The sequence below is a fragment of the Artibeus jamaicensis genome, unplaced genomic scaffold (genome assembly GCF_021234435.1).
Source record: "Artibeus jamaicensis isolate MK-2021 breed Jamaican fruit bat unplaced genomic scaffold, CSHL_Jam_final scaffold_3151, whole genome shotgun sequence".
Classification (NCBI taxonomy): Eukaryota; Metazoa; Chordata; class Mammalia; order Chiroptera; family Phyllostomidae; genus Artibeus; species Artibeus jamaicensis.
In genome coordinates, this window is record NW_026522037.1 from 2,971,090 (window position 1) to 3,099,846 (window position 128,757).

At 51.6% G+C, this 128,757-nt stretch overlaps 2 protein-coding genes and 1 long non-coding RNA gene across 7 annotated transcripts; 2 read left to right on the forward strand and 1 right to left on the reverse strand.

Moving 5' to 3' along the window:
* The first annotated feature begins 31,910 nt into the window (after positions 1-31,910).
* Positions 31,911-81,411, forward strand: CYTH3 (cytohesin 3). Of its 3 annotated transcripts, none has more exons than XM_037134824.2 (13): positions 31,911-32,340; positions 65,531-65,613; positions 67,375-67,439; positions 67,804-67,870; positions 70,535-70,653; positions 71,218-71,298; positions 72,001-72,113; positions 72,277-72,425; positions 72,684-72,795; positions 77,264-77,340; positions 77,435-77,506; positions 77,613-77,767; positions 78,656-81,411. In XM_037134824.2, exons 1-13 carry the CDS (start codon positions 32,307-32,309, stop codon positions 78,726-78,728), a joined length of 1,200 nt encoding a protein of 399 aa, XP_036990719.1. In that variant the 5' UTR covers positions 31,911-32,306; the 3' UTR covers positions 78,729-81,411. The 3 variants fall into 3 exon arrangements, with proteins under 3 accessions (XP_036990719.1, XP_036990718.1, XP_036990720.1); XM_037134823.2 differs by lacking the exon at positions 31,911-32,340 and adding an exon at positions 32,416-32,707; XM_037134825.2 differs by lacking the exon at positions 31,911-32,340 and adding an exon at positions 45,491-45,809.
* Positions 81,412-82,550: 1,139 nt separating this feature from the next.
* USP42 (ubiquitin specific peptidase 42) lies at positions 82,551-115,099 on the reverse strand. Of its 3 annotated transcripts, none has more exons than XM_037134820.2 (18): positions 114,599-115,099; positions 109,175-109,424; positions 106,366-106,566; positions 101,671-101,781; positions 99,971-100,073; positions 98,846-98,913; positions 98,117-98,187; positions 97,189-97,271; positions 96,205-96,316; positions 94,709-94,849; positions 94,433-94,533; positions 93,202-93,355; positions 92,044-92,763; positions 91,822-91,916; positions 88,928-90,403; positions 85,435-85,733; positions 83,647-83,690; positions 82,551-82,622 (listed from the first exon to the last, which is right to left on the reverse strand). In XM_037134820.2, the coding sequence occupies exons 2-17, from the start codon at positions 109,413-109,415 to the stop codon at positions 83,683-83,685; spliced, it is 3,984 nt and encodes a 1,327-aa protein (XP_036990715.2). In that variant the 5' UTR covers positions 109,416-109,424; positions 114,599-115,099; the 3' UTR covers positions 82,551-82,622; positions 83,647-83,682. The 3 variants fall into 3 exon arrangements, with proteins under 3 accessions (XP_036990715.2, XP_036990714.2, XP_036990717.2); XM_037134819.2 differs by having other exon boundaries at positions 113,960-115,099; XM_037134822.2 differs by lacking the exon at positions 114,599-115,099 and adding an exon at positions 112,115-112,587.
* Positions 92,668-96,211, forward strand: LOC119041511 (uncharacterized). Its single transcript, XR_005081057.2, has 3 exons — positions 92,668-92,756; positions 93,113-93,322; positions 95,649-96,211. It is a non-coding gene; the product is annotated as an uncharacterized LOC119041511 (long non-coding RNA).
* Positions 115,100-128,757: the final 13,658 nt, after the last annotated feature.

Here is a 128,757-nt window from a genome sequence, read left to right on the forward strand (position 1 = left end):
GAGAAACCGAGAGTGCAGCGAGGGAATCCTGCACTGTCCACCCTGCACCCGGGTGAGTGGCGGACAGGACTCGCTGTCATACTGAGATCGAATTTCCTGCTCCACCGTGGAAGCGCATGCATGGTTCAACGGCACAGGCTTTAAAAATGTTTAAACGTAGGAGTCTCAGAATGAGCTGCTCCTTTTTTGTATTAGGAATTCTCTAACGAGAATATCAGCCAGATGCCTCCCTCCAGTTCCCTGTAAATATTGTGTACAGGTGGTCCCAGACTTAGGTGCTTCACGTACCACCTTTCAACTTTATGATGTTGCGAAAGGGATTTGCGTTCAGTAGAAACTGCATTTTGAGTTTTGGATTTTGATCTGTTCCTGGGTTAGCCGCCATATGCCATGCGGCCCTCTCTTGATGCTGGACAGTGGACAGGAGCGCAGCCCAGGCTTGGCCCCGTGATCTTTAGTAAACAGCCAACTCGCTAGAGCATAGTATTAAATGCATTTTCAACCTAATGATATTTGTAACCTATGATGGGCATATTGGGAGGTAACCCCATCGTAACCCCAGGAGCGTGGGTGCTTGGCTCGAATTATTGTCTGTTCCCTGCATTTGTCACACTGTCGACAGAGGGTCCTGGAATGTCAGGATCAGCCACTTTGTTTTTGATCATTAGCGCCGTTTGATATGAGTAGGATACCACAGCATGACTTTCTCTATCAGCTTCCTTTTGGGGGCCGTGAGTTTGTCTTTGGGCTTCAAAACTGCTAAAATCCTGGGACCGAGCTTTCACACCTGACCTCAACGATGTGTGGATTTTGCTCTTTGCTACTCCGACGAGTCGCAGATGGTGGCTTCGGTTCAGGTTGTTGGCAGGAGGAAGGGGGTCCGGAGACGGACACAGAACTGCCTCCTTGGTTCTGGACGAGAATCATCCCAGAGACCGGCCCTCACGTCCGGCAGAGGGCCCTTCTTCCTCACTGCAGATTACGCACTGCCACCGGCTCAGCTCCAAGACTTGGCCGTGGCTGTTGGCCTGACCGAAGAAACGCGGTTTTTCTTTCAAAACTGGCTCATCAGTACAAGGCTTTTAAGTAGGTGGTGTTTAGTCTTAAAGCGGTGGGGGACATGCGTGGTGTTTCATGTTGGCAGACCAGGAGAGGTGTAGCGTGAGAAGGTGCAGTTTCCTGCGTGGCCTTTATTAATCTGGGCAGATTTTTAAATGAATGTGGGCAGATTTCAGTGGCCGCCTCCTGAAGGCGGGGCCGCTGAGCTAAAGCCCCAGTGGATGGGACACTACTGCCCGCATGGCGTGTACTTAGTAACATTAGTAATTCAGGGTTATTTTATTTTATTATTTAAAAAAAAATTCTTGCCCAAGGAATCAACGTGTATTGATTTGAGAGAGAGGGGAAGGTGGAGAGAAGTATCCATCCATTGCCTCACGTATCTGCCCTGATGGGGGATCAAACACATAACCTAGGTGTGTGCCATGACTGGGAATCAAATCAGTGACCTTTCTGAGTACCTGACGACACTCCAACCAACTGGGCCGCCCCACCAGGGCCAGGGTCGTTTATAATGTATCGCTGAATTCGGGCGGAATGGGTGGGGCTTGAAGCCCGGCCTCAGCAGTCTGTGCCTGTGAGGTTAGCGTTCGCCACAAGGGGGAGCCACATGCTCACTTAAGGAGGGTCTTGCTTCAGGGAAAGCTTTTTTTTGTTTGTTTTTATTTATCCAAGTTCTTAAAATTTTTTAAAGTTTATTGTTCAGTTACAGTTGTCTGGCCTTTTTCCCCATTGCCCTCCTCTCCCCTGCCCCCCCCCCCCACTCCCACAGTCACTTCCCCCACACTGTGCCCTGAGTCCTCTGTGTCGCTTTGGTCTCCCCTCCCCCTCCCGTCTGGTCACTGTCAGTTTGTTCTTTATTTCCAGTCTCTGGTTCTGTTTTGCTCATTTGCTTGTTTTGTTGATTGGGTTCCATTTCTAGCAAATTCCTAATCTTAAACATTGACATAAAAATGGTAGAATCAGGTCAGCGTGGTTTGTTAAGCTCAGTGCGTGTGATGTCAAATCTTGTGAGTCTAACTCAGTGCCATAGAGGGAGCTTTAAAACAAGATGGATGTGTGATGTGTTAGGAAATTTAGTCTTTTATTTTGGAGAGTGACTTTCAGCCTGAAACCACATTTTCACCTGGATAAGAATGGCAGTTTTGGGACCTGGCTGCGTGGCTCAGTTGGTTGGAGGGTCATTCTCTGAACTGAAAGGTTGCCGGTTCGATTCCCGGTCAGGGCAGATGCCTGGATTGTAGGTTTGACCCCTGACGGAGGAGGCAACTGGTCTGTGTTTCTCTCTCACACTGACGTTTCTCCCTCCCTCCCTCTCTAAAATCAATAACAACAACAAAAACTCTTTGCCCTGACCTGTGTGGCTGAGTTCATTGGGAGTCACCTGTCAAAGTGCAAAGCAAAAGGTCGCTGGTTCAATCCCTGGTCAGGGCACATGCCTGGGTTGGCACATGCCTGGGTTGCAGGTTCGGTCCGCAGCTGGGGTGTGTAAGAGAGGGAACCGATCAATGTTTCTCATATCAATGTTTCTCTCCCTCTCTTTCTCCCTCCCTTCCCCTTGAAAATGAAAACAAAGCAAAACAACAACAACAAAACAGTGGCTCTGGTCTGCGTGGGAGCAGGCGCGGCCTCCTGAAGTGGCTGAGCCCCCGGTCCCCCTGCAGGAGGGTCCCGGGGTGCGCTGATTCAGCCGGGCCTTGGGGGCTCATTCTGAGCCTGCTCCATGCGTGAGCGCCTCCTGGACTCCCTCCAAGGAGATTTGCCACGCAAAGGACTCGGTTTCTCCATACAGAAATCACAACTTGAGAGTTCTTCAGTGGCTTGCAGTGAAATGTACTTAAAACACTGGAATCTGTAAATACTGGGCGCTACTATTGTTCTGTAATGTTAACAAATTATTGCTCTTTCCGGTACTTTTTTTTTTTTTTTTTTTGCAAAAGTGCTATCAGGAAATTTTTTTAAGTGATAAATTGTGATAATAGGATATATATAAATAGCTCACGGGCTATTTAATTTCTTGGAAATGTTCTGAGTACCACTTAGGACTTATTAAAATAAAACAGATTTTAGGATAAACTGTGGGCTTCCTCTTGGTTGGATATTTCCGTTTTAGTCTCTCGGGCACCAGCTGGTCAGCTGTCGTTCGTCTCCTGCCTGACACGTAATGTCCAGAGCTCCCCAGGCACATGGTGCAAGATCACAAAAGCTGGCATGAATTTCTTACAAAACCCCTGCGTGTTGTGGTACAGCTTATGTCTTTATGCAAACAGTTCCCCCAACATCAGGATGTTCCCCCCCGTGTTTTAGAATTGAGGACGTTCCAGTTAAACTAATAATAATGTCCTCACTCTGAAGGACATCTCAACCGTCATCAGATAGTAGACCATTTTGACAGCTAAGAGTGGCCATTCTTGGAGGTCCCCCCTTCCACTGTGACAGTGACTCTGCTGGGTGGAGCCCTCCTTATCTGCGGAACAACCCTGAAGGACAGTGGTGCCTGCTGTAGCACTGAGGACGTAGAAAGGAGCCGCCCAGCTAGTAACTGGCAGGTCTGCGATCTGAACAGTCTTTTTCCTGGTTGCTGTTTTTTCCATGTTATTTTTCTCCCTTGTTACTTCCTTTTAAGCTGGTCATTCACCATCCAGCAAACACGATTGGGTACCACTGTGTACCAGGCGTGCTAGCAGGTGCTGGAGACAGACCAGCAAACGAAAGCAAGCCCCTGCCCTTGCAGAGCCCAGCCGTCTGGATGGGCTCCTCATTCAGGAACCGGCAGAGGGGTCTCGGTATCTAGAGCACAAAAGGGGCACCAGAGACATCTTTGCTGCCATAAATGTGCTGATACTTGATCCTTGACTTTCTGACTGTGTACAGGAGAAACATTAATGTTGTACATGTGGAATTAACACATGCCAACTGTGATCGATCTGTCAAAACTTATTTGACAAAGAAAAATGCCCTGATTGGTGTAGCTCAGTGGGTTGGGCATCATCCCACAAAGCAAAAGATTGCTGGTTCGATTCCCAGTCAAAGCCCATGCCTGGGCCACAGGTTTGGTCCCTGGTCAGGGCACATAGGAAAGACAGCCGATTGATGTTTCTCTCCCTCTCTTTCTCCTTCCCTTCCCCTCTCTCTATAAATAAATAAACAAATGAACAAAGTAGTTGATAGCATGAAATGTAGTGTATTGAAATTTTAAAAAGAGCCCTAGCTCAGTGGATTGAGTGCCGGCCTGCGAACCAAAGGGTTGCCAGTTTGATCCCCAGTAGGGGGTGCGTGAGAGGCTACCACACATTGATGTTTCTCTCCATTTCTCCCTTCCCTTCTCTCTAAAATAAATAAAGTCTTTAAAATTAATTAAAAAAGAAAATGGGAAGTGTTACATCAGAGAAAGTCTTGTTGAGAGAGCACAACACTTAGCTTTTTGGTGCTGGCGAGGTCTTCAGGGACAAAAGACACACCTTCCCCGTCACACCCGAGTCTTCACTGACCTCAGGGTGCACCTGCCACTCTGGCCTTGGACTTTTCCACCCATGAGCCAGACTTAAAAAAACAAAAAGGATGGATGAATCTGAACTTGAGAAAATTTTGTGCTTGACCTCTGCCATGTAGTCGCTACTAACCTCATGTGACTACTGGCATTTGAGTTGACGAAAGCAAAACCTAGAGTTTAGTTTCTCAGTCACACTGACAACCTTTCAAGCTCTTAGTAACACTGAGCGGCTCCTGGCTGGAACCGGAACAGTGAGAGAAAGAAAGTTTCCATCTGGGAGAAAACCCTAGTGGACGGTCTGTTATACTTGTGACAATGCTGCCTCCTTGGGTCTTCATTGTAGCAAAGACTCTGTGATATTTTTACTTTAACCCCCCTCCCCCATGAATATAAGACAAAACACCATTCTCCTGAAGTGGGGAGAAGAGATCACGAGTTTGCACATGATTCTCTGTAAGCTTTCACTCAACAACAAGGGATTGTCTTAGTCCCACTCTGGACCTGACTCATGAGTGCATCTGTCAGGGTTCTCCCAAGAAACAGGCCCAGGAGGAGCCGCAGAGACACCCAAGGGGATTTGGGGTGGGGGCTGGCGGGTGCAGTTGTGAGGCTGAGAGCCAGGAGGGCTGCTGGGGTCACACTGCCCAGCCACAAGCAGGCGCTCTCACGTCCGAGGGCAGGAGGACGTGGAGGTCTCAGCTCCAGCGGAGAGTTTGCCCTCTGTCCACCTTTTTGTCCTGTTCAGGCCCTCGGTGGGTCGGATGGTGCTCATCCATGTTGGTTCGGGCAAACCTGTGCTCAGTCTGCTGATTGAAACGCTCATCTCTTCCAGAGACACCCTCACACACCCAGAAATGGTGTTTGCCAGCTCTCCGGGCGCCCCTTAGCCCTGCCACGATGGCACGTAAACTTGACCATCACGATGAGGGGTCCCGTGGTTCCTGATGTGAGGGGCTGGTTAGCGCAGCGCCAGGCATTTGGAAGGCCCGCAGGCAGAGGGAGGGACACCCTCTCATTGTCTGCATTTTATATGATTTTGTATATTTTAAAGTACATTTTACATTTTTAAAATGCACTGATTTTTAAAAACGCATTTAAAAATGTAGAGCCCTTGAACTCTCTGAGCTAATGCTAAGCATTTTGTTATCCAGTAGCACTTGGTGTTCAAGTCCGTTAACCTGGCACCTGGGAGGAAAATTGCATCTTCTGTTAAGCTGCTGCCCAGGCCCAGGATTTTAGGAGACAGGGAGTGTGCTACAGTTTAGCTCAGTCCAAAGGAAACACACAGTTTGAAAGCTTGACCTTGGCTCCTCGGACTTGAAATGATTCATGAGAACATCCTGTACTGCTCCCCTCTAGAGCCGCCTGGGGACCCGAATCACAGAGAGGACCGCCCGAGGGGTCGAGGCAGGTCCTGGAAGTGGCTGTGGCCCCAGATCTGCGGGCTTAGCAGGGAGCCCATGAGATGCTTCCAGCTGGAGGCTGGACTTGGCCCTCTCCCTCGTCGCCTCCAAAAATAGGATTTGGAACGTATTCCTCCCCTGACATCATGCCGCTTGCTGTTGCAGGCAGGAAGTGCGTGCTCCCCTGCCAGGCCCGCAGCGCCCCCCGGAGGAGGGCTGGGGGGCACATTCCTTCCCTGCCCTGTTTCACAATAGAATGTTGGTGCACCGATTTGCAGATTTCTTTAGTCTGGAAACGCAGCCTGCTCCACAAAACTACGCAGCAGCAGAGGCCCCACTGGCTCGGTCTGGCTGCTCGTGAACAAAGCGCCTGCTGATGTGAGAGCCGATGCCCTCCCCCCGCCCACTCTGCCCGGGCTCCGTGGGCTCAGGAAAGCTGTGGGGTGGCCTCGTTAGGGAAGCACACTCGTTCCTGTCAGAGGATCAGGGCACACAACAGGGTTTGGCTCCCAGGCCCAACCTGTGATTCCGAAACGTGCGGCAGCCCGAAGCAGGCAGGCCGCAGCTCCGAATGTCTGGTAGTAGTCGTTTGGGTTTCCCAGGGCCTGCAGTGAGAGTCTCACGTCTTCCTTTTGTCGCCGCTGCATGCCAGGTTGTAGGGATGAACAGGTAAGCGAGACAGGACTCGATCTTGAGTGTCCACAGGTTGGGGAGGACAGTGACACCCGACCAGTCATTATTAGCATGAGACTACCTGTGAGGGCTGCGCTGTCTCCCCGCGGGCGGGAGACACCCCTCGCTGCAGCTCACTGGCTTGTGCAGATTTGAGCACCCATGGTGTGCAGGCCAGGCCAGCACCAGCAGCTGGGGCTCACAGGCACACGTTCGAGGTTCAGTTCCTGGGCGGGAGGAGCATGATTCCGCATGCCTAACCTGGGCTTAACACGGAAGCCCCCAGCCTCTGATGGATTCACCCCCTCAGCCTCTGCCGCCCCCAAGCAGGCAGACTGAAGGCCTGGCCCCACCCTGTGCCCTCACCGCCTTGTCCAAAACCAAGCCCGCCCCTCTGCCACCAATGGCCAGCTCCTGCCTCAGCCCTCAGCCCTGGCGCTGGGCCTTTCCCTCTTTGCGCCAGAAAGACCCTTATCACCCCGATCCGATTATTCAAAACAAACAATGTGAAGACAAACAGGGAACAAGAAATTAGAGTCAGATTTTTGCTTTGCTGCTCAAAGTAATTTATTATAAGTTCTAATGTAAGCAAAACCCCAGCTACTTAAGATGACAAATGGGGAGAAGCCACATTTGCCGGATTTGCTGTCCAGTGGGCATGTTGCTACCAAATTGGACAGCAAGTGATCAGGGACGTTCAGAGTGAAAATGAACGTGTCTCGGGTGGCGGTGGTGGGGACCGGCCAGCCCTCCTGCGAGGTTGTCGGTGGTGAGTGGCTCTGAGCACGTTTTCACGTCCTTGTTTGGCCATGTGTGTGTCTACCCTGGAAAACTGTCCCTTCCGTCCCTCTTCCCACACTTCAGTCGCATTTTTGGTTTCCTTTCTCTTTGAGTTCTTCACCTATTTCTTTTGGATACTAACTCCTTCTCCAGATACAGCATTTGTAAGCATTTTCTCCTGTTGGGCAGGCTACTTTTTTTGTTTCATTGCTGGTTCCCTTCGCTGTGCGGAAACGTCTTAGGCTGAACAGTCCCACTGGTTGAGTTTCGCTCTTGCTGCCCTTTTTGCCTGTGGTGCCCTGTGTCGGCTTTTGCCCTTGGACCAGATCGGGTCAAGCCCTGAGCAGGTCATTGTCCTTCAGCGCAGGCGTTCACAACTTCCGAAGGGGCCTTTAGCACTGGTTTCTTGCACATGGGCCCTTGCCCAGGTTTGGTTATTTGTTTGGAGGTCATTTTGAGGCAGTTGGATCAGTTCTGAGGTAACTCTTCTGGGTTCTCCAGGAGCATTATTTTTTAAAACCCATCATGCCTATTTTCAACAGAAAGTTCCAAGGCACAAACATTTCCATTTTAAGGCGCTTGTTTCTCTGGCAGTTTTAAAGACTAATCCAAAAGATTAGCAAAAATAGCTGCTTGTTAAAGAGCTTGAATCTGGGAAAGGCAGGCACCGCGTCTGTTCTGTGAAGCTCTGGGGTGGGGGGTGGGGAGGAAAGGAGGGAGGAAGAACTGAGGTTGCGGGGACGCCTTGCTGCAGCCGGCACTTGTCTTTCCTTTTCCTCTTTAACAGGAAAGCTTACCTTCATCGATGATAAACAGCACATCCCTGACCAAAAAATGCACGCCCCCCAAAAGCAACGTTAACGAAACGGTCCCCTAAACTCTTTTGGGTCAGCCCTGTGTATCCGTTGGTTTAGCTCAGTCGGTTTGATCTGTCCTTGTGTCGAAGGTCATGGACACCGGGTAAAGGGCCTGAAAAAGGTCCTCTGTATTTGTTTGGACAGTAGCTCTGAGGCCTTCTGGGAGGCCCCAGAGTGACGTAAAACAGAGCCCGTGTGCTTGCTTCATGCGTGCCAGAGATGAGGTGGGCCCTTGGAGTTGTTGAGTTGGCCAGCAACCCTGGTGCCCAGAATGCCACTTTAATCAGTGGTCAGTTTGGTCAGTCTGTTACCGTATCCTTTTTACATTTCAGTAAAACCAGAAGTTGGGAGAAATTATTTTATACTGAGCTTTATGCCTGAATTATTAAGGGCAATAGGACTGTGTTTGTTTTAGTTTGAGAGGATTTAGTTTAGTGTAGTGTAGTTAGTTAGCTGATGTTTTCCTTAAACAAATTCCTTCTTGCCCACAAGACGTCTTTTCAATTGATTGTGATACACAGATTAATTTGCTTACCAAGTTATTTCCCCTGACATTATTGTTTAAATTTTTGAGGTGAAATTTACATACCATACTCGAACCCTTTTAAAGTAAGCAGCTCGGCAGCATTTAGGACAGTCACATGTTGTACAACCACCACCTCTGTCTAGTTCCGGAACATTTCCGTCCCCCAAAAGGGACACTCGTACCCATCAAGCAGGTGGTGCACACCTCACCCCACTGGCAGCCATCAATCAGTCTTCATCATTCTTCTGTGGATTTACTTCTTCTGGATATTTCATATAAATGGAATCATATAATATGTGAGCTTTTGCGATCAGCTTTTTTTCACTTAGCGTGGTGGTTTTGAGATTTATCTGTAGTGTACCATGGCTCAAGACTTCATATTCTTTTTCACGGCCGAGTAATATTCCTTTGCATGGACTTGCCACAGTGGGTTTATCCATTCATCTGCTGATGCACATTGGGGCTGTTTCCGGCCAGCCTGACTGGCCCTTGGGACCGTGCTGTAGTGGCAGACGGCCAGAATGCCCCCACCTTGCTGCATTTTCTTCTTTATGTGCCAGAACAGCTCTGGTACATGAAATTCAGTGACCGAAAATGACTTTCCCCAAAGGCCCTAGGTCTCGAGTTTGTAAATTATTACTCTTTGAGAACTTCTATTTGCCTAGGATTGTTTTTTATATTCGACATTTGGAAGACTTTGTGCTGTTTTTAATGTCGGAAAACTACATAAGTTCATCGTCACTGTGGTCAGTTCTCTAGTATTTTATTCTAAACCATGCAAAATATTTGTTGTCTTTGGAGCTCTCTAACTTCTGTTGCATGGATTCTGTCAGTGGCTCTCAAGCTGGGCTGGTGGTGAGAATAACTGGAAATGCTTCCTAGAAGGTCAGGCCCCGTCCCCAGGTAGCCCGATTCCAAAAGGCTGGCTGGGCCCAGGAATGAGCATCTGTTCATGCGCCCCCATGTGGTTCCTGGGCCACAGTTTGTGAAACAGCAGATGTCTGAGTTATCCAGTAACAGCCTGTCAGATCGGATGATGAAGCCTTGATAGACACAGTGAGTCCAAAATGTTTAAAATAATCCATTAAGGTCCCAAAGAATCCATCACCATAAAATATATGGAAGAAATAGTTTAACGCATTTGATGAAAGTAGCTTTTGTTAATCCAGGGGAACTTTATATCTGTCACCATATGATTTCTTTAATTAAAAAAAGATACAGATTCAGGTCCTGGCTGGTGTGGCTTAGTGGATTGAGTCCTGGCCTGTGAACCAAAGGGTTGAAGATTCCCAGTCAGGGCACATGCCTGGGTTGCAGGCCAGGTCCCCAGTAGGGGGCGTGTGAGAGGCAACCACACACTGATGTTTCTCTCCCTCTCTTTCTCCTTCCCTTCCCCTCTCTCTGTCTAAAAAAAAATACAGATTCATAGGAAGTTAACAAAAATGCACAGGGAGGTCCCTTGGACCTTCATCCACTCTCTCCATGTATTTAATATATGATATATGTAATATATAAATATCACATTCATTGCAATAACTAGGAAATTGACATAAGGAACAGAGCTGGCTGAGATCGCATCAGTTTTACTCGTGTGTGTGTGTGTGTGTGTGTGTGTGTGTGTGTGTGTGTAGCTCTATGCGGTGTCATTGCACATCTGCACTCCTGTGCACACCATCACGGTTAAGACAGAACTGCTCTATCACCGCATGGCTCCCCCATGGTAGCTGTTCTGCTCTTTCTAGCTGCACCTGCCCTTCTCCCTGCCTCCGTTCCTGACCCTGGCAAGCACTAGCCCTAGTCTGTTTCTCTCACCATGCAGTGTGTCACTTTTGGAGCGTGGCTTTTTCCACGTGGCGTAATTCCCCGGTGAGCCATCCGCATGGCCGCACTGTAGCATTACGACTTCACTCCTTTTCCTGGTGCACGGCGTTCCACGGTACAGATGCACCGCAGTTTGCCCTGCTACGCGCCTGTTCAAGGATATCTCTGTCGACTCCAGGTGGAGCGATCACAAGTGAAGCTGCTACGGACCTTCACATACAGGGCCTTGCATGGACATAGAGGTTCTTTCTCTGGGTAAATGCCCAGGAGTGCGATGGCTGGGCCACGCGGTAAACACACACCCATAGTTTTGTGAGGAGCCGCCAGACCCTCGTCCGGGGGGCTGTGCCGGCTCATCTTCCCACCGGCAGGGTACATGGGCTCTGCTTCTCCGCACCCTCACCAGTACCTGGGAATGTCGCCATTTCCAGTTGTAGCCATTCCTGTAGGTGTGTAGTGGTCCCTCACTGTGGCCCTAACTTGCATTATTTTCCTAGTGGCTAATGAATCTTTTTAGAAGATTTTATTTATTTATTTGTAGAGAGGGAGCAAGGGAGGGTGAAAGAGAGGGAGAGAAACGTCCATGTAGGAGAGAAACATTGATCGGTAGCTTCCCATACTGATCAACCCAGGGGGGCTGAGCCTGCAACCCAGGCATCTGTTCCGCCTGGAGATCAAACCCGTGACTTTTCGCTTTGCAGGATGACGCCCAACCCACGGAGCTGCACTGGTCAGGGCTGATGTTGCAGGTTTTTTCACACACTCATTTGCCCTCTGATATCCTTTTTGGTGAACTATCTGTGCATGTCTTTTGCCCATTTTAAAATTAGGTTATTTGCTTGTTTTTATTTTGTACACACTTTATTTACTCTTGGATTTTGAGAGATACTATTTATTCTAGATATTCCATTAAAACCTCTCTATCACCTTTTGTAATTACAGAGATAATACGCGTTCATCATTTTTAAATTCCAGCACTTCAGAAATACGTACTGTAGCAGGTGGGGTCCCTGCCCTGGTTGCACAGTCTTACCGCAGTCACCAAGAGGGTTTTCTGGGTAGGCCGCCCCCGCCCTTGCCTTGTGTCCAGCTCTCTCCTGGGGGCCATCCACCGGGTGTGATTTCAGCATCGGACAATCTGCTCCGGGTGTCACGCTACCGTCAGCTCTGGGAACGCAGCTTCGGCATCTTCTCTGGGCCCCTTTGTGGAAATTGATCTGCAGTTTGGCACCAAAGCTCCGCCCCCACCCCCCATGACTCAGATTAGAAGTCAGTCTCCTCTGTGCTTCCCGGGCCCTGTGTCATCTGTGCCCTGTTTTCCCTGACCCCCCCACCCCACCTCTGCCTCCTGTCCCAGCGACTCTGGCCTCTTGACCTCCCCGAAGGCCAGACCTGCTGCGGGCTGGGGGCTGCGGGCTGGGCGCCAGCCTCGCCCCTGTGCCCTTTGAGCTGCCCACCCCAACACACACACACACACACACACACACACACACACACGCCCTGTAGCTCCCTCTTTCACCTGGTTAAGTCTTTGTTCCAGGTCACCTTCTTAAAACAAAAACAAAAACACAAACAAACAAAGAAAACCCAGGCCTTCTTTTGTTGCCACCTTGGAGCCTGCGCAAGGCCGTGGGAAATGGGTCTTCCACAACGACCGCACGTCTGGAAGGCGGTGGTCCCAGGCCATTTCTGAGGGCTGTATGTGGGATCTCCGGAACCCGGGGGAGCACATGGCCCTTCAAATTGGTGTCAGTGCTCGAGATGAATCCGAATTCTCTCTAAGGCAAGAGATGTGCTTGTGTGCATGAAGCAAAGAACAGCACAGGGACCCCTGCGGGGGGGCAAACCGAACACCACCAGGGTCACCCGCGGAAAGGGAGCTGGTGGTGACAGTGGGCGGTCACGCTGCGTTCAAGGAGGCCACCTCCCTGCGAAGGCCCCTGGACACAGAACCATGTGATGCTGTGCGGGTTCTCGAGGGCAAGGATTTAAACTTACTGAGCAGTAAGTAAATAAAATGGACTTCCTCTCTTGTAAAAGAAAAAAAATTAGGTACTTAAGTGTAGTGTGTGCGTTAAGGCAGGTCGGTGGTCTGATTTCCCAGTTTATATCTATTTCCACTAGAAGAGTTTGGGGGCAATGTTTTCACAATGGAAGGCAGAACTCTCAAAAGTCTAGAACATCGTCCTCTCATTATTCTGCATAACGGAAGGATAGAAATTAAGCGATCTCCTTTGCACAGATGTGTCCCCTCCCCGATCACTAATAACATAACCCGTCTCCAGAGAGCAGCTACAAACCCTCTTTGTCAAGTGGGTTCACAGAGAAGCAGGAGCGGGGCTCTGGCCGCCCCCGTTAGATGGTAGTTGCCCGCAGCCTTGCCACTATTCTTGGAGGTGTGGTAGAATACACACAACACAACATTTACCACTGGAGCCATTTTAAATGGGCAGTTCGGTGGCATTGAGCACAGTCACACGGGCTGCTGCCACCACTGTCTCCTCCAGAGCTCTCTCATCTTCCCCAGACTGAGGCTTTGTCCCCCGTGAATGACAATGCCCCGGCCCCCAGTCTCCAGCGCTTACCCACCCGCTCTCTGTCCCTGTGACTGACTCCTCAAGGTGCCTCGGACAAGGGGAACCTTACAATACGTGTCTTTTTGTGACCAGCTTGCTCACCTAACGTGACGTCCTCAACATCCACCCACACTGTGGCCTGTGTCAGAATGCCCTTCCTTTTTTAAGACTGAATAATACTCCACCATGTGGATAGACTTGATTGTATTTCTCTATTCATTCGTGAGGGTCGTTCAGTTGCTTCCACTTTCGGGCTGTTGTGAATAACGCCTTATTGTCTTTCAACATGAACTTGTATCCCAGGAGGGCACAAGTCTGTTTTGATCGTGAACCCATGTCAGACGGTTACGACAGAGCCTGGTGCACAGTAGGAGGTCGACAAACATTTGCTGAACGAACACGTGTTCTGCTACCGTCAGAGGTCAGGCTGCTGGGGGCTGAGTTCGGGAGGCTTCCCAGCCCTCGTGCTTCCGAGGTTCAAGGTTACATTCGGCCAGCACTTGTGTAGCGCCTGCTCTGGGCCAGCCCTGGGCCAGGGCCAGGGCCGTTCTCACTCAGTCATTTCGCTCACTCATTCCTTCCTCCACTCCCTGGACCTGGTCCAGACATGAGACACGTGGTGAACAAAACCAGGCCTTGTCCCTGCTGCTCTGGGCTCTACCCAGGGCCACACACACGTCAGTCGGACCAGCAGGCAGGCGTCTTGGGGGCGAGGCTGCAGGAGGCGTTTTCTGCCTCGTCCCCTTCCCACCGGACAGAATTTCCACGGTCAAGTTTGGAAAGTTCTTGACGTATTGTGGATACAAGCCTTTTGTTGGCCGTGTGATTTGCAAATCACGTCTCCAGTCTGGGGGTTGCCTTTTCATGCTCTCATCAGAGTCTTTCATTTTAACGAGGTCCAATTTACGCATTTTTCCTTTTGGAGATGGACGGGATGATAGGTTGTGGGGTTTTTTTGTAGTGACGAAATGCGCCGCCATGGGCATTTGGCACACGCACGGCATTGCGCAGCCGTCACCACTGTCCAGCTCCAGAACATGTTCGTCAGCCCGAAAGGAAACCCCGTGCCTGTCTCTCCTCCCCGCAGCTCCTGCCTTCTGTCCCCAGCTTTGCTGACTCCGGACATTTCACAGATAAACGGAATCGTACAATACCGGGCCTTTTTTGTCTGGCTTCTTCCAGTCAGCATGAAGTTTTCAGAGGTTAGATATTTCGGTTAGACTCCCAGCTCTGCAGCCACAGCCTGCCTCTGGTTGGGTCCTCCATCAGCCCCCTCAGTGCTTTTGGGCCCAGGCCCACGCTGCAGTCACCTCCCTGCAATTGGTCCCCCAGCGCCGGCTGCTTCCCCTCCCTCCTCCTCCTCGTCCTCTCCTGGCCTTCAGCCCCCATCCTGGCTCTTTGGGCGCTGCCGGTCCAGACCTTTGTCCCTGTGCCCAGGGCTCTGACACCAGCCTCACCTCATCACCTCCCTGTGTGGACAAGCCATTTACACACCGCAGAGAATAAGGCCTGTCTCCTGGTCACTGTGAGGATTAAATGAGGGATGACTGGTGCAGAGGAAATGGTTGTGACTGACAGGTTATATTTCATTAAGGTGGCCCCAGCGATACCTGTTCTCCCACATGCTCTTTTGGAACCTTGCCACCTCGCCAAGAGATGGTGTGTCAACCCCAACCCCCACCCCAAATCTGGGCAGACTTAGGCCTCACTGGCGACTAATCGAATGTGACATGAAGGACACTAAGTGACCTCCAAGCCTGGGCCAGGAAAGGCTGTGCACTCTTGTCTTGCTCACTGGACCGCTTGGAGCCCTGAGTCATCATCATGTCACAGAGCTTCCATGAGGCCCCCAGCCTGTGTGCGAGCCCAGAGCCTGGGGGGAGGCCACACACAGGGGTGCATTCAGCTGGCCGAAGCCCCGAAGCCCCGGCTGAGGTCCCCGCTGAAAACCAGCCTCAGGTGCAGACACGTGAATGAAGGTGCCTCTCATGATTATGGCCCTGCCCCTCCCTGCAGCCTCGGAGTGTCCCCTCTGCAGCTTCGGACAGCCTGGGGCAGGCAAGCCCAGCCGCCCTTCCTCACCCCCGGGACGGACCGATGGCGCAGAACAGAGTGGTGGTTTGGTGCCCCCGGTTTGGGGCTGCTTTGTCCCAGCACCAGGGAGGAGAACACCGAGGATGCTGTCTGGCCCACTCCTCCCCTTGTATCCGCTTGGTCTGAGTTGGCTCCTCCTCCCCGTCCATTTCCACTTCCGCCTTCACCACCTTGGCCTGGGAGCTTAGCTTTTACCTGCATCAAATTTGATCTTGTTTTTCTGCCTCTTGCCTTGACCTTCCAAACCTTCCCGCCCCCACCCTGAACTTGCCTAAAACATAAACAAGGCCCCCTCACCTTCCCCAATCCTTAGGCAGCTGATGGCTCCGTGCCCCCTGTGACTGAAGTGTGGAGAGATGAAACCGTACAAGGTTTGGGATTTAGGGAAACGTAACTCATTGAATGGAGCCACAGTGGCCCTCAGTTCTCACAGTTCGTTCATTCCGGAAATCCGTCTGAGAAGCGATTTGTTTGAGGACGAATCTCCTTCATTTGTCACCTGGGAGACGATCACACGGATACCAGCCTGAGAAGGCTGTCAGGTGGAGAATCGGAAGCTGCGGTTTTGCCGGACAGGTGAGGCGTTTTTTTTCCGTGAGCGGCCTGATCAGGAATTGAATTGTTCCAGAAGCAAGATGTTCCAGAACCGAGCTTGGACTGTCCATGACCTTACCCACCCCAGCCCAGTCCGACCCTGCCCGGGAAAAGAAGAGGAAGAGTGTGAGGCTTTCAGGGCATTTCACACTGTGGAGACAGGAAGGTTCTTCGGAAATATGTAAATGCCTGGCTATGAAAAGTTCCATGAAGACCCTGGGAAGTCCAGATGGAAAGCTAAAAAAGCATAACTTTTTTGAGTTAGTAACTGAACTGCATATGGAGAAATTAAGTGTAATTTAATTTACGGCCATGATCGCAGAGCGGCTCACGGGCGGGTCAACAGCCTGGAGCGAGGCCTGGGCCGGGGGTGCTGCTGGGGCGGTGGAGGCCGCGAGTGGGCCCCGGCGTTCAGGGTCCTTCGTAACAGCCGTCTGCCCGCGGGACTCGCCGACCCCGTGTCTCCCCAAAATTCCCCTTGTAAGTGTCGGCCAACAGAACAGGTAACACCCGGGACTTGAGACAGGACACCTGCTTTTGGGCAGATATACCTGAAAGGCGATGGTCTTCAGAGGCTGGTTTTAACCAACCCTGTGGAACATGAGGCGTCACATAAGGTCGTGGCTGTTTCAGGACTCAAATGCAGTCTGTGGTCAAGATCACGCTGAAAAATGGAGTAAAATCTCACAATAAACTGAACACATAAAAAAAAAGGCCTTTTAAAAGAAAATGGAAATGAGGACTCTTAAAAATGCCTTTTTTCACCCTGACCAGGTGTCTCAGTTGGTTGGAGCGTTGTCCTGTGCACCAAAAGGCCGAGGGTTCAATTCCCAGTGACGGCACGCACCGGAGGCAACCAATCCACATTTCTCTCCCTCTACCTCCCCTTCCTCTTTCTCTAAAATCAATAACCATGTCCTCGGGCGAGGATTTAAAAAAATAGTGAATTGATAAAAATGCAAATTTAAAAACATGAAAATGCCTTTTGTCTTCTGACTGGGAAATTTTTCCTGGAGCCCAGCCCCTGGCCACGGTCATTTCTTAGAGCTCAGGTCTTCTTGTGGAAAAGCCCGAAATTCTTCAGTTGAAAGGCACTTCCTTCTGTTATTTTATCACCTTCCTGGTTTTGTCTAATCTCGCCCAGATTGCAGTCATATTTCTTGGTCTTTTTCATGTGCATATTGAAGTTTCAAACCCAGAGTCTTTGTTCCATTGCCCTGACTTTTCATGAGCCCGGAGAAGTACGTTGGGACGCTTACAAAGAAGAATGTTTTGCTTTAAATGAGCTGATGTCTTTAAACCTACTTTGTCATGTTCAACTTCTCAGATGTCCCTGCATTCTGATGAGGTAGTCTATTTAGAGAGTATTTTGTTTTAATTAAGCCCATCTTAAGAGACGTGGCTTTTGCCAAGAATGTGCTTTCTCCCTTACAAACCCAGTTATATTTATAGCATTCATAAACTAAGTTATTAGCCCAGGCAAAATTTTAGCTGCACTGTGGCCGTATCTTCTAAGTTCCTGGGGCGTGAAAGAGGGTTACGGGGCCCGGGCCGGGCCCTTGGTTGGAGCACTGACCTGATGAGCCGAGGCTGCGGGTTCAATGCCAGGCAGGGCACATATGAGAGGCAACCCATGAAGGCATAAATGAGTGGGATGGCGCGTTGATGTGGATCTCGGGGAAGAATTTAAATAAGTAAATAAAGACAAAAACATATCAACAAAAAGAGAATAAGGGGCTGACCGTGATCACAACTCAAGACACGGGGAATGTGTACGGACTTTATTTTCAATCATTGTTTTTTCTGAAATGCTGGGTCTTACGGTTGTCTTCTAGAACAATTGCTCCCCTCTGAAAAGAGCGCTGTGGGGACCTGGCCTGCAACCCAGGCATGTGCCCTGACTGGGAATGGAACCGGCGACCTGTTGGTCTGCAAGCTGACGCTCAATCCACCGAGCTACACCAGCCAGGGCCATTGGTCATATTTTACATATGACTTGTCTCCTTATGTGGTTAGGGTCATCTCATATATATAATTTTTTATCCTACATTTTTATTGTGGCGAAGTGTACCCGACGTGAAATCTACCACTTTAACCATCTTTAGGGGCCCAGTGTGGCGGCACTCAGCACCCTCATGCTGTGGTTCAGCCGTCCCCACCCTCGGCTCCAGAAGTCCCTCATCTCCCCAGAGGGAGACTCGGTCCCCGTGACACAGTCACTCCCCTCCCCCTCCCTCAGCCCCTGGGAACCTCCGTTCTACTTTCCAGCTCCATGAACTTGTTATCCTGCGTTTTAAACAACATTATTTCACAAGTACTTTTCCGTATGATCAGGGTCATTTAACGGCTGTGTAATATTCCATTGTGTGGATTTGTGTCGTGATTTACTGAACTGTCTCCATGACTGTTGGATGTCTAGACTTCTACTTTTCTGTTATAGATCGGGCCTTCATTCGCATTTGGGACATAAAATATCATCTGCGCTTCCGTGAGCTGTAGGAAAAATTCCTAGAGGGGAAGTTACCGGGTGAAAGGGCGTGAGGTCTCAAGGGCTTTTGAAAGACACCGTCCGTGGATTTACTGTCCTGGAGGGTTTTACCCACTCACAGCCCAGGTGTCTGTGCCCTGACCTCGGTCACCTTCCGCAGACCTTCCCGGCACAGGTGAACCTCTCTCGGCTCCGCCCTTTTCCTTTTTTTTGCCGGTTGCCTGCTGATGAGGGTGAGCTGCTTCCTTCACTTGTGTTTAATCACTTCTCCCTTGCGAAGGGCCCATGTGCGTTCAGCTCATGACCGTGGGGGCAGTGGTAGCTGAGTGTGTGAAGAGGTATCTACTCATACAGGCGACTCCACAGGGGCACTGACTCGCGGGGCATGTTGTCGAGTTTCAGTTGTGCGTCTTGCACGTTCTTTATGCCAGACTTCAAATTTCATGTGGGATTTTTCTGCCTTCTAATGAATATATATATATGTCCTCACCTGAGGACATGCTTATTGATTCCAAAGAGAGGGGAAGGGAGGGGGAGAGAGAGAGAGAGGGAGAGAAACATCAATTGGTTGCTTCTTGTACACACTCTGACCTGGACAAACCCGCAACCTAGTGTGCTCCCTGCCCCGAATTGACCCCCCGACCTTTCGGTCTACGGGAAGGTGCTCCCACCAACTGAGCCACACCATCCAGGGCGCTACCGGATTTCTGAGCTGCCTTCCTCATATGCTGGCGAGCGAGATAGAAAGGGATCTCCCGAAGGAGCCAGGGTGGGGTGGGGTGTTTGGGGCAGGGGTGCTTCCTAATCTCTATGACTGTGGGCAGCGAGTCCCCTCTCTGCACACCCCCCACCCCCGCCTGGGCTGGCCTAGCACTAAACCCGCAGGGGTAATAACACGCTCTTCGAGTCTCACGCGGCAGGAGCGCTGGTAATGAAAGGGTCTGGCTTTCAGTAGGCACACGAAGTCCCCGCCCGGCGATCCCGTGTGATAGCAGAACTTGATGAGAGACTGAGACTCCTTCCTCTCGCTTGTAAATCGATCCTCGAGTGGGAGGCAGTCCATCCACGCAAGGAGGCCGCCGATTTCATCGATCTGAGGGTGTCGGCGAGGACCCTGGCTCTGCCCGCTAGCACTGACCTGTTCACGGCAGCCAGGCCGTTTGAGAAATGGCCACACAGACACAGGTCGGTTTTTTCTGCACAGCAGCTAATGCGTGCCAGGCACACGGTGCCGCGGCCTGAGATCCTCACCACAGCTCTGAAAGGCAGGCGTTCCCATCACCCGCTCGTTGGCACCGAAAGCAGAGGCTTGGAGAGCTCGGTGCCCCGGCCCAGTCATGCGGCAGGCGGCTGCAGGGACCGCCGTACCGTGCTGTGCTGGGACTGGGGACCACACGCCTTTTCGACCGAGGTGAAGTTCGCGTAGCAAGACGTCAAGTCATTTTCTGGTGACACCTTAGTGGCATTTACTACATTCACAGTGTGTGTCACCTCCTCCGCTGTCTAGTTCCAAGACATTGTCATCACCCCAAAAAGACACCCCGTTGCCCGCATGCAGTTGCTCCTCATCCCCCTGTCCCACCCAAATCCGGCAGCCAGCAACCTGCGTCTGTTCCTACAGATTTGCCTGTTCTGAGTGTGTCACACGGATGGAATCATCTGCTGTGGGGTCTGAGTGTGTCACACGGATGGAATCATCCACTGTGGGGTCTGAGTGTGTCACACGGATGGAATCATCCGCTGTGGGCTCTGAGTGTGTCACACAGATGGAATCATCCGCTGTGGGGTCTGAGTGTGTCACACGGATGGAATCATCCGCTGTGGGGTCTGAGTGTGTCACACGGATGGAATCATCCGCTGTGGGGTCTGAGTGTGTCACACGGATGGAATCATCCGCTGTGGGCTCTGAGTGTGTCACACGGATGGAATCATCTGCTACGGGCTCTGAGTGTGTCACACAGATGGCATCATCCACTGTGGGGTCTGAGTGTGTCACACAGATGGACTCATCTGCTGTGGGGTCTGAGTGTGTCACACAGATGGACTCATAAGAAAAGGCACCTTTCATGTCTGGCTTTTTTCAGTCAGTGTAATGGTCTCAAGATTCATCCATGTGGACTGTATCAGTATTTTTTATGGCTGGAAAACAGTCCATTATATATATTAGTAGCTATGAACACATGTAACGTGTAATAATATTATATAACACACATACATATATGCATATAAGATATAAGAAATTAAAATATTATGTATATATACTGCAGTTTGTTTACTCATTCATCGATGGACATTTGGACTTTTCATCTTTTTGCTATTGTGAATAATGCCGCTAAGAACATTTGTATAGAAGTATTTGCCTCAACACCTGTTTGTTATTCTTTGGGGAGTCCTGTATATTTAGGAGCGGACTGACTTTTTGAGGAATTGTCCAACCGCTTCCACAGTGGCTGCACCATTCCGCCCTCCCCCGGCAGGGCCGGTTCCCACATCTTCCTGTGGGGACCATATCTTGAAACTGAGGGGCCCTCTCACAGTAGTTCATCCCTCATTGGTTCTGATAACATTTGCTGCTAATTCACATGACAGGATGTCGGCTGAAGAGCAGCCATTGTGACCTGGTAATGACCTTCAACTCTGTCTGAAAATTCGCGCAGCCGTGAGCACTGGCAGGGACGTCGGAGGAAGTGGAGTTCGGATGGAACTTTCTCCGCTCAAATGCGTCCTGTGACCGGGTGCTCACGGTTGTGTCATTGGGCAGCTGTGTCTGGAGTGGACGTCCATCGCTTTGGAAGTGCAGGTTCACAGGAGGCTCCATGGGGGACAGGAGGCCGGAGCAGCACCTTGAGAATGTGCTTGACCGGGGACAGAAGCAGCGGAGGTCAGTGCCCGGCACAGGAAAAAGTCACGGCAACGTTTTCCAACCCGGCCCTGTGCCCAGGGGCCTTGTCCGGGGTCTTAGCTGGAGTCCGAGACCCTGGAAGAGTCTCGGCCACCCCACGCAGCCTTTCTCTGCTGTGTCATCTGTCCGTTCCCAACATCCGGTGGCATTTCTCAGCCCGCGCGTCCCAGCCCCTTCCTCACTCCTTGTCTTGGGTTTCCTAGGAGACGCTTCTCCATCCTCCAGGACAGGCAAACGCAACATCTATAATTAAATGTGTCTGCCAGTAAATTCCACACTTTAGTGAATAACTCCTGTCGAGGCGCATGGGGTGCAATGGAGGATGCGGCGCGTGCCTCCCAGTTCCCAGAACGTCGGACCGGCCTTGGGGCGCCCGTGACAAAACCCTCCGGTGGCCCGGTGCCGGCCGCGCCCTCACCACAGAACTTCTCCTCGAGTCCCGATACCCCACTTCTCGCTCCCGAGGGAGAACACCTGGGATTTCAACTCAGAAGTAAGTCGAACTCCTCGGTGCCACTGCGGCACGGGGACAGGGCGGGACGTAAAGAAACAGGTGATTTCTTCCTCTATCAGACTTTCTTGAAGTAGCAGAACAGGGCTATTTGGAAGCTGGTTCCTTGTTTTCCAGTTATTTTTTCTCCCATCCTGTGACCCATCCAAGGGCTGGGCAGTTTATGGCCCAGGTGAGAAGCAGCTATGGAGATGGTACATGATGAGCTTAGATCAGTGGCCAGGGGTCACTAGAGTGTGTCCCACTTGCCGTCTTCCGGAGACTAACCTTCGATGATTTCGCGAGCAGGGCCCCCCTGCCTTAGACCCCTGGCTCTGGGATCGGCCCCTGGAAGGCACGGTTTATGTTGATTCATCTTCAGAACTAACAACCCGCCTGCTCCCTGGCCGGCCCCACTCCAGGGTCAGCTTTGCCTCGGTTTCCTGACGAGGGGATTCGGGGGAGGCCAGAGAGCAGCAAGCTTTCTGCGGATCCACCTTTCCCGTCTCGCCTCTCGTTCCATATTCCGGTTATTAACTATTAATTTTTCCTTTTAATTCCCAGTCCTCTGGCTGGTTTGTTTGTTTTTTTTTTTCTCCTTTGGCCCAGGCCAAAGCACACTTTGCTTTTTTATATTCCCTTTCATCTTAATCACAGAATCCCTCCAGGCTGAAGCTCCTTCTCAGGAACCCAGCAATTAGAAGAGGAAGCCAACTCTTACTAACACTTCATTCGGAGCTTCGTCATCAATAATTAACCTGGCGTGGGGCTCAGAAAACAAATGGACCCGGTGCCACTGGCGATGTTGCACGGGAGCTTTCTCTCCAGGGTTTTTAGCCCATTCACAAAATCCGGGAAGCGGAGAGAGGTCTTTCCATTAGCAGCAACAAGCCGCCTGTTCTTGAACACTTAGAGAGGAAACCACAGCGGAGCTGCTTTTCTCATGCACTTAAACTGCAGTTTGGCTGGTGGAGCCCAGTCTGAGGCCCAGGACGGGGTTTTTCTCCCACCAGCATCTCGCAGGCCCCCTAAGGCTGCAGCTGGCCTCCCCGGGGGGTCGTTTTGAGCTCCTGCCAGGTGAGCCTGGTCCCTGGGGAACACAGTAGAGGGTGAAGAGTGGGGGCTGTGGTCGCCTGGACTCAGGGTCAGTCCTGGCCAAACAGTGAGGATGAAGAGGTGGCTGGGGCGGCTTCTCTCCCTTTGTCTTTGATCTTTTTCCTTCTCCCCTTTCCTTTCCTTTCCTTTCCTTTCCATTCATTTCCTTCCCTTCCCTTCTTTCCTTCCCTCTCTCCCTTTCTCACCGGGGTGAAATTCACGTAACATAAAATCAAGCAGTTTAGTCACAGAAGGACAGATGATTGTAGGGTTCTGCTTATAATAGGTACTTAGAGGGGTCAAGTTCACAGAGAAAGAAAGTAGGAGGGCGGCTGCTAGGGTCTGGGGGAGGGGAAGGGGTAGTGTTTAACAGGGACAGCATTTCCATTTGGGGACATACACTGAACTATAGACACCAAAAAGTGTGTAAGATGGTACGTTTAAAATTTTATGTCTATGTGACCACGAAATACTCACACAATTTTAAAAACTGACCCTTTGACCCCTGGCTGGTGGAGCTCAGTGGATTGAGCTCAGGCCTGTGAACCAAAAGATGGAGGTTCAATTCCCAGTCAGGGCACAGGCCTGGGTTGCAGGCCAGTTCCCAGCAGGGGGCGCACGAGAGACAACCATGCATTGATATTTCTCTCCCTCTCCTTCCCTTCCCCTCTAAAGATAAATAAAATCTTAAAACAACAACAACAGCTAACCATTTGAAAGTGCGTAGTTCATCGGCATTTGGCACGTTCACAATGATGTACAGCCACCACCTCGAACCGGTTCCCACACCTCCATCTCCTCCAAGGGAACGTCACACCTAGTAAGGAGTCACCCCCCTCCCCCACCCTGGTAACCACCAACCTGCCTCTGTCTCTATCTAGGACGTTACTTATTCCAGATACTTGGTATAGATGGAGTCCCGCCATACGTGGGCACTGAGTCTGGCTTCTTTCAGGGTCTCATGGTTGGCAGGGGGGTTCACCATGGCACTTCTCAGGGCTTTGTTCCTTTTCACGGCTCAGTAATATTCCACGGGTGGAATCTGCCCCCATTTCCTTACCCACTCACCTGCTGACACTTGGGATGTTTCCGGCTCTGGCTGTTGTGGCTTGTGCTGCTGTGAACGTGTGTCTACACGGATTTGCTCGGGCGCGTCTGCTGGGATTTGGGGGTTGCTTTTTTCTGCTGTTTTTTTTCTCTTTCCTTGTCCAAAAGGCTCAAAGCTGCCCCTCCTCACCTGTGGCCAAGCTGGTCCTGCTGTGACCTCCTGCAGTCTGTGGGACAAGCCAGCACCTCTTGGAGAACCTGCTGGGTGACATATCTCAGAAGGTCACAGCATTCAGAGGCCACCCAGCAATTAGGAAGCTGCCCCGTCATGCCCCCTGGGGAGGGTGCCCAGGGGTGTGGGCAGGGAGTTCCGTCTGTCACTGGTTTTCTAGAAGAGCCACAGAAAGGAAATCACAGCCTGAGAGGGACGAGTGTGCCCGGGAATCCATCTCCCTGAGTCACCTTCCAGCCAGCCTCACTTTGAGTCTCTGGAATGCTGCCCCGCCTCAGCTGGAGCGCGGGCAGATGTGTGGGATGTGGGGACCCCGAAATGGAGGGGGGGGACACTGTTGACGAAATTCTGCCCCAGCGTGGCTCTGCTAACGACCTGCCACACCAAGGGATCCCGGGGGTGGCCAGACACATGTGATGAGGGTGTGGTTCCCGCAAAGGGACAGGTGTGGTGGGCTTCGAGGCCGAGACAGCATTATACACGATCGGCCACGGGGTCCCCCTGCCGTCAGACTCCCAGTTATTGTCACCTATGCAGGCGAAGTCCACAGCCTGTGAAAGGAATTGTGTTAAGGTGTAGGGCTCGGTGGCGTTTGGCACGTCCTCTAGGGTGTGCCACCACCACCTCTGTCTAGTTCCCCAGCATTTGCGTCCCCCCGAAAGGGGACCCCACACCCACTTCACAGTCACTCCCCAGCCCAACCCTTGGACCAGAGTCTTTTGAAGAGTCTGTCATTTGTGTGAAGCTGGACCCTGATTAGCATGTCGGCCATGTCGTGGGAGGGGCTCCACAGACGGGTCAGAGGACAGGAAGCGAAGGGAGGGGCGGACGGGGACATTCGGGTGAGCCCAAGTGCAGGCTGCGGCTCCCGGGCCTGTGCTGTCCCAGGGGTAACTGGAATGGTTTCCATGTTTTATATCGGAGGCTGCATGGTGTCAAAACCCAGGGACAGTGGCAGCAGGATGGGGGCTGGCCCCTCCACCTTCTACGTGTGTGGTTCCAGACAAGTTCATTTCTGTCTGAGCCTCAGCCCCGAGTCCCTAAGCGGGCTCCGGGGCAGGTATGAGGCTGGCACGCAGTAGGTGCTCAAAGGTAGTTACTCCACATTGTTCCTATTCTAGGATGCAGAGGGCATGGCGACCTGGTGAGGGAGGTGCTGGGAAGACCCGGGCCCCCAGCTGCCCGCTCTTGTCCCGAGTCCAGGACAGATGAGTAGATGGAAAAAGGTAAAGAAGGAAGGAGAGACATTTGGAGGGATCTGCCTCCAAACTCGGGAGAGGTCAGGGAACTTCAAAGCCTTTTAAGAAATTCGGAGGCTGTCTCCCCCTGACCTAAGTTACCCGTTCTGTAGGCCGTCTCCCTGCCGTGGCCCAGAGGATCTCCCTTCCTCTCTCCTCTGAACTTGGAGGCCGCAGAGGAGGGCCGACTAGGCGGTGACTCAGCTCCCAGCCACTGCCTCTGCTGAGCCAACGGGTGCCCTCAGGGAGAACCTGTCTCGGCAGTGAATTATGTGACCCTACAAGAATGCGATTCGGGTTTGCCGGCCTCCCAGCTCTTCTCCACACAGAAAAATGCGGCCAGGGGCGTGTCTCTATTTTCCTGGTGTAGGAGACCGGTCTCCTGCAACCAAGCAGAGCCTGGTGTCCTGGGGGTGGGGGACCTGAGCAAGACTCCCTGTGACAGACTCAAGACCAGCATGCCGGTTTCCTAGAGCCACGGGAACAAGTCACCCTGAACTGGGCGGCTTGAAAAATGTGACATTTCTTTTCTCACGGCTCTGGAGGCCGGAGGTCTGAAGTCACGGTGGCGGCAGGGCTGCCTGCTCGCTCCCCCGGCGTGGGGGGGCTCCCGGCAGCCCTCGGCTCCCTTGGCCAGTACACACCCCCCAGCCTCTGCCTTCTCCTTCCCATGGCCTCCGCCCTGTGGGTGTCCTCCCCTCTGCTCATCAGGACGCCAGTACTTGGACTTGGGGCCCACCTCGATTCAGTGCGACCCCGTGTCAACTAACTATGTCTGCAAAGACGCTTCTTCCAAATACAGTCCCATTCTGAGGGTCTTGGGTGGACATGAACTTGGGACTGGGGTATGCTATTCAACTCAGTGCACAAACAAAAACTTCAAATCATGGCAATGACCCCAAAGTCCTAAACGCACACGCCTGATCGCACAAACATGGGTTCACAGCCAGACCACCTGTGTTCCCCTCCTTCTCTTTCAAGAGCTACTATATTTTGTAGGATTTTTTTTTTTTGAGATGAAAACTTCTGTAGCTTCCTGTGCCCCTTCCCAGGCCACACCAGCCTGCCTCTGGCAGCCACTGTGCCGTTAGAGGTGCAGGGGTTCTCGGGGGGTGGTGCAGCCAGGGGACTTCAGAGTCACGTCAGACTCCTGGGAAAGGACAGGAGAAGGCCAGCGCCATGGGGAGCCCCAGAAAAGGACTGCCTGGGAGAGCGACCCCAGGATGCCCTTGTCCCAGGTGCAGTGGGAGTCCAAGTTCTGCCCTTGGCCTCTGTGGACCTCCTAGGTTGGGGGAAGGGCCCCCCATTACTACTGCTGAGTGGTGACGGAGGTAAAGGGTCCCCTAGGCCTCTGCCGCGACCACCTTGGTTGGGAGGGGCTGGGCTGCTTCATTTCCTGTCTGCACATGGCCTGCACCGAGACCACAGGGCAGGGGCAGCTGGCCACTGCTGGGGTCGTCAACGTCCTCTCACTTGACCTCCCCTGCACCCCACCCCGGTGGGGTGCAGAGAGGGGCCCCATCACTGCCCACCGGGAATGTAAGTGCAGTTTCCCTACTCGGTCTTTTCCAACACCATTCAGGGAAAGGGGGCGTTGGTTTGGGACACCCCCCTTCAGCCTCAGGAAGGTGGAGGTCCAGGTTCCCCTCTTACCCTTTCGCTGATGTTGGGGGGCCACTGGGCTGGCTGGGGTAGAGCCTGACGGTCTCAAGTTTTCCATCCTGCCAGGCTGCGCGTTCCGATCCTGCGGCTACAGAGAGCGGGCTTCTGTTGGGGGTTTTCTGTTTGGTGTCTCCGGGTTCTCCAGCAGCAAACCTGGGGACTCAGCGCCGTGTCGTCCCGTGTGTCGTTCCACTGCATCCGCCTTCTACTCCTGTCGGAGTCTGATTGTATTTGGCTCATGTGTACTGTGCGTGGAATTTCACTGAACTTAGCGGGAGGAATAGGGAACAGTATACCCGTTCTCTCTTTCTGGAACCAGAAGTCTGCGTAAAGGACATGATTTTTAACAACTAGAGTGATCCGGAAGTAGGGAATTGGCCCTGTATGTTGCCAAGGGAGAGGGAGAGAGATTGAACTGTTGTTAAAAATGTTAACAATGTTACCGTGTCAACAAAGAGAGATCAGGCGCTGTGATTGGAACGCTACATTCATTGCGTGTTTCTATCCCAATGAATTAGGGTCCTCAACAGTGTGTTTACAGATTTGAAACCTCAGTGATAAACTTTGATAATGTTTATTCAAGGCTAAACACATACTGACCAAACAGTGGATCTCTACAATTTAAATGTATGGGACTACTCCCTACCGGCGGACAAGTATTGGAACAGGGAGTGCACACCTGACCCTTCCCTTCCCTTTCTCCCCAAGAAAGGGCGCTGTGCCAGCTGCAAGGGGTGTGGCGAAGGGCTGCTGGGCTGCTGGAGTCCCTCTGGGTCCTGAGGTCCGGCATGTCCGTTGTGAAACCATTGGCTGCTGGCTGCGGTTGAATCCCTGGGGGCCTGCCTGGAGGGGGTGCTAAGAAACAGGTTGTGGGATGAATAAAGTAACATCAAAGAAGGGGCACAGAGTCCCCTGGTTCCTTTTTGGAAATGCACATGTGTATGACCGTGACCCTGAGAGCCCAGGGCTTTAGAGGGCTGACAAGGGATGAGGTGTGGACAAATTCCAAGCCGAGGGCAGGGAGTGTGGTACGTTCCCGAAGACCCGGAGGAAAAGACAACTGCTGGCGGGCGGCGGTGAATAGGGGCAGCCCCTCCAGGGTTCAGTTTTGCCTCCCAGTCTGTCACAGGGAGTCTGTCTGGCTTGTGAATGAGGGAGGGGAGGAACTTCCCTCTTCTGAGCATAACAATGGCGAGCATTGATTGAGCACTTACTGTGTGCCGCGCACTGTTTGTGGACAGCAGCCCCCAGTTCGAGTTCTCAGGGTCACTGTGCGGGGGAGAACTGTTGGTTGCATCCCAGAGGCAGACACTGGGGCACAGAGAGGTGCAGTCACTGGCCCACGGTCACACCGTTGTCAGGACATGGAAGAGCCTGTGTTATCCACCCAGGTACCAGAGCTGGCGGGCTGCGATGCTCCCAGGCTGGGACCTAACGGCCTTCCGGGGCAACGTGTGGCCCTGTGACACAGGCAAGGCATGAGCTGAACTGGTGGCCGACCTTCACCGTCCCGCAAGGCGGGCTGCAGAGTCACATTCGCCTGGACACAGCTAGACCCTCTGGGCCGCACAGCCCCTCATGAGGATGCTGTGCTGTCACTCGGGAGCACACTTTCTGTTCCGTGACCCCAGACGGATGTCCTGCGTCCTCATGGTGGTCATTCTCACCGTCTTTCTTTTTCATCACCCGGCCGGTGGCACACTCTGCACCCCTAGCTGTGTCCTCCTGGTGACTTGAAGGTGCGCACTGCAGACCCAGGTCAACTTCTGACGGAGATGTTTTTAAGTGGAACAAAAAAATTACTTTTGTTTTGTTTTTGGTAGGCCAGGGTCATGCTACAAAGATGAATAACTAGATAAAAATAACAGGTTTTGTGTTACTATAGAAGACTCCATGTGTGCAATAACTCTTAATATTGATGCTGCTTTGAGTGGGTATAATGCTTTTCTCCTGGAGGCAAACAGCTCAAAAGGGTGACCAGTTTATTTTTTCCAAATTTACCACTAGTGAGAAATTTGACCTCCTTTGTTCTTGCAAACCTGAAAGTTACTAATCCATCTAGAAGGAGTTAAGCTGCCCTTGGTAACGGGAGTCCAGAGCACTGCTGTCCATTGTGTGGCTTGGGGCGGGGGTGGGGGGAACGGGAGCAAGGTGGACCGACCGCACAGAAGGGTGGGGCGGGGGCGGGGACGCTGGGAAAGACTGGATGTCTGGGCCTTTTAGAATTTAATGTGGATGAGACCTGGCACTCGGACCCCCGCTGCTCGCCTGGGCAGCACGGAGAATGCTGATCTGCACAAGGTCCTCTCTCTTCCAACGAGATGCTTTCTGTCCTAGACGAAATTAGATTTCAGAAAACATTGCTTTCCTTTCACGCTCGCGAGCCGACCATGAGCCGGCCGCTGTGTGGGCCTTCCAGGCCTGGACCGGCCCCCTGAGCAGATGTAACAGATTAGTCAGGGTTCCCATCTGCTAACGGTCAGTCTCAGTCGCTGCTGCTGTCTCTGCATTTCCTGACCCCTTATCAGAGAAGATGGGATCTGCTCTGGGCAGGGTCTGGAGGCAGCCAGAGGTCAGGCGGCCCCAGGCAGCCCCTGCCTGGCTGAGCCTGCCGAAACCACCCAGGGCGGCAGGGTTTTGACTCTTGTGACCTTAGTACTGGAAATGGACACTTCCATCCAATTTCACACTTCCACCTGGAAGTTGGAGATGAAGGTAAAAGGTAGGCGCCTCTGACCTTCCCAGAATGCTGTGCACATTCTTGCTTTTCTAAAAACTATTTCTGCAGTGGCCAAAGGGCTGCTAAATGGGTTTTGACAGGTTTTTAAGATGGCTTCTGCTTTTGACTGCCCTGTTCCTTTGGCAGTACTAGCAAATACCGTTGCTTTCTCCCCTATTTTAACAAGGCCAGGCCCTGCGGCCGGTCCTGGAGACAGAATAAATACAGGCCACAGTCTTGGTCTGGAGGAGTTTCAAGGCTGCAAAGCCAGTACACAGGAAACAGCAAACACTGGGAGAAGGTCTAGGAGTAGGGTCGGACGTCAACATCTCAACTAAATAAGCATTTGTGTAATTATTTGCTTCGTGGCTGCATGACTTCTAGGCCAAAGGTCCCTTAAGGAGGGGGACTGAATCTTTAGTTTTTTCATTATCACATTCCCAGCACCTGGGACAGGTGCCTAACTCTTCACTAACTGAATGATGGCAACAAGGACTTAACACAGGGCGTCTTGGGGCGATGTCTCCTGCATGACTTGTTTTCCTTAAAAAAAAAAAAATCACTCACAAAGTTGTCAGCATCTGAGTCAACTGCTCTGAAGCCAGATGTAAAGTGAGTGCCTTTCTTGGTGGTTAAGTAGGGTTCTCGGTGTTACTGTGTTTAAGGGGAACCTGAATGTAAGCAGATTACGTAACTGTCCTGGTGGGATTTTTTTACAGATACAGGAAAACAGCTTTTTTTAAAAAGAAAAAGAAAATTTCACTAGATATTAATTCATTTGAATAGTGTGGGTTTCGAGGGCTTCCAGTTTCTCCATTCAAGTGCAGAGAGGACACCCTAAGCCCCGTTCTCCCAACATTTTTTTCAGGCTTTGTTGAAACGGAGGCCCAGGGTGAGCTGTGGGGATCATACAGTATTGTGTCTACAAATGGCTCTGCTGTGCTGGGTTCTGATGGAAATGAGCTCCGGTGGAGAGCAGAGAAGCACTGTTCAGATTCCGACTTTGAGAGGAGCACCTGTGGACCCCGTTCCCGGGAACCTAAGGAACTAGGAATTGACATTGAAAAGCATTTATAATCGATAGTATCAAAGCCCCACATATCCCATTGTCAAGTCCCGCCCTGCTTGGGTAGCTCACTTGGTTAAAGAGCGTTATCCAAATACGCTGGGGTTTCGGCAAGTTCCAAGTAGGCTGCCATTTTTCTCAGTGACTACACTGTTATCTCCAAGATAACCAGCCCAGGCAGCCACATCTCAAAGCTCCATCTCCTGATGCCCAGACCCATTTTCAGTGGCAGGTTTGTCACACGAGCTGCCAAACGTTTTATCTGCAGATTCGTCACATAAGCTGCCAAACGTTTTTATCTGCCCCCAGAAGTGTGCCCCATGACTTGAGAAGCCCCAGAATGCTGGGCGTTCAGTTCCCAAGATTCTTAGGAGATTGAATTCTTTGGACTCAGACCACAACCTTGAACAAAAAGGCGAAAATGGTCCCTTTGATAAATGACACCAGAAGCAGCCACTTGTAAACATAAAACAGGTGCTGGAAAATTATATTAGAGATAAATTATCTCCTCCATTACGATGTTTCCTTTTCTTTAATGCAATTTAGTTCAAGCAAAAAGAACAGAAAAGCTGGGGTGGGGGCGGGGGACGGGGCGGCATTCAGTGCTTCGGAGGAGTTACTGGAAGGAGGCCGTGGAGTGAGAAGGGGGATTCATAGGAGACCTGGATGGAGCAGGGGCCGGCTGAGGCCTTGTGCCCAGGGGGCCTGCGCCAAGGACCCTGGCTGTGCCCACGGGAAATTGAATTCAGAGCTCCTCCTGCATCATAAATCCAGGGCAGCTGGCAGCTTCCCAAGGGAGCCTGGATCGAAACTGCGAGGGCATCCGAGGCCACGCTGGCCGAGGCCTGCGGAGCCCGCAGAGGGTGGGCCCCAGGTGTGCCGGGTTGGGACCTCGTGATGACTGACGTTCAGTTCTAAGCCTTACACTTTGTTAATTTTAAAGTGCACGCCTCGCCAGGAAAGGAGCGCCTCCATTATATATCAGAAAGCTGAAAGGCTGGAGCCACTCCGAAATTTCTCGGAGCCCACGGGGGAGGCCCGAGCCTGGAAGACGCGCGTGTCCGGATCTTTTTCCTGAGTGCACGTGCGAGGAGGACCCCTCACCGCCGGGTTTGGTGGAGTGGGCACCCCCGCGTGCCGACCCCTCGCTGTCGCCAGGCTGCTCCAAGGAGCTGGCCGGGCAGGTGTCCACGTGCGTTTTGCACTCGAGGGTCGCGTCTCAGCCTCGCGGTGTCCCGGACTGACGGGTCAGGGCGTGGCCGCGCGGTATCGAGCCCCGCCCACCGCGCCCGGGGGCGTGGCCAGCGCGTCACGTGACGGCGGCGGAGAGCGCAAGCGCCCCGCCCAGCGGCAGGAGGCCCGGGCCGCGACCCGGCCCGCGCGCGCTGCTGGAGCCGCCCGGCCGCCAGCGCGCTCTGCACCCGCGGCGCCCCTCGCCCGAGGCCCCTTGCCCGCCGGCCCCGGGCTCGCCGGCAGCGGGAGCGGCCTCAAGATGGACGAAGACGGCGGTGGCGAGGGCGGCGGCGGTGAGTGTCGGAGGTGTGGCTGGCCCGGCTGGCGGCCTGGGGCGGGGCGCGCGGGCGCGCCGGGCGGGAGCGAAGGTCGGGGGTCCCGGTGCGCCTGAGGAGACGGGGTGCGGGCAGCTCCGGTGCGGGCTGGCGACCGCCGAGGCCCGCGGGGCCCCAGGACCGAGGCCGGGGTCCGAGGGCCCCGGGGAGGGGCGGTCGGGGTTGTTGCCTAACCGGCTGGGGCCACCCCGAGTCTCTGGCCAGGTTCGGGGGTCCCTCTCCTGGGGCGGGGCACTTCGAGGGCGACCTTCTCCGCCTCTAGTCACCATGCGCGTCCACGCCCTCCAGAGCCCAACCGCTGGAGGACCCTCGGCGCCCTTCTCAGGTGGGAAGTGGGGGAGCCCACGGCCGATGGGAGGGGAAAGTTTGGAGTTGGGGATCCTCCGGGTCCAACAGGGGCGGATGCGGGGAGGGGGTTGGCAGTCGTGCCAGTTTCCTTGGCGTTGGGTCCGAAGTGGTCGGTGGGGTCTCTCCAGTGAGGAGGGCGCAGCTGGAGCGCACGCATTTTATGAAACAGAAAACGTGACCGATTTGGCGAAAAATAAGTCAGGAGCTGCTCGCCCGGAGCGGAGACCCCAGGACCGGCTGCCTGCCTGACGCCCAGCTCCCTGTCGCGGGCAGCGTCGCGTTCCTTGTCTATTATTTAGAGGAATGCCCAGTTCTGTTGTGTTAGGCTGCGAGTTTTGCCTTTAAGCCGAAGAACGTGCCAGGGTACGGAGTGAGGTCGTGCGTTTGGGGAGCAAAAGGGTTAACCCCCCTAATTTTACAGGCAGACCCGAAGTTGAAGATCCCGCTGCTTTGACTAAAGACCTTTTTGCTGACCGACCGAATCGTCGGAACCCTTTGGAACAAGGGAGCGTTTTGGAAAAAGTCTTAATTACAGGCTGCGGGCGCAACCGCCTGCCTGTGCGTACCAGCAGCCTCGAAGGCTTCTGGACGGAGTGGCTCCTCCGAGCGCCTTCGAGACCCGGAGCGCGGCGCAGGTGGGGCCGTGTGCGCCGGTCGGTGACGGCCACGCGGCCGTCAGACCGGGCGGTGGGCAGCAGCCGCGGCGTTTGGCGAGCTCGTCTGTCACCGTGAGAGCCGGGGCTCTCACGGTGGCACTGAGTGGGCGTGTTGTTTGTGCAAGAAAGTGCGGTGGCGAGGAGCCCAATGTGGCAAATGCTTCTACGGCCGGGCCGCCTGTCCGCGGCTGTCGTGGGTTCGGTCAAGTGCCGCGCTCCCGGCCTCTGGAGATCTGGGGAGCAGAACAGACGGGGCCGAGCGGTTTCTCCTGCTCAGAAAATAAAAGTCAAAACAGCGGTGATACAGGGCCCGGCAGAAGTAACGCCCGCTTGAGTGTGGTCGGTAGGGTCATCTATGGACGTGATCATCTAGTTTTAATTTGAACATTTGACCTGAAATGGCATAGGGTGTGCTGGACTGTAATATCATTATGTTACAGAGTCACATGCTTATGGTTTTGTAATAAAAGATTTTGTAATAAAACAGGGCTGTTATTTGTGCCCGACCCTGTTTTTAAGCATTAGATCTTTGAGTCAAAGTAGCCAGCTGGCTTGGCAATATGTATTTTTTTTGGTGGGAGGGGGGATATATTATGAATGACTTAGTTCCGTGTATGCCTTTTTTTTTTGGTGATGGCTGACAAACATATTTTTTAAAATTTATTTTTCAATAACAGTTGGCATTCAGTATTTTATTACTAGTTTCAGAAGAACAACAACATCGTGGTTAGGCAATTGCATAATTGACAAAGTGATCCCCTGGTCCTTTGAACCCCCACCTGGCACCATACGTGGTTACTGCAACATTATAGACGGTCCTCTCCCTACTGGCCATTTGGTTTGGGAGGCGTTTCTGACTCTGAGTAAAAAAATGTAGAAGGCTGGAAGGTGAAAGTTGGCTTAAAGATTTTTTTAAAAAAAGAGGAAGTTTATAGATCTCGAGTATTATAACAAAAGATGGTATTAAGTATCAAAAGTCTTCAGACTCTCTTTGGGCAGTTAATGTCTCTTCTGGGGATACAATCTTGAAATTCAAAAAAAGATTTCATGCGTGAAGATGTGCATTTCTCTGTAATAGCAGAAAGTTGGAAACAGCGGGGGCTGGTGAGGGAACTCGTGGGGAGTTGATTGGATGGATTGTTTTACAGGCATTAAAAAGAAGCTGTTTTATACATCATGGTCTAAATAATGTCAAAACTGGCGATACTGTGTTTCATTCTGTTAGTTTTTGTATGTTCCAAGTTTCTGGAGTGATGCTTGTTACTTTCAAATTTGAACCAAAAAAAAAAAAAGCCCAAAGCCCCGTAAAAATTTTACCCTGCAGTAGGAAAAGGGTATGATTATTTTAATGTGTGATTTGATTCACCTCACTGGAACAGTCAATAGTGAGCAGATTTATCGATTGTCTGCTAAGATACCAGGCAGCACGCTAGGTGCAGGAAAAGCCATGGTTAGCCTTTATCGACGCAGAGTATTAAGACCTTGGTTCCTTGCATTATGGAAGACACTTAAAAATATGTTTGGCAATCTTAGAATAAGTATGTTTTTGAATAAGCAAAAATCTTAGGGTTTTGAAATGCCATTATGTAGTGATTATTGTATAAGTTTGGTGTGCTTATATTTCACTCATAATTAATTGCTGGAGGTTTTGAAGTTAGCATACCTCTATATTTCTTTAGTTACTGCTACGGTTTATATTTAGAAATAAACTGCTTTGCTGAAAAATTCGTGCTTTTAAAAATGAAGTTCAGCCCTTGGAAACACAGTAAAGCTATTTTCCAGCCCCTTGGGGGGTATGTTTCAGAGTATGAAACGTACTCTGCTGAACATGTAGCAAAACTCCACATGGGGAGTCGGTTTCGGCTCGTTTACAAGATGGGAGAGACATTACAAGATGGGAGAGACAATCTATTCCAAGGGTCAGGACAGGCATGAGAGGTCATTTAGAAGCCCTTTTTGCTAATGTGTTGGTTGCATTAGAAGACTTAAGAATGATTTCTCCTTGCTGTTTTTATAATTTAATATTCATCCAGGGTATTATTATTATTTGTTCTTTCAATGCAAGATAAGGCAAGAGGGGAGGGCCGCATGAATGGCTGGAAGGCCGTGCGAGGGAGGAAGTGGGGGGGGATGAGATTACAAGAGCACATTGTTACTTAGAATGTGTCGTTGGCAGTTAAGGTATGGTTCATTCCTTTGGGGCTTTGTTGCCATTCAGTTTTTGTAAAAACGGTTCTTGCGATGTGTGTCTCCTTGGCAGGTGACTGGCTGGTTTGGCTCTTTGCCACCATCTTAATGCTGCGTTTGGGAATCTGTCTGGGTGATGTTCCTGGATGGATGGATTGCCTGGGGCCGATGGAGGGAATAACTTTGCTGGCTTTCCCCCCCTTTCTCCCTCCTGCCTCCCCAACCCAGTCGGAGGAGATGAGGGCTAAGTCCGTGTTTCACGTGGAAAGATGCTCAGCCTCACTCAATAAAATAAACATAAATTACCGCAAGGTTGGGATCCTGGGTGTCACCTGCCAGGCAGGCGATAACCCCCACGTTGGAAACCATCTGTTGGTGATGAGAGTGTAAATGAGCTACAGTTCTTAAAGAGGCAGCTCCGGCTTGTGTCCTCGTTGGCTCAGATCCACTGCTTGCCCTTCCCCTGCGGAGGGACTCACCTGCCAGACCCTTGGTCTGCTGGCTTGTGATAGGTCTGGCCCGTGGGAACCTGCAGGGGAGATTGGATGGCGGGAGGAAGGGGGCACCAGGGTCCCTGCCCGCTCGGTCTGCCTCAGTGGCGCTGCTGGGTCTCCTTTTGGCTCCAGCTGGCCTGTGCCTGTTGACCTCTCCTGAGCCTTGCAAATAGCTCCTCCCTTTGACCCAGCAACTCAGAGGTGGTAGCAAATTGCTATTGCGTGGGTTGTCTTACCACTTCCTGTTGGGCTTCTCAGCCTTTCCATCGCACATGCAGCCAAATCTGTGCGTGGAATTCCCTCTATTCCAGCTCCTGAGAGGAATTCTGCTTCTCTGGGTGGATCCCAGAAATACAGGGGCACTGGGCAGCAGCTTGTAAAAGTCGCAAGGGTATATATAACTCCTTTGACCCAGCAACACCAGTTTCGGGAATTTAACCTGCGGGTGTATCTGTGCACGTGTGAGATACCGTGGGCACGAGATTATTCACTGCCTTGTTTGTGAGAGTGAAAAATGGAAAATACCCCGAATGCCCTTCAGCTGGAGACGCGTCAGACCCGTCTCTCTCTGCCCAGGTGGTGAATGGAGTCGTGCGGTTGTAGGAAGGAACCAGGAGGCCCTTCCCGCATTGGTGGATTGAGAAAGCTCTCCAGAATGTTGACTAAGTTACAGAAGCAAAGCGCGGGAGAAATTCGTGCATTGTATGCTACCATTTCTCTTTAAAGGAAGTGCTTGCTTGTGCATGCAAATTCTCGGGAGGGCTAAACGAGGAAGTGGGGACAAGGGCGACCAGTTTGGGAGGGAGATGGGGACTGGGCAGGTGGGGAATGTGGGCGCAAGGGAAACTTTCTGCTGGATGCCTTTATATATCAGTGTTGTTTTTTTTAAAGATTTTATTTCTTTATCTTTAGAAGGGAAGGGAAGGAGAGAGGGAGAGAAACATCAGTGTATGGTTGCTTCTCACGTGTTCCCCACTGAGAACTGGCCTGCAACCCAGGCATGTGCCCTGACTGGGAATCGAACCTCGATCGTTTGGTTTGTAAGCCTGTGCTCAATCCACAGAGCTACGCCAGCCAGGCCTATATATCAGTGTTTTTTGAAATGAAATCAAATTGAAGTCTGGCTTTACTTTTTCCAAAATGGGCAAATGGTTTCACAGAACAGTAGCATGCTGGTAAGAAAACACCCTTTTTGAGAGAATTTTTATCTATCAAAAATAACACCATTGATATAAACTGTAGAACGGCATAAAATACATCGCCTGTGCATAGGGAATTAGTAACCGCTGTTCTTTTGAGCGTTTAACCAGTGGCCTCGTAGGTGCTCTCAGAGGGTGCTTAGAATGCATTCTTTTCTAGAGTGTTTATTCATTCAGCAGGTATCGATCACGTCTCTACCAGATGCCAGGTCCCGTGCCTGGCACCCGGGTGAATTGTGAATAAGGCGCGTGAATACCCTGTGTTTGGGGGGCTTACATTTAGTCGGGGGACACAGAAAAGGAAAGCACACACGTAAAATCACGGTGAACCACACGGAACGTGTCAAAGGAAAATTGGGCCGAGGGGAAGAGTGGGTGAGGGCGGGTGGGGCAGGGGGCGGGAGGGGTGTGGGCACTGCCAGGCGGCCGGGGAAGAGCACTGGGAGGGCAGTGTTTCGGAGCAGCCGCAAGTGGTGTAGTGGACTGCGAGGGGGGGCGGGCGCTGGGCCAGAAGGAGCTGAGCACGACCAGAGCATTGAAAGCAGCTCCGTGTGGCCTGAGCAGGGGCCGCAGGTGGGGAGAGAGGCCTGGGGCCATATCAGGTGGTTTCGGTGAGTGAGGAATTCCCATCTCGTTCTGCGTGAGGAAGGCTCTTCAATAGGGAAATGACATTTGGTTTGCCTTTCAATAATTTTAGCTAATATTTACATATTGCTCTCTGTGTTGGGCTCTGTCCTGTGTGCTTTACATATTTTAAACTGTTTACTCTTCAAAGTAACCCTATTGTGCACTTAATATTATCACTGTTTACAGGAGCAAATGGAAAATGGAGGCATAGGGAAGCTAAAGTAACTTGCTTCAAATGTTACAGGGAGTAGGTGGTGGAGCCGAGATTTGAACCCACGCATTTGGGCTCCTGAGGCCATATTCTTAACCACTGCACACCCTGCCTTTTTAAGAAGAGCATTCCTGGCTACCGAGTGGAAAATGGATTGGAGGAGGGGGATGAGGGCACATGGGGACACCAGTGAGGAAGCTGTTGGGGCCGGTTCAGATGAGACTTATAGACTCTGTTTACTTCTTGGGTTTTGTTTACCGTGTCCTGTGTTAGACTTTTGGTGACACACTGTTACAAACAGTGAGGGGAACTCCTTCGGCTTGTTTCCTTTTGCAGCCGTGTGAAAGTTCATCTGCAGCGTCTCTCTGGAATCGAGATTCTGGGTCGTCGGTCTGCTTTCGGTTTCCCCAGACACCGACAGATTGCTGCTTCCTGGGAGCAGTCTGAGCGTCCTCAGCCACTGTTCGCGCTTGTCTCCCAGGGTGAGACGTGTTGCATTGTTCTAATTTGCGTTGCTTCAGAAGCGATGAGATGTATTTTTGGAGGCTCAGAGGGACCCAACAGCTTGGAGGTTAGAGGTGAAGGAGCTGTAGGAATCTAAGATGACTTCTCAGTTTCCGGCCATGTGGCAAAGTGGGAGATGCTCTGTTTAGTGATTGGGAGGTAGGGCTGGGAGAAAACCATTCCAAAGGTCCTTTTTTGGGGGGTCTAAAATGTCATTGTTTTGCCCTCACTTTTGAAGGATATTTTCACTGGGTATACAATCGTAGATTACCAGGTTCATTCCCTGTGGTGCTTTGACATGCTATTTCTTTGCTTTCTGGCTTCCATTGTGTCTGTTGAGAAAGCAGCCCTGTCTCCTTGTTCTTTGGAAGGTGTTGTGTCTTTGGCTGCTTTGAAGTTTTCTCTTTGCCTTTGGTTTTCATTTGTGTCACTGTGATGTGTCCCGATGTGGTTTTCTTGGAGCCTGTCCTGCTTGGAATTAGTGGGGGTGGTTCTTCTTTTTGGTAGCACAATGGCAAGGCTTGGTCTTACGTGAAGTTTGGAGCGTCACTGGGCATCGTCTTCCTCGGTTACTTTGGTCACGTTCCTTTCCTTATCTCTTCTCCTTCCTGGACTCTACCTGTATGTCACGTTCCATGTGTCTCTGAGACTTCCTTCCGCCTTTATCTCTCCGTTCTTCACACCGTGCATTTTCTTCTGACCTACATTCCAGTGTAGTAATTCTTTCTTCAGCTCTGTCTAATCTGCGATTAAGTCTACTGATGGAGGTTTTAATTTCAGTTATTGTCTTTCTCAGTTTTCTTGATTCTTTAAAAAATAAATCTGAGGATTTGCTTACTGATTTTAGAGAGGGAGGGAAACATCCGTGTGAGAAACATCAGTCGGTTGCCTCTTATGCCTGCCCCAGCTTGGGACTGAACCCACAGCCTAGCATGTGGCTGGAAGTGGAACCCACAGCCCTTCACTTAGGGGACAGCACTTCAGCCAACCGAGCCACACTGGCCAGGGCGATTCCCCGTGTTTTTAGATTCCAACTTTCTGCTGGACTTTTTCATCTTGTCAACTGATTTATTGGGTTAATCAACAGTTACTGTACAGTCTGTGTCGGATACTTGCACGTCCTACGAGCATGTCCTGTTGGCCCTTTTACCCCTGGGTTTCAGTCACGTTATCTTGACTTCAGATCACTGTTAAGCTGTAATTCAATTGCATGCAATGCGTGTGAAAAATCAGAGAGAATTCGAGACCCTGGCTGTCTTCCTCAAGAGAGGCTTCTGGCAGGCGGTTAAGGTAGGGAAATACCACTTTTAAATTGTGAGGATTGGTTTACCCTTCTCCTGGGGTCTAGCTCTTTGGTGGTCCTAGCTCAAAGCCAGGGTGTTACTGGGGCCTCTTCCGCTTGGCAGCCCCTCAACTCTGAATTTTTGCCCCCCCAGCCCCCGCGGACTGCTGGAGATTCTGCGGCCCGTCTCAGGTTCTCACCCGCTTGTTTCTGCTTAGCTTTTTGACCTCCCAGCTTCTGCTGTGAATTGGCAAATGCATCAGGGAGAAGAGTGGCTCAGATTATGGGGCTCGCCTCCCTGGGATCCTAAACCCCCTGTTTCGGTAGCTCTCTGGTACCTTCAGACCCTCGTTGCTTATAATTTGTTCAGCTTTTTTTAAGTTGTTCTTGGCAGGAGGACCGCTCTGCAACAAACTCGTCTGCTTTTCCCAGGAGTGGACTCTCAGGAGTTGTTTTGTTGTTGAAGATTGGCCTTGTGTGGGACTGGTCCTGTGCAGATAGGAGGAGGCTGTTTCTGCCTGTGTGTCTCCCACCAAGAAGGCCAGTCTGGGGAGGGGACGCGCGTTGGGAAGACCGTGCCGTGATTCCTGGGGTTGGGGAAATGAGACACTGAGGGGAGAGGGCTGAGAGCCAGGGGGACCTCCCAGGACGGAGGACAATCCAGAGAAAGCAGCAGAGAAACGGCCACCAGTGAGTCAGGGCGGCCTTGAGGTGTGCGTCTGTCCTGCGGCCGATCACCAGGGAGGAGGCGTGTTTTGAGAAAAGAGAGTGGCCGGCTGTGCGGGATGCCCTTGGAGGGTGGATGCAGATGAGGATAGAGTGTGTCCTGGCTGTGGTGACTTCGTAAGACCCCAGGTCAGTGAAAGGTAGAGAGCGTGCTGGACTGGAGTGGACTAAGGAGTGCATTGGGGTGGGGGTGTTCCTGACTGAAGGACACCCTTGGGCCGTGGCCTTTCCCTGGAAGTTCATTGTGAGACTGGGGGCCGATGAAGCCAGAGTGGTGGGGACTTGGGGAAAAGGGAGCCAGCCACTTTTCAGTAAATCGCATTCACGGAGGACTAGCACTTCCTGTCGGGGGGTCGGAACAGGAACGTTGCTCGCGCACACACATTCAGTATAAATAACTCCGGGACGGAGAGCTTAGTTTTAAGACGTTATTGGCAGAGTCTTTAGGAAGCAGGATTATCCATTTATAATCTAGGACAATTGAAATTTTTGAAGAAAAATGAAAAAAAAAAGTTTTATCAAAGTATCCTAAAAAAATATAATAAATATTTTGGAGTTGGGGGGAAATAGTCATTTAAATGAGAGTAGAAAATTCATGAATCTGCATCCTGATTTTTTGAAGTTAAACTTACATAAATCTTTTATAAGTAACGTCAGTGCCGCCGCAATTGACAGAACAGGAGAGACATGAGATTCTGTAGGGCCTTGCAGTTTGGAGACAGTTCAGCCAGCATTTATCTGGTTTGTGTGTATATGTATCTTTCAGCGTTATGTAAATATTAGGAAAGACCCACCTGAGTCAACTAAGTTGGCTGAGGGGATTTGTAATTCGCTGTCACAGAGCAAACTGACTTTGAGCTGACTTCATTTTCATCATGTCGCCCGGAGCCCCATTCAAACAGGAGATCAGTTCCTCCTGGCACTCTGGGCAGAGCCATTTTTAATGACTGCCTTCTTTTTGAAAAACTTATTCCCGTAATTAATACATAAAAACAGCAGGTTGCTGCGAAACTGGACATTTGCGTGATGACCAAAGAGCGTTTCCCAATACCTAGGTAATTAGCGATATCCCGCCCCCCCTCCAGTTTTCACCCAGATGTTTGGCAGCCCGCAGACGCGGCCGCACTGCCATTTCCAGATGTACTTTCATGGGAACGTGTAACGCTCTCCGTTTATTTTGGACGGCAGCGTTTCCTTTGCGCAGGCAGCGACAGACGAAACACATGCTCTTCCAGTGGGGTTTGTGGTCCCCCGAGAATTCTCCGAAGAAGGAAATGGGCTGACCTATTTGGTTGCTATGAAGTAAAAACAGTCTTGTTTTCATTTTTCAGTGAACATCTGGGTTGCATTTGTTACTTTACATTTTGGAGGTTCTTTAAAGCCAAAATTTGATAATGTGAGGGTGCACGAAAGCGGTAATGACTTAGCTATTTCTGTAATTGAATTAAGTGCCAGGGTGGCTGATAGATTTTTTTTTTTAATGCTAATTTTTTTTCCTTTTGTATAAAATGTGACTTTTAAATAACAACCCTTGATTTTAAACCATAACGGGGGGCATAGTTATTTGGCGGGCAGGATTAAGTCTGTGGCAGTATGTCCACTGTCATGGCTGCATCGGACTCTGTGTGACACCCGTAGGTCCCCTACACAAATCCATCCCCCCGTCTTCCTTGTCAAGCACCCTCATTTGTTCGCTTGTCTGCTATTGGGGAAGAGGCCCTTACCCCCACAAGGCGGGAATCTGAATAGTGTAAGCCAGGCCAGGTTTCCCCTTTCTTCTCGCCACCGATTGCAAGAGCGATGTGTAAACCCTCCTATGGCCAGTGAGTGGCGAAGGGCAGTTTGCAGGGGTATTTCTTGGAAAGGTGTCTTCCTTCCTCCTCAGACAGATAAACAAGGGAGAAACGGTTCCTTTTCTCACGATGGACTCTGGTCAGGCCTCGTTGGGTGGCCGGTTTGCATCTCAGGTTTGTCTGGTTTCAGACTCACAGGCTGAGGACGACCAGCTGGATCCTTAACCTTGTGCGAGTTGCTGAATTTCACCCACCTGGGAGCCTCCCTCTCTCCCCACTTCCTGTTGTTCGGGACAGTAAATGCCTCCTTGTTTACTCGGCTGGGTAGAGGCTCCCGTCTTGTCTGACACTGGCTGTGGCCACAGCAGGCTTCCTTCTCAGTCGCTCTCTGCTCTTCCTGCAACTTCCCTGCAGGGACAGGCAAGCGTGGGGTTGCAGTTCAGATGGAAAACGCATGTGAAGATTAGCACAACAGCTTTTTTAACTCAAAAGGCTGTGCAGTGGCCCCGAGCACTTAGGTCCGGTCAGTCTCGGTAGTGCACAAACTGCCCGCCTGGGTTGTTCTCACACACACCCGTGGTCTGTGAGAATCGGTAAACAACCCGAATTTCGGGGACCTGCGTGGGTCAGCCCCGCTGTTCCCGCAGGTGGTCGGGTTCAAGTCTACTTCTGCCCACCCCTGTGCGTTTATCACTTTAAGAACCGAGTCGGGTCATATTTCCTCTCTGAGTTAACGCAAAAACTGTTTAAAATGCAGTCATTGAGAGTGGCTGACACTGGCCTTTTGATATTCTGTCAGAAGACAGGACTTCCTTTCTGTTTTTAGCAGAGAGGAAAAAAACGATCAAGAACGTGGTCCCCCTGCACCGCCCCCCCTCCCACAAGCTTCGGTAATTAGATTAAAATTTTTTGAATCGAGACAGGAATGAATCCACTTCTGTTTGTGTTGGAGTGTGGGAAAGCTGGGCGGTGTCAGTGACTTTCCAGCGTGTGGCCCGTTCACACGCTGAGGCTGGGTCTCCTGAGTGTGAGCGGACAGTATCTGACCGCACTCCCGAGAGCTCGGCGTATCTTCGGGATGAGCGATGCCTTTCCCTGGCTTCCGTCAGAGGAATCCGCACACTGGAGGGGGGTCTAGAATGCTGCCTTTTCTCAGGCATCACAGAGGGTCGTCCCTGGACTCCCCAAAGTAATGTTTCTAAGACCTAACTCTTTCACTCAGGAGGGTGGGGAAGCTGTAGATTCGTCAGTTACCAGGACGTCTTTATTTCCACAAAAGAAGCTCAGGTGCCACCTCCCCTCCGTCCTGTGGTCGGACTGGTCCTGCCTCCTGATCTTGCTCATCACAGCCCTGCTCCTTCTGGCGCTCCCTCCCGGTGGCAGCAGGCGGAGGGAGCGGGGGCCAAGTGCATGCGTGTGCGTCCCACACTCCCTTGGCACCCTCGCTCCTGCCTCGCAGATGCCCAGCCGTTTGGCCCGACACGCGGAACATGACTAATTTTCTTAAAATCCGGAAAGAGCATAAACAGACATTTGCCCGGGGCTCTGCTGCTCTTGCAGCTTACACGTAAGCTGGGTTCTCGGATTCAGCCCTCCTGTTTGTGATCCTCCACACACCTCCACCCTTGACCCTCCCGTAGCGGGACCCCCCCTCTCCGCCTGTCTGGGTGTCCAGTGCTCCCCCATCAAAGAGCAGTCTGTCCTGCTCGTGGAGATAGTAGACACCCTTCCAGAAGGGTTCCGGCTCGTTCTGTGTTTATTTCTTTTCCATTTTATCTGTGAAGAGTTGAGGCATCATAAAAAAGAAAAAAAAGACATGTACTCCGGAGAAAAAAAAATCTACGTCCTGGCCCTTACGGCCACCTGGAGAGTGGGTGCAGGCCTTCCCAGGGTGCTGAGGCTGGAGCCTGCCCTCGGCCCAGGGCCCGAGTCGGGGACCGGTTGCCAGCGGCCGACTGTCTCCCTTTAGAGGGAACATCTACACGTTTGTTTTCTGATCACTTTGGCTTGGTTTTAGCAATCAAGGAACAGCGAGGGAGGCTGGCCCTGGCTGGTGTGGCTCAGTGGACTGAGCACCGGCCTGTGAACCAAAGGGCTGCAGGTTCGATCCCCAGTCAGGGCACACGCCTGGGTTGCGGGCCAGGTCCCCAGTAGGGGGGTGTGTGAGAGGCAACCACACTGAGATGTTTCTCTCCCTCTCTTTCTCCCTCCAGTTCTCCTCTCTAACATATGACTAAATAAAGTCTTTTAAAAAACCCCAAAAACCAGTGAGGCTGGAGCCTGGGCATTTCAGGGACAGATTTGACTGGAGAGCCATTGCCTTAATTACCGTCAAGTTACCGACAGTCAGGAGCAGTCCCACCTTCACTGGTTAAAGAGAGGGACAGGCCAGGCTTGGGGTGGTGATCCTAACCGGAGCATCTTCCCAAAAAGTGGAGGGGGGGGGGCCTGCCTCTTAGTCCAAGCTGTTAATTTTATGAGGCTGCTTCAGCCTGTTTTATTGAAGCTCCTTTGTCCTGGTGTCTCTAGACACGCCCTCCCTCCCCGCGAGACTGGCTGCCATTTTCATTCATTCACTGGAATCTGGACTCGGCTCCTCGCAGCCTTGGGGGGTCTGCCTCTCCCAATCTGGGCTGTGGCTTCTGCGGGGCACAGCTCGTCGGGATGGGTCATGCCAGTGACAGCCACGAAACTGTTTCCTCCCAGTCTTTGTCCTGTGGGACCAGGGGGTCCCCTAACTCCCGGTGGTCTCTGGGAATAAGGCTCTCGGAATTTTTGCCTGTTTGCTGTGTGGGGTCAGCCACTGAAGGGCGTTTCAGATGATCCCTGCAGTCCAGATCACTCCGTCCCCTGTCATGTCCATGGTTGGCTCTGAGAGTCTGCGTCTCCGCTCTCTGTGTACTTACTTGAGTTTGTTTAAACATCTGAACTGACTGTTACTTGTTGTTGACATATTTTTAAGCAAATATATGCAGCTCTGGCCACTTCCAGCCTTGAGTCATTGTGGAAGCTCCTGAATTGCCTCGTATGTCATATGGACATTAAAAAAAAACCCAAGTGAAATTACAGAATGAAGGATTTACCAAAAATCCCAAACACTTAGTGGACATTTAAAACCGCTCCCACGGTGTTAAGCCCTCGGGGCCCATTTTTACACTAAGCAGAGTTACTTGGAAGAACTGTTGTGTGTCTGGGTTCAGGGAGGATGGGTGATGGGCGGGGGATCTTTTCCCCACCCAGCTTTGTATTTTGAACATTTTCCCTGCCTACAGGAGAGTTGACAGAGCAGGATAATGAATGCCTGTATATCTTCCACCTGAATTCATCACTGCCGACACTTTGCCACCTTTGCTTTAGCTCCGATACGTACTGTTGATATTTTTTTTGGAACCATATAAAAGTAAGTTCTATACATCATAACAGTTTATCCGTAAATACCGTGTTTTGCTGTGTTAGGATGCATACTTTTCTGCCCAGATTTTTGAGAGAAAAATGAGGACTTGCGTTACACATGGGCAACCCTATAACGTGGGCGCAGGTTATACAGCGGAGCGCATTATACTTGGGGAAATATGGTACCTAACGTCCCTCCCCTAAGGACACTGTCCTCCTGACCACAGCCGTGACCCTGCCTGGGAAGACGAACGGGGATTCGTGGTCCCGGCTCACACGTAGTCCAAGTTCTGGTCTCCCGGCTGCTCCCAGAGCGCCTTCCATAGTTCCCTCCTTACGTAGCTGCTCGCTGATCCACTTGCACCTTGTGTGTAGTTATGTCTCCTCAGTCTTAATTTTTTTTTTTTTAATGGTGACTGTGACTTTTTTTGGAGAGTCGTCCAGGCTAGTTCCCTAATATGACTTCCATGTAAAAACAGGAGAGAGAAGGGCTTTGTTTATTTTAATATCATTTTACATTTTTGTACAGAGGTTAAAATCACCTACTTGACTCAAGGTCAAAGTCATGTTCATTTCTCTTGTTCTTTGGTCAATGGGGATTAAATCGGTCACCAGAAGGAGTTACCAAGTGGGGAAGCGTGCGTGGGGGGACCTGGGACAGATGCGCACAGCCGTCTGTTAGTCCTGCTCCATGTGAGGCGATTAGTTGTCTGGCTTAATGCAGTACGGGTTTCGTTTTAATATCTGGCCCCGGCTGTGTAGAGAAATGGGCCTGAGACCTGGAAAACGTGGGAAGACCCACTGCATTTACATAAGACAAAAGAGAGGCCGTTGCCGCCAGGTCCTTGGATGAGGAGCAAACCCTGAATCTCCCAGGAACGCGTCTCCTTATTTCTCCCCGCACTCGGCGCTTCCCCGCGGGCCCCAGACATTTCTGAGCTGTAGCTGCGGCCGCGTGGATACAGGATCCAGCTGTAACTGTTTTGTTGCTGCCAGTGTATCCGGTGGTGGCTGCGGCAAACGCATTGTGTGAAGGCTCAATAAAGGAAAGGGCAGGGTGGGAAAGAAATGACACCCGAGAAAAGTATTCAAGAAACAGCGGCAGGATCTGGGAGTCGCCCCTTCAGGAGGCCCGTGGAGAGCTCCTTCGGTTGGTGACTCGTCTCGGGTGGGCGTTCTGGCTTTTCCCTTTTAATCATACTGTGTACATAACCCGGGAACCGGAGAATATACGTGAGGCCAATGTATTGTCTCCAGCGGGAAGCAGAAAATAGCAACGGGGGGGGGGGGGGGGGGGGGAGCCGAGCCCTCCTGAGGGTGGGACTCCCCTCCCTCTGCTTTCGCTGGTGTGGAGGTGGCCGCCAGCCCTGGGCAGGAGCTGAGTGCTCTTCCCCTGGGGGTGGGGGGGTCTCTTCAGTGGCACCCCCATTCACGAGTTCACCGACAGAATCGGCAGGGCCGTCATGCTGAATTTCAGAGCTGCGGTCCCCTCCGACATTTGGCTCTGAAAGCTTGTCGCGCCTTTGATCAGCTTTGGGTCACGGGGACCCAGTGCCCTTTGTCACCCTGTCCCTGCAGATGGAGTGTGCACTTCAAAGTCGCTTCTGTGATAGCCGTCATTATCACGGAGCCCCTGGTTTTCACATTCTTGTGCGTCTGGAGCATTTTGTTTTTCGTGTTTTCTGCTGAGGAGGTCAGATTTCTCGGATTTCTCCTAACTGCAGCCAGACATCCTGTTTGGGGGCTATTTGAGACCAGGGTGGCCTGTTCGCCATGACCCTTCCGAGTGGTTCTTCTGAGGTGGCAGGACTCCTTGAAATCCCACGCTCTGTTTTCAGATGATCTCTCTCCAATTTCTGTGCTTCACGGCGGCATCTGTAGGAGCCACACTTCTTGTTCAGCCCCCAAATCCTGCTGGATGCCTTGAGGATATTTAACTTTATTAGGGAAAATAAGCCAGTGCCCCTCGAGCGGCTGTAGTACCCGGGGACCACTGAGCCAGCGCGGAGACCTCTGCCTCCTCCCTTGCAGACCGCTGCTCCGAGGGCGAAGTGCGTGATCGTTGGGAGTGTCCTCGCCCACCCGTGTCCTCCGAGGCCGGTCCATCTCCTGGGCTCTCACAGGTTCCTATCGTCTGCCTCCCACTGAATGAAACATTTTGTGACCCTTCGAGAAACTTCTTCCATGCCTCGTCTGCTCTCTCCTGCCCCATTTTTACTCACAGATTTTTTTTTTTAACTTAAAAGTAGTCTGATAGCTTCTTAGCGTCGTACGTGATTGGTTTGCTGCTTTGCTAAGTATGAGAGACCCTCCCGCCCTGAAGGGTTGTTTGGTCTGTGGTTGTCCCAGGGGTGAGGGGTTGTGAGCCTTGATCTGATTTGGTAATAAGGTTCCTATTCCCTTTTTTGTTGTTGTTAGAGAATTGAACTGAAATGCACAGGATGTAACAGTCACCCCTTGAAAATTCTGTGTTTTTTACTATGTTCTCGTATTAATAGTTGTGCAGCCATCGCCGCCAGCTAATTTTAGAACAACTTTCATCACCTTGGAAGGAAACTCGGTCCTCGTTAGCAGTCGTCCTCCCAGCCCCTGGCGGCCGCTAATCTGCTCTCTGTCTCTGTGGGTTTGCCTCTTCTGAACATTCCGTGGAAGTGGAGTTGGCGAATGTGCGGCCTTTTGTGCCTGGTTTCTCTCCCCGGGCAGGCCCGTCCGTGCCGTAGCCCGATTCCCTTTTCCAGGCGCCCCCACGCTGGAGCGCGGTCCAGGAGAAAGTACTGACCCCCCCACGTTCCCCCTGTGAGTGGAGTTGAGACTTGGGTCGGTTTCAGCGGTTGAGAGAGTTTACTCACCTCCGTCACGTGGTTGAATTTGTGGTTGTGTGCTGTCTTTTCTTCTTCTTCTTTTGGTAGCTGCTTGAAATAGCACATATTCATGATTTTACCGTTTCTGGGGTCAGGAAGCAGGAGCGGATTACCTAGGCCCTCTGCTCAGGGTCTCACAGTGGGGGGGCCAGCTCACCTGCTCTGGGCACCCCTTCCCCGAGCTCAGCAGCTGCTGGCGGAACCCTCCCCTTGCCATTGTGGGGCTGCAGTCAAGCCTTTCCTGCGGCTGTTGGGTGGGAGCTGTGCTCCGTTCCTGGAGCACGCCCCTGTGTCCCAGCCCCGAGACCCTCCCTCATTTATAGTCTCCCGGGAGACTAGTCTCCAGGTCGAGACCCTGAGCAGGGTGGGTTTGCTTGCTCCTGGGCTGCCACAGTATCTGGGAGCAGCTTGTCTGGGGTTGGGGGCCCAGAGGACACATGAGCCTCTGCTGCTCAAAATGGGGGTACGGGGTTCTCCTCCCTGGGGCAGCAGGCAGCACCCCCCCACAATCTCTCTGGAGCAGAAGCTGCCCCAGACAGGATCTCCTGCAGACACTAGATCACAGCGTGTCACACCGAGAAGCAGATGTGTAGGGACGAAGCTGGACCACCCCTGAGTGTGTGATGCAAATCATGCCCCAGACCTGCAGCTTACACCTGCAGCTGGGAACCCACCCAACTCCGTGCCCTGAGGAGAACCACAGGTGAGACCCCGAGTCATCCGCCATGGGCCCAGGATGAAGGAAATACCAGGGACTGAGTGTGCATGTTCGGTAATGAAAGAAAAGAGCAACGTGTCCCCATAAAATAAGGGGTGTGGGGGGTGCACTTTCTGAGGCAGAGGAAAAGCAGTGTAATTTTGAAAAAGTGAATAGAAACAAAATAAATTTCAGAGCGAATCTGCTTTGTGTTGTTTATAACAAAATTCAAGAAAAACACGGAAACAAGTGATTGGAAGATGAGTTAAGGCAGTGGGCCAGCCTGAACACTGGTTGGCTGAGGGAGAGGCGGATGAAATGAGTGAACAAAAAAAACTGTAATGATACTAATTGTATCTGCAGAGTTTTAAACTCCATTAGCAGAAGCTACAATGTAGAAAGTTCAATTAGTCTTGTGATCTAAATAAGTGTTGTTCCTGAGGAAGCTTCCTAAACAAATAGAATAGAAACAAGAATAGATACAATGGGGAAAAAAAAAGTATCTTTGAGCCGGAAAGGAAACCAAACAAAACCCAACCTACTAAGTGTCTCCCACGTGTTATAAATGCTCATTCCTGGTGGAAAGAGCAACTGTGCTGGTGAAATGTTCAAATTTCAAGAATAAAGAAGGTACCTACAAGCAGCCAGTACGGGCTGTGAACTAAGGGTCATGGTTCGATTCCCCGTCAGGGCACAAGCCTGGGTTGCAGGCCCGGTCCCCAGTAGGGGGCGCGTGAGAGCTAACTACACACTGATGTTTCTCTCCCTCTCTCCTTCCCTTTCCCTCTCTCTAAAAATAAATAAAATAAAATATTTTTAAAAAGAAATAATTGTAGTGATTGTTCCTTTGTGCAGGCAACAGAAGGGTGGTCTCTAAAGGTGCAGGGAAGGCAGGCCCAGCACCCCGCCTTCCGTGGGCGTGCACCCTGCCTTTGCACTTCCTCATTAGGTGAGCCGCTAGGATTCCTTAGTTATTAAGGCCATTTGAACTTTTTCCTGCGATACGTACCTGAAATATTCCTGAAATGCCACCTGGGACTCTTTCGGGGGCGGGGTGAGGGGGGAACTTTTCCAAAGATGCATTTCAGTCCATGAAAGGATGAGCTGCAGTAACTCCTGAGTCCAGAAGGGCAAAGGTCGGCTATAAAATAAAGGCGATATTGAGTTGAAATCATGTAAACATCAGTTTAGGTCTGAACAATTATAAACTTGCCCACACATCAAAATTTCAAACGTTGCGACTAATTCTTGACAGAGAAGATACGTCATGAAATGAACAAACCCCAGTTATTCAGTGTCAGAGCCACAATGATAAACGTGGCCCAGGTTCCACTAACAGAAGCCGGGAAGTAGGTGGAGGTCAAGGGGTGGAGGTCAAGGGTGGAGGTCAGGGGAGAGGAAAGCCTTGCCATTCTTCTCACTCAGGAGGATCACTACTGCTTTATTTTTTATATCGATGATTAGACAAGTATTGGTAGAAGTTTGGTTTTTCATAAAACAATTTTAATGTGACCACTTGGAAAGTGAAAGTCGGGCACAGAGATGGACAGCCAGGGATCTGCCTGGACCCGGCTCTCTGTCCCCCAGGCCTTTGGGGGTTTGCTTCTCGAGGGAACCCCAGTCCTCTGCAGCAGCCTGGGGACAGGCGGCACTGGGTCCACTCTAGAGTCACAGGGGTGGCCTTGCAGCTGTAGGGGCGGGAGGGGACCGGAGCCAGTGGGGTAGAGTGGCACTGGCCGGTTTAGTGTGGCTGGGAATTTCTGTCAGTCCAAGCCTCCCGCTCCGCCCCTTCCCTCCCTCCTGGGCACGTGCAAGAGCCTCTGTCTTCCTGGTCTTGATCCTGAGAAATGGGCCTCTTCATTGGTTTCTTGTTTGGCCTTGCAGCGCTTGTAAATGCAATTATAACAGAAATACAAATTCTTATTCCTGCTTTTGTTTCTACCTTGCCCTTCTCATCGTTTCCTGGAAGGTAGTCCATGTTGGAGTGTGTAGAGCACTTTCTTGCTTTTTTTCTTTTTAACGGCTGTGTAGTAGTCCGTTGCGTGGGCGTGCCAGTTTACTCAGCCAGCACCTCACCGGGGGACACTTGGCTGTGGCTGATCTTTGGTACCATGGTGCGGTGCGTAGCCTTGTGCCTGTTGCTGTCTTCTGCAAGTTTATATGAGAAATACTCGAAAATAAGGTCCCCGAGCCAAAAGGAAAATGCATTTGAAACGTTGGTAGACGTCACCAGACTTCCCTCCACGCCCACTCACCAGACTTTATTGCCCCCAGCCGTGTGGGAGACCGCCGGCCCCCCCACAGACGCATCAACAGTCCGCTCTGGGCAGATACTTCCCAGTTTCTGCAGGCGGCGTGGGGTTTGTCCCTACCGATCTGTTCCTCCCGCCTTCGCCCTGGGAGATGTGGTCCTCTCGGCAGCGCGGAGCTGTGCAGAGATCGGGAAACTCCAGACTTGAAGCCTCCCTCCCTGGTGGTCTCCAAACGTCCTTGGTTTCCCGAGAGGAAGAGAGTGTATGAATTTGCACCAAGAAACTACCCAGCTATTGTGCTCCTCGACCGGCATGTGGCGTTTCCTTTTTCATTTTGGGGTGATGGCTGCTGAATGAGTACCGTGGACCCGGAAGAACCCGCGAGGGTTTCCGAGAAGTACAGAGCGACTCGAGATGACTGGCTGCTCTCCAGCAGCTCCGTGGGCGGATGAGTGTGTCCCTTGGGAGATGGGGAGCGTGGGATGCATGGGGAGAGGGGCAGGCTGCTGGGGGCGGGGCCCTGGGGAGCAACAGTTCCGCCCCAGGGGTTGGGCAGGTGTCCTGGGGAGAGTGGTCTGTGCACCTTCAGGAATGAGGAGGTCATCCGCCGCTGGGGGGCGGGAATGCGGCGTTCTGTGAGGAGGAAGTCTGTGCGCACAGGACAAGCGTGCCGTCCTCGGGAGGGCATTCGGTGTGACGGGGGCTCTGCCGGGCGGTGAGGTGGGGCAGTCATCGAGGACCAGAGAAGAGGCACCGAGGGAGGCATCTGAGCCTCCCCTGCTCTGGCCGCGTGGGTGGCGAGGGAGGAACCACTGGTGATGATGGAATGGCCTTCCTCGCCAGCTGGGCCCATCCCTTTTTCTACGAATCGTTCAGTCTGCCTCATTACTATTTATTAGGAAATCCACAGTCTCTCTCAGGATGACTATTCCAGACTTTGGAGTCATTAAGTCCCAAGGGCTGAGTCCGGGCCTGTGCCCAGGGAGCTGGCGCATCTGAGAGTGACGGACGCGCTCTCAGTGTGCGCTGACATAGCCAGCTCGGCACAGCTGCTTGGCCGGGTCGCCGGGTCCCCAGGGGCTCCCAGGCTTGAGTACAAGCCGTGCTGAAACCGGCCCTTTCCACGGGCATCCAGGCCTTGGTGTTAAGCCTGAGTCACTCTCTCATGGTGACACCCTCTTTGGGGCTTTTGGCGTGTCCCTGCTTGCCAGCAGATGTCAGGTGGGGGTGTCCGGTGTGCCAGGCTCCCTTTAAACTTCCAACATGAAGGAACCAGGGCCTCTCTCCTCCTCCTCCAAGGGGCTCCTTGGTCCAGGTACAGATTAGATCAATGGATTTTGAATTATCGGGAAGTTTTTGATAGGGCTCTTGGGCAGGGAGATAACTCCGCCAGCTTTGTGAGGTAGAAAGATAGCTGTGGTGTAAAGGTGCAGTTAGTGATCAGGTGTTGAAACAGGGTAGAGACTGGGGTGAAGAGACAGAGGTACTGCCTTAAAGAAACAAAGTAAAAACTTGTTACTAAGGCAGAATTGACCGGAGCTGGTGGCTTCTTACATGAGGCTCAGGTTGCGTGAAGCCTGGTTAACTCGACACATCGTGAAGACTGGAGTCCAGGCACAGCACAGGACAGGCAGGGTGCGCGGAGGACCGGGAGAGAGTGACTAACTTTGGGACTCACGGGCGTATCTGTAGGATGTCCCAGTGGGGCCGTCTGGCAGGCAGGTGAATGTCCTGGGGACTGAGACGACCAAAGGAAGACTGGACGGGGGAGGTGGGTGACCAGGGGGGGCGACTCCAGGCAGCAGCAGGTTCGGGAACTGGGGAAGGGAGAGCACTGCTGGGCACGGGCCTGAGATTCTCGGGCCGGGGAGGTGGGGCCGCCGCAGTGGGAGAGCGGTTTTGAGGCACCCGAGGAGCAGAGTGCGAGTCAAGAGTGCCAGGTGCTGTCACTGACAGCCCGACGGTCACAGAAGGTGACTGGCTAATTTAAGTGTGTGAGGACATCGTTGAAAAGACACGGGGCAGTTGCAGAACCTTGAGGAGTCTAGAGAGCCAGGCCCAGAAGACGGACCGAAGCCACAGGAAGCTGGCCGGCCACAGGCGGCCACAGGAGCAGTCCGGTTTGAGTTACTGTGGCTGCTGCTGCAGTTGTCACCAGTGGTCAGGACCCCGGTGGTGCCGGTGCCGGCAAAGCAGTTTCTGGATTTCCCATTTCTTTGTCACACTCTTTTGGTCAGAGCCCTGGGCCTAGAGGGACAGCAGGCACAAGGCTCTTGTGCTTTGTGACAGCAGGGGGTCTTCGATGGGGGGCCACAAGGCTCACAGTCACCGTGCCCTTCCTGGCCTGGGCAGGGGCAGGGGCAGAGCCACTGGGGAAGAGTGGGTGGAGGGTGGGAAGCAGGAGTACCAACCGGGTAGAGACTGGGTGCCACCCCTGGTCATCCCCTTGTTGGGAAACCCAACCTCATGTAATCGGACGGTCGGTCGCCTGGCATTCTGTCCTTCAATGCCTGCCTTGTCTCCTGAATGAATGCCTAGGTTCACTGTTTTGGGGTTTGTTTGGTTTTTTTTTTCCCTTGTCAATTGCATGGTGATGAGCATTCTTCAAAGCGTGATTTCACTCCAAGTCACAGAACTTCCCTTGAGTCTGGTGGCTAAGAGAGTGGAATGCAAATTGGGGTTCCAAGTTTTTATTTTTGACTTGTTCTGTCTGTCTGGGGTTTGCATTAGTCATTTTATGGTTTCCATAGATTAAAAGAGCAAAAAATCCTCCAGAAAAGTTCTTTTATCCCCAGTACAATGGGAATGGGTATTGTTAGCTTTAGGTGCCTGAGGCTTTGCTTTAAGGAGAAAGGGTTACTTCTGTAAGTTTCTAATGTAAGTTTCTAAGTAAAGGATGTTAATAGTAATTGATACAGTAATAGCAGGAGCAACAACACTAGTGGTTACCGCTTATTGACTCGTGTGTGCCAGAGGCTGCATGAAGCACTTTGCTTTGTTTGTTAGCTCGCCTATGATTCTCCAAAAAGCGTGGGGGCAGGGACTGCCAGCCCCATTGTGCAGATGAGGCGACTGAGCCCTCGCTGGGTTGCGGAGCCTGTAGGAGGCTGGGAAGGGTTGTAAAGGGGAAGCAGAGCTCCGCGCCCACAGCAGCCTCTCCCTGGGGCCTGCTTGGCAACACTGTATTTTTAAACCAGAAGCAGAGACGTTTTATCGTTCTGGGGGCATATTTAAAATGCAGACATCTGAGTCGTCGGGGCAGTCTGGCGCCCTGGCCCGCTCTCCTTGGATAGCTGCGTATTTCCTCCTTGGATTTCCCCTCCACTTTCTTTGGCTAATTCAGGTTTTACTCTCTGCTCCTCTGATTTATCCTGTTGCTGGACAGCTGTTCAACAGCTGTGCCTCTCTCGGCTCTGAGGACGTGGGGCGGGGGTCGCCGTGTGTGCGTCCCGTCCAATGTGCTCCGGAGCCTCCGGAACGAAGGGCCTCGATCAGGCTGCACAACGTCTCATGTTTTGCAGTCACCACATCCTCAGTGACACACCAGTTGCCAGGACAGTGTCTAACAAATGAGGTACTTTTTCCCCATCGCGAGAATTAAAGGGAAAGATGGTAAGGCAGCGTGGAAGGGGGAAATCTGTAAAAAAATAGAGCCGTTCTACATTTTCACAAACCCAGTGTTCTCGAGCACAGGGAACTCCTCCGGGGGCTCTGGCCAGTGGGAGGGGTGGACAGGGAGAGGGGACACTTCTCAGAGGGAAACAGCCGCATTTCCAGAAGCTAAATGTTAAAGTTGAGCGTGGTTTGGACACAGATAAGAAGTTCTTTTGCTTTCTCTGCTCGCTTTAAAACTGTTCATTTTCCATTTTTAAGGTCATTTGGTGGCGGGGGTGCGGAATGGTCTCTTTGCTGCCAGCCTGGCCCCTTTCAGTGTGGCCTGACCCCCGGGTCCCCCTCTCCCACACAGCTTGGGCACTCGATTCTTCTTCCCTCACAAAGACTTCTTTCCAGCCCGGCCCTTCCCCCCCATACTCCCTGCTGGAGCCCGGGATTTTGAAGGGAGCCTGGCCAGAGGGCACGTTGAACTGTGTTCCTCTGTCCTGGGGACGTGGGGAAGGCTGCGCAGTAAAGCCGGTGTGCCTCAGACTGGGGACGTCCCCGTGAGGCAGGCACGCCCTGCGTCCTCCCTGAGCGTCCTGCGCGTTGTCACCCGCTCTCTGTCACCTGCCTCTGTGGCCAGACAGGAGGTGCGAGGCAGGCAGTGGGGGTTCAGGGAGGGAGATAGACTCTCTGTGAGCCTCTGTAGAAACATTTAGATACATTAATAACCCATCGGAGACTGGGCGTCGAGCGCAGGGCGTGCTGGTCTGGCTGTTAAAAGCCTGTCCACCTGCCTCGTCCTCACGATTGAAGAGCAGATGTGACATGAAGACCAGGGGCTCCTGGCCTGTCCTCCCCGGGGTGGCAGCGTTTATGCCGTGGTCCTGCTCGGGTCCCGGGCGGTTACTTGTCCACACTCATGGTGCAGTTTTCTGCTTGAGGAATCATAGCGTTTTCAGTAAAGGTTGTGAGATCCTGTCCTCTTGGAGATACACACAGGATTCAGTAGTCTGTTTGGGTGGCGAAATACAAATTTGCTGTTTATGGGAAACTTAGTTCGTGTAAATGCTTCCCTAACCGGGGCCCCCGGCCCAGTTTCCCGGCCCTGGAAAACCTGCCAGGCCTTTGTGTCGAACACGGGCTGTGACAGTGGCCCCTCCTTCGGTCCCGTCCCCAGTGGGACCGCCTCCAAGTCCGCCGTCTGTTGTTGCTCCCCGCCACAGACCCTTCACGGGATCCACAAATCTTCTATTCTTAGTTCACTGCATTTTTTTTTCAAATCCGGAAGGGCTGTCGAGTTTTATCAAACGCCCTTTTCCATCCACTGAGCCAGCTGTATGGTTTTCATTACAGGCCTCATGGCAGCGCCGATCCACTCTCCCTGCACCGTCTGCACGCAGTGTGTCTACGGCGCGCCCTCGGCAGCCACGGGACCGCCCACGGCGTCTCCTCGACGCCGGTTTCTCCTTCAACCTGTTCCTGTCCGTTTTCTTCTTCTGGCGATTTCAGCAGTTCTAGGCTCTTGCCAATCTCCCATTTTAAAAGCCTCTCCTGTCATTTCCCGGGTTTGGAGGACGGGCTGAGCGCACCCACCTGCAGGCCTGCCCTCTCGTGCCCGCCCTCCCTGCCCACCTTCTGGCCCCTTGGAGCTGCCTCGTTCCTGGGACTTGGGAGACAGACGTCCCGTTGCTGGGTTCCTGGGACCGCAGCCCTGGAGTAGCCAAAGGGTCCCCGGCGGGGATTTTCAGCCCAGACTCCTGGCCTCCGCTTCCTTCCTGGACCGTGCAGATAAAAACCACATGGATCCCGCCCGGTTTGCTGGCTTTGCCCTAAAATAGCACACTCCCGGGCTCCCCGCCCCCACGCAGCATCGAATTCCTCGGCTTTCTCCCTTTGAGATGTTTGTGAATGGGAAGCGCAGCATCAGATGTCGTGCAGCTGTGTCAGATCTGCCGCAGACGGGGGTCTGGTCTGGGCTCCCTGCAGGAGCGGGCAGAGGTGCGCCCACTCTGCGGGCTGTGGTCGCCCCGGAGGCGTGGCTGTGTGAGGGGCCCAGGGGGCACTCGGGGTCTTCAGACGGAGACCTCGCCCTTCCAGCTTCCAGCAGAAGCCGGCTGGGCCCAGACACGTGGCCTCGGTAAAACCCAGCCTCTTCGCCTGGGCTGGGTCTGTCAGGCCCGTGACGCAGGGGGTTGGCATTCTGGGCCACCTCACGACATCTCAAGTCACTTTTTCTTTGTTTAGAGACATCCTTTCCTTTCTTCTTTTTAAAAAAAAAAAAATATGTTCAGCATGGACTTTGTCCACTCGTAATTTTTGCAAGCTTCGTAGCAAGGTGAGGCCAGTTTGGGAAACCCTTGGCCAGCTGGACCTCTGCGCCCAGAGCAGTTCCAGTGACGGCACACAGGGTCCGTGGCGGCGAGCATACACCTCGTGTTGGAGGGCGCGGCATGGACCACGCTGTGTGGTCCTGACTTACCTTGTCATTCAGGCCTTGTTGGCACGAGGCCTTCTGTTCAGTCTCTGACAGGCCAGCCGCTGGCGTAGACTTTGGGGTCCACCGACTGTGCCGCGCGTTCTGGTTGTCCCGTGTCCGCTGGAGACGCAGAGAGTGAGCAAGAAAGGTCGGCAGGTGACGCAGGGTGAGGACCCGAGGGTCCCCGGGGCTAGGTTCCAAAACAGAGAGACCAACCCAAACCCTCTTTCTCCTGCTGGCTTTGTTGAGATACAGTTCAGATGCTGTAAAGTTCACCCACTTCGGGTGGGACCATTCAGGGGCTTGGAGTGAATCTGCAGACTGTGCAGCCATTGCCCACTCCATTTACGGGGACCCCCCCCCCCAGCCCGTGTGTTTGATTGATTCTCGCTCCAGCTCAGCCACCACCGAGCTTTCCGCCTCTGCAGGTTTGCCTTTTCTGGGTGTTTAGTGTCTGTGGGATCGTCCCGTGTGTGGTCTTTTGCATCTGGCTTCTTTCACTCAGCATGCTCTTTAGCTTCGTCTGTGTGGTTGCAGGTTTCAGGAGGTTGGTTTTTTGTTTTATTTTTGCAGAATAATATTCCACTGTGTGGTTATACCACAACTTGTCCATCCGTTCATCTTCGGGTGAGCATCTGGGTGGTCTCTACCTCTTTTGGCTATTGTAAATAGTGTCCCTGCGAACACTCGTGAGCAGTATTTGTTTAAATGCCTGCTTTTGAGTATCGCTGGGCCGTACGATAAATCTGTGCTTAACTTCTTGAGAAGCTGCTGAAATGTTTTCCAGAGCTACTGAACCATTTTACATTCCTGCCAACAAAATACAGAGGTTGCAATCGGTCCACATCCTTGCCGAAGTTAATAACCTTTTAAAAATAGTATTCTCACCATCCCAGTGGGTATGAAGTGCAGCCTCATTGTGGTTTCGATTTTGCGTTTCCTCCTGATGTTGAGCATCTTTTTGAGTGCTTCTTGGGCATTTGTATATCTTTACAGAAATGTCTGTTCACATCCTTTGAATTTTTAAACCGGGCTGTTTGTTGTTGAGTCGCAAGCATTCTTTATGCATTCTGGACGCTAGACTCTTAGCGGATGTATGATTTGCACATATCTCCTCCCGTTCTGTAGGTTGTCTTTCCCCTTTTTCGATAGTGTCCTTTTGATGCACACACGTTCTTAACGTCAGAGTCCAGTTTGTTCCTTTGCCGCCTTTGCTCTTGGTGTCCTATCTAAAAGGCATGGCCAAGTTCAGCATCACGAAGATTTAACCCTGTGTTTTCCTCTGGGACTTCTGTGGTTTTAGCTCTTACCTTCAGCTCACCGGTCCATTTTGAGTTACTTTTTGTACGTGGTACGAGGTAGGGGTTTCCGCTTCACCCCTTTCCAGGGGGCGGTTTTCCCAGTTGTTCCAGCTCCGTTTCTTGAAGGGACTGTTCCCTGAAGTGTCTTCCAGGCGCGGTTCTGTTTTAAGGCCGTGTATTCTGTTCCGTTGCTCTTTCCACCTGTTTTTGCACCAGTGCCTCGTGGCTGTCCTTGAGCCTCGGTGCATTTCGGTACACGCTTCCTGACTCAGGCTTATTAATGGCATTTAGATAATCTGTCTTTGTTTAAGAAGCAGCGAGCAAGCTCAGACCTCCCTAATAGTTTATGTGAGGAGACAGGAGATCCGGCGATAAGGCTGAGGAATGCGGGTTCAGCGGGATGGGCTGGGAGAGATCTGAATGCCTGTATGTTTATACGTTGGCGGAAGGAAGCTGGTAGGAAGAGAACAGTTAAAGATAAAAGAGAGGGTGCAGCTTAAGGAGCAAAGTCGTGGAAGATCAAGGGCGTAGGCTTGTTTGTACTCAGATGCCAGCCTCTCCCTGCTTCAATAGGGACCGCCCACCCCTGTGACAGGCAACAGGACAGCCCTTAACAAAACACCGAGGCACTTTGGTCCTGTTGACTAAGTATGGAGGGCTTGAAAAGCACTTAACAATTTAAGCGTTTGAAGTTAAGTGGAAGCCCTGGCTGGTGTGGCTCAGTGGGTTGGGCGTCATCCTGCAAACCAAAAGTTCACTGGTTCGATTCCCAGTCAGGGCACATGCCTGGGTTGTGGGCCAGGTCCCTGATTGGGGGCGGGCAAGAGGCAACTGATCCATGTTTCTCTCACACATTGATGTTTCTTTCCTTCTCTTCCTCCCACCCTTCTCCCCTCTCTACAAATAAGTGAAATCTTAAAAAAAAAATGTAAGTGGATGTATGAAAGGTAGTCATTCTTTCTCTGTTAGATCTTGCTCTTTCAATGAATTGTTGCATTAATGAGTACAGTCCTTTGCCGGTGGGAGTGAGTTTTGATTTAAAATAAACTAAGAAGGATCGAGGTTAAATTATGACCTAAGAAACTTAGTTTTCATGTAAGACAGGCCTTGGTTCGATAATATTTGGGATGAGATTTTTGTTCTGTTTTATTACCATATCGCTACAGGGTTGTTTTAAAAGGGTAGAATGGTAGTTTATAAAGTGCCAGTTTGTATGGTTAAGAGGAGAAGGGACAGAGCGAGTCCTCAGTATAAGAAGAAAATGGCCCTAAGAACTGGCCACGCCACCCGCCGCAGCCGGGACCCCAGGCCGCTTGTTCGTCAGGGTCACCATCATTAGTGTCACCCCATTAAAAAATTTTTTTTAAACTCTGTTTCTCTGTGCGTACATGTCTGTATTTTGGAAGGATCAAATCTGAAATGTTAACCGGGATGGTCTCCTCTGCACTGGGGTTGCCGCTGCTTTTCCTGCTTGCACAGAAGTCGGTAAAGGAGGAGTGGCCAGGGCCAGGTCGTGAACCCACGAGGCTCCTGTGCGTGGGGCTTGAACAGCCGGTCTTTGTGTCACACGCGGGGGCGAGGGCTTTGGCGGCTGTAGTTACGCACAACACCAGGAAGCGGGTATGCAAACTCGAACGGCAGCACTGTCCACCGTCGCCAAAAGGAGGCGACAACCCAGGTGTCCATCGCGGGCGACTGGACAGAGGGTGGTCTCTCTGAGTAACGGAACGGTACTCAGCCACAAAACGTAAGGGCTGACGTGTGCTCGACAACATCCTGCTAAGTTAGAGAAGCTCCCGAAGACCACACACATGTGATCCCATTTGTGGGAAACGACCAGGACGGGCCAAGGACGGATGAGACCAGAGGTGGTGACAGAAATCAGGAGGGCGGTTTAGCCTGGGGGAGGGTGCCCAGTGACAAAGGGAAGCAAAGGGGTCCCCCCTGGGCCTCCGATGTGGCCCCGTGGAACCGACCTGGGACTCGGGACCTCCAGAACCGCACGAGAATAAGTATGTTTCAAGTCACCGAGTTTGTGGGAGTTTGTTAGAGCGGCTGCAGGGAACAAGTACAACTTTTGGTACCTGGATGGAGGGTGCTGCCGTGACCAACACCTAAAACTTCGAAGGTGACCTCCAACTTGAACCATAGCAGAGACGTCACTAACGGAAGTGAGTTTCCAGGACGGTGCACCTAACAGCGTGTGCAGCCTGGTGAGGTGTCACCTGCCCGTACCCATCCGGTGTCCCATGTCCGAGTGCGGCAGCCCGGCGGGTCACCCAGGGAAGAAGATGGTCCTGGACGGCTGTGTCTGAAAGCCAGGTCGGTGTTTCATTGGCGCTCCGACGGCCCCCTCCTCCCAGACGTGGGGGTGGGCTCCCAGGCGGGAGGGACCACCTTGACTCTTGAGCCACATTTTCCTGGGGGCGAGCGGAGATGGGGGGCAGTACCACTTCCTTCTGCTCAGTCCCCAGGGTCTCCCCCTTAGGCGATGTCAATTTTCTTTAAGTGTTGGCTAATTCACAGCGAGTTAGAAAGCCAGTGTGGGGAGGTCTCACCTGCCCGTCACCACTGTCTCTTAGTGGTCACATCTCTCGTGCCTGTGGTACACTGTCACATCGGGTCGGTGACACGGGTACAGTGTGTGTGTGGGGCTGTGCCATCTCACTCTCTGTCCACGTCATCAACAGCCCCTGCAGTCTAGGTACAGAACTGTTCTGTCACCGCAGGCGTCTCCGTCTTCCTCCTGCTGCCTCTCACAGTCACACCTGCTGGTCACTGTCCAGCCTGCCTTAACCCCAGGCAACAGCCGGTCCGCTTCCCACTCTGTGCTTCTGTCGTTTTAAGATGCGGTGTCCATGAACCCTACAGTGTGCGGCCTCTAGAGACTGGCCCCCACCCCTGGCGCAGGGCCCTTAACCAGCCATACAGGCTGCTGCATGTGCCACGGTTTCCCTCGTTTCTGTGGCTGATGACCCACGGCACCGGCGCACACGGTTCATCGCGCCCTCACTCACTGTAGGACACCTGGGTTGTCGCCACCTTTTGGCGACTGTGAGCAGTGCCGCTGTGCACGGCGGTGCACCAGCTCCCGTTTGGTCCCGTTGTCACAGAGGGATGGACAGACGGAGGGGAACTGCCGCCGGCCCACACGCAGACCCCGTGCTTGGCTTGTTGAGGAACTGCCAGTTCGCCAAAGTGGCTGCACTTTCTTGCCTTTCAAAAGTGAATTCTTTATTCTCCTTTGGATTTAAACAGTTATTTTTCAGAATTTTAAAGGCGAGTGCTTAGCTTGCCACTTTCAACTTAGCCTAAAAGAAGCATTTTGAGTTGCGACTTTCTCGTCGCTGCCTTAGCCGCGGCCTGTGAGTGTCGATGTGCAGTGCTTCCAACGTCATTCCCTTCTCAGCATTTTCTGCCTCACTGTGCGTCTCCCTGGACCTGCGCCTCGCTTAGAACTGTGTTCCTGCACTTCCGAACAAGGGGGATTTCCTCATCTGATCTGCCCTCGGCACGGAGAATGTGGGCTTTGCGACACCGATCATTTCAGTAAGAGTTCTGCTCCAGGCGCACAAAGTACGGGGAGCAAGTGGGGCAGGAAGAGAGGGTGCGGCACAGAGGGTCGGGGCGCCTGTGGGGCCCTGGAGAGCAAGAGGAGTGGCCTGGCCTGGCCTCCAGAGTCCGGTCACTAAAGGAAGTCCTCCCAGGCCACCCCTGGGGTCACAGGGTTCCACGTGTGCCCCCAGCTGGGGTGGAGTCCACAGTCTGAACCAGGAAGCCCTGCTACCACGGTTCCACTTCCCAGAAGCTGGACAAGCGTGCGCGCCTCTCCCAGAAAGTCCTCAGTGACCGCACCCTCCCCCGGCAGCAGCCGAGAGGCAGCCTTTCTGCAGAGGCCGGGAGAGGTTCCGTCGCGTGGGCAGAGCCTGTTTCGTCTTCAGAAGCCCGACTGTGAACGAGCTTTCGAGAGACAGCACGGGTGGATCTGGAGAGTTTCATGCTGAGTGAAATAAGCCAGACAGACAAATGCCTTATGATCTCCCTTACATGTGAAACGTAATGAACAAACCGAAGTAACAAGCAAAACAGGGACACCTGTTGGGGAGGGGGTTGGGGGCTGGGCAAGAAACGTTGAGGGAAAAGGGGGGTGGGGTGGGGGAGGTGGTGGTGGGCAAAGCGGGGGAGGGGGGCAGGTGGGGACACGATGCCGTGTGCAGAGGATGCTTTGCTGAGCTGTACATCTGGAGCCTGCACGGTTTTGCAAATGGTTTTGCAACGCAACATTGTGCCAATTGACTGACTGACTAAATAGAAATCGCCTCTCCTTTATGTGCAGCCAGGTGCCTGCAGGGGCTGAGCAAAGCCGGTGCATGGCGTCCGCCACCACGGCCCTGCAAGGTGTGTGGAGACCGTCTGGTGGCCGGGCTGCCCTGAGACCGAGCGCGTGCGGTGGGGCTGCTGGGCCTGCGGATCTGACTGGGTCCGGCTCCATCAGTGACAAGATACAGTGTTGTTTTACCTTCTACCTGCAAGGAAAAGGCTGCCAAAGAAACCAGACTTCATTTCTTCTCACTTAGAATTTTTATTTATATTGATTGAACAAGTCCTTTCGATGCATTTCAACGTTGATTATTATATAACCCTTATTTAAAAAGCAGAGTAGGAGCATCATTAGTTGGTGGGTGGCGCCCTTCTTCACAGTCCGAGCCCCGCTCTTTGGGGTCTGTCCTCTGCAAAGTTGGCATTTTTCTGCTCGTTTTCGTCCTCGGTGCCACCAAGGGCGTGGGCAGCGCAGTGTGTCTTAAAGTCCGAGTCTTCAGGGTCCTGAGCTGAGAGGCCTGGAGCGAACCTGCATGCGGCGGTGGAGGTCTGAAGCTGCACCCAGCCCCTGGGGCCTCGTGGGGTGGGTGGTTCTGAGTCGTGTTTGTGACACACACACCCAGGAGCAGCCGTCCGGTTGCGCCTCGCACGGTGGCAGGCGAGTCCCCATGCGTGGAGGCAGCGGCCTGTGTACGTCACGGGCGATTCCAGGCGTGTTGTGAATGTGCACCTCAAATCGATGAAGCGTGGTATGTCTGTTAGTTCAAGCTTGTCGACTGTGTTAGTCAAACCTGAATCTTTTTTTTTTTTAACATCTACCTCTGCTGATTTTTGGTTTATATATTTCGAGACCATTTTGTTAGCTACATAAATTCAGACTTGTTAATCGTGCAATTAGTGGAATGTTACATCATGATCTGGTGCCTGTCTTAGTCTGTGGTGCCCCTGTTACTGTGGTGGGACCAGCTGCCTCTTACTAAGGTCTGTCTGGTATTTCACTTGCTACTGCTTCACCTTCAACTGTTACGTATTCTTATAGTTTAAAGGTGCTTCTTGCAATTTCTGTTTTGTTGCTTGTTTCTTTAAGTCCAGGTTTTAAACCTTGGCCCTTTTCCCACCTGTGTTCATCGTAAATGTATCAGTTACCGATGACCACGTAACAAAGTATTGAAAAGTGGTTGGCATAAAAGAACCCTAGGTTGCTATGGCAGCCGTGGGCATTGGCTGGCAGGTCAGGGCCTGCTCCCGTTGTGGTCCTCTTGCATTGATGCAGTCGGCCAGCGGGCCAGGCGGCTGCAATCCTCCCAGGACAGCCCTCACCTGCCTGGGGCCTCAGCTGGGTGGGGGGGCGGCTGCAGCAGCTGGGCTGTCTGGGACTCTTGCTGCGGGTGGTTTCTTTCACAACAGTCTTAGGTCACTGGCCTGGGTTTCTCCAGAGCACAGTGGTTTGGGGTCCCGGGATAGCAGATGTTCTGGCCCTTGAACAGCATCACTTGGGCCATGTTCTCTTGGTCAGAGGAAGTCCCAAAGCCAGTCCGGATTTAACGGGGGAAAAGACCTCCCCATTTTTAAGCATTGAATGACTGTAATCAAAGAGAAGAGACTATAGACCTGGTAGGAACGATAAGTACTGCAGAGGTCAGTCACTAATGAGGGGCTATTGTGAACAACTGTGTCAATAAAAGAAAAATCAGCAAATATCCACATAAACTGCACTGAGACTCCCTGCCATCCTCTGGCAGTAGCTCCGCCTGCCCCAGCCCTTTCAGGAGGAGCTTCGAGCAAGAATTTGGTTTTGGTCCCTCACGCGCTCATTTACGCCCTGCTGGGGTAAGCGCACCTGCTGGCACGTCCCGGAGCCCCAGGCCCAGTGTCCCACCCTCGCGACAGGTGCCACCTACAGCAGCAGTCCTGCACTGCCTCTTATCAGCTGTTTGATTGGTGAGGTTCCTCTGTGTTGAGAGACTGAGTTCAGCCTTTCTTCCTAATTCTGCGGGATTCTGTTTTGTAAATACCATAATGTGCTCATTCCTTACTGGTGGGGTGTAGGCTGTTTTTCTGCCACACACAGCGCCGCCGCCGCCGCTGCCGCCGCGCCAGGGTTCCTTAGGGTTAAACGCCCACGTGCCGTGTTGCCGGTGCCTGTCTTCACCCGACCGGGCATTGCCGAGTTCTCCAGGGCGGTAGTTCGGTTGTTCAATTTGATGTATTTTTCTTTCAGTGCCTGAAGACCTCTCCTTAGAAGAGAGGGAAGAACTTCTAGACATCCGCCGAAGGAAAAAGGAACTTATCGATGACATCGAGGTAAAAAAAAAATCTTTTAGTTTTTGCTTTTGGGTCAAAGAGTAAATTTAAGTACCTTCATGCCACGGAAAAAAAATCGGTATTGAGTGCGCGTCTGTCTGCGCTGCCCTGAGACAGCGAGAGAGCCCGCGGGCTGGTGAAGCAGGGACCTGGCTCACCCGTCAGTGCGACCCTGGGTGGCCTCCAGGATGCCACAGGTCTGCAGTCAGCCGCAGGGGACACGTCACCGCAGTCACCTCAGTCCTTTTTGGACGACAGTGGCAGTCTACAGGCGTGTTGGTCCCTGAAATTGTTGGGGGGACCCGGTTTTGTGTTGCACCGTCCTCAGCACCTGGGAGGTTGCTGGCCCACTTCGGTGCCTCTGGAGTCTTTGGAGTTGGTGTCTGCACCCCCTTGGGGTTCCGGCTGCGCACCAGGGGCCACCGCCGGGCCGAGCAGTCCGCTGCCGCAGCACAGGCCGTGGAGGGAGCACTGGGCTTCCCACTGTGTGAGCGCAGAGGCTGGGCGGGGGTCCCACAGGAGGCGCAAGGGAGGGACGGCCTTCTCGGGGTCGGAGGGTCTGCAGTTGTTGCCAAAATCCTTCGGGAGACCCGCACTTGCTGCTTCCCGCCGGGCCTCCTTGGGATGTCAGGCATGTGGCTCTGCTTTGAGATGCATCCACGGCCGTTGTGCCAGAGTAAATGCAGCCTCGCGGGCCACTGGCTGCGAGACCAAGCCTTGTCCAGACAATAACTCCTTTCTCGGAGCCCGCTGTTTAAGTCTGAAGTTTCTTGGCACACAAAATAAAAGGGTTTCTAATAAAAATTTCTTTGTGTTTGGATGGTAATTCGTGGAACGTTTTGTTCTAAGGTGACCCCTCGTTCTTGGAAAAACCTGACACCCAGACTAGGAACCTCGGTCGAAGGACTGGAATATACGGGTGCTGGCACAAATAACGCCCGTTTTATGACAAAATCTTTTCTTACAAAATCATAAGCGTGCCGTTCCGTAACAACACTGTCACCCTCAAGCACACGCCCTATGACATTTTAGGGGAGGTGCTCACATTAAAACTATAAATCACGACATCCATACGATACCCCTACCGACCCCCCCCTCAAGCGGGCGCTACTTCTGCCAGACGCTGCGGTTCAAGGTTAATGGTTGTGGTCCGTTTGGACGTTGGAGGGCCGGGAGGGCTGCTCCTTCCGGGCCTCCGGGTGCATCTGAGGGCCACAGGCTCGCTCTCTGGTCACCTCCTGGGCTCTGTCCACAGTGCTTCGTCTCCTGCAAAGGGATGGAAGCCACCCCAAGACTGGTCGGCGGGGCGGGGGGGACCCTGTTCTAACGGCCCTGACGCCTCACCTCCCGCCCTGGTCTCCTACGTGCGCAGGAGGCCTTGGAGGCGAAGGCGGGTGGGCGCATGTGCTGCCTTTTCGTGGCCCCCATGAGGGTGCCGAGCACTCACCTTCTTTATCACTGGCCCCCGAGACGTCCGCCCGGGGTCCCTTCCCGATTTCACACACAACATACTCAGGGACCCGCCTCGTGGACGCCTCCGGTGCCCCGGTGAGGGGGGACAGTCGTAACATTTCTTTGTCCTGCGCCAGGGCGGCGCTGACGAGGAGGCTCCCTCTGAATCTGCAGGTGTAGGTCTGTCCAGACCCGTGGCGTCCAGGCGAGATGCCGGGGAGCAGCCCCGGGCAGTTTCTCTGCGTCAGGTGGAGGAAGCGCAGGGCCCCCCGCCGCCTTACCTCCGCATCCTCTCTCCTCTTTCCACAGAGACTGAAGTATGAGATTGCCGAAGTGATGACTGAGATCGACAACCTGACTTCTGTGGAGGAGAGGTAAACCCGGCTACAGCAGGGTGTTTCGGGGGGGGCCTGTGCAGAGCCGTGGGAGCCGTGGGGGCCCCGTCCCAGCTTTCTCCGGCTCATCTCGGCTCAGGGAGCAGCACGGCCCCTTGCACAGGTGACCGTCTGTGCAGCAAGGAGCTGTGCATGTCTTAAGCTGCCGCCCCCACTATTAGCTTTGCCCGGAGGAGGTACCAGATGCAGGAAGGGGCCCCGTCACCTCACCAGGGCTGCGGCCACCGCAGTCGGGTGTGGAGGGGGTGGCCCTGGGAGTGTGTGCTCTTCTTCAAGACTGGCCATGGGGCTGCGGGCCGTGTGCCGTGTCCGGTGACAGCGCCCTCCTTGTCTCCACGCACAGCAAAACCTCGCAGAGGAACAAGCACATAGCCATGGGGAGGAAGAAGTTCAACATGGACCCCAAAAAGGTGAGGGGATGCGTCCGGTGTCTGGCCTGCGAGATGCTGCTGATGGACCGATTTTCATGGCCTTCTCCCTTTTGATAACTTTGGTCCTGCTGCCTCTGAAAAACACAGAGTCGGTTTTAAATTTTTATCAAGAAAAGGGCCGCTAATGAGTGGGGTGAAGTGAATGTGTTTGTTGGCTGGTCCCTGGACCAGAAGGCCTTTCTTCCTTCGTTTGGAGCTTCGTGCGGCATGTTCAGGTGCCTTGGACACAGAGGCATCACGGGGTTTATGGGGGAAGAGGGGACAGACCGGTGAGATCAGGGAGGCCGGGAGCACTGCAGAGCTGCCCCTTCTTCGTAGGCCCGCTTTCCCAGACGTGCCTTTGAAGACACACGAGTCTGTGACAACCTGTGGCCGGTGCACCCAGAGGCGCGGGTGTGGGTGCACGGTCAGCAGAGGCCGTTCTAGTTTGTGTGACCCCCCCCACCCCCCGTCCCGAGTTGAGCCCAGCAAGCAGTGGTGTGTGCCCCCAGGTGGCTGAAGTGGAGGGGCACCGAGCTCATGCAAACAGGTCATCCCCCTCTGGGCTGCAGTGCTGGGGAGGGGGAGGGGGAGGGGGAGGGGGGAGGAGAAACGCCCATGCAGAGGGCAGCTCCTGCCTGCCCACCTGGCTGCCCACCTGCCCCTCGGCCGGACCCCTGGAGGCAGACACTCCGGGGAACCTTCAACACGAGGGTGACCACCGACAGGCGTGGGCAAGGGCACCAGGCACGAGACGCACCGACACATCTAATGTGGGAGGAGCCAGGCCAAGCAGAAGCAATAAAAGGGGACATTACAAGCAGGAGGTTTTAATATTTTATAAATATTACCAGAGCCACGTGATAGGACGCTCTTTGTCCATGGTCGCAAAACAGGAGGCTGTGCAAAGGTCCTGGGAAATGAAGTAGATGCAGCCCCCTTTCTCCTTTCAAGCTGCTCACTGGCCTCTGGCTTGTGGCCCCGTGTTCTCCTCCAGTCCCAGGCCGGTGTCACCCAGTGGCTTCTTTTTCCGTGACCAGGGCCTCGGACTCTTGCAGAGGGACCTGGAGCTTCGCTTGGGGTCTCCTCTGCCGTCCAAATGTAACCTTTGAGCACAGGAGACCTTGTTCGGGCCTGTTTTCCTTCCTCAAACCCTTGGAGGTGGTTTCGTAACACTGTCCAAGAGCTGCCTGGTGTGTTGGGAGCGTCTGGAGAAAGTCACGAAAGCCTCGTCCCCCAGCCGTTTGTTTCTGGGGAGCACAGGCCGATGGCGTGGCCGGGGCCTCGTGACCACAGAGCTTTCCTGGTGACTCCGCAGACCCCTGGAGGGGGAGGCAGGACCCTCTCCGAGCCACCGCCACGCCAAGGGTGCAGGACAGGTGCGCCTTTCTGGCGGCGCCTCCTAGGGAATGAACTCTCCACCCCAGGTCGGCGTTGCTTTGAAACTGCACGGGAATGGAATTAAAAGACACCGAGTCCGGTCACTGCGCATCTCGGCGGTCGGGGTCGCCGAAGTTGCCGAGTGTCTGTCCCGTCTTTTGCTGTGTGGTCTCCATGGTGGTGGGGCTGTCCCAGGATGTGCTTGTCTGTCCTCCCGTTCACTGACCGTTGGCTTGTTTCCGGCTTTAGAAGTTCTAAATAAGGATGCTGTAAGCATCCGTGTACTTAAAAAAACAAAAACAGTAGAAGGACCCTCTGGTGGTGGGTCATGGGGGGTGAGGGAGTGTCGGTCTCTCGGGCACTCACTCAGTTTCAGCTGGAAGATTCTCTCCGAATCTGGGCAGACAGGCAGACGGGGGCAGCACCCACTCCTCCCCCGCCACTCCTGTCCCTCACGAGCTCTGAAACCAGCTCTGAAACCAGCTCGGGGCCGCGTCAGAGGCCAATGCTCGCAGTGATCAGCACTCCTCAGGAGACTGGTCCATCCCGCTGCATCAGGACATCCCCGGGCAGCCTTTCGGTTGGGGGTGGGGGCTCTGCCGGGCCCCAGGGGCCCTTCCTGGGGGGCTGGGCTTTGAGTATGGCTCAGGGGCACAGCGGTCAGTAGACAGGTTCAGCCCCAGGCAACAGTAAATCTGGGGATAGGGAGCTGCCCGAGGGCTGTTGGCCTCTCACACAGGGAGGGTGGCCGCAGGGGACCCAGTGGCTCCCAGGTGGGTCCAGGCCTGTCCTTCCTAGCATAGCCATTAGGTCCTTGTGCAGCAGGAAGGGGCAGTGTCCGCTCACAGGTCCCCGGTATCAGGAAGCCAGCGGCGCTTTCGGTCCTCCCTGCAGACTGCTTGTCTGTCTGTGTGACGAGAACTGTGTCACAGGAGGCTGGGACGGTGTCTTGGGAGTGAAGAGCAGCGAGGGACGTGGGCTAGCCCATCATGGCTGCCGTGTCCCCTCAGAGGCAAAACATGCCGTTCCCCTGAGCTTGGGAAATGGGGTGTTGCTGTGATTTTGTAATCGCTAATGCCACTGAAAATGGCTCGTCTTTGCACCTGTCAAATGGCCGGGGAGGATGCGTGTGCCTCCCTTCACCAGGCCGGCGCGCCCCGGGGCCGGGCGGTGTTGGCCGTGCCCGAGCCAGTGCCCCCGTCTCTCTGTGCTTGGAGCTCGAGCCCCGGTGACCGTCCTAAGCGACCGTCCTAAGCGGCGCTGCCTTGCTTCCCTTCCGCCCAGGGAATCCAGTTCCTCATCGAGAACGACCTGCTGCAGAGCTCCCCGGAGGACGTGGCCCAGTTCCTGTACAAAGGGGAGGGCCTCAACAAGACCGTCATCGGGGACTACCTGGGCGAGCGGTGAGCCGGCGGGACGCGCCACCACCCTGGGCCGGCCCGGGGGGTGCTTCCCCTCTGAACTTCAGCATCCCTGTTCCGTGGGACCCCGAGGACACGTTCATTGATCCTAGAGGAGGAGGAAGTAGGGGGAGGGAGAACAAATATCGGTGTGAGAAAGAAACATTGTGGTTGCCTCCCACACGCTCCCCTACCAGGAACCAAACCCGCAACCTTTCGGTACACGGGACGCCGCTCCAACCTGCTGAACCGCCCAGCCAGGGCCTTCCCAGTGGTTTCGATGCTGGAGAGAGAATGGGCTCCAAGCCCCTGGCGGGGAGGGAGTGGCCTTCTGGTCCTGCACGTGTTTGGGATCAGATGGCGACCTCCCCATCCTCACTCCCACCAGTTGTGATGTCACGTCAGTCCCCTCCCCTTGGCACTAAGGCTAAAACCACATGTGCAGGGGGAGCCTGGACCTTCAGTCACACGACTGGGAACATAGAAACGAGCTTGAGGAGACGTGTGTCTTAAAAGGCGTGAAATCGTCTGCAGTGGCTGGAAGGCAGCTTCTTCCTCTCTTTTCAGGGACGAATTTAACATTAAGGTTCTTCAGGCTTTTGTCGAACTGCACGAGTTTGCTGATCTCAACCTGGTCCAGGCCTTAAGGTGGGTGTCTTGTCAGATGAGGTCATGGGGGACAAGGCAGCGGGGGTCTGGTGCCCGGGCGGAAGTGGCTAGAAACCCACGCCCTGTAACTCTGAAGGGCCGCCCAGGTCCCTGCAGATGCCGGTGCCCCTCCCTCCCTCCCTCCGAGTGGCCTCTCTGGGGGCCGTGCCTGTGCTGTGCCGTTCACAGGTCCTTTGCCGACTTCCATTTTAAATAAGACTTGGTGGCTGTGTGCCGGCTTTCCTCCCTCGGGCGGGGCTGCCGCTGCCTGAGTCTTGCCCTCTGCTCAGCAGCTCCCCGGGCCGAGCAGCGCTGCCCGCTCTGGATGCTGCGGCCAGATTCTGGGCCTCACAGAGAGGGGCCGGCCAGGCAAGTCTGGGGATGTGGTCACCGTGGCCGAGGTTCCATTTCTCTCGGCTGTTCGGTCTCTGGCCCGAGCCACAGGCTCTGAATCATTCCTGCACACGGCTGAGGGCAGGCAGCTGCCTGTCATCTCTGTGTCACCTGTCATGTCCCCTGGCCGAGTGGAAGGAGCTTTGTGGGATCGGAGGGTCTCTAGCCAGCTGTGGCCTGGAGTGCAGGCCACTTCGAGCCACCTGCACCCATGGCACACCTGCCGTGTGCACCCGGCGTCCTGGGCCCCGGGGTGAAGCCAGGGCCCTGGACGCTGACGGCCACTCGCTGGGGTTCGTGTCTCCCCAGGCAGTTCCTGTGGAGCTTCAGGCTTCCAGGCGAGGCCCAGAAGATCGACCGCATGATGGAGGCGTTCGCTTCCCGCTACTGCCTGTGCAACCCTGGGGTCTTCCAGTCCACAGGTCAGTGACGGGGTGCAGCCCCACCCATGTCACAGCCGGACGGCTCTGCCTGTGGCCTGCCAGGCCCGCCCTGCCGGGCTCAGGTCGCCTCCGACATGGGAGCCAGACCGGCCCTTCGTTCCCCAGAGGCTGAGCCCCTCCACTGCCTTGTGGCTTCTTTCAGACACGTGCTACGTGCTGTCCTTCGCCATCATCATGCTTAACACCAGCCTGCACAACCACAACGTGCGGGACAAGCCCACCGCCGAGCGCTTCGTCACCATGAACCGGGGCATCAACGAGGGCAGGGACCTACCGGAGGAGCTGCTGAGGGTGAGCTGTGGCCCCGCCCCTTCCGGCGGCCCCGCCCCTTCCGCCTCCCCCCCTTCGGTCCCTGCGCTTGGCCGTGATCCTGGGCTGCGAGCGTGGGCAGGGCCAGTGCTCTGATCTGAATGCGTCTTTCCGGTGTCCCTTGCCGCGCTGCCCTGCCACACTTGGTGCTGATTCCAGTCCCCACCCACCCACGTGTGGGCCCCCCGGGAAAGACCGGGCCCTCCCCCACTGAAGCACTTGCTGTTGTGGTCCTGGCAGAACTTGTACGAGAGCATCAAGAATGAGCCTTTCAAGATCCCGGAGGACGACGGCAACGACCTGACACACACGTTCTTCAACCCCGACCGCGAGGGCTGGCTCCTGAAGCTGGGTGAGCAGCGGGTGGGCGGGACTGGGCTCCAGGCCCCGCAGCGCCCCAAAGCCACTCCCATCTTGTGCCTTCCGAGCTCTGCTAGTGAGGACCCGAGCAAAGGCAGACCATTAAAAACAAGGTCGTTAGGAAAAGGCCACACTCGGCCGGCTGCAGGCTCCAGACTTGACTGCTGCTTCGAGTCACAGCCTCTGGAGGAGGCCGTCTGTCCATGCCCATGGCAGACAATGATGGCCGGACCGCACCGGCGTCTCAGAACACCGTCTCCAAGAACCGCGTTCCGCCCCGTGTTTGGTGGGGCTGGGGCTCCATGAGTGGTTTCCATGTGCCGTCTCGTTGTCCTTCTGCCCGTGGCCCCCACCTTTCTGTTCTGTGACGGGCGGTCCCCACCCGTTCTGCAGTAGGAGGTACAGCCCCAGCGGCCCCCTCCCTCCCCCAGCGGTCCCCTCCCTCTGGGTCTCTCCCCCTCAGTGTGTGTGAAGCTCTGATTTGTGGCTGCCGTTCATCCGAAGCATGTGGCTTTGGACTTGCTGGTGAATGTGACAGTCACACCCTGGGCTGGGCAGGAGTGGCCGGAGCACAGCCGTTCTCACCTGGCACGTGGCGTTGCCGGGTGGGACCGAGCCTGCCCCTCCTCCCCGGGCCTGAGCAGCCCCACCCCCGCCGTCTCGCCACCCTCACACTGACCCCTCGGCCGCACATGCTTGCACCACCGTGGAAAGAGCGCAGAACATTGGAAAGGTTTTCTAGCCATTGACAAAGAAGCAGGGTGGCTTTTATGTGTTCTGTGCAATCTTGGGAGTCGGTAGGGTTTTTGTCTGGGGGGGTGGGTTGGGGTTTCTGCCTGATGGTGACATTGGAGCCTATGAGTTGTGACGGCCCTGCGCCCTCCAGGCCCTCCGAGAACAGATGGCGAGACGCGAGGCTGACGAGGTTTCTGGTGGTTTGGTTCTTAATCCAGGGAGGCGGAGTCCCTGGCGTGGGCACGGCAGGCGTGGGAGCCGGCTGCAGGTCCGCGCTTCGGGCTCGGGGCCTCACTCCGACTCTTCTCAGGCCCCGCCCAGGTCTGGAGAGTTCCGGGACTTTGCCCAAGAACCCAGGAGCATAGCCTTCGCACCCAGATGCCTGAGCGGCCTTCAGGGTGCACCAGCCTCTGCGATCCCATCAGACCCGGGCCCTGGGGGGCTGGGAGGAGGGATGCAGCCAAAACACCAGGACCTGCCTGTGGGCTCTTGTGTCCCTGCAGTGCTGGCCAGTGCCCCTCGAGGGCCGTGACAGCGCAGGCTCCCGGCGGCTGGTGTGGTCTGGGGCCCACAGGGCTTGTCTTCCCACCTGTTCCTTAGTTGAGCAGACGAGCGGCCAGGACACCAATGCGCAGAGCAGTGTGGGGAGCTGCCGGCGGCTGAGCAGGGCGCAGGGGGCCTGATGCGGTGGCTGGACGTGGCCTCAGCACAGGGGTGACCGGGGGCCTGGGGTCTGCCCCCTCCACGCTCCCACAGCCACATGCACGTGTCTCTGGAGGGAAGTCGCAGCCCTGGTGTTCTGGTTAGAAGCCACGAAGCTAGTTATGGTGGCGGTATTTGGTCCTCGAGCCTACCCACCAGGTGACAGCTGAGAGCTCCCGTCCCTGACAGCCCCAGCAGCCCCCATGCCTGCTCTTTGCTGAGAGCTGTTCCCGCCTGGAGAGCAGGCCCGCCAGCGCTGGCGGGCTCACCTGGTGCCTCACCTGGTGCCCAGAGAGGCTCCTGCCCACGGGCCAACAATGTTGGCACTGGCCTGGCCACTGGAGACGGGCGGCTGGTACGTGTCACTCTCTGAGGGCCAAGGAGACGGTCAGTCACCTGCAAGCTGGTGTTGGAGATGCACCAGGTTGGCCCCGGCACCCACGGCCTGGACACAGAGGCGCGGCCCAAGGCAGCCAAGATGGGGCAGGACAAGAAGGACCCTACTGAGCTGTGCCTTGTTCTAGGTCCAGTCTGAGAGCAGGTGGCCTTTCGCTGGCCTGGACGCTTTGGCAGAACACAGCAGCGTCTGGGCACCGCTTCACGATTGTCAAGTTCATGCCTTACCGTCACCAAGTTTTGAAAAGAAAGCAGTTGTTAAAAACACAGGAACTTGGGTCAGAGTTGAGCTGTGCAGGCAAAGGACACGGTGCGCGGGTATGCACACGTGCTGTGCAGTGTCTGCGTGTGTGTTTGGGGGGTGCGGGCAGGACAGCCCCCTCCCTGCGGCTCTGAGTGGTGCGTGTGGCCCGCCTCCTGCAGCTCAGAACCCGCGTGAGCGGGGCCTGGGTCTGCTGGCGGCCCCTCCAAGGGCGTGATGCCTGGCGCCCTGCTGAGGTTGCCCGGGGCAGGGCTGGGCTGTGGGGCCCACCCAGACGACACACCTCAGATGGGATGGTGGCAGCCGCCAGCTCCCTTGGCCTTGAAACCAGGCCAGGGACAGGGCTCCTCCCAGACACGCACAGAACTCAGGAGCAACAGCCAGGAGCCCCGTGTGAGGAACCAAGAGGCCTTTGGGGCCCACCTGCCTTCCCCCAGCAGCTGGCACCACAGGGCCCATGACGAGCAGGGACCTGTCCTGGGTGGGAGCGGGACCCACAATGGCCACCCAGTTGGTGATCCAGTGACAGGAGCGTGGAGAAGGGCTGGCACAGGACAGACGGACAGATGCCGCACAGACAGCACAGGGGTTCTGGGACGATTCTCTGAGCACTGGCTGGTGGGGCTCTGGGAGGAACCCTGAGGTCCCAGCCAGTCTGGGGGCTGGAACGAGGGGCCTGGGAGGCCTTGGGGAGGGTTTGGGGCCTTGGACACCAAGAGACAGGATCAGTTTATTTCTTTCAGAAAACACTCCTGGCTGCTGTTTGGCCCACGGCAGTGGGCGGCAGGGGGCCAGGGGCAGCAGCCTGGCCCAGGGCCGGCCTTCACAGCACTTGGGGTGCAGGGACGTGCCTGGTGCCTGGCGCCTGGCGCCACTGTCCTGTGTCACCAGAGGACTTTGGGTCTCCCAGGACCCCTCCGTGTGAGGCTGGACAGGGGAAATGGCCGAACGAAGCTCCGGCGGAGAGCGGGGCTGCCGGTGCCCAGGGCCTGCTCCTTCTGTGCTCTAGGGGGGCCGAGAGGCCTCATCCTGTCTCTGGGGTGCAGAAAGTGGCCCCGTGAGGCTGCGTGCAGGGGTTTGGGGAGCGGGGGCCCAGCCCAAGGTCAGAGAGACCGTGGGGGGATGATGGCGTATGGCTCCAGGCCGAGGGGCAGCTCGATCAAAGGGCAGAATCTGTGAGCCGGGGGTGGGCTGAGGTCTGAGGGCCTTGCAGGGTATGGCCGGAATCTTGGGCAGGCGTGTGGTCAGACCCTTTGGACGGGGACCAGGGATGGGGGGAGTCTGCCAGGGGGAAGGGAGGACCCAGCCGGACCTTCCTCCACAGGGTGGCCCAGGCTCCCTCCCCAGCACCCAGCACACCTGGCCTCCGAAGAGGAGACAGACCTCTGCTCAGCGAGGCAGCTCTGAGGGGTCCCCAGGGGACTGTCCCGTGGCACCAAATTCCAGCCGTTGCGGCTCCCTCCCTCCCTCCCCACAGCTGCGGGCCTCGCCCACCTGAGCTCTGCGAACAACAGAGGACGGGAGCCCTCACGTCTCAGTGCTGGGGTGACCTGGGGGCCGTGCAGGGGTGGCATCTGTGCCCCTCGGCCCCAGTGGCACTCACCTGCATACGTGTGTAGCGGAGAAAAGTGGGCCAGCTCCCCACCCAGTGTCACCGTTGTCACTTTGGCCACTTCCTGTCCGTGCCCAAGTGTCCCGTCGGTGACCACGTGTGCGTGCTTTTGTCTAAATTGCTTTGTGCTCCATCAGAAGCAGGGGCGAGAATTTGAGGCCACTTTGTTGTCTAAGGGTCAAGACGGAATATCTAAGGGTGAAGACACGCTTCTCTTCCGTGGCGGAAGGGGAAGACACAGAAGAGCTGTGCGTGTGTGTGTGTGTGACGTGTGTGTGCAACATGTGTGTCCCAGACCCTGTTAGGAGGTGAATTCAATCTCATCTCCCCGGGCCCGGGCGTAATTCATCTCGATGAACCCCGGGGCTGCCCAGAGCCCTCGGTAATGTGATCAGGGCCCTGGCGTTAACAGGATTAAGTCCTGGACAGCCGGGCGGCACCCACTTCCCCAGTTGCCATTTCCACCTGGGGAAATGAAGCCCATTCATCACGACTGCCTTTTCCAGGAGGCACTTGGAGAGCAGTTGAGCCGTCTGGGCGCCCCGGGTGGCCGTGAGGGCGAGGTACAGGCCTGAGGGGGTGCGTGTGTGCGAGCAGAGCCCTCGAGAATGGGCCCGAGAGTCCGAGTGGCCCGGGCCACGCAGCTCGTCCAGCACGTGGTTGAGTGTTAAGACAGTCGAGCATCTTCACAAGGAAGGAAACTTAAAAGCAAGCGTGGCTCCTGCTGGCCTCACGAGGTCCTTCTGCTTCCAGGTGGGCGTGTGAAGACCTGGAAGCGGCGGTGGTTCATCCTGACCGACAACTGCCTCTACTACTTCGAGTACACCACGGTAAGTGCGGGGCGGGCTGCCCACCGCCCCTCCAAGTCCGAGGGACCTTCGGTCGTGCCTCGTGTGAGACCGGCGTGCGCTCTCCCTCCCGCAGGACAAGGAGCCCCGGGGGATCATCCCGCTGGAGAACCTCAGCATCAGGGAGGTGGAGGACCCTCGGAAGCCTGTGAGCCGCCTCTCTTCTGTCCGCGGGGTCCTTCCCACAGCCCTGGGGCGAGCGGGGACGCAGTGTCAGAACCTCCCCTCGCTGACTGTCCCTCTGTCCCCACCAGAACTGTTTCGAGCTCTATAACCCGAGTCACAAAGGGCAGGTCATCAAAGCCTGCAAGACGGAGGCGGACGGCCGAGTGGTGGAGGGCAACCACGTGGTGTACCGCATCTCAGCGCCCAGCCCCGAGGAGAAGGAGGAGTGGATGAAGTCCATCAGGTGCGGGGGCGGGCGGGGCAGGGGGCCGCCCCGGGGCCCAGACCCTCACCTGGGCGTCGAGCCTGTCCCAGGCCGTCTGTCATCGGCATTGACAATGACCATGTGATTCTTACTGGGATCGCTGGACACCCTTCAGCAGTCACCACCAGGAAACTTTGAAGAGATGCCGCTTAATTACTTAAAAGACCGGGAGATTAGAGAGTCCACCAGGGGCCGTGCCCACTGGCGGGGCGGTGGGGGCAGTGTGCGCATGCCAGGGTGCCCTTCAGTTTTGAGAAGAGACAGGAAGCGGGGAGAGAGAAGCACTGGGTCCCCGCGTTGATGCATCGCTGGTTGATGCTTGCAGGGTCCAGCCCGCAGCCTTTCCATTTCGGGAGGCGCTCCAACCGAGTGCCCCAGGCAGGGCATGGATCGGGGCAGAGGGTGGGAGCCCAGGGCTTTGAGAGCTCACTCTTTATGGATGAATTTAAAACTCTGACAAGAGCGTGGGTTGAAAGCACAGAAGGAGAAAGCAGGTGGCCTGTGCAGTCACCTGTCTGCCTCACTGGAGGCCTGCAAAACCCGGAGGCGCTGCGGGGCGGCCTGGCCCGGGTCGGGCGCCGGCACTTGTTTACCGTGGCTTCCAGCCTTGGCGATGAAGTGGAAGCAGGGTGCTTGTGGTATGAATTGCAAGGCAGGAACGTCAGGGCTGACACACGTGAAGCTGGGGAGAGTGCACGTGCGGGCACATGTGTTGCGTGTGCTGCCCGTGCGTGCAGGAGCTGGCCCGTCTCCAGACTCCCAGGAAGGTGGCCCTGCCCCCTGCAGAGGGCACACCCGTCCTCTGGTCAGAGGGCCTGCGGGGTGCCGGGGGGAGGCCTCCTAACCGAGTTGTTTGTTTTCCCCCAGAGCAAGCATCAGTAGGGACCCCTTCTATGACATGCTGGCCACACGGAAAAGGAGGATCGCCAATAAAAAGTAGCTTCCCCGCCTGAACAGGTAAAAAGTAACCGCCACACCCCACCACAAAGTGACGGCAAGGCCTCCCCGGACCCCACGTGGCTTTTTCCAGAAGGTGTCCCAGGAGGCGGGGCTTCTGCTCTCGCCCTGGCAGCCTCGAGGGCCCCCTGGTTCTCCGAAGCCTTTGTGCACAGTCTGTGGCTCCCCCCGCCGAGCCTCCCCGCTCGGTGGCCTGGAGGATCGGCCGTGACAGAGGGTACGGCGGACTCGGGCCACGGGCCGGGCCACAGACCCGGCCACGCCATTGCCACACGTGCTCATTGGGGATCTTCATTGTTCTGGGGGCCGCTGTTCCACATGGGAACCGCAAAGGAAAAGCTACCACTTCTGTTCAGAGTTTTCCTCAGATGTATAGGATTATAGCTTTTATATGCCTTTTTCTATTTTGAAATTATAATGAGAGATACTTTCTAATAGTATTTTTAGAATGGCAGCTATAAATGTAACTCCTGACACAAGTATTTACCGTGCACTGAAAACACATTATGTAGACACCATATATGCCGCCGCCAGGGGGTGGGCGCCGGGGCGGGCGCTCACCTGGGTGGGGCTCGGGCCCCGCAGGGCACGCTCCAAGTGCTGCTGCTCTGGGGGGGCCTCGTCCCTCCCGGGGCCGCCTCCACTCAGACTGGGTGGCCCCACAGATTCTGGATAGAAAGGCCAATCACTGGCATTCACGGTTTGGGGTGTCCCGTGAGTGCTGCACCCCAGCAGACGTCTGTGTGGACCCGTGTGAGGCCACCACCTGACCGTTCCGACGCCCACAAGCACGTGCTCAGCGGGACGCGGGGCTCCGGCCACGGGCCCTTGTTTTCACTGTTCAGAACCTGGGGGCAAAACGGACGCTCCCGTCACCGGTCTGCTAACTGACCAGATCTGTCAGTGTGACGAGTGCGCATGTAAGTAGACAGCATCTTACCCCATTCTTTCCGAGACCCACTCTCCCACCGTGCACAGGGAGAGCCTCGCTGCGGGGGTGACGTGTGGCCCCCGGGGTCTTCTGTAACTACTAGTGCAGGCCCCCAGCGCGCGCCAGTGGTGCGGTGGGCTGGTGCGGGCCCACGGCCAGAGGCTCAGGCTGCCGTCCGCAGGACGTCTGCGGGTCCCCTCACGTCCCCAGCTGGACTGAGACACACAGGTGGACAGGGCTGGCGGCCCTGGGCCCTTCAGGACAGGCTCGTGACACACAACTTTTTTGTTGGGTGCTGTGTGTCCGCCGTGGGGGCTCTTCTGGCCGTGGGCCCCTCACCCCACAGAAGCCTCTCGCCGCCCCGTCTGCACACGCACACCCGGAACTGACACCTCTGAGTTACGTCCAAGTCCAAGGAGGAACCCTTCGGACCAACCTCTGCACTTGTGTGGAGGCTCCAGCAGCAGGAGTCGCTGCCCCACGAGCGGCCTTGCTAGGACTGGACGGCCGAGGGCCCTGGGCCTCAGTGCAGCTGGGCTGGACGTGGCTTTAAGTCACACTCGTCTGCGGAGGGTCTGAGCCCTTGACTCTCCAGCTTGCGTCAAACTGGCTTTGACAGCTTATTCCCAGGCTCCCGGGTTTTGCTATTGTACCGATACCGCAGATTCGGAAGTTTAGTTTGTGAGAAGACATGTCATCCCGGAGATGCCCGACTGGCACACGCAGGGCTCTGGGCTCGTCTGCCGTGAAGACTGGGGCTGCCTGGACCACCTGCCAAGCCCTGTCCAGCAGCGCAGCCCCCAGGCCGGCCCGCAAGCGGAGAGATCAGTATCACACCAGGATATTCTGTCCTTTGACCCAGGGAGGCCCCTGAGGCTACAGGGCTTTTCTGTGTCCTGGGTTTGGCCTCGGAGTGGGGCTGGGAGGAGTGAACTCAGAAGCACTCAACGAGAGTGCTCCCCTGATTGCTCGTGACGTGACGAGACTCGCTCGAGGGCCCTTTCCCAGGAGCGAGGCAGAGAGTCGTGGTGCTTAGAACCTACACACCTTGCCGTCCGAGTGTTACAGGAAATCACTGAGCCCCAGGTCTCACGGTAACAGTATTAACCTCGAAGTCAGGCGGCCACTGCCCCACCCAGCCCTCAGGCAGGCCTGGTGCCTGTGCCGAATTATCATCCTGATTCTGGCCAAAGACACGCTGTCCTCCCGAGAGAGGGCAGGAAGTGGTGAGGGCGCTGGGTGGACGCAGCGGCTTCCACAGCCCGCCCGCCTTGGTCAGCAGGTGAGGCTCAGCTGGACGGCCCTGGACCCAGACAGGAGTCTTCAAGGTCACGGAACGTTTTTGAGCAGTTTAACGTGGTACCAAGCTATGTACAGACACAGCAGCATTCAATGCTTCCTGTGAAGCAATGCGTATTTTCAAAGTGAAGATGCCTATGTCTACACAGATGTGCTCTGCTGAAAGGTTAGGTCTGTTGTAGACCAGAAGCCACAAGTGATCTCGTTTTCTTATTTTTTCTTAGAGACATTTCTATTTACAGTAAATACAGTTAATGTGTAAATAATGTACATATATATTGATTTCTGGAGTGTTTATTCAGTGTATATACTTCCACAACTTGCATGAAAAAATACCCTATATCGCTATTTTGTTGTAAACAGTAAAATTGGAGGGTGTGTGGCTGTCCGACTGCAAATACTGTGCTGACTGAATAAACCAAACGCACTGCTCCCACGAGGCCATCTGAAGACCCGGGTCTGTGCGCCGGGCGGCGGCCCGGCGACCGCTCGCCGTCAGGTCTGCGCCTCCGGGCCGGGCTGGGCCGGAGTCTGCAGCCGCACTCGGTGGCTCTAAGAAAGCGGAGGCGACGGGAGGAAGCCGTGAGGTGTGTCTGTAAGCAGATGGGGAGGACAGCAGTGAAGAGTCAGACACGTGTGCTCAGTTCGCTGCCATTTATACACTCTATAAATTTTACATGCTGTGTATTTACAGTGGGGCAAGTGCTTTTTAATCTTTAAAAAAACAAAGATCAAACTTTAGACATCTCTGAACAACACAAACTGTATAAACCATACAGATTATTCAGATACAAACTGTATCAAATACAGCTTCCCCACCCCTTCTCCTGATGCAGGACCAGTGAGTTATAAGTGTGTCACAGTTTGATAGCATATCCATATTAAAAATAAAATCACAGTATGATTGTGTCTGTAACTAGAAACTTTTAAGGGACCAAGCTGACAACTCAGACTCCGGTATCGTAGTTAAGACAAGAGACACTGTATAAAAAGTGTTATGTAATAAAAAAACACACTGTAGGCTTTACAAACAATGTTCGGGTTATACATTCATAATGGAAATACTCATCATAACTGGTAAATTGATTGGGATAGTTCCACAAAGTTCAAAAACAGAACTTGTCTATAAAATACACCTTCAAATCTTGAATACAACTAAAATATGAAGCAAATTAGTTTCTAGTATCAGACGTTACAGAAAACAGACTGCTCTCAGAAGCCTGGCTGAGAGCTGGTGGAGCTTTAAATAAGTCTTTAAATTAAATGTACATACTGTCAGTCGCGCGTGTAACAGCGCTGGCTTCCCGGCGGGCCTCGCACTGGCTGTCTGACTTGGAGGAGCATCGCGTGGGTACAGTGATCGACCTGAGTCTGGGATTAAGCAGCATTTGAGATGTTCTAGTCCAGGGCGTTATTTTCAATTGTGATTTATATACACGGGATTTTACAATGCTCAGCAGTTGTAGAAAGTGTTCGTCCATTTGGAATAAGGGTAATTAAGAAAAGGTAAAAACTAAAAAAAAAGTTGTCCATGGTAAAATCTGTACAGTATTTACTAAAGAAGCACCACGCAGATTTGAACAAGGTTATTTTCTATATTTATAATTTAAGCTGGGCTGGGGATGGCTTCTGTTGAACATGTTGAATCTGAAAAACAAGAGGCAGGAAGTTGGAACAAAGGGCCCAGTGAGTCAGTCACGCCAACTCCTTATTTGTGGGCTCCTTGTTAGCAGGCTCCCCCAGGTCTTTGGAGCAGCTCCTCCTTGACCCCCAGCTTTGCCTTTCTGAAGGGCCGTGGGGAGCGGGCTGGTTCCGGCGGGTGCAGGCAGCAGCCCTCGGGGAGCTCAGCCAAGAGGCGGAGGCGCCCTCTGCTGGGCACGGACTGTGCCTCCAAACCCCAACTGGCTAATCCCTCCCAATCCTAACATTTCCTCTCAAGGGTTTAATTCCTTAATTAGGCTTAGGTCTTTCCTTTGAGGACACATTGATAAAGCATCTTAGTTAACTGCAAATTAATCTTCTGAAGATACTCAAGTTTGTTTTTTAATCCCTCTTGCTGCCAAGAAGTGACACATTTGGGGAAATGGCTCCCTGTCCACTTCCCCTCAGCAAGAGGGCGGGGCACAAAAGTGTGACTTCTGCCCTCGGGGCCACTGAAGAGACCCCAGCAGTCAACTGCACAGCACTGTGTAGCTTCTGGATCTGTTGGGAACACCCAAACCTCAAAGCAAAGTCCTCTCTGGCTGAGGCTGGGGTGGGGCCGGCCACCTCTGGTCTGTGGGAGCGCTGGCCTGGCACCCCCGGGGCAGGGACTGGTGGGTGTGTGGAGGGAGGGAAGCCCGGGGGGCTCCTTTCAGGCTGCGGGCAGGTCTGGGCTGAGGACACTGGACTCCACCGCGTCCAGCATGTCCAGGTAACTGACTCCCATGCGCTGCGTGTGCTCATCTGTTCACAGTGAGCAGGGGACAGAGGGACCGCCTGAGTGTACGGACACGGCGTCCCCCAGGCAGTGTGCTGATAAGAGAGTGTAAGCTCGGTGCCAGCCTGGAGAACAGAAGGGTCGGCTGCCCCTGCTGGGGGCACCCGCATCCCACAGCCCAAGCCCCGGACCCGCTCCGTGTCCCCGCAGTGCCCCTATAGCTGCAAGGGGACAGAATTAGGAACAGCTTACCATGACTAGTGACGTCCTGGTTTTGAGGCTGAGTCTTCAGTCACCTAGGGTGCAAGCAGAAGTTAGGGAACAAGTCAGTGAGCTCACGCACGCACAGGGCCTTGCTCTGTGAGCAGGGAGTGATGCCCCGCACAGCCAGCTCCGGCAGCCTGGCGTTCAGTTCCACACAGGGACCAGCAAGCTTTGCTGCCAGAAGCCGGGTCTGCCGTGCCACTGAAAGCGAGAACAACAGGCCAGGAGCCCAGCAATGAGAGCCACGCCCCGGGGGAGACAGCGTGAGCCCAGCAGCTGAGCATCCTTCTGGCGTGTGGACCACAGCAAGCGAGCTTTAATGGAGCCTGAGAGCAGGAGGGAGGGAGGCAGGTAAGCAGTCGGGACAGAGGGCACATGTCAGACAACGGGGTCTGTCCTCAGCCAGGTGACAGGGTTGGCCCTTCTTGGGGGACACAGGACCATTGGGCCACCATGAGGCAAAGCCTGACGGCAGCCCCTGGAGACACAGCAGTGAGGCCTGCACTTCACACACTTCCCCCCAGAGCCAGCTGAGGGCAGGCTCCATCACCGGTACACCCAGGCCGCCACTGTGGCTCTCCAGAGAGGGCCCAGGGTGAACAGGGAGGGGCTGGCAACCCTGGAGAACGCCCTGGGGCCCCTGCACAACAGCCCTCACTGCCACATGCCAGCAGGAAGCAGAGGGAACAAGGACTCGATCTTCGCCACCCTTCCCCAATAGCCGTCATGTTCAAGGAAACCAATCTGAAAATACACATTAATTTCTTAAAAACAGAGCAAACACACACTTGAGCTCCACTTCTTTGCTGCCACGTGCTGCTGGAGTTCCCACCGCACTTACCCTCCCGTGGGACGGCCCTGTGCCTCAGAGTCAGGTGCCCTCCGCCCTGCCACTGGCTGACCACACCCACTGCCTGACGGCCCAGCAGAGGCCAGGCGTGGTCGAGAACCACAGGGCCTCTGGGCAACCACGGTCACAGTCACAGACGGGCACCGCAGCGTCCGGGCAGGGTGGGCAGGCTTCTTCCCCCAGAGACCGCAAGAGCCGGGCTGTACCACACTGCGGCTCCGCCCTGACGCGCAGCCTCACCCTGACACACCGTCAGGGAAACTGAAACCTTTGGATTTTCCCAACCTCTTCAGGTGCTGAAACCATTCCTAACCGGCAGGCCCTCGGCCCCTGCTCTGGTCCACTGCCCCCATGTCGTGCCTTCTCCCAAATTCAGAGCTGCTCTCCAGGGTCAAAGATTAGGACAGGGAGGGGCGGCTTTCAGTGCAATGAGAGCAGAAAGGACCACACAGTTAATGACAAGGGGACAGAGACCTGGGAGAAGTGCCTCCCAAAGGCACCGCTCAGCCAGGCCGCCAGCTGCTGCCCCTGAAGCCGGCAACAGTGACCTCCAGGTGATACTCAGAATGCTAGAGGTTGAAGGATTCAGGAGAGAGAGAATATTTTTTAAATGGTTTAAAATATTTGAAAACAGTGTAAAAACTCCAGTCCTTCATAAAGCAAGTACTCAAGACACCCGGAGCCCTGAACCCCGGAGGCAAGGCCCGGAGGCCCTGCTAGGCACATGCAGCCCGGCTCTCATGCACACTCGGGGCTCAGTGCCAAATAAACCCTGCGTGGGCCTCGGGGCGCACAGGCGGGGCGGGGTGCAGGGTGGGGGCCCCCTCCTGAGCCACCCTCTCACACTATGCAGGTTTTCTTCCCATGGGACAGTCACCTGCTCCCCAAAGCCCGTTTCTGTATTTTAATGCCAAGTGTCTCCTTACCCTGGCCACACTCTGACAGATGACGCCGGTCACCCCTGCTGGCCATCCGGACGTGTCTCATTTTCTCCCGGAGAGGCCCAGCCCCTTCCGGGGGCAGGCTGTCGGTGAGTGGGGGACCCCCTGCCCCCCGCAGATGGCCGGCGGTCTCCGAGCCGGTGGCCTTGGCCGAGTGCAGTCCCGTGTCTTGACCAGAGTCCTCAGATCTCCGTGAGTGTCTCCTCTTCTTCTTCTTCTTCTTCCTGTGTCTGTGGGGGTCCACGTCAGAGTGTGGTCCGGAGAGGTCTGAATCCTGCGGGTGCCTGCAGGGGAAGCAGCCAGGGCTCCAACCATCGAAAACGCAACCGCCTCAAAGACGGCCCGCCCCTTGGCTTTTATACCCACACTGTGCACACGCCTTCCTGCACACACAGGTAAATTTCTCATCTAATTAAAAACGCACTGTAGTAATGTTTTTAAGCCCAGGGTCATACATTCACCCAGTTCAACCCCATCCCCCCACTGCCTTTGGCTCTGCTGGGGAGCCAGGGTGCTCGGCCACAAAGCCAGGGGAAGGGCTGCGGGGACCAAGGCCATGCAGGCGTCTCAGCCCCGGGGAGGTGTCGGCGAGCTCCGCCCCCTCAGCTGCCACAGCCTCGCGGTGCTCTCCCCTGGGCTTCGGTGTTAAGAGACGTCAAATGTATGAAACGTGTAATAGTTTGTGCTCATCTTGTCATGGGTAGGTCATTTCCAAGGGAATCACTGACCAGTTTAGCTCTGACCAATTATTCAGCTTTTTAAAAACACAGAAAGATTTCACGGGGAGATTTCTGGTCAGGATGGCAACATAGGTCAGCACAACGCCCACCTTCTCGCACACCCACACCAACATGCACCCGAACCGTAGAACCACCATCATTCAGAATCATCAGAAATCAAGCTGAACGAAGTCCTACAACTACGGAATTAAAAAAGAAACCACCTCACGACTGGAAGGAGGGGCAGGAGTTTGGGAAGTACTAGCCCCACACCTATGTGTGGTGAATAAAGGTCGGAAGGGATATCTCAAGGGCGAGGGGTCCCAGCCCCATGCCAGGCCCCCCAGCCCAGGCTCCGGTGCCAGGAAGAGAAATCCCCACAACTTTGGCTGTACATACGAGCAGGAATGAGGCTGTGGAAGACAGAAACTTCTGGGGTCCCAGGCAGCTTCCCTTAAAGAACCTAGGCCCAGGCTTACTCACACTCCCTCCCTCTGAGCTCCGGTGCTGCGGCAGCAGCTTGAAAGGCACCAGAGGCATATGGAGAGGAACTGAAGTGTCCAGCCTCAGGGAGAGAGCTGAGGGGCAGCTTTCTCCCGGACACAAGTGCTGGCAGAGGCCATTGTTCCTTTTCTGAGCCCTCCCCCAACAGCTGGCAGGTGGGGGCCACATCTGAGACTCCATCAACCTGGCTCACACTGTTTGCCCTGCCCTGGGGATTCCCCAAGGCCCTGTCCCACCCAACTTGTGGGTCCACCCAAGCTGTTCCCAGTGGCTTTTCCCTGTAAATGGCTTGTCTTGGCTTATGCTTCATATTTTCCTAAGTCCTCTCAAACAAGCAGCATCTGGCTTCAGTGAGCTCCTTACAGCTCCCTAAATGGCCTGCAGATCACTTTTTAGCTTATGCTGTGTGACCCGACAAAATACAGGCAGTGCCTGACCTTGGACATGCCAACAGCGATCAAGGCTCAACTCCAACAGGAAGGTGTACACAGCCCACCTGGTGGGCACACATTGAGTGCCCAGCCTGGGTGATAAGGGAGGCAGTGCCGCTGGACCCTGTAGGACATCTACTACCTCAGGCCATGCTACCAAGCCTACCCTAAATGAAAGGACAGAACAAAACCCCAGAAAAATAACTAAGCAAAATGGAAACAAATCTGCTAGATGCAGAGTTCAAAACACTGGCTATAAGGATGCTCAGTGAACTAAGTGAGCAACTCAACTACATAAACAAGACCCAGTCAGAAAGGAAGGGGACATGCTAATTGAAATAACAGTTTACAGGGAAACAACAATAGAGTGGATGAAGCTGAGAATCAAATCAATGATCTGGAACATAAGAAAGCAAAAATCAACCAGTCAGGACAAGGAGAAGAAAGAATCCCAAAATATGAAGATAGGAGGAGCCTCTGGGATGACTCCACGAGTACCAACATTCACTCTGGGGGTGCGAGGAGTGAGAGAGCAAGAAACTACACTTACTTGAAAAAATGACAGACAACTTCCCTAACTTGGTAAAGGAGATAGACACACAAGTCCAGGAAGCGCAGAAAATCCCAAACAAGATGAACCCAAAGAGGCCCACTCCAAGGCACATCGTAATTAAAATGCCAAAGGTCAAAGACAGAGAATCCTAAAAGCAGCAAGAGAAAAGCAGAGAGCTACCTACAAAGGAGTTCCCATCAGACTGTCAACTGATTTCTCAAAAGAAACTGCAGGCTAATAGGGACTGGCAAGAAGTTTTCAAAAAGATAAAAAGCAAAGACTTACAATGACAAAGACTGCCCTACCTGGCAAAGCTATCATTCAGAAGGGCAGATAAAGTGCTTCCCAGAGAAGAAAAAGCTAAAGGGGGTTCGTCACCACCAAGCCGGTAGTATTATATGGAATGTTAAAGGGTTTTAAGAAAAGTTACAAAATACAAACAATAAAATGGTATCAAATACATGTCTGTTAACCATTGAATCTGCAAAACAAATGAACAAGCCGAACAGAAACAGATTCCCAGATACAGAGAATGTTTCGATGGGTGCCAGATGGGAGAGGGGGATGGGTGAAGAGGTGAGGGGACTAAGAGGTACACATTGTCAGTGACAGAACAGTCACAGGGGGTAAATAAAGTGCAACACAGGGAACAGAGTAGCCAAAGAGACATGTGCATGACCCACGGACATGGATGACAGTGTGGGGACTGCCTGAGGGAGTGGGGAGATGGAACAACTGTGATAGAATAAACGATAAAATTAAAAAGTAAAATAAGCAAAAATAAAAAACACGTGTGCCAGTGAGATTCCAAAATGAGGAATGGAGACAGAAAAACGGACGAAAATGGAGGCAGCAGAGGGTGTGTCTGAGACCCCCGCTCGGGGATGGGCCTCTCACTGTCCGGGCAGTGGCCGAGTCTGAGGAAAACACTAACGTGACAACGTAAGCATGTGTGACCATTAAGAACGTTAGCATCAATTGTGAGGTCAATGACCCCAAGTTTTCATTTACAGAGTATTAATCAAAATGGCAATTTTTGAAAAATGAGATTTTTAGGCATTTTATGATACTGTTGAGATACAACTTAAAAGCAGAGGTAAATTTTAACAACCCATAAAAACTCTTAAAACCCACACAGAAATGAGATACACAAATAAAACATAAACACCACGCAGCCCCCCACTGGTTCCAGGCTGGGTCCGCAGCGGAAAGGAAGCTGCGTGACCAGTGGCCGCCCCGCCCTGGTGCACACGTCTGGCCCACACCCTCACCTGGAATCTCGCTCTCGGTGTTTGTCTTTGGATTTCTTCTTCTTCTTTGACTTTTTGTGCTTCTTCCCTTTAGGTTCTTCCACAGGGCCCCTCGGCGAGCCTCTCCAGGCTTTCTTTTCTCCGTACGGGTCGTCGTCTTCCATACTATCGTACCGTCGTTTTCGGGACTTTACGTTTTGGTGTTCATGAAACTGATCGGCAAGGTGACGGCTGCTGCCTTCGGGTCCCAGTGCAGTCTTCTCGTGGGGGTACTTCTCAGGGCAGGGAGGCGGGGCGTGGGGAGGGCCCGCTCGGGGGCTGCCGAAGCGGTGCCGCTCCCGCTCCCTGGCGGCCAGCCCGTAGCCCTTTCCGCTCCTGTAGCAGTCCTTGTGTGGCTGGCCACCGTGCTGACCCACACGGTCGTAGTCTCGGTCGCTGTGCAGAGGCCTCCACTCCCACGCCTCCCTTGCCGTGTAGGGGGCGTACCTGTCGTGGTAATACCTGCACTTGTCCCACCTCCTCTTGTCTGGGTAGTACTTCTCCCGGCCCCAAGAGTGCCCACCTTCCGCGTGGTGGTGCGTGCCCCAGCCCTGGTCGGACCGGCCTCCACTCCGGGAGCGGTGGTGGCGGTGCCTGGCCACGCCGTGGTGCTGGCAGGGGTGGTGCGGGCCCCCGCTGCAGTGCTCTGCCCGGAAGCGGCCCTGCAGCACCCGCTCTCGCGTGTAGGGGTGTCGCCTCCTGTGGTAATGGTCCTCTGTCTTGCTCCTGCTGTCCCTCGGGCGCTCCCCACTGGAGGAGCGGTCTCTCCAGTTGCGATAATGTCCTCGGTCAACTTTTCGGAGGTTGCTGATTTTTTCCTTAACTGGGGAATGATCCTGGGCTTTCTGCCCAGCCTTATTCTCATCACATTGGTCCCCGGAACTTTGCTCAGGAGCCCCACCAGCTTCTGAATGGCTTTCCGTGACCTTGTCCAAGGGAGGAGAGGGCAGCTCGTTGGCAGGTGCCCCCGTGCCATCGGGCGCATCTTCTCCTCCCTCGGTGCCCTTGTCTCGGCCACTGTGCACAGAGGGTTCCTGCGTGCCATCGTCCTCGGCCGGTGCCAAGGGACTCGGGCTCAACCTCCCCGTGGCTTCCTCTGCTGCCGAGTCCTGGGGACTCTCTGATAATGCCCCTGTTACATCCTGGGATGCTTTGCTCTGATCGCCTGTTAAGTTCCCGGGGTCACAGAGTTTAGAAAGGTGGTCATCCCCAGTGCTGTTCTTGGCATTACAGAGGTGGACGGTGCTGGGCAAAGACTCCTCAAGTTTTGCTGAGATGTTTTCAGAGACTTCTTCTTTGGTAGATTTGATGCTGGGGTCTGGGAGCGGCAAAGCCTTCTTGAATTTGCTGCTAAGGCTCGGGGCGGTCTCCAGCTTCTCCCGGCAGTCAGGGGTGGGGCTGCCAGGCTCCCGGCCTGCCTCCAGACGCACCTGCGGGCTTCCCTCTGTTCCGGCGGCACTGCAGCCCGACCAAAACAAAGACACGTTAGTCATTCTTGAGGTTGCTTTACAGGTTTCTGTCACTGACTCACAGGGACAAACACTTCAAAACATTTATCTATTAGCAACACTATTTTATGCCTTAATATCTGGTTGAAACCCGATAGTGAGCTTACCATTTTGGGACCTGGAACTTTCTCTTTTCCTTCATTAAATAAAAATACAGAATTGTATACCAAGCCTGTCTCCTATCCCATTTTTTCACAAGGACCCTGTGGTTCCCGGCTGCTTCTGCTCTCAGACAGACGACTACTTCTTCTTAGTAACCGAGCCAGGACAGGAGGGATGACAGGCAGAGGCCCGACTCCCCCTCAGGACCCCCTTCTCTCCACAAACCGAACGGACAGCTCCAGGAAGCGCTCGTAACCGTGAGCGCCCTGGGGCTGCAGAAGAGCCTTCTGCGGCACCTGAACTCTGCCCTCGACTGCGCATTCCAGCTTCATAAAAGCTGCCAGGAAACAACAAAAACCCCACATCGGCCCCCACTGTGCAGCAGGAAACCATCTGGGAGCGGGGACCCACGTGGAGTCAATATGCCCAAGTCCCCTCGAGCACAGCAGAAAGGCTCTCAGGTCGGCCTGGGACGCCAGGCCCACCCGCTCCATGCACGGTGCTTACACAACGACCTGTAATCGCTGTCACGCACACGACCTGCGAGGACAACCTGAGCCAACTGGGAAAGCAGCAGAAAGGAGGACCGCGTGCAGGTCAGAGAGCGAACTGGGGGCAGGCGTGTTCCGGCCACAGCCACTCGGTCCACCTGAGTGCGGGAGCCTCCAACATCGGTCCAGTGAGGGCCGTTCTGACGTGTGGGGGGCATTTCTGGGCCGTCAGTATGATGGGGGCCCTGTGGGCACTGGTGGGTGGGGACAGGCAGGCTCGTATCACGAGTGTCCTGTCCCCCACACCCCAGTGTCCTCGGGGGTGGGAACCCAGTGGTGATGCTGGTGGCAGTTTTCACGGAGATGAAGACTGCCCAGGAACCACCTACTGTGTCGACCCAGGGACAGTCGGCTGTCACTCAGCGCTGCCCCCCCCCCGCCCCCGCCAGGAGGCGCTGCGCAGGGCCTCGTGTCACGCACTCTCAGCTAGCCGCGTGTGTGGAATGCACGCGCCTTACAGATTCCCTTCCTTTTTTTCCCATCACACTCAGGTCACTGTACTGATTTTTTCCTTTAAAAATGAAATGGAAGCAGACCGCCTTATCAGTAAACTCGACTTCAGCATTCCGGAAGGGACAAAACAAAGGGCGTGCTGTTTCACAGTGGGAAGCAGTGCCCTGTCAGCCGAAGGCATCTTCACACCCTGGTCACTGTCAGGGCTGGGGGGTCTGCGGTAAGACCCGCACGGGTGGGCGGGGCCCCTTGTCAGTGTTACCTGGCTTCCTCGGTGGAGCCTTTCCCTTTGTTGCCGAGTTTGAAGGTCTCTAAGATTTTGTCTTCCGGGAGAGGTGGCAAAGGAGCGGGCATCAGCTGCGATAAAAAACAAAGATGCTTCAACTCCAGTTGCCACTCCACGCCTCCTGAAATCCAGCCAAGTGACCCGCCATGAATGGAGCCAAAGCAAAGCCCGCCCCAGCCCTCGCCGACACCCACTCACCTTTCCAGGTAGACCATTTGCCTTGGAAAAGGGGTTTTCTGAGTGCAGAGCAGGCTGGACTTGGCAACTGGCACCATCGAAGGACAGACCGTTTTCTTTCGGGTCGCTGTCCGCGCTGTCGTTAGCACCATTCAGAGGAACCGGCTGGCGAAGCTCGAGTGGGGGGGCCTGGTCCTCCTCAGCGTCCTGAGCAGAAGCGTGCACGTTCTCAGCCGTGCCCAGGCCGTTCTCCCTGCCGAGGCCCTTTGCCTCCTCGTCGGAATCTTCCGAGGACTCGGCACCATAGGGGACCAGGACACTCGAGTTCAGCTTGGACTTGCCGTTCATCACTGGCTTGGAGCAGGACTCACTCGGGGCTGTCTGCCTCGGGCCCGGACTGGGGACCGACGCGGAAGGTGCGCTCGAGGTAGACTGTATTGCGGAAGAATTGGTAATGGTAGAAGAGGGGGCAGGCTTGGCAGGGCTCTCCAAAGCACTGCTGTGAAGGCCGGGCTGCGACTGACCTTGGCGGACAGGGAACTTGTTGTGAATACTGATTGTGATTTTTTGTTTCTTGGGGTGTTCCGGGTTAACGGAGGACCTGCTCACTGACCAGTTTTGCACAGAGGTCGAAGCGTTGACAGGACCAGCCCTGCTGACGCTGGAGCTTCCGTTTGGACTTGACAGGGAACTGCTTGGCGTCTCCTTCAATGGTCCGGTCCCGTTCAAGTGAGGTGGGTTCTGGAAGGAAACCACAGCCCACTGGTGAGCGTTCGAGAATGACATCACAGACAGGGCATCCACTCTGGCTACGGGCCCCTCCCATTCGGTCTTTTTCTTCTTATAAATAGCATATTTCACACACCTAGACACGCTTCCTCTTCTCACCCACACCAGCCTGCCACACGAGGGGCCCCCCGATATCCACGCATTACGTGAGCGGAGGTCCAGAGGGAGCGCTACACTCTCTAGCATTTCCATACTCCTGCTTGGAGTACTGTATCCAAACTTGGAGATGTGCTGTGTGTTTGAAATATTTGATAGTAAGTGCCTTGGATAGACTTTTTTGATTAGAAACTCATTTGTATAGGAGCCACAGCAGCTTGGTGCAATGCCAGCCCGAGGATTTGAAGGCCGAGTTTTTAGAAGGAACACAGAGGCGCCCCCGCGGCACGCTACCTGCATCACATGCGAGGGGAGCTGCGGTCCGATGAACCCCGGCGCGGCCGGTTTGCTGCTGATGACGTGCTGACTGATCACTGGTCGGGGTGAAGACTGGCCGGGGCTGTGGGCGGAATGAGTAAGTTCACCTCCATTTTTCACATCATGGGACCTGGGGACAGAGAGCGACTTGCTTAGGGTTACACGGGACGTCTCCCGAGAAGAGACACGCTCATAACCCTCAGAGAGGGGACCGGTCTGCTGCAGTGGCCAGCGCCGCTCACGGGCTCCCCCGCCAGGGGTGGTTAACGCCGGGGCTTACACCGGCAGACCTGCGGGGCCACCGGGCAAGTGCTGCTTTTAACTGTGTGTCCTGAGGATGCTACCATCAGAGGGCTACTTTGCTTTTCAGTTTAACTGTATTTCCCTAATGATAAATACACACATGCCGTTCTAGAAAATCTGTAATAGCCTGAAAAGTTGGAAATAAACCCACTGTGCGTCATCTGACCCCCAGAGGAACCTTCAGATCTAGGAGATTATTCTCCACACTTCGGCCTGCACTGTTTTCTTCGACAGGGTATAAAATTTCAAACTGCTTTTCCTCCATATACACTGAGCACTCTCATGTCATCAAGAAAAAAAACTTCATAAAGATCACTTTTAACAGCTGCACAATATTTCAATATCTGGGTATGCTACAATTTACATGCTCATATTGCTGCTGTTGGAAGTCGTAGAATGGTTAGTTTTCAGCTACTACAAGCAAAGTCCTGAAGCACAGCTCTGATTTTTCCCAAGGCCACACATCCCCACAACGGAGTCAGCAACTCAGAGTCTGCAGCCGCAACAGCAGAGAAATGAGCCGGATACGGGGCGCTGCCCGGGCCAGACTTGGGAGGACGCCTGGCTGCCTGTGCTCAGAGGCTGGGAGGGGACCACACCCAGGTGCTCTGGGTCCCCTTCCTGGGGCCTCCACAGGCCCCAGGCCCCCAGTTTGTGGCCAGCAGCAGCAGGCCGTCCCCTCCAGGTACTGCCTTTCCCTTCCTCTGAATGCGTTTCATGGTTAACCTGCCAAAGAGCTGGAAGCTAAAGCCAACTAGGACCCACACTCAAAAGCTACATGCCTTCCTCTCCCAGGCATCAAGCTGCTATTTTAAAAACATCTCAATATTGAATTGAAATGTGTTGATGAGATGAACCAAAATGATGTAACAGAAAACTCAGAAATTTGTTGCCTTGACAATACCTGATATAAAAGAGAACATACGCTTGCTGACTGAGTACCGATCTGATGTCACTGGTAGATACGATGGAGTCATTCATCTGATACCAGAGGCCATTGCTAGCCTGGAAGAGAGCCAATGAAAGAGATGTTCAGTGTAAGCAGGGAACCAGGAAACGCCACCTAGAGCAGTGTGAGAAACTTCACATTTAACTATCGAAGTCCCACCTTCCCCAAGGATGCAGTGCCACCCGACAGTGCACCGCAACCAGAGACCCCAGCGCAGCCCGCAGGGCCCACCTTTATGTAGCAGAAGTAGTGGCCCGCATGGCAGTTGAAGCCAGTGTGCACCAGGACCGCATACAAGACGTAAATGATCGGTTCTCCGTTTGGTTGAGACATGTATGGTCGAATATCAAGATACTCAGGATATTTCACATCCTACACGGAAACGGAAGGACAGGGAACGTCATTCCTGAAGGCACAGTTCCCGCCATGGGCTCAGTGGGGGGCACTCGGGTGGGGTAGGGCAGGTTGCCTGCAGACACCTAACTCATTGAACTTCATGATGAACTTGGACATATCTGAATCTGAGTGTATCTATTTTTAAAAACTACTTATAGATTTGAGGGTGGGGAGGGAGGAACACTGACCCGCTGCTCCTCATCCACGCATCACTGGTTGACTTGTCTGTGCCCTGACAGGGGATCCAACCCAGAACCTGGGTGTACCGGGCAACATTCTAACCAGCTGAGCTACCCAGCCAGGGCCAGCTGAAATTGTTTTTATTTCTTAATCCTCACCTAAGGATATGCTTTTTTTAAAAAAATTTTTTTAAAAATTTAATTATTTTCGTGGGCCTGTGAACCAAAGAATCGCGGTTGGATTCCCAGTCGGGGCACAAGCCTGGGTTGCAGGCCAGGTCCCAGCAGGGGATGCATGAGAGGCAACCATGCATTGATGTTTCTCTCTCTCTCTCCTTCTCTTCCCCTCTAAATATAAATGAATAAAATCTTAAAAAATAATAATAAAAAATAAAAAGCCCACTGTCTTTAAAATTTTTTAAAGATTATTTTTAGAGAGAGACGAAAGAAGAGAGAGAAACATTCTTCAGTTGCCTCCTGCACATGCCCTAACCGGGAGTTGAACCCACAACTGTGTCCCAACCAACTGAGCCACCCGGCCAGGAATGAATCCGAGTGCATCCAATGTAATCCCACTGTATTCTTTGTTTTCTCAGAACAACTAACAACCCATATTAAGTGAATTCTTCAAATCCATCAAAGGGCACAGTCACAGATGGACAACTCTGGACTTTGGTCATCACTTATTTTTATCTAAAAATTCAGGAATGAACTGCTTATTTCTCTTGTATGTTACTGACTCTCAGTCTTCAGCAAGTGGAAAGGAAATGGGAAAATTCAGTGTACTTCTTGCCAACCAAGAAAACAAACTTAGATGAAGGAGTGGCGAGATGTACTAAGGAGCCCTCCTTGGATTTCAAACGACTCTCTCTCTGCATCCGCTCTCGCCTCACCAACTGTGAAGTCCGTATTTGAGAAACAGCTGACAACCTTAGCATCAGAGAGCCTGGCCAGCCAAAGGACATGAGGAAACTCATGCTCGCTCATGCACGCACAGAGCAGACCACTAGATCCACGCTGTGGCGTTTTTTTCCACCAACGAGTGCTGGGGGAACTTAGAAAACCAGGTAACAAAGCTGTTCAATTAGGCGGAAAAACTACCGACGCTTCCCCTTGAAAGGCTCAATGTAAAAGGCTTTAACGTCTACATACCTTGGCAATTTTTCCACCGGTAAAATTTGCAAAGCGTTTCAGAGAAAGTGTAAGAACATTGGAGGATCTGTGTATGGTGAATCTTTTTGAAGCTGGAACCATCTTTTTACATCTTGAAATAAACAGAAACAAAGAATTAAGAAGAATAAGTTTGGGAGGGTTTTTTTTGCATTTTAGTCTTCCCCTTATTATTTCTCTGAAATATTCTAAATCAAATTTCCAAAAGGATACTAGATGACAAACACAACACCTCTCAGCCAGCAGGGAAAATTCTAAATTTTCCAACACAGGGACGAGGCGGCTGGGACAGCTCGGGCGCCAAGCCACACAGAACACTGACACTTTAAATGGGTTAGCACAAGTGCCTGTGGACTCAAAACAAGCTGGAAAACAAACAGATTTCCAGGATGGTATAATTTTGTGAAAACAAAGCCCCATCTCGACACAAAAGGAAGAAAAGCAATGATCAGCGATGTCCGGAAAAGGTAACAGAGAAATCAATCCCTACGTCCCGGACAGAAAGCTGTATCTTCCCCGCAGACAAGTGTTTGGCGGGAAGCTACACGAGTCCTGACTATAACACGAAACGCTATTTACGACAGAGGAAAGGGGCTCTGAAAACAGGCTCCCTGGACCTTAGGGGAAACTGGAGGTTTCTAGCACGTACTACCCCCAATGCTAGGTAAGAACCACAGAGAGGAAGAGCCTTAACTGGCCTGGAGGAAGCGGCCGCCCCCCAGCACACCCCGATGAGAGCGCAGGTGCGAACGCCGCTCTGGGCCCAGATGGGCGGCAGCACCGTGGGCGCGGATGGGCTTCCCTCTGCCCTCCCCGCTCCCTGCCCCCCGGCCCCGCAGTGAGCCCACGTCCCCCCATCTGCAGGGTATTCTTGCAGACCCTGGCCCTGGGAGAGAACACGCGGAGTCCCCCCAGACGGCAAGGGCAGTGCAGGGGCCCCGCCACACCCCGGTGGTGCCGTCGTACTTGCTGCACTTGTATGAGTTCTCGCCGTCCAGCTGCTCGGGCTTCACAAACTGTTCCAGCGCCTTGTTCACACTCTGCGCGGCCTGGAGAGAGAGCACAGCACACCTTACCTCTGCTGCGGGATGGGGTCGGGAAGACGGCGATGCAGCAGGGAGTTTTTATGACGAAAGAAGGTGTCCTTTTATTAGGGTGGCCATTTTACACACAGACACGGCAAGTTGTTTCCCCGCCATTAAAAAACAAGATGCTTAAAGTGAACCAAAATATGTAAAGAGGCTGCTCATTCTCTCAAAAAACAAGTCTATCTACCAGCCAGTATCTACCAGCAAGGAACTGGGTGTGGCGGCGGCAGCTCGCCACTCAGTGGATCTCAGCACAGACAGAGGTCCCCAAGCAGAATGGAACAGAACAGCAAGCAGCCAAACGCACTTGAGGTGTGACTCCACATTTGTAAACGGTAAGTAACACACTCTGGAACGATCTACACAGCATCGGCGTGACAGGAAGAGCCCGCTCTGCAGGATAGATCATTCACATGCACACGCACGCACACGCCCCCACGGTGCTTATCGTGTTTATCATAAACAGGTATCCCATTTGAAATCAGAAGTACAAAGGTTACGAACAAAAAATAAAGAGTTTAGAAAACGCAAGGAGCAAAACAATGTCTAAATGATAACTGCCATCTACTTCGGCTGACACAGGCATCAGAATCCGGCTTTACTGAATGAAAAATCAAAGGGCAGTAAAAAGACTGTTTTAAGCTTGTTATGATGCCTACTGCAAAGCTTAAATAATCACCTGTAAACAAGGTCTTAGAATATTAAAAATTTTCATTTGTATTTCACTAGTCTTAATTACAAACTACAAATACAGGAAATTATGGAAACTGATTTTTTAAACGTCACTGTCACACGATCCAGCTTACCTTTATCTCCAATGTTATATCGAGATATGGATCAAAAGTGTCTGAAACACCTTTGCAGTTTAAACATTTGACTGAAATAAAAACAAAATGCAAAGGATCAGCAAAGTGTAATTATGACGTAATTCCAACTGTTAAAGGTACAGAAAACAAAAGTCCCATTTCAAACTGAAAATTTCACACAAGGTACTTTTTCTATCGGATTTTGGGCAAAAGTTCTAATCCTAAACAGCAGGAACGCAGCTGTTCAGAATGTGGGCAGTGCCACCCCTCGGAGGGGCAACAGGGTGGTACCCAGTGGCGCACACACCCGACACGGAAGTGCTCACGCTGAAAGTGCATCCCGAGTGTGCAGTTTCACGTGGACACAGACATGTCACAGGGGTGTTCCATGAGGCCTCGATGGTGACTGTAAAACTGGAAGTGACCGAAGTGTATCATTTGATAGGGGACTAACACAAATGGAAAACGGAATACGATGTAACTGTGGAAGACCCTCTGCTGAAATGTCAGGATGAAAATGAAAGAGGTGATATTAGCTTGCTCCCAGGCTGTTCACGCACAGGAAGCTGCTGGAAGGGTGCTAGAAATGGGCCGGGGCTGTCTTCCAACAGGGTCTGGAAGTCTGGGCTGCGTGGAGGACATGCTCCCCGTTCTGAACCCTTTCTACCGTTGGCATTGTTTTATAACACCATCCACGTATCGCTTTATTGACGTTAAGTAAAAGTTTACCTCGAGACCTTAGATATCCTCCAAATATCTGGCAAACGAGTGTGGTGGCTTGGGTGTGTCGGTCCAACCTGAAAAACAGAGGCGGTGCCCTGAGCAGGGCTCTATGAGAGGCACAGGCGCTGTGGCCAGGCCGCAGCACGTGCATCTAGACCGGGGTGAGCATTCGGGGGGTGGGGCACACAACAAGAAGACGTCAGTACATGTGGCAGCCGGAGGCCAGTCTGCCTGACCGGGGCGCAGAGAGCGTGGAGAGGCGGGCAAAGCAGGACTGGAGGGAGGAGGGGCTCTAAGTCAAGGCAGGAACTTGGCCCCGTCGGCACGAGTGTGACACTGGCTGTGAGGCCTGGCTGGCAAGGGCAGGGACACAGCACGTTTTCCTGTTCCATGGGCCATTCCCAGCCCCACGCTGGGAGCCTGGCGGAGGGCAGCAAGGGCAGCGGTGGGAATGGAGCGGAGATTCACCAGGTGCACTTGGCAATGGCAAGTGGGTTAGCACCTGCTGGCTAATGGTTTCTCCTACCTTCCTCTTGAGTCTGCATTTATTTTTTTATTGATTAGTGAGAGAGAGAGAAAACACAAATTTGTTGTTTCACTTATTTATGTATTCACTGGTTGCCTCTTGCATATGGCCTGACTGGGAAGGAACCTGCAACCCTGATGTATCAGGATGATGTTCTAACCAACTGAGCTACCAGGCCAGGGCTCAGGTCTGAATTTAGACTTATTTAAGGAAGAAACTTCAGGAACTGGTGACTGAGCAGAGGGAATGAAGACCCAGGGAACAGACACAGGTGTCAGAGGCTGGAGGTCAGCAGTAGGACACAACCGGAGAGAAGAGGTCAGTCAGATCTGCATGAGGGAGCCAGTGCTAAGAAACTGAACAGTGGTAAGACGGATGTTCATGTTGTGCTGCCCATAATTAAACAAATCCAAGTTGGTATAGTGAGCACACCGTTTTACCTTATAACTGGTTTAAGGTAACAACGCACGAAACTTGGGGAAAGGCAGTGCAGGGTCAAAAGGCAAAGCAAACACAACTCCGCGCCTTTGTGTAAAAGGCTACACCAAATTCCAGCAAGACGGAGGCACACGGGGGTGGAAATGACCGGGGCTCCGTGTACTTACTTATTGCTGCCGTTCAAGCACGCTTTTTGCATAGCATCAACAGTGTACTGAAGGAATTCGTGGGCATCTTCTTGGTTTCCAAACCGGAAGTGCCTAGCTATACCTACGAAGTTTAAGACGAAGCTTTATCAATCACATCACAGGCCCAGGCTGTGACCCCCAGAAGTTGTATCTCCCAACAGTACGTTAACTAGAAAAGCCTGGTTATCGTTTTACAAGGGATCATCACGAACCCGTGTGACCGGAGGAGCCAGGGCCTTGTCTTTAGACCATGAAGAGCCCACACGGGCTGCAGCTTCTGGGAGCCCAGGGGGAGGCACAGAGATGCTGCCCGTGGCTTCCGCACGTTAATAAAGTTGTACTGGAATAAACTCAACTTTATATTGTCTCAGAAATGTGTCCACGATGTTACGTTAGTGTGCACATCTGAAATCTGGTGCTGATCTCTGAGAGCCCACGCAGAACATCAATGTCCAAACCTCCCCAAACTCTATCCTTTTTACCTACACAGCATATTCTCAGTAACATTTCAGTCCTATTTCTAACTGAACAAACAGTTGCAAGACAAAATTATATAAGAAAATAAAAAGTAAATAAAAAATAAAACATCATATATAGAATGTTATGCATATGAATATATGTAAAAATATATCAACTTCAGTCTATAATTGCCAATATCCTAGCATCCTGACCGACGAAATGGCGGTTTCATGACTCGGCCATGCACGTGGGGGGTGCACACACAGCACTGACATTTCCTTAAAGTCAGTTTCTGAACAAATACTGACATTAACAACATCGGTCATGCCTGCTGTGTGTGCGTGCGTGTGTGATTAAACAGGGAGAAAGCCCCCGCAGCTGAACGCTGTCAGGACGCACTGATGTTAAAAAGCGTCTGGGTCGTCCGCGCTGGCCTGTTAGGGGCCCTGCGCGCCACTGTGACACCACCTTAGTCTTCAGCAGCTTTTTAGGCAAAAGGGTCACGGTCTGTAAATGTTCACTGTCCACCCCTGTAGTCACCTAACCAGGTATCAGAGTAAGAGTTGGGCTTTGTTTTTTTCCTGGCACGCATGTTTTACTCCAACTCAGCTAGTTAAGATGATGTAGAAGTTCACTGCAAACACAAAGTGCGTGAGAAAATCTCATTCAACCTGTCAGTACCATTACAGTGCAAGAGAAAAATGTGGAAGTCATCTAAAAATTAAATAGAAAAAGTAAGATTTATCCACAAATTTGCTAAGCTATGAGTATAAATTTTTCTTTAAAAGTATAACTAACTTTATTTTGGCAATTGCTGTCACTGTGAATAGTGTAATATTCACTAACTAAAACTAATTCAAGACAATTTAAAGAAACCCGTGGGACATTATTAGAGTTAGTATTACTCAGCATAGAAATCCAAATACTAGGAGAGGGATCATAAGATTATCAATGATTTTATTAACAAATTGAGGTTTTAAAAATTAAAAAATTTCTTATATTAAACTGAATACTCTTTTTATATTGTCATCTTTTGCTTTAAGATTTCAAAATCTGTTTTATGTAGTAAATTATACTAAAAATGTTATTAAAGGCAACTCTATGTATGATAAAGTATGTTTGTTTTTGTAATATACAAGGGGGCTCATCTTTTACCAGTTAAGCCATTAAGACCAACTAGCTAGTAGATACTGACATCCGTAACTACAGGTGATACTCACGCCGCATCTCGTTAATGACAAACACCGGCTTAATGACGTCCCCGGGGTTGCTGAGGGCCTGGGTGATGTGCGCTTGCATGGTGCACATCATACAAAACCCTTCTGCGTGACCTGGAGGACGAGAGAGAGCAATGCTCCAAATCAGTGCACCGACTACCTACACATACTGGCCACGGAAACGGGGGCACGCTCCTGAAATGAAATGGCAGTCGCAGCCACCGCATGTCATGCACTGCACCATACGCTTTTGTTCATTTTTCATCTTCATCTAATTCTCCCTAAACCTGGAGAGAAGACCGGAGCTCGGAGTTAAAAATTTGCCCAATGTCACATAGCCGTTAAGTGACAGGCACATAATAACCAAATCATACTCTGATTTCAAAGCCTGTGTTCTTAAGGACTCTCTCTAAAATCAGGATATAGATCTCTCTTGAAAAATCAGGATTTCTCTTTCTCACACCCCATGTGTCCCAAACAGTGAAAGACTGTCTCCCACAGTCTTTCTGGGGCCTGAAACCTCTCTGTAAATACTGGGCTTTGCTGGCCACATAGGTGTTCTCTGTGGCTGCAGCTGCTGTTTTTATTTTTCTTTACAACTTTAAAAAAAATTATTCATTTTTTTTAGAGAGAGGGGTAGGGAGGGAGCAATAGGGAGAGAAACATCAATTGTTGCCTCTCATACATGGGGACCCGGCCCACAACCCAGGCAAGTGCCCTGACCAAGAATCAAACTGGCGACCTTTCCGTTCATGGGCCGGCCACTGAGCCAGGGCTTGACAACCTTCTGAAGCGTGAAAACCATTCTGAGCTCATGGCTGAGGATGCTACTGGCATCTCGTGGGTAGAGGCCCCAACTGCTGCCACACCCCCAACCCAGCACAGGTCAGCCCCATGCCACGGCTCGGCCTGCTCCCACCCACGGCGCTGACGCTGAGAAATGCCTCCTCAAACCAAAGGCTGTCAGGACCTGCCTAGCAAAGCTTTAAAAGCCTTGGAAGGACCCAAACTATTCCCAATTAACGTCATTGTGCCCCCAAACAAAAAATATTTATAGGAATAATATAATTTTTTAAATCTAGCACCCGACAACATAAGTTCTAAATAAAGAGTACAAGGCAAAGAAGCAGGAATGACCAACAATGAGGACAAATAAATAGAAACAGGCCCAGAAATAACAGAGATTATAATAGAGTCAAAAGACAAGGACATTTACAAAGACATTATACATGTATTTATGTTTAAGGATGTATTAAAAAAAAACAAGAGCATGTTAAGAAGAGACATGGAAAAAGGTCCAAATCTAGTTTACAAATGAAAAGCATAATTTTTTTAAATTTTATTTATTTATCTTTTGGAAGGGAAGGGAAGGAGAGAGGGAGAGAAATATCAATGTATGGTTGCTTCTCTTGGGTCCCCTGCTGGGAACTGGCCTGCAACCCAGGCATGTGCCCTGACTGGGAATCAAATGGCAATCTTTTGGTTCACAGTCCCGTGCTCAGTCCACTGAGCTACACCAGCCAGGGCACAAATGAAAAGCATGATTTCTGAGAAGAAAAATACAGTAGACACAACAAAAGAAAATACTAGTCAATCTGAAAACTGTACAAGTTACCCATAATGAAACACAAAAAAACCCAAAAAAACTTAAACAACAAAAGATGGGTGTGTCGCTGAGCTGCGGGGCCGCTTCCAGGCGTCCCTAACACGCACGGGACTGAAGTCCTCCGGGAACCGATGGTTGTCTGCACAGGCGCAGCGCAAAGGGGCTGTTTGGGTGACGGACCAGTTTTCTGTCCTGACTTAAGGTGGTGGCTACATGAATCTATACCTGTGTTAAAACTCACAGAACTGTACACCAAAAAAAAGTTGACTTTATTTTACATGTAAAAAATTTTGTTAATAACAGAAAGTTATACAAATTTGAAATAGTAAACCACAAATGTTAAGAACCTCAAGAAATCCCAAACAGAAGAAACGAAGAAAACTACCCAAAGGACTATTCTGTCAAATTGCTTAAAACAGCAATGAAGAGAAAAACATTTCAGAGCAGGAGAAACACAAACACAAGTACATGGGAACAAAAGTAAAACTGACAACAGACTTCTCAGAAGTAACAGGAGCCGGGCCGGCGGAGGAACTAACGTCTCCGAAGTGCTAACAGCATCAACACAGAATTCTGTGCACCGAGCAAGCATCTTCCACAAACAGAGACCAGTTTCCACTTCTGGGAAGATGGAGCAGAGTGTTCTTCCCCGTCCCTCCCACTTAAGTGCCGCAAACGCTGAGACACGTATGTAAAACGAACGTGAGACTGTGAGACACAGAGAGGAGAGACAAGCTCGCATCCTCAGGACCCAAGGAGTGAATGGGGGTGAGCTCCCTGGGTTTTCTTTGTGCCTCACGTATTCCAGACACGATGCTAAGAGGCCAGAAACTTGCAAATACTAAACGAATGGAAAGAAGAAAACCCCAAAGCAGTTTGTTTTCTCTAGCCAAAGGACAAGGACAGGGACAGCCTGGCTAGAGAGAACACTTTCAGACTGTAATCACTGCACTCTAGGCAGACGCGGGGGAAACAGTGGCCCACCGCTCCGCCTGCCAGCCAAGGAGCCTAGACTTGCACTCGCAAGGCTGTAACGAGACGTCGCTACCCACCCACTGAGGCAGTGTCAGGGCAGGTGGGTTAGAAGCTAGAAGCTTCATTCACGCTAGGTAATAACCACACCCCCATCCCACGTGTCAGTGAAGATCAAGTAAGAAGCCTAGACTTCCACCCACCCAAGAAGTAAAGAGACACCTCCCCCCCCAGGCCCTGGGGCAGTGTCAGAATCAGGCTCCCCACCATCACCCAGGGATAAAACGTCACCGCACTGTCAGTGGGGGCCGTCTGGGAGCAGGAGCTCCACTCCCACCCAGCAGGAACAAGGAGCCCTGAATGCCCACTCAGGCTGCCCACAGCAGCTGAATGGGGAACTGGACTTACACCCTCCATCTAGTGTAAGTTAGGGGTGTCAAAGAAAGACAGCTAAAGGAACATTCGGTGAGATCCGGTGTCTTACAATGTAACACAAATGTGTCCAGGTTTCAACCGAAAATCACTTCTCATACTAAGAATTTCTCAAACTGAGTTTAAAAGACAACGAATACCACGGCTGGTGTAGCTCAGTGGATTGAGTACCAGACTTTGAACAAAAGGGTCGCTGGTTGGATTCCCAGTCAGGGCACATGCCTGGGTTGCAGGCCAGGCCCCCAGTAGGGGGCGTGCAAGAGACAACCACACATTGATGTTTCTCTCCCTCTTTTTCTCCCTCCCTTCCCTTCTCTCTAAAAAAAAATAAGTCTTTGAAAATAGTAAATAAATATGTACACTTTACTATGTATCAATGATACCTCAATAAAGCAGGAAAAATGGAGAGAACAGAAAACTACCAAAAGCATAAAAGACAAGTGCCTAATTCTGGACACTGGGGCATCTGAATTTTGGTCTTGTCGTCTCTCCTGCTGTCCAGGTGCCAGGGCTGGGTTTCCGTCCACACCCTACTCTCATTAGGCACAAAAGTGATAGGAAAGTTGTCTGTGGGGAATGAATTATGGACTCAGAAAGGCAGAAAATGCAGGCAAATAGAACATTCATTCTGTAATTTAAAACCCTCTGGCACAACAAACAACTCTAGGCAGTGAGTCTCTTGGTGATTTTCCTTTGATTTCTTTAAATTTTTCTGTACTTTCCAAATTCTTTATAAGCATTATTTTGCTCTTTGGAGGGAAACAGTTTTAAAAGAACCAGTTTAAATTCTCCATTAAGTAACAAACTATTCAAAAAGAAACCAAGGGGCTTTTTTTCACCCTGATAATTAATGAACAGCCACCTGAACATGCATATGCAAATCTGATGCTTAATACAGATCAAAGAACAGGGAGATTTCACTTAGGAAGGATGAAGGATATTTACAATCTACGTGTAAGGTCAAAACCTGAAAAAACGGGTCTGCTCTAAATTCCGAACTTCACTAGCCATCCGCTGAGTTGGCTTTTACCTAATTATGGGCTGTAACACCACGATATGTCTGGGCTGATTTCCTGCCCTTCAGGCTGAAAACTGCGCTCACGCACTGATGGGAAAGTCCTATGTGAGCTTCCAGGCGGTTGGGGACAGTAACAGAAGGGCCTCTCCACTTATTTTCTTTGTTTAAGTCCACTTATTTATTTTTACTTAATCTTTTTTTTTTTAATTTTTTTATTTTTTTTTTATTTTTACTTAATCTTAATTGCATGTTTTCCCCATTACCATTCCACTAAGGCCTACAAGCCCCTAAGAGAGCCGAGCCTCACACCAAGGGCCACGGGCCCGAGGAGGCAGGTTTTCATCCTGCTTGTCCCAAGCTGTTAGCGGCAGACATTTACGTCACATTTTGTAGCCAGCACAGAAAGCCCAGCAGAGAGTTCAGAAATGCCAAACGCTGATAAAATGCTGCTTTTTAAATAACATCACAGGTGAAATTAGGTGCACAATGCTTCATATACACCCTGAACACAAATCCTGAGAGAGACTCCCTGGCCGGTTTCTGAAAGAATAAGTCAACCTCTTAGGGATCACAGAATTCTTGGCTTCATTCCTCACTTTCATTTCAGAGGAGAAAACATGCCGGTAGGTTAGTGTACCACAGCCCTGCACACGGAACACAGAACACTTACATGTCTTGGAGTGCTCGTGCGATAGCATGTAATTGGCGAGTGGGGGCGTGTAGGTCAAGCACTGCAGCGCCGCGTTGGCGAAGCAGGTGTTGCCCAGGTTCTGGAGCCCGGCTCCGACCCTGTGCGTTTGCTGCCACTTCAGACAAATCTTCTCAGATGGGAAAAGAACTTTTTGTGGAGGAGCAATGCCATCACCTAGGGCTAGAAAAATAAAGAACAAATATTTACAAACAAAGTTTTGTGTGCTATTTGAAGCCAAACAAATACCAGTACATCGAACCTGAATCTGTTCAAGATTCTAAACCTTATTAAGAGCTAACGAGGAATACAGGGGGAAGGGACACTTTTAACAACAGAACTCAGAAAACAAAAAAAGCAAATAAATAAAAATGGGGGGAAGACACCAAAAAATCCTTCAAACAAACAAACAAAAATACAAATAATTTTTAAAAAAGGAAAACAATGAAGGCAGACCTCGGGATGTGGGGAGCTCTAGCCCTGGACCAGTGGGTCATCGCATCCCGATGCGCCAGGACCGGGGGCCCACGCCCCCATCGGGCACACACGGGACCAGCAAATGTGTTCGCAGGTGGAACAGCAAACCAGTTTCTCTCTCTCCCCCTACCCCTTCCTAAAAAAATCAATAAAGAAGAATTTAAAAAGAAAAATGTGGGAGACCGAATGATTTGGCTTCTTCAATACACTGCAAGGACAATGGGGGCAGGGGTTACAAATTAAAAGAAACTTAAAAAAAATCCACAAAATGCAAAGTGCAGACCTCGTTTGGGTGTTCATGTCGACAGTCAGCTATTAAAAAAACTGTATGACAACCAGGGAAAATTTAACACTGACTGCGTTTTTAATATTAAAATGTTTTAATTTTTAGAATGAATTTAGATCTACACACTAAAACATTTACAGATAAAACATGAAGTCTTGGATTTTCTTTACATGATGGGGAGAGGGGAGGAAGAAGCTGGTGGAGGTGGCCATGAATGACAAATGTCAAAGTTGACTGATAAGGACACAAGACTTCATTATAATTATTTTTTATATCTATAAAATTTTTCACCATAAAAATGTAAAAAAATAGCCCTGGCTGGTGTGGCTCAGAGGATTTGAGTTCGAGCCTGCAAACAACTGCATGGTCACCGGTTTGATTCCCAGTCAGGGCACACACCTGGGTTGTGGCCTAGGTCCCCAGTTGGGGGGCATGCAAGAGGCAACCAATCAGTGTATCTCTTGCACATCTATGTTTCTCTCTCCCTCCCTCCTGTCCCCTCTCTCTAAAAATAAATAAAATCTTTAAAAAATAAAAATAAGCTGCTTTAAAGAAAATAACATTTAAAAATAAATACCACTACCATCAATAGAAAGTGCAGGGTGAGCCGATTCTCTGTAACATTTTCTCTGGACGGTTACACTCGGTCCCACCACCCCCACCTCCTGCCCTGGGTGCCCGCACCTCCTGCCCTGGGTCCGCACCGTCCACCACAGTTGGCCGTGATGTCGTCCCCATTTTACCAGTGAGACAACAGGCTGTGAACTCGGGCTGCTGGGCACCACAGTGCACACTTCTGTGTATTCTATCTGTAGTCTTAAAAAGATTTTTATCTGTTTTTAAGACCTATTAACAAATTGTTAGACCGTAAACAAATTGTTCACGATAATATTCTCATAAAACTCTTGCGAAGCTCAGAAAACAACTTACTTAGGATGGCTCCTAATCACCTCTAGCAAGACTACCTTTTCACAAGTCTGCCAGTTCCCTGCCAGTTCCTTGGTGCTACCGAAGACTGCGGTGCCCAACATGCGGGTCTCTACTTTAACAGGGACGGTAAGGAGTGCATACGTGCTCAAAGGTAAGCCTCGGCTCGGTGGGGAGTGGAGGGCAGAATCAGGGAAAGAGAAATGAGCCACAGACAGTAGGACAAAGGCCCTCCGTTGAGGGGCTGCAAGCTAAGTCCTAAGTGAAGCGGGGCAGCCCCAGCAGCTGGAGTCAGTGAAATGATGTCCTGCACGAGAGTCTTGCTGGTGAAGGCCTTACGACCGCCATGTGTAACAATCAATTAAATTGCTTGTTTTTCAGTGTGAACTCCCCTCCCCTGCCCAAAACACCTTCACCAAATCTGGCCGCTCCGCCCCACACCACAGTAGCACATTTCCAGGGAGGGCTCAGGACAAGGGCCCAGCTATTCTCAGCCACTCAGCGTTCTAAGTAGGAACTTTTCTACTTAGAAAGCTGCTAAGTAGAAACTTTTCTAACCCATTTTCTTTGCATTTCAAAGCTTCCAAATCGAAAAGTCTCAGAAAAGTGCTAACTAAAGAGTCAATGTCTTATTTATCTGGATGAGTTCTAACCAACATAATATTGACATTAACTGCTCTCCTTCAAAGACCTTTATTCCTATGGTTGAGTTTAACTCAGGAGAAAAAAAACGGTATTTTTAAAAACATCTTTACATTTTTAAAAGACAGATGTCTACTTAGGAAGCTATAGTTAATTGACAAGTTAACAAAATGCTTGCCCATCTCAATTCAGTTCTCACCAAGATAAAGCTTATTCTTCAACAAATTAGAAATAAAAGAACTATGAATATAGTAACTACAAATAATCTACCTTGTTATAACACATGTTAATCACGAGCGAGCATCAGAGGAAAACGAAGATGGTCACAAGGTAACTCACAGCTCTGCCGGCCACTCAGGCGGCACCGCCTCTTGCAAAATAAGCCACCCTCAAACTACCAACCCACTGCCAGCATTCGCACCGGAGTTTCTTGGAGTGGTTCTGTCTGTGAAAAAGTACCTTGATCCTTCTGTGGTGATGGTTTTGATTTATCAGGTACAGATGAACTTGAATAAACCACAGCACCAGGTACTGGTCCTAGAGAAAGTGCGTGATTTGAAACATCGTTTAATGCAGACACAGCACCCCAGCTGGCAGGCCCTGCATCCATGTCTCCAGGTGAGACCGCCCCAGAGCTGCCGGGCTGGTTCTGATAGGACGACAGGTCTGAAGATTCAGAAGCTTTGTCAACTATGGTCATTGTTCAACTCTGCAAAAGACAGAAAACATGCACTTGTTTCAGAAGATTAGAAAAGCAATCTCCATATTCTACTATTACACCTTGGAAAGTTATTCAAGCCATTTTTAATTATTTTCAAACGAACCATTCAAATATAAAAGCAACTGTATATTTTCAGTTTGTAGTCATTTCCTTGAGACATTTAGTATTGTGCTACTCTGAACATATCAACAATTTTTAATTATAAAAACTCCAATGGAATATTTGATTATATTTTGTCATTCTATTCCATGCGTCTTAAATTTCTGATACTTCAATTCATACTCAGGTACCTCAATTTCCAATTGTATACATTTATCAAATGCCCATGTATTTTTCTTTCTGTTACCTAAAACCAGAATGTGAAATGCACCAACACACATGACTCAATTTTCAATCCATATATAATTCCTCAGGGAAAAGCCTCAACTACACAAGGAGAAAAATCTAGCTTTAGTTTTGAGCATAAAGTCCAAAAGACATTGTTTGAAAATACTTTGCATTTTTTAATGTATGGGAAGTCTCGCCTTTGAAGCACATTTTTTCTGAAGAAACGTGTTTATTTGGTATATATGACTTTTTAAGTGAATCACACGACACACTATTGACATTAAACTGGAACATAAATACATATTATAAAAGTACTTAATTATAATTTTCTGAATCCTGTCTTAAAATCTTAGGGCTGCCACTAATTGAACATCTTCTATGTGCTGGGCATTGTATTAATCGCTGAACACACATTAACTCATTTAATTTTCACAATGGACCTATGAGAGACCGGACAGAATCCACAGGGTCTATAAATGCACCAACTAGGCCTGGCCGGTGTGGCTCAGTGGACTGAGCACCATCCTGTGAACCGAAAGGGTTGTGGGTTCTGTTTCCAGACAGGGACCAGTGCCTGGGTTGCGAGCTGGGTCCCCAGTGAGCAGTGTGCGACAGGCAGCCACATGTTGATGTTTCCCTCTTTCTTTCTCCCTCCCTTCCTCTCTAAAAAGAAATACAATCTTTTAAAAAATAAAAATAAAATGCACCAATTATAATCCAAACTAGTCAGCACCTGGGACCAGGAATCAGGTCTAATGTTCCCAGCTGGGGTTCCTTCTGGTCATACCAACCTGGTCAATTGACTACTTTTAAGGACATTTCTGAGCCCTGGCTGGTGTGGCTCAGTGGATTGAGTGCTAGCCTATAAACCAAAGGATTGCTGGTTCGATTCTCAGTCGGGGCACATGTCTGTCTGGGTTGTAGGCCAGGTCCCCACTGGGAGGCACGTGAAAAGCAATCACATACTGATGTTCCTCCCCCCTCTTTCTCCTTCCCTTCCCCTCTAAAAAAATTAACTTTTTTTAAAATAAAAATTTCTTACATTGCCCTGTGGCATCCAAGTCTGGTATGTTGCTTTGTAGATAACCTTTCAAGTGTGCCCTGACCGCACCCATCACAAGATCCTCCCAACACCTAGCCTTGGCAATGACCTAGGAACTTCTGCAAACACCTGCTGAGGTCCAGTCCCACCTACTCCCTCTGGGCTCTGCACATGCTGTTCCTTTTTACCAAACTCTCCCCCATCCTTCCACCTGCAGCCAGTGAACACTTCTTAGAACTCAGTTTACAATTCATTTCCCCTGGGACACTTCCCTTGACAACCTCCTCCCCCAGGACTGGGTTGCACCCCCGCCCCCAGGCTCCTCAGCACCCTGTGCTGATTTATAGGGCAGCGCTTCACACCTATTACTGCTATATGTTCCCGTTTGCCCCTGACCTCGCATGCAGAAAGCTTCCCGTACATGTGTTGGACAAATGACTGAATTCTGGAGATGGAGAGTAACCAGTTATGCTTTAGCACCAGTTTGTGCTGAGTGATTTATATACTATTTAAGGCTTTAAAAATTCTGAAGTAGAAATAGCCTTTAAAACTTATTTCAAAAATATTTAGTACACTAAGGATTGTAAACACACGTGCCTATGCCATCTCAACAAGTGTTACAATGCACTGTCTGCTTGCAGTGAGATTTTGTTTTAACCCTCAAAATTTTGTTGTAATTAAGGCATGATTACCTTCCCCCAAACAGTATATATAACCTTAAGAAAACTTTTGGAATCTTATGTAAAAACGTAAGAAGCGTAAAGGCTATTTAGATCTTTATCTAGTTTGTACTAGATAAAGTACAAACTGAACTGAAATATTAAGTCAATCTAAGATACTGGATCTTCATTCAGGAAGAAAACTTGAGCCCTATAATCCAAATAAAATGTACACTTTTTTCATCAAAGAGTCCAAAGAAATTATGAAGCATTGTGGAGACAAGAGTAAGAAAACAAAAGAGGAGGAAGAAGGGAAGGAGGAGGAAAAGGATGAAAACCAAAACAGCAATAAGGGAAGGTTAATGTAGCCTATTTACAATGATGTTAAATAGAAAAAAAAAAACAAACCACCTAGATTTTCTCCGGATACACATCCCTCCAGGACAATCATTAACAAATGACCAAATAAAACCATTTTACTGACTCAACTGCTTGTTTTGAGAGGAGGGAGGGGTTCCTATGTGGGGGAAAAAAAATTAAGGAATGCCTACAACTCAGTCACCAATAACTGTACAGCGTTTTGATTTTGGGATGACAAACCAAAACCATCCATTCATCTTCACTTGTACATTCAGCCAATGAATTCTTACCCTAACACCATGAGGCATGAAACGAAATTCCATCTGCTACAGAGATAAAACCCTTCTAGGAGCCAAGCAATGTTGTGCAGAAGCAAGGCTGCATCCCCTTAGAAGTTCTTGACTCCCAGCAAAGCGTTGCAACATCACTGTTATAAATCTCAGGACTTCTAAGCAGCTACTCCAGTGAAAAGTTAACATTTCTCTCAACATGTCCTGGTGATAATACAAAAAAGTTACAAAAGCGTGTTGGAAAAAAACCAACTACTACATGAATCAGGCTGAACGTGTGTGGAAGGAGACAAACTCTTCACCAGTGTTTCCTCTGCTCTTATTCAAAAGTCTTAAAACTCTTAGCCTCTTACACGGTCCTTCCCCCTTAGTATTTCTACCAAAAGACAGAATGCATTTTTCTTCTTCATAAGTATGTGCTATTTAAACATTGGGGCACACCACATACATTGAGTAGTACCAATACGTGTAAAAAGAAACTGTTACACTCTGCTACTTCCTAAACAATGTAATCCACCTTCTTGGACAAGCTTTAGGAAGGCACAACCTTGATTTTAGCTATTTTTAAGACAACAAAACAACTAAGCCTTAATTTAAACCTTTACAGAACAGAGTAGACTTGATTCAATGACACGGAAAAGAAAGTGAAACTGACCTTAAATAAAAACAAATAAGTGAAACTGATTAGTCCTATCCTCTACCGCACTTTGAATGAAGAATATAGTCAAAAGAGTAGAACTGTTTCAAATTTACAAGTCTTAAAAAATATTGAATCGCCACAAAAATGTATGTGAGCCTATAACACTGCTGTTATCTAGAAAAAGAGGCGTTAACTAGTTTTCCAACCACTTTCGCTGTTATTTTAGTGTATTCACTTTAAAATAACCAACGTATTTTCCCACACACAAGCAAGCCCTGAGGCCTTCCTGAATATAAAAGAGCTATTCAACAAAAGTAATCTCGACTGCATTCATTATAACGAGGTTAAAGTCCTACATTGTAGAACTTCGTTCCCATCGAATCTTCATTTCAAACATCTGAAACTGATCTGCTCCTCCCCGACCCCCTCCAGGTAAGCGGGCTCTCCCTGTCCCGAAGATAAAGAACACGACCCGGGGACACACGCTTTGGGGGACACGCTGCGGGCCGCCGGCCCCTCCTCCCCGAGGTGCCCGCTCCGCTCGGCTGCCGGCGAGAGGGACTCGGACACCCGGCGGAGGAGCCAGGTGGACGGCCCCGCGAGGGCGGACCGGTGGGGCGGGCGGCCCGCCGAGGGGCACCGGGGTGGGAAAGTTTCTCTCTTTTCGGGTGGAATGGGGGCGGGGAAGCGAGTCCCGGGCTCTGAGGGGCGCTCGGGGGCGGGAGGCAGCAGCCACGCGGGGGGCGGTGGGCGGCCAGGGCATGCCGGGCTCCGCGGCCGGCACACGCCCACCCCGGGCAGCCCTGTGAGGGCCCGGCCGCCCCGGAGCCGCCCGCCGAGCCCGGCCCCCGGGCCGAGGGGGCGGACTGGGGCCGGGTGGGGGTGGGAGGGCAGTGTCCATGGCAACCAGGGGGTCCGGCCTCCCGGCGCAGCCCGGCTCGCCCGGCTCTCCCGGCACCCCGCAGCCGCGGCCGCCGCCCCCTCCCCAGCGGCCTGGCTCGGCCGGCGGCGGCGGCGCTGCCACTGGTGCGGCGGGGTCCCGGGCGGCCCGCAGCGGCAGAGGACACGGCAGGCGAGGGGCCGCGCCAGCGCCCGGCGGGCCGCGCCGGCAGAGGGGCGGCTGGGCCAGATATGGCCGAGGCGAGCCGAGCGCTCTGCGGGCCCCACGCCGGCCAGCAGCGGGCGGAAAGGAGGCGGGAGCTTACCTGACCCGGCTCGGCGCTCGCTCCATCCCCCTCGGCCGCCGCCGCCGCCGCCGCCGCCGCCGCACACAGCCCAGCCGCCCGGCGGGGGACAATGACGTGCCTCCATCCGGGCACCGCCGCCGCCGCCTCCGGGTCAGCGACGCGTCCGCAGCGCCCCGCCAGGCCGCCAGGGGGCGTGCCAAGGCTGGGTCCGCACGCGCCGCCGCCCAGGGGTCGTCGCACAAGAGGCGCGGCGCGCAGTTAACGGGCCGGGCGAGAGCGGGAGGGGCCGTCGCCAAAGCGCCGCGGGCGTAGGCTGGGGTGTGCGCGTCACTGGAGCGCCAGGGCGGGAGGACCGCGCTGATTGGCGGGCCGGGGGCCGGCTGAGGTCTTTTCCCCCCGAGCGGCCGGCGGCGGCCGCGGGGCTCTAGGGCAGACGGGTGATAACCCCTGAGTCTGTCCCGGGGTCTGGCCCGCACGGGTGCACGCCGGGCGGGCCGCCTGGGCCTCCAAAACGGACACGAATCCGGGAAATCCTCCCTCCTGCGCTTCTCCGCTACGACTGCGGCGTTCGTCCCTCGCCCACCCCGGCCCCCAGCGGCATGCCCGCAGGCCGTCAGACTCCACAAATTGTGTTACAGGAAGCGGAGGATATTACACCTGAGTCAAGAAGAGGGCCGAGCCGTTGCTGTCATCTCGGATCCGAGCATTCCCAGTCTTTGGGGGCACCTAGACCGGCGCTTGTTCCTGAGTGCCAGATCCATACTTCCTGCTGCTTATTGGATATCTCCACCGCGAGGTCCAACAGAGAACGAAGTGATTCGTCCTTGCTTCTCCCCTCCCAAGACCCTGCTCCTCTCTTTTGGGTTTCCTGCTTTAATTAAGGACGTGGCCCTCTTCCTGCTCAGAGTTGAGTCCCTCTTCCTCCCGCATCCGGCGCGTAATCCCTAACACCAAGTTACACCCGCCCCGCCTGCCTGGGGCAGAGATCGTGACCCTGCTCCCCGAGGCGACCTTTCTCCTCTCGCCACGCCCATTCGCTCAATCTGCACCCCCAACACACTCCCGTCAACCTTCATAACACAGGATGAAGGTTTCAGAAACAGGTCACAAGTAGCTCCGCTCCGCAGAGCCTGCAGCCACTTGCTTGGCCCGCAGAAAAGTCTAAAACTGCTTCGCCTGGCAGTGAGCTCCACTTCCCTTTCCTCTTTTATGTGTTCCAGCCATGACGAACTTTACCCAACAGCCAGCCCATTCCTACATCTGCTTATAGAAATTCTTCCCTGGGCCTCTTCCCTGAAGTCGTAAGATCAGAATCTTATGACTCCCCCTACAGATCGCATATATCTTATGGTAGCGTTTATTTAAAACTACTAAGGAAGTGAGTTTCAAACCTCCGAACTTCAGTGCCCACTTTCGCAATTAACAGCACAACCTACTTTCTGATGAGGAACGGTTATGGAATTTCAGCCTCGTGGCCCTTTCAACATTATGAAGAGCTTTGGAGGAACAGGCCAGCCCGTAGGAATGGACTCACGACGCGTGCCTGCCTTTTCCCAATGACTCTCAGATGATTAAATACAGAATGGGAAGGAATTAAAGAGCCAAATTCTTAATGTTTACCTGGGCTTTGTGATATTTCAAAATGCTTCTTTTTTAATACTTCACATTAGAAGCTTGGCTTCCAACTTCGTTTTCCATTTCACAGTCTATTAAAAAACCGCCCCTGCAGCCGCTTTTTTCACACAGTACCTGATTCAACAGGTCGGAAAAGGGATTAAAAAACAAAACCAAAACCATCCCTTAGCACTCCCTATCCAGAACAGGCTTTTGGAGGAGGGAATTGTATGCCCCCCTTCCCCTTCCTCGGTGCCTTGAAAGCAAACATAGTGACCCTTTTCCTCTAAAGAGGTTCAGTGCCACTTTAGAGCAAACTGGCATCAATGGAGACATTCCAAAGGATGTTAGGAAGTCCGTGCCTGCAAACATTTGGGCCCTTGGCTGAGAAGGCTGAAACTTGCCCTAGAAGCTCCTTTCCCTCCAGACAAGAGCTTCATCCACAATGAGTGCTGTTTGGAGATTTTACTTTGCCTCTAACAAGCTGTGTGACCGAAAGGCAGTCAGTTGTCTTTACCAGCATTGACTTCATGCTAAGGGCAAATTCCTACTCCAGGTAATCACAAGAGCAAAGAGCAGAAGGTGCCCTAGAGGGATACAGTAGATTTTCTGAGGTGGGTGGTCACATAAAGCACCCCCAGGGCTCCCTTTTTGCTAAGGGAGTAGGAACATTTCATAGGGGCAAATAGTTCTTTGGGTCCCTCAGTGTGTCCATTGGGCCCATACTAGTCATTTCCCTGGTTCTCAAAGGTAACGTCCAAATGGTCCTACTTAGCAGATGGCAGAAGTAGGTTCCTTACATTGGTTCCTTAACTTGTAAGCCATGAGCTTTTGTAGTAGAGAAAGCCATGCGGACGCCCCAAGACTACCCTCTCTGGCCAAAAGAGGAACCCTTGGGGGGAATGCCCCAGGAGAGAGCCCCGCTCAGAGTTGTAGAAGAGGCAGGGCTGTGGTCTCTATCATGTGTCCATTTAATTCCCCAGTCTGACCACTGCAAAAAGCACACAAATCCTGGCAACGGGCTACTGCAAACCTAACAACAAGAACTGATCTAACACCAGCTTAATCCCACCATGGCCCCCTCCAGTCCTTGGAGCTCTCCTACACCCATAACAAAATGGGATAGTGCTTAGAATATTGTAGTCAGTCTTTGTTCTGAGCTCCTTTGGACAAACATAAACCAAGCCCCTGACCACATTTTGCCGCACAACCAGAGAAGAGGAAAGGGGCCGGGGGGGGGGGGTACCTACCTTTCATAATGAGTGCAGGTGACACCATGGGCAGACCTGGCCCTGCAGCTTCAGGTATAAATTCCAGCTCCAGCTTTTATTCTTTGGACTCTCATGAAATGAAAGGCTGGTTTAATTTATAAAAGCCAACTGTATCCTAATGGATAATGGACACTCCTTCCCACCAACCCAACATAAGATAGACTAGGAGTTCTCAGGGAGGATGGATTTCATTTTCTGAGGACCACTGTTCCCTCTGAAGGGACTCTGAGATCACGGCCCACCACATGTTTATTTTTAGGTGACAGATCTCAAGTCACAGCTTCATATGTATTGCCAAAATAGTAATTTAGAACCCCCCCAAAACCATGCAGCCCTGACTGGTGTAGTTCAGTGGATTGAGCATGGGCCTGCGAACCAAGGGGTTGCTGGTTTGATTCCCAGTCAGGGCACGTGCCTGAATTTCAGGTGAGGTTCCCAGTGGGGGATGCATGGAAGGCAACCACACATTGATGTTTCTCTCCCTCTCTTCCACCCTCTCTTTCCTTGTCTCTAAAAATACATTATATGTGTGTGTGTGTGTGTGTGTGTGTAAAGAGCCATGCATTGGAGTTTCTAGAGACCATTTAGTTCGGAACACAGTGTTATCCCACACTGTGACCCTGTTCCAAATAAGGAAGGTAAAGCTTAGGAGGCAGGTTTGGGTTTGATGCTGAAGCACTTGCCATTCAGGCAGGAAGAGATTTTTACGAAGGTGATGGTGACACTTGAAATGGATCCTTGAGGATGAAATGGAATTGTTTTTCCAGGTAAATAAGAGATAGGAAAAGGATGCCAGGGCTTTAGGAGCAAACGACATTTAGAAGCAAATAAAGTCCGTCCCATTCTTAGAAATCTGTTGCTCTTAGAAATTCACAAAAACGAAGACTGATAATATGGTTGATAACACGAAGGAGGTTGGCATCGGGCTTTGATTCAGCAGGCTTGGGTTTTCTAAGCAGCAGCTCAGAGAGGAATAGATCTCACTGGCTGGGTGGGCCTAAACGGAAAAGTGTCACTTACACATGTAAATAACAGGAACCCATACTCATCCAATTCTCGAACGGTCGTGGATGCTGTCCTAAGTAATAACTGGACATGGGGAGATTTGCCCTACTTCCCCTAGCGAAACAAGATATTTCTAACAGAATGGAGACAAACTTGTTTTTATTTTATGTCTATTTGAAAAAAGAAAATACATGAGACTCATTTAAGAGTTTTCAGGAAAGTAACTGATTAAAGGATAAATATTGTAAAAAGTCTATTGGATGTGAATTTGCCTAATGCCAGGGAACTGTGCACTTGAAAAGGTTAACGTGATAAATCTCATATATATTTTACCACAGTAAAAATGTCATCTGAGCCCTGGCTGGTATGGCTCAGTGGACTGATGGCCGGCCTGGATTGCAGGCTGGTCTCCAGTTGGGGATCTGTGAGAGGCAACCAATGGATGTTTCTCTCCCTCCCTTCTCCTCTCTCTAAAAAGAAATAAATAAAATCTTTTAAAAAATCCATTGAGCCCTGGCTGGTGCAGCTCACTGGATTGAGCACGGGCCTGTGAACCAAAGTATCGCAGTTCAATTCCCAGTCAGGGCACACGCCTGGGTTGCAGGCCAGTTCCCAGCAGGGGCCAGTTCCCAGCAGGGGATGCATGAGAAGCAACCATACATTGATATTTTTCTCCCTCTCTCCTTCCCTTCCCTTCTAAAGATAAATAAATAAAATCTAAGAAAAATAAAATAAAATAAAATTTAAAAAATCCATTGAAATCTACAGACCAGCAATATCTAATTAGAAAAAAGGAAACATAATCATAACTGAAAGAGCTAAAAAAATACTAAGGAATAAATAATAAACGTGAGCAATGTGCAGGAGGAAGGACTTTCTCAATGAAGAGTCCCACAGCAGCTAAGAAGGAGGGGGATGTTCGGAGAGGCCTTCCCTGTGGGGGGCGCCTTGAGATTGGCCCCTGTAGATGGAGTGGCAAGGAGCAAGGCCAAGTGCAGATCTGAACAACTCAGAGAGGAGACACTCAGAGACAGAGGGGGCAGAGAAAATCAAGAGAGGAAAGGAGAATTTGATGTCTAATCTACCTTGATGAGTATGTGAAGGAGACAGTTCACAACGTTACCAAAAGAACGTCGCAACAAAGGCGCCGCATCAAGTAAAAGATGTCAAGGAACAGGCCACCACTAGGCTCTGAGTGTCTCTGATCTGAAAGGAGACGATCCAGGGCTGATGGGTGACTCAAGTCTCGTGAGATTTTACAAGTGATGAATATTAGAGATTGTTGAGTAGAAGGCATTAGGTGCCAGACATTACTTCTAAAAGTTTATTCATGTTAAATTGTTTAATTCTTGCAACTACCACATGAGGAAGGTTCTGTGTTTCCATTTTAGAAATAGTTAACTGAGGCAAAGAGGGATTAACTTCTTCAAGATCACACAAGGTAGTAAGTGACAGAATTCATGTTCTTTTTGTTTTTAAAGGACCAAAGTTTTTTCTTTCCTTTTTTTTTTTAAGGGAGGGAGAGAAACATTGATGTGAGACACAAACATTGATTGGTTGCCCCTTGTATGCTCCCCGACTGGGGACTGAACCCCCAAGCCAGGCATGTGCCCTGACCGGGAATTGAACCGGCAACTTTTTGCTTTGCGGGATGACCCCCAAGTGAGACACTCTGGTCAGGGCCAGAATCTATATTCTTAACGCTCTGTGCTAGTACTGTCCAGTAGAACTTTCTACAATGATGATGAAGTCCTGTGCTGCCTAACGTCGTAGCCACTATTCACATATAGCGATTGAGCACTTCAAATATGGCTTGATGTACCAGAGCAAGTAGTTCTTTGCAGGCTGGCTCCGTGTAGGGGCATTTCTTCAGCACTTAGCCAGGCCATTCACAACTCTGCCTTTTCCTTTACTTCCTGATTGTGCAGAATCTAAAGGCCAGCAGGGGTGAAAGCGGGTGAACCCTTCTGGTCTTACCAAGTCTCTTCTGAGCATGCATCCTTCCCTGGCTATGCGCTTGACTTCCTAGATTCCTCAGCAAACATGGGAATTTTTTAAAGTCCCTTTTCTCAAAATTTCTCATGCCCCAGCTCTAGGTATGTCAATTGTTTATCTCCACTGTTACTTGTTTGCCCCACGTGGTAGTGGCTTGTTCCTTTGGCTTTCAGGGTTTTCCCGGAGCATCTCCATGTAGTTGTAGCCATTTTTCCACCCCGAGAGAGTTCTGGGTTAGGACAAAGGCCTCTCGTGTCAGCGCTGCGGGGAACTGCTAGGCAAGTCACAACAGACCTGAAGAATTCGTTCAGATTAAGGTTGGCTCTCCTCCTGGACCACGTGCCCACCCTGGGAATGCCGGGCTGCTGCTGTGCAGGGGCCGAATGGGAGAAGTTTAAATGCCAGGACCTTCTCCCAGCCTGGTTCAGTGACCTTTCTCATGGCTAAGTGTTTGCTTAGTTTCTGGAAACCTCAGACTACCTTCCAGAGTTTTGAGAAAGTTGATTTTGACCATTTTCACCAGAATTTTCAGTGTTTCTACAAACAGATCATCCCTGGAGGTCCCTACCCTACCATTTTGGCTTGGGGTTATATATAAAGGGTGCTTATATATTATGTGGAAAATAGGAGAATTAGGGTCATGGGGGGTTTTCAGAGAGCTCAAAGAGCACTCCTCACTAGTCTCTTCATTATTCCAATACATCATTTTCACCACTTTCTTGTAACTAAGTGTACGTATGTATCAAAGTGACTTTGTATTGTCATGCATAAAGATGTTGACATTGAGAGTGATCATTTCAGTTGAGTTGGGAACTGCAGCCTTCCCATAAACATGAAGGAACGACACAGAAACCAGAAGATAGAAGCCAAGAAAAGATCAGCAATGTACAATGGCATAAGGTTTCAAATGAGGAAGGAGAAATAATTGCGAAAACATGTTAACTAAACAGTAAAGACTTAGCCCTGGCTGGCGTAGCTCAGTGGATTGAGCGCGGGCCTGCGAACCAGAGTATCGCGGTTCGATTCCCAGTCAGGGCACATGCCTGGGTTGCAGGCCAGTTCCCAGGAGGGGACGCATGAGAGGCAACCATACATTGATATTTCTCTCCCACTCTTTCTCCTTCCCTTCCCCTCTCTCGAAAAATAAATAAAATATTTTTAAAAAGGTAAAGACTTAGCTGTCTGACTAATCATACAAGGAAAGATATAATAGCTTAAATTTAAAATAATTTCTATTCAGGAACAAAGCCATAAAGTGTTTAATAATTAAACATGGTTCTTGTTTTTTGGACCAATGTAAATAAACAAGAATAAAAATAAGGTGAGAGAGAATCAATATAATCAATAGAAACCCAGTTAGAGTATAAAAGGTTGAATAATTTTAAAAGATATGTATATAAAGTCAACTGATCTTCATTATTAACAATAACTTAGAAAATGTTAAAATCAGTGACTGATAGAGTAAACAAATAGTAAACAAAATAGTAAATAATAACCAATAAACTGCAATAACTTGTAGAACTTAAATGAAGAATGCGATCAAACATAGCCAAGGGAGACTTGCCGAAGGAGGAGCTATAGCTCAACACTGAATAGGTGTCATGTGTCCCCAAATTAGATTGCAATCATGATGAAACTGATTCCAAAGGGACTCTTTCTAGAACATAATAAATTGCTTATAGAGTAAATATACAATGCCTTTTAATTAAATTACAAGAGTAATGTAATGAATCCCAAGAGAATTCCTTCTGGAAATTAGCAGACATGTAAATGCTCTCTAGGCAATAAACGCATTAAGTTATGAGTGCAGCTAGGCACACTGGCCATACGTTCACTCATTCATGCGTCAGTTTTCCATCAAGGGTCTTCTGAGCACAAGAGTGTGTATGATACAGAAAAAAAAAAATGGTGGGTAAGAGACCTATCAATAGTGCTTGTACTAGTGGGATTTCCACTCTGTTTCCACAGGGAGAGGATATGGAGGGAGGAAAAGGAATTGGCTTCAGAAGATAACATCATTTATAAAGTGTGCTAACTGCTATGGGGGAGGGATACAAGTGCTATGAATTGCACAGTGGGGAGGCACTAACATAGTGGGGGGGAAGGGAAAACTGGGAGGGGACGGTTCTGGTTGAACTGTGTCCGAAGACAACCTACAAGCAGCCTGAGAGACAGTAGTGGGGATAATAGATAACTAGTGGGAGATAATAGATAATAGTGGAGATAACAGATAATTAACAACTTCATTTTACTGTTTGGATAGGGAGGTAGAAGGTTAAAAGTACTATGTTACCCACAAATACAAACCCACCCTTGTCAGAAATCTCAAAACATTTCCTGTTGGTCCCTAATCTTTCTTCCAACAGCTCTGAGTAAGTGGACTGAAAAACACCAGGACACAAACTGAAAAAAAATGAAGAAGAATGCCCCCACTTTAAGGTGGAAAGCTCTCGAAGAGCCAGCAGAAAAAACTAGTTGTTAAACAGTAATGTAAAAGAGCATATAGTAAGAAAATAAAAATAGAAATCCCAAATAATATGTATTTTTCGTGGGGATACTTGTATGTAAATGTACAAAATATATGCGTACATATATTTATTGGTTTTTGTGTATATAATTGTATATATGATCTATAAGTATATGCTGTATATACCCATATACCTATGTGTATATGAATATATGTACATATACGTATTGTGTATTATATATGCATATACATTACTTATGTACATACGCGTTCCCACAGGAAATACATGTGATTTGCAGCTTTTGTTTTTATCATCTTACCGTATGCTATTTTACATATTGACCCGCAACTTGCTTACACATATATTTGTGTGTTAATATAAAAATCAGGAGGACACTCAATAGATAAATTGCTTACTTCTGGGGAGGGGAGATTGGATGTAGCGTGCTCCCAACTCGGCCACTCCAACGCCCTAGGAACGCCCCAGGACCGCCCCAGGACCGCCCCAGGACCGCCCCAGGACCGCCCCAGGACCGCCCCAGGACCGCCTCAGGACCGCCCCAGTAGAGTGACTGCGCCAGGGGTGCGTCTTTGCTAGACTAGTTCACTCTTCCCTCCAGGAAGGGGCGGAGCCTAGTGCAGAGCCCGCCCCCTAGAGCGGCGCGCAGAGGGCGGGGGCGGGATTTCCGCTTCCCGATGAACTAGTTCCGGATTTAATGACGGTCACTGTGGGAGTTTAGTGGATTCCCGCACTGGGCTGGGCGGCGCTGGGCTTGTGGATTCGCTGGGCTGTGACCCAAGCGCGGCCAGAGAGGCGCTCCAGGGACCCGGAGCGTAAGGCAGAGAGCAGCCAGGCTGGGGCTCTGGCGGCACCGCCTGCCTTCGACTTCCCGGCGAGGGCAAGGAGCAGGTTGGGTATCATCTGGGCGGAGGGAACTGCTCTTGGACCAAGAACAGGGCGTTGGAGAATGTGTGTCCAGCTCACCTCAGTTAACCGTTGAAAAGAAAAGTCACGACCGTCAGAAAACCTTCTCGCCTTAAAGCAGGAGAATAAGAGATGTTAGAGGAAGACATTACCAGTAGGCTCTGAGTTACTCGTATTTGGAAGATGACCCTTAGTGCACCGCAGCTAGAGTCGTCTCCCAGGAGCCAAAACCAAAATGATCAGAGCTAACCAAAGAAAGTAACGGTGTTGGGTAACAGTTACAAAGAGGGGGCTGTAAATAAGTAAATTCATTTAATCCTCACTGCAACCTTGTAAGGTTAGGTGGTGGTAGAATCTTCTTTACAAATGAAGAACTGAGGGACTGATTAAAATTTTTTTTGTTTAAAATCACAGCTAGTAGTGGTAGGATTCACTGTAAACACTAAACTTGGTATAGGTATATTTTGTTGAGTCGTTTGTAATAGTGATAAGTACATTGCAGACACCTAACTCCGCTTAGGTTAGGGGAATGGCTAAATTAAGTATGGACTATCCAGTTATGGAGTACTATTGTTACAGAAAGATCGAAAGTTCCCCGGGATGGAAATATTTTGGGGTGGAGAATGAAATGAAAGTTGCAGACCAGCATATATTTAGTTATTCTTTTAAAACCAACCCTTTCAAAGCAATGTTTTTTTTTTTAAGATTTATTTATTCTTAGAAGGGGAGGGAGAAAAGCATCAATGTGCAAGAGATATCGATCAGTTGCCTCTTGCACACTCCCAACTGGGGTCCTGGCTTGCATCCCAAGCGTGTGTCCTGACTGGGAATGGAACGAGTGACCTTTCAGTTAGCAGGCGGGCACTCAATCCACCGAGCCACACCAGCCAGGGCTGGTGTAAAATTGTAAAATTTTTCTAAATGAATAGAAAAAGAACTGGAATAATACACACTCAACTGACAATGGTGAATAGGGGTGGGATGGGAGACACGGAGCTAAGGTGAAACAGAACTTTTGTCTGTGAGTTTTTTGGGTATTTTTGGTGTGGTCAGAAAAATATATATATTCTTTAATAAAGAATACTTTAATAAAATGTATATACTTATACATTGATATAAGCATTACTTGATAAAGGCATTAACGCAAAATCACATTTTTATCCTTTGAGCACCCACTCTGATATAAATGGCATTTGAATAATATGAGAAATAAAATCCAGCATTAAGAGGTAAAGAAGATTGGAGAGTTATGAGAATATGAACATAGAAGTAAAGCATTTTCACCCTGACTGTTGTGACTCAGTGGGTTGGGTGTGGGCTTGCCAACCAAAGGGTTGCTGGTTGGATTCCCAGTCAGGGCACATGCCTGGGTTGCCAGCCAGGTCTCCAGTAGGAGATTCGTGAGGGGCAACCACATATTGATACTGTCTCTTCCTCCCCTCCCCTCTTTGTAAAAATAAATAATTTTTTTAAAAAAACCTGTTAAACCAAAGAAGTTTCTACCATCTCTTGCACATTACTCTGGGGTTGATGCCCCCGAATTGAAATGAAAGTGATTTAAGTCCAAGGATTGAAATAGGAGTGATCCATTTCAATCCATCTAAATGGCAATAACCCCATGAAATCGCCATTGAAAATGTGTCAGCTGACCTGAGGAATATCAAGAAATAGTGTGAAAAAGAAAACAATCTGGGATTGAGATTCCTTAAGTTTTCACCTTACTCGGGAAAGTAAAGAGGAAAGCAGAAGTCCTGAGAAGTCCCTTTAGATCTGGGACTTCCCCTCACAGGGTTGGCAGGATCCCCTTGGTGAGGGTTCTAAGCCTGATGACAGCACAACGGTTGCTCGGTAGCCAGTAGGTCAACAGAATTTTTACCAGGCGTCCTCTCAGGCCATTCCCGACCCCGTCAGATGCTGAAATCTAGTTAGCATGTGCATGTACTTATTGCTGTATAACAAGTTACCCCCAAACAAGCATTTATTTTCTGACGCAGTGTCCGAGAGTCAGGAATCTGAGGGTGGTGCAGCTTGGTGTTTTCCAGCTCTGTCTTGAGGTTGCAGTGAGACAGCTGTCTTGGGCTGCACTCATGTTAGGGTCCTAATGGGGACAAAGAGTCCACCCCAGACACTACCCTGTCAATGGCAGTGCTCAGGTTCTCATCACCTGGGCCTTGCAGTAAGGCTGCTCACAAGAGCAAGATGAAAGCCAGTCTTTTAATCATACAAATGATCATACAAAGTATGATCACACAAAATAAATGATCATACAAAGTAACCAGAGCATAATGAGAGGCGAAACTCGAGGGTGTGGAGACCAGGGAGATCACTGGGGATCATCTCGGGGGCTAGCAACCATGGCGTGGCACCATTTCCCAAGCTCTGCCTCATTGATAATTACTAAATATCTATAGGGTGGCTAGGACTCTAGTCCTCCAGTCAAAATAAAGGAATGAGAGACAAATTGGAGAAGACTGAAAATTCCAGGGCCACACCTGTCGTTTCCTTCACATCAGATGAATTTTATCGCACTCAGGGACCGTGACTAAGTGTATACAACCACAGTTTTGCACGATATACTGAACTATTTTATTAGTTGCCTTAAACTTATATAACCTTAAACTTCATTAATCCATCCCATTGAGGCAGTATGTTATTTTTACAATTTTTAAAAAGATTTACTGGGGTGACATTGCTCAATAAAATTGTACAGGTGAGACAGTATCTTTTAAGTCCCCATTAAACTGATGACAAATTTCTCTTCCAATTTTGTTTCTTCCAAACGTGTATGGATATACCATTAATTTATCTACTAAGATTTATAGCATTTACCTTCTGTTAGGTAACCATAATTAAGTGCTCATGTCACATGATGATTAGCAAAGGTAGCTGGTGAGGCCATCCTCTGGTATCACTTATCTCTTCCCCCCTTATTGAGAGAACTGACTTTGAAGTCCATGTGGATATCGATGTGTAGGCCTCACATTAGGGGGCTTGGTGGTGGGTGAGGTAGAGGAGGGCCTGGGTAGGCATTTGTGCATGCACAGACATGTGGATACAGAGATATACACAGACACACACACCCCTACACTGCAAAAAAGAACTCCTACCCTGGGATACCAACTCTTCACTTTGCCCTTGCCATGGGAAAATCTCATCTCTTTGCTTCACTATGAGGGAAGAGCTATAAATTTGTTAGGAAGATGGAATGAGTTCCTGTTCATAAAAGTACTTAGAGTGAGGGAGTGGGGCTGACTCAGTGCTTAGTAAACATTAGCTTTACTGTTATAAAGCCATCTGCAACTGTTGATTTTTTTACATTACAAATGATAATTACTTCCCATTTGTATACTTAGCAATCTAATTTATCTAGCAGATACACAGTAAGAAATACATATTTTCTCAAGTAATTAAAATTCCACTTATTGCAACTGTTGTTTTCAGTGCCCACCATGATTAGACGTGTGAATCTGGTTGACTCATTCTAACTGGTCTATAGTATTTGTTTGCATACATAATACATTTATTTATTTCCCTTTTGATGGATATTAGGCCATTTCTGAATTTGTTATTACGGTGTTCCAAGAAATACCCTTAAACACATATACATGGGCACATGGAGGGCGTCCAAAGGGAACACAGAGAGGGGTTAATTATTGAATGTTGGTTATGCCCCATTCGACTTTACTCAGCATTACTAAATAGCTATTTAGAATTTATGATAGTTCCTATTTCTCAATGTTCTTACCAGAACTTGGTACAAAAATGTTTAATTTTGCAAATATGATCGTTTAAAATATTTCATTGCTCAATTTGCATTTACCTGTAACTAGTGAAATTTGTGTATCTTTTCCTATGTTTATTGGCTATTTGGGGTTACTTCTTGGTTAACTGTATATTTAGTACACATGTTTACATGCCGTATTATGCTTTTATACTTTTAATTAATTTGTAGGCTGCTCAGATATATTCTGGATATAGAATAAATGTGGACTGACATTTTAGGCTTGATGGATTTTAGACATTTTAGGCATTTTAGACATTTTAGGATGGATTGTGTGCTATTTAAATGGGTGAAGCGGCATAGTGGAAAACAGGTTTTAGGAGGACTATCAAGAGTTTACTTTATGGTAAAGTCGAGACACTTTGGAGTAAGTAATCCAAGAGAACGAGTGGGCCACAGAGATACATCCGGGAGGGGTCAGCTTGTAGATGGCGTGGAAAGTGATAGCAATACACGTGCTTATCTCCTGAGAGCACCTGGGGCGATGTGACTAGAACCCTACAGAATGACTCATTTGGAGGAGGAGGATCTGGAAAGGGATGCTGAGGTAGAGGGGGAGTAGAGAAAAACTAGAATTGTGGGATATGGTGGAAGCCAAGAGAGAAACCTGCTCCTTATTTTTCCTTCAGTTTTTGTAACGGCTGCAGAAGATTCCATTGCCTGCGTGTATCTAACTGTTCTTTTATTTAGAATTTGGTTTATTTTGGTGCTTTTCTATTATACACTTTGATGAACATTCTTGTAGATTCATGTTTTTTCCCCACTGATTATTTCCTTTGGATATACTCCTATATGTAGGTCAAAGAGTATGTTGTTTTAAAAGGTCTTACTATAAGGTACATGTGACTTCTGGAAAGATTGCCTTCTTTTAAAAAAAAAGCATTTTATTTATTTATTTTTAGAGAGAGGAAGAAAGAAAGGGGGAGAAATATCAATGTGTGGTTGCCTCTCACCTGCCCCTCACTGGGGACCTGGACCACACCCTGCCCTGACCTGGTAATCTAATCAGGGATCCTTTTGTTGGAAAGCTTGCACCCAATCCACTGAGCCACACCAGCCAGGGTAAGATTGCCTTCTTTTATGTTCCAACCAGAATGAGTTTGCTTTTTTTCCTTCATTCTCATGGTGGTGGGAAAGGGTGAGAACATTTTTAATGGTTGCAAAGTATGCTATTATATGGTTGTTCATAATCTCTCTCGCCAATTATATTGATTTCTTTTTTCTGGTGTTACAACTAGTGGTGTAGTCAATAGCTTTTTTTTAGCTTAATCTTTTGGCTCGCTCTTAACCTGTTCCTCAGAATAATTCCCAGAAAGTGGAAATGATAAATCATAAGTATTTCTGTTTTTAAAGCTATGGAAACATAGATAAATTACCCTCCAGAAAGTCTGTGTTCTTCCTATCAGCAGGGCATGAAAAAGGACATCCCTAATCTTTGGGAATTATCTGAAGGACTGCAACTTCCAGAATGACTTTATATGAAAACTGTGCACGAACAAAATTCTTTAATAACATGTTTGCACGTTGCACCTCAGGTTTTGAGGCCCCAAATCTGAAACGCTTGTATTCCAGCTATAGTATCTCATCTGTGATTTAAGAATTATGTCCACCAGCATCTCCCGAGTTTTGATGCTAAGGGCTTCAAAAATTAATGCAGTGGGGCCGTTAGATCAGTTGGAAAAGGCTGTCTGTTTCAAGTTTGAAATCATTTTATCTTAAAGTTCTGTTTCAAAACCAACGGAATTTTTATTTTGGAAT

What these genes read in the sequence shown, in the direction of transcription:
- USP42 (XM_037134820.2), bottom strand. Translation starts at nt 109,415, where the DNA reads ATGACCATAGTTGACAAAGCTTCTGAATCTTCAGACCTGTCGTCCTAT. An exon ending in AACTCATACAAGTGCAGCAA is followed by an intron (nt 96,317 to 97,188) that starts GTACGACGGCAC and finishes GTTTATTTCAAG; the next exon opens with ATGTAAAAAGATGGTTCCAG. An exon ending in CAAATGGTCTACCTGGAAAG is followed by an intron (nt 91,917 to 92,043) that starts GTGAGTGGGTGT and finishes TTTTTATCGCAG; the next exon opens with CTGATGCCCGCTCCTTTGCC.
- CYTH3 (XM_037134823.2), top strand. Translation starts at nt 32,650, where the DNA reads ATGCGCGTCCACGCCCTCCAGAGCCCAACCGCTGGAGGACCCTCGGCG. An exon ending in TCAACATGGACCCCAAAAAG is followed by an intron (nt 67,871 to 70,534) that starts GTGAGGGGATGC and finishes CCTTCCGCCCAG; the next exon opens with GGAATCCAGTTCCTCATCGA. An exon ending in GGGCTGGCTCCTGAAGCTGG is followed by an intron (nt 72,796 to 77,263) that starts GTGAGCAGCGGG and finishes TTCTGCTTCCAG; the next exon opens with GTGGGCGTGTGAAGACCTGG.